Source organism: Heterodontus francisci, chromosome 26 (assembly GCF_036365525.1).
Source record: "Heterodontus francisci isolate sHetFra1 chromosome 26, sHetFra1.hap1, whole genome shotgun sequence".
Taxonomy (NCBI): Eukaryota; Metazoa; Chordata; class Chondrichthyes; order Heterodontiformes; family Heterodontidae; genus Heterodontus; species Heterodontus francisci.
This window is the reverse complement of record NC_090396.1, coordinates 18,761,590-18,904,252: the sequence shown is the minus strand read 5'-3', so window position 1 is coordinate 18,904,252 and position 142,663 is coordinate 18,761,590. Positions and strand designations below refer to the sequence as shown.

The following is a 142,663-nucleotide window of genomic DNA, read 5'->3' as shown; positions in this document are numbered from 1 at the left end:
CAATTTATCTGCTGCCCTTGTCCTTCTAGGTGCCAGAGGTTGGAGGAGGGGGGTAGGGGGAAACGCAGTTAGAAGGCTCTGTCAAAGGAGCCTTGGCGAGTTGCTGCAGTGCATATTGTAGATGGCACACACTGCTGCTACTGTGTGACAGTGATGGAGGGAGTGACTGTTGAAGGTGTTGGATGGGGTGCTAATCAAGTGGGCTGCTTTGCCTTGGATGGTATCGAGCTTCTTTAGTATTGTTGGAGCTGCACTCAGTTAGGCAAGTGGAGACTATCCCATCACACTCCTGACTTGTGCCTTGTAGATGATGGACACGCTATGGGGAGTCAGGAGCTAAGTTACTCAACGCAGAACTCTCAGTCTCTGACCTGCTCTTGCAGCCACACTATTTATATGACTGGTCCAGTTAAGTTTCTGGTCAATGGTAACCCCCAGGAGGTTGTGGTGGTGTTTCAGCAATGATAATGCCATTGAATGTCAAGGGGAGATGTTTAGATTCTCTATTCACAGAATCACAGAATTGTTACAGTGCAGAAGGAGGCCATTTGGCCCATCATGTCTGCACCAACTCTCCGAATGAACAATTCACCTAATGCCATTCCCCTCCTTCTCCCCGTAACCCTGAACATTCTTCCTTTTCAGATAAGTCTAACTCCGTCCTGAATGCCTCGATTGAACCTATCTCCACCACACTCTCAAGCAGCACATTCCAGACCTTCACCACTCGCTGCATGAAAAAGTATTTCCTCATGTTGCTATTGCTTCTTTTACCAATTTCTTTAAATCTGTGCCCTCTCGTTCTCAAACCTTTCACGAGTGGGAACAGTTTCTCTCTATCTACTCTGTCCAGACCCCTCATGACTTTGAATACCTCTATCAAATCACCTCTCAGCCTTCTCTTCTCCAAGGAAAATAGTCCTAACTTCTCATAACAGAAATTTCTCATCCCTGGAACCATTCGCGTGAATCTTTTCTGTACTCTCTCCAATGCCTTCACATCTTCTTAAAGTGCACCACCCAGAACTGGACACAATACTCCAGCTGAGGCCGAACTATTGTCTTATACAAGTTCAACATAACCTCCTTGTTTTTGTACTCTATGCCCCTATTAACAAAGTCTAGGATACCGTATGCTTTATTTATCCTGCTCACAACCTGTCCTGCCACCTTCAATGACTTATGCACATATACACCCAGGTCCCTCTGATCCAGCATCTCCTTTAGAATTGTACCCTTTATTTTATATTGTCTCTCCAGGTTCTTCCTATCAAAATAAATCACTTCACATTTCTCTGCATTGAGCTTCATCTGCCACCTGTCTGCCCATTCCACCAACTTGTCTATGTTCTTTTGAAGTTCTACACTATCCTCCTCACAGTTCACAATGCTTCCAAGTTTTGTATCATCTGCAAATTATGGAATTGTGCCCTATACCCCAAGGTCTAGGTCATTGATATATATCAGGAAAAGCAAGGGTCCCTACACTGATCCCTGGGGAACTCCACTACAAACCTTCCAACAGCCCGGAAAACATCCATTAACCACTACTCTCTGTTTCCTGTCACTCAGCCAATTTTGTGTCGATGTTTTTGGGAATGGTCATTGCCTGGCACTTGTGCGGCACAAATGTTATTGTGATGAAAACCGCACCTGCCAAGAATGAGGCATATTAAATTCATCATATGGAACATTCATTTTAAACTCTTACTGGACTGAAAGCATGACTGCACCTGCATTCTAAAAGGACAGTGGCTGGAAAAGACAATAGAACTGCTCCCTAATTTAATTAACCAAATGGATTTTGATCAAAGGACATTGGGTGTGTGAAAGTCAGCATTCCAGCTCCCTACTGAGGATGTCTACTAAGATTGAAAGAATCCACAAAACCTCGCTGGGCAGGTTGGTCCAAAAAAGGAGCTAATCACATGTCTGGCCTGCTGGCCCAGGTTTGGTTTGAATTGTGACACAGGAAAAGATCAGACGGCAACTGAACTTGAAGAGAGAGCATCTCTCCCTGTCTCTCCCTCTCTCTCTCACGAAAAGAAGAGACTGCCACTGGATTTCAAGAAGACATCACCTCCCTCTCTCTCTCTCCCTCTCATGCAAAGACAGGGACCCCCAGAAGAAACAGCCTCATGACAGAAAACCATCGAAACAAGTTTGAAAGTATGTGCTGGACCCCAACGAGAAGGCAAGATTTAACTGCAGTCAAAGAATTAACATTTAAATCAAAAGACATAAATGAACTCCATCTATTGTTTCAAACCTTTCCCCTTGATTCTTTCACCTTTTCTGTCTCTATCTGCGTGTGTGTTTATTGCGTATGCATGCTAACATGGTCGCATCGCATATTTTTTCGTAGTTTTAACCGAGTTAGAGTTTTAAGATTAATAAACTTATGCCTTTCTTGTTTAAATCTAAGAAAACCTGTCTGGTTGATTTCTTTGCCATTACAGTTGCAGAGCAGTGAACAAGGACTCTTGTTCTAGGGGAAGTTAAAAACACAGTGTTTTAAAAATTAAACCCTGTTACGGCAAAACCAGGATAAGGCTGAGAGAGAACCCCTAGACCCCTTTCTCATCTAGTCATAACAGTTACTTGCTACTTATCAGCCCAAGCCTGAATGTTGTCCAGATCTTGCTGCATGTGGGCATTTCTGAGGAGTTGTGAATGGAACTGAACACTGTGTAATCATCAGCAAACATCCCACTTTGGGCCTGATAATGGAGGGAAGGTCATTGATGAAGAGCTGAAGATTGTTGGGTCTAGGACACTGCCCTTTGCAACTCCTGCAGCAATGTCCTGGGGCTGAGATCATTGGCCTCCAAAAATCAGCCAGGTGGTAAGGGATGTGGGTGGTCCCCAGTGTTCACCTCCCAACTGACCACAGCAAATGTTTTTGTTACTAGGATTTTAATCCCTTGTGTCTTATTTGTCAAATAAACGGACAGTGGTAAGTTTTCTTGTCGGTTTAAAACAGCAGAATAACTATTTATTGAACAATATTCATTTTTGAAATGGTCACAATCACACCCATGTACACATTCACTCTATCACACACACACACAAGAATAGCTAGCTAGGAAAAGGGTAAGTGGTTTGAAGTGATGTAGATGTCCGGGGTTCATGGTAAACCTGTTGAATTTTCTCGGATTTTGTCTTTTAAAGTTGCAGGCCTAGGTTGTTTGTAGATTTTTCTGGTGGTTGAGACTTCAGTCTGGAGGTGGTGGCCACTTTCAGTTCTCTGCTGCGCCAAGTTGAAATGTAGAATTCACAGCAGGGCTCCATCTTTGGTTTTTGCTGGATCTCTCAGCTCTCGGCTGGACAGGCATTTTGTGATGTTGTTGTGGTCTCCTGCCTCTCTCTCCAGAGAGCTACCTTTTAAGGTAAAAATCTCTTACATTTGCCTCTGCTAGGAGACGCAGGGCCCCCTCCCTGTCATGACCAACAATGGACCAGGATGTGGCTACTTCACACCTTCTTTGTTTCTGAAGAACCCATTCAATTCAGGAATGTCTCTTGATGCGTTCAGGATGGGTGTAATCGACACCTCTTAACTTGGGATGTATACTTTTGTCCTTAACAGACAGTGAGACAATTTGAATATACAGGCCAGTCAGTCTGACCTTCGGCGGCCATTTGGCAGCACATTGTCCACTTTTTAAAAAAAGTAAAAGTCAATTTTTTATAACTTTTCAGTTTGGTTCTGTAATTCCATCGCTGCTCTTCTCATAAGCATGACATCTTCCCCAAAAGAGAAAAAAATGAAATTCTTTGGATTTCATTTTTATGTTGTTTGTTTTTTTGGTTTAGAAAGAAAGTAAGGAGGTATAGGGTCACACCACAGCACACATGACACCCACACCTCAAATCTTACAACTGCTACAGCTGGCATTGTCCATAATAGCCATTTCTTGTTCAAAGTTTGAGTTTTACATCATCCCTTTCTTTGGTTGAGGCACAATTATAATTGAATTTCTTTTTTGGGCATTGAAGTTTTGCCTCAGGAAAGCTTCTATTTCGAAGACTTGGTGCTTTTTATTGGTTTCCCACTTTTAAATCCCAGTTATGGGGTGCTAAATGGGGTTGGATTTCTCTAGTATCTGTTTGCAGTACTTTAGGAGACAGCTGGAGAAATATCTTTTCTGTTCCAAGGCTGGTAATTTGCAAATATCCATTACTGCACTGTTCTTGACTGTTGTCCATTTTCACTGCCTGTAAATGGCTTAACCCTTTAACTGCTGCTTCCATGATACATGGATTAAATAATTCACATTCTGACACATAGATAATTTTTATCTCTAGGGTGACAGTGGGTGATAAATTTTTTTTAGCCCCTCTGAGGAGTCTGGGTTCTCCTTCTGCACTTCATCCTTCGTGAGTTCTGACTCTGTTTTAATAAAAACAAAATACAGCAGATGCTGGAACTGAAACACAAACAGAGAGAGAGAAGCAAAGTTAACTTTTCAGGTCCCGTTGTTCTCACTTTCCACCCCACCAGCCTACACATCCAAAGGATCATCCTTCACCATTTCCGTCATGTCCAGCGTGATGTCACTACCAAACGCATCTTCCTCTCCCCTCCCCTGTCAGCATTCCGAAGGGATTGTTCCTTCTGCGACATCCTGGTCCACTCCTCCATTACCCCCACCACCTCATCCCCTTCCCACTATCCAAGGCCCAAAACACTCCTTTCAGGTGAACAGTGATTTACTTGTACTTCTTTCAATTTAGAATAATGTAAATTGTCTGCATACAACACTTACACATATAATTTCAGATTTGAGAAGCTCGCTGCTCACAATGTGGTCTCCTCTACATTGGTGAGACCAAATGCAGACTGGGTGACCGCATTGCGGAACACCTCCGCTCAGTCTGAAAGCAGGACCCCGAGCTTCCAGTTGCTTGCCATTTCAACACTCCCCCACTGCTCTCATGTTCACATCTCTGTCCTGGGATTGCTGCAGTGTTCCAGTGAACATCAACGCAAGCTCGAGGAACAGCATCTCATCTACCGATTAGGCACACTACAGCCTGCCGGACTGAACATTGAGTTCAACAATTTCAGAGTATGACGAGCCCCCCATTTCACTTTTTATTTTTATTTTTAGTTATTTTTTCTTTTTTATGTGTTTATTTTATCTTAGTTTGTTTAGTTTGTTTCTACTGTGCCTACTCACTTTATTCATGTTTGTGTTTGGGGCCTGGCTGTTCAGTTTTCTGTCCATTAACACCCTCTCTGTACTAATGCTTTGTCTTTCAACACACCATTAACATACCGTTTGCCTTTGCTCCATGTCCTTCTGGTCAGTTATTCTCTGTGACCTTGTCCTATCAACACCTCTTTTGTTATTGCTTGCCCCATCCCTGCTTTACTTGCTTAAAACCTTTTACATTTCTAATATCTGCCAGTTCTGTTGAAGGGTCACTGACCTGAAACGTTAATTCTTCTTCTCTCTCCACAGATGCTGCCAGACCTGCTGAGTACTTCCGACATTTCTTGTCTGTGTGTCTGAATCTGTTTTGCTGGGTTTGGTTAGCTTTGGATTGAGAACCTGATCCTTTGATTCTTCAGTGGGCACATCCACACTGACCTTACCTTTAGTTTTCTTGTGGCTTTCACAAGTGTTGTTTACCTTAGGGTATATTACAGTCCCCTTTTCCTTTACTTTGGGGATGGTTTTCCCCTAATCTGCCCATGCATTCTGGGACGCTACTGCTCCCTGGTAGCTGTCCAGTTTCCGCTGCACTCCCTTGTGGCACTTCAGCTAGGTGAGGCATTTCCCTCTCTTTTGGCTTGCCTGTTTGGGAACTTTCCTTCTTCCTATTTAAATCTGTAAAGAAGGTTTCTGCTAACCATACCTCTGGTGCTTTCCTTTCAACCTCTGCTGCTTTTATCTCAGTTCCTTTAAATTCCTCTGGCTCCATCTTGGCCTCTTTAAATTCTATTGGTTCCATATGAACATGCATACGAATGAGGAGCAGGCATAGGTCACTCGGCCCCTCGAGCCTGCTCTTCCATTCAACAAGATCATGACTGATCTGATTGTAACCTCAACTCCACATTCCCACCTACTCCCAATAACCTTTCAGCCCCTTTCCAAAAAGAATCTATCGACCTCTGCCTTAAAAATATTCGAAGACTCTGCTTCCACCACCTTTTCAGGAAGAGAGTTCCAAAGACTCACGACCCTCTGAGAGGAAAGTTTTCTCCGCATCTCTGTCTTAAATAGGTGACCCCCTATTTTTAAACAGTGAACCCTAGTTCTAGATTCTGCCACAAGAGAAAACATCCTTTCCACATCCACCCTGTCAAGAACCCTCAGGATTTTATATGTTTCAATCAAGTCGCCTCTTACTCTTCTAAACTCCAGCAGATACAAGTCTAGTCTGTTCAAACTTTCCTCATAAGACCACCTGCCCATTCCAGGTATTCGTCCAGTAAACCTTCTCTGAACTGCTTCCAATGCATTTACATTCATCCTTAAATAAGGAGACCAGTACTGTACACAGTACTCCAGATGTAGTCTCACCAATACCCTGTATAACTGAAGCATAACCTCCCTACTTTTGTATTCAATTCCCCTTGCAATAAACGATAACATTCTATTAGCTTTCCTAATTACTTGCTGTACCTGCATACTAACCTTTTGCGATTCATGCACTAGGACACCCAGATCCCTCTGTATCTCAGAGCTCTGGATACTCTTACCATTTAGATAATATGTTTCTTTTTTATTCTTCCTGCCAAAATGAACAATTTCACATTTTCCCACATTATACTCCGTTTGCCAGATCTTTGCCCACTCACTTAACCTATCTATATCCCTTTGTAGCCCCCTTATGACCTCTTCACAACTTACTTTCCTATCTATCTTTGTGTCATCAGCAAATTTAGCAACCATACCTTCGGTCCCTTCATCCAAGTCATTTATATAAATTGTAAAAAGTTGAGGGCCCAGCACTGATCCCTGTGGCACACCACTCGTTACATCTTGCCAACCAGAAAATGCTCCATTTATGCCAAGCTCTGTTTCCTGTTAGCTAGCCAATCTTCTATCCATGCCAATACGTTACCCCCTAACCCCTACACCATGAGCTTATATTTTCTACAATAACCTTTGATGTGGCAACTTATCAAATGCCTTCTGGAAATCTAAGTACAATACATCCACCAGTTCCCCTTTATCCACAGCACATGTTACTTCTTCAAAGAACTCCAAAAAATTGGTTAATTATGATTTTCCCTTTCACAAAACCATGTTGACTCTGTCTGATTACCTTGAATTTTTCTAAGTGCCTTGCTATAATGTCTTTAATAGTAGCTTCTAATATTTTATCTATGACAGATGTTAAGCTAACTGGCCTGTCGTTTCCTGCTTTTTGTCTCCCTTCCTTTTTGAAATATGGAGTTACATTCGCTATTTTCCAATCTAATGGAACCAACCTCGAATCTATGGAATTTTGGAAAATTAAAACTAACGCATCAACTACCTCACTAGCCACTTCTTATAACACCCTAGGATGAAGTCCATCAGGACCCAAGGACTTGTCAGCCCACAGCTCCAACAATTTTCTCAGTATCACTTCCCTGGTGATTGTAATTTTCTTGAGTTCCTCCCTCCCTTCCAATTCCTGATTTATAATTATTTCTGGGATGTTATTTGTATCCTCTATAATGAAGACCGATGCAAAATACCGGTCTTCCGAAGAAGGGTCACTGACCCGAAACGTTAACTCTGCTTCTCTTTCCACAGATGCTGCCAGACCTGCTGAGTGATTCCAGCATTTCTTGTTTTTGTTTCAGATTTCCAGCATCCGCAGTATTTTGCTTTTATTATATTGATGCAAAATACCTGTTGAGTTTATCTGCCAACTCCATATTTACCATTATTAATTCCCCAGACTCACTTACTATAAGACCAACACTCATTTTGTTAGCTCCTTTCTTTTTTAAATATCTATAGAAACTCTTACTATCTGTTTTGATATTTCTAGCTAGCTTACTCTCGTACTCTAATTTTCCTGCCTTATTAATCTGTTAGTCATTCTTTGCTGCTTCATCTTGGCCTCTTAAAATTCTGCTGGCTTTAGCCACTTTAAGGTTTACTAACCCTATTGTCCCCTGTGGGATTTTTTGGGACTTCCTCAGCCCTCTGCAGCTGCACAGAATTTTGTTTCTTCCCCTCAGTTTCTCCAGTCTCCGTGGACTGCTCTGTACCTCTGGAAACAATACCATGCTTCCTACCAAGTCATTGCCCAGCAATGCATTGTTAAGCTCGGAATGACCCCAACCATTACTACCCCAGTGACCAACTTACTCTGCAGGTAAACTTTAACTGAGGGAACCTTCAAGCAGTTGCTAGTACCCCTTTTACCAATACTGTGTTACTTGTTCTGTTTTCAGGTGGCATTTCTGTAAACTTTGCTGCAAGTAGTGTTTGAAAACACCAGTATCCCTGAGAATATCTCTTTGCCTGGTGCCTGCAATACAAAAGAAGATATCTTTCCTTTTTGCAAAAAAGTTTTTGTAGTTATTCTGTTCCTGGGTTATATTGGAGCACATGCTCCATACCTTCATGGCTATGGACACTGTCTTGATTGCAGCCTCCTATCCCCCCACATTGGTTTTTCGGAATACCAGCAATCTGCTTTGACATGCCCAGAAACACATTGGGCGTGCCCCTACTGGTATACCATCCTGGTTTCTTCTTTTAAAAGAATGCTGTATTCTATATCATTTAGGGGGAATGTGACCTGTTTATCAGTTTCCCACAGTAACAGATCTGCAAATGATTTCTGTCACATTTGCGATTCCCTCGCATAACAGAAACATTCTCGAACTGTATGCTGATCGCTTCAGTGGTACTGGCAAGCTAAAAGTTGTTACATGCAAGCTGCATGTAGACCTTAATGTGCCCCCAGTTGCACATCAACAGCGATGAATACCATTTCATGTCAGGAAACAGACAGAGAAGGAACTTCGAAATAAAAACAAGAAATGCTGGAAATACTCAGCAGGTCTGGTAGTATCTGTGGAGAGAGAAGCAGAGTTAATGTTTCAGGTCAGTGACCCTTCTTCAGAACTGGCAAATATTAGAAATGTGAAAGGTTATAAGCAAGTAAAGCGGGGGTGGGGCATGAGATAACAAAGGAGAAGGTGTAAATAGGACAAGGTCACAGAATAGCTGACCAAAAGGTCATTGAGCAAAGGCAAACAATATGTTAATAGCGTGTTGAAAGACAAAGCATTAGTACAGAAAGGGTGTTAATGGACTGAAAATTGAACAGCTGCAAGTACAAACATGAAAAAAACAGTGGGTAAGCAAACTGAACAAACTAAGATGAAATAAAATAAAATAAAAACAAAATAACAAACAAAAATAAATAAATAAACATATAAAAAAGAAAAAATAACTTAAAATAAAAGTAACATGGGGGGCCCGTCATGCTCTGAAATTATTGAACTCAATGTTCAGTCCGGCTGGCTGTAGTGTGCCTAATCGGTAGATGAGATGCTGTTTCTCGAGCTTGCGTTGATGTTCACTGGAACACTGCAGCAATCCCAAGACAGAGATGTGAGCATGAGAGCAGGGGAGAGTGTTGAAATGGCAAGCAACCGGAAGCTCAGGGTCATGCTTTCGGACTGAGCGGAGGTGTTCCGCAAAGCGGTCACCCAGACTGCGTTAAGCTTTGTTTAAACCAGGGCTGTAATGAGGTCAGGAGTTGAGTGGCCCTGGCGGAACCCAAACTGAGCATCAGTGAGCAGGTTGTTGCTGAGCAAGTGCCGCTTGATCGCACTGTCGACAACACCTTTCATCACTTTGCCGATGATCGAGAGTAGACTGATGGGGCGATAATTGGTCGGATTGGATTTGTCCTGCTTCTTGTGGACAGGACATACCTGGGCAATTTTTCACAATGTCAGGTAGATGCCAGGGTTGTAGCTGTACTGGAAAAGCTAGGATAGGGGCGCAGCCCATTCTGGAGCACAAGTCTTCAGTACTACTGCTGGATGTTGTCAGGGCCCATAACCTTTGCTCTATCCAGTGCCTTCAGCCATTTCTTGATATCTTGAAGACTGGCATCTGTGATGTTGGGGACCACAGGAGGAGGCCAAGATGGATCATCCACTTGGTACTTAGGCTGATGATGGCTGCAAATGCCTTGGCTTTGTCTGTGGCACTGATGTGTTGGGCTCTGCCATCATTGAGGACGGGAATGCTTTTGGAGCTTCCTCCTCTTACTAGTTGTTTAATTGTTCACCACCATTCCTGACTGAACGAGGCAGGATTATAGATCTTTAATCAGATCCATTGCTTGTGGGATTGCTTAGCTCTGTCTACAGCAGGGTTGTCCAACATACGTCCCCTGGGCCAGGATCCAGCCCGCTAATGGTTTCCATCCAGCCTGGGATGTAAACTATACCTCAGCTTCACCAGGGGTCTGTGATTGGAGATGAGGAATTTCCCTTTGTCTTCTTCTTCCAGACTGTCTTTTTTTATAAAATCATGTCAGTTTCACAGCTGACAGGTGCTGACACTGGGAACAGCCGTTTCCCAACTTAGGACAGATTCAGGCTTTTCCAGCCGGCTTTTAAAAAATAGTCACAATGCACCGCAAAACCCCGAATCTGTCCTAATTTGGGAAACGGCTGTTCCCAATGTCAGCACCTGTCACCATGATTTTTTTTTGTGAAAAACCACATAGCTGAGCTTTCCCGCTCTCTGCAACTGTCAGAGAGAGAGTGGGCACGGGGGAAACAGAGAGAGAGAGAGAGAGAGGACGTGGGGGGAACAGAGAGAGAGGGAGAAAGGGGGACAGAGGGAGTGAGAGGAAGGGAGACAGAGGGGGGAACAGAGAGAGAGAGCGGGAGGCAAAGAGAGAGAGAGAGATAGAGAGAAAGGGGGACAGAGAGAGTGAGAGGAAGGGAGACAGAGAGTGAGAAGGGGACAGAGAGAGAGGGACAGAGAGAGAAAGAGGGGTGACAGAGAGAAGGGAACAACACAGAGGGGGGAGCAACACAGAGAGGGGGGGAAACAACACAGAGGGGGGAACACAGATAGGGAGGACACAGATGGGGGGGGCACAGGGAGACAGAGAGAATGAGGGAGAGAGAGTGATCAAGATCACACCTGACAGATGGACATCTATCCGGAATATTCGCATCGCTACAACAAGTGTGCGGGCAAACATTGACTACTTGTGTAAGCAAAGCCAGTTATCGCACGAAACAGTGTCCAACATAGTGAAGAGAAAGTAAGTCGTTAAATTAGTCTTCTCATTTCAAGCTTCTTCACAAAAATGTGCATTTGTTGTTGTCTTAATAATAAGATACATTTTTAATGTCTTTATGTTTCTGAAATTGTCTCAACAGCCCCCTACGTAAGACAAAAATTGTAATGTGGCCCTTCAGGCAAAAAGGTTGGACAACCCTGGTCTATAATATGCTGCTTCTGCTGTTTAGCATGCATATAGACCTGTGTTGCAATTTGACTATATTGGCATCTCATTTTAGGTGTGGCTGGCACTGCTCCTGGCATACTCTCTTACACTCCTCATTGAACCATTTCCCTGGCTTGATAGCAATGGTAGAGTGAGGGATATGCTGGGCCATGAGGTTACAGATTGTGGTTGAATACAATTCTGCTGTTGCTGAATGGCCCAGAGTGCCTCATGGATGCCCAGTTTTTCACTGCTAGATTTGTTCTGAGTCTATCCCATTTAACATGGTGATATTGCCACACAACACAATGGAGAGTGTCCTCAGTGTGAATACGGAACTCTGTCTCCAGAAGGACTGTGTGGTGGTCACTCCTACCAATACTATCATAGATACATGCATCTGTGACAGGTAGATTGGTGAGCATGATGTCAAGTAGGTTTTTCCCTCTTGTTGGTTCCTTCACCACCTGCCGCAGACCCAGTCTAGCTGCTATTTCCTTCAGGACTCGGCCAGCTCGGTCAGTAGTGGTATTACTGAGCCAATCATGGTGATGGGCATTGAAGTTCCCCACCCAGAGTACATTCTGTGCCCTTGCTATCCCCACTGTCTCTTCCAAGTGTTCAACATGGAGGAGTACTGATTCCTCAGCTGAAGGAGGGCAGTAGGTGGTATTCAGCAGGAGGTTTCCTTGTTTGATCTGATAAGACTGCATGGCATCTGGAGGCAATATTGAAGACTCTCAGAGTCACTCCCTCTTGACTATATGCCAATCTGCTGGCTCTGTCCTGCAAGTGGGACAGAATATACTCAGAGATGGTGATGGTGGTGTCTGGGACCTTGGCTGTAAGGTATGATTCGGTGAGTATGACTATGTCAGGCTGTTGCATGACTAGTCTGTGGGACAGCTCTCCCAATTTTAGCACAAGCACCAGATGTTAGTGAGAAGGACTGTGCAGGGTTGACTGGGCAGGGTGTGCCATTGTCATTTCTGGTACCTAGGTCGATGCTGGTGGTCTGTTCGGTTTTATTCTTATTTGATTATTCTGTAGCAGTATAATTAAAATAGGCCATTTCAGAGGGCAGTTAAGAGTCAACCACATTGTGGGAGTCACATGCAAGCCAGACCAGATAAGAACAGCAGATTTCCTCCCATGAATTAGTGAACCAGATGGGTTTGAGTTATTAATTAATTGAATTTAAATTCTCCCAGCTGCTACTGTGGGATTTGAACTCATGTTTCCAGAGCATTAGTCTGGGCCTCTTGATTACTAGTTCAGTAACTTTACCACCATACTACCATGCTAATCACAGTGTCACCCTTAGAACTAAGCTGAAGCTTTTCTCTTTAAGCTAATCTTTGATCTGTAAGTAGATTTGTTATATTTTCTGGTGCTTATTTCTAGGCAGTTTACAGTTTCACCATCTCTGGGATTCGAGTTGTGCTTTCAGTTATCTTTTTCTTTGATGGGGTGGGGAGGGGGGTGGGGGAGGTACTGAGAAATGGAATAAAGGCTCCCAAGTTTCCTTATCTGCTTGGACATTCTGCTGATTCCTCCTTGGTTGCCGAGACCCTGCCCTGCTCCTCTGACATTGAGCTGCATACAAACAATAACAACAATTTGCTTTTTCACACCCCAGCCAGCTCGCTGGTAAAATACGTCAGTCACCTTACTAACACATGCCCATACTGCACCCTGGCTGATATTAGAGAGATCAGTTGCGTGAAATCAGCCAGTGCCATAAAAGTTGAGTGCAGTGCTCATCTTCATAGTCACAGAGAGAGAGAGGGATAGAAGATGAACCTGCCTGCAGGTCCATGTGCAGTAGGTGACAGTGCTGTTCTGCTGCCTCCTTGGTAAAATGCACCCCTCACTAAGGTCCTTCTATGACCTTTGCTGCCAGCATATCCAATGTAGGGTGGGGTCTAATATCTGGTTTGGGCCCATCCCTCTTAAATGATGCCTTTGAGAAAGAGAGGAGTGTAAAGAACATGAGGGGTTCAATGTGAGCATCATATGGCGCAGCGACATTTGATGGACTTCACTGTGGGATGCGGAGAACAAAGTCAGCACTTTAGGACAGCATGAGCGTGCAATCGCCGTATCTGAATGCTTATGAAGGGACCCGGTGAGACATTTGTCTGTGGTGCTGCACAGAGTGGTCATTTCTGCCTTCCTGTATAGATGACCACTGGTGAGCTAAGAGAGCCATGACTGCTCGCTGATAATTGCAGGGCGCTCACCTAGCCAGCCGACAAGAGGTCATGAAAGTGTTTCCTGCATTGTATCCAGATCTTGCTAACGCCACCAAGGTTGCTGACCGCCTCAGTGACCTCCAGGCCTTCTTGGTCATGCCACATCATCAGCCTCTGTGCCCTCACCACATGGCCTCCAGGGAGGGGGACGTTGAAGTGTCCTGCAGCCCTTCCACATCTGGCATTCATCCTCTGATGAATTTCCTGCTGAAAGAAATGTTCTCACTTCTCTCAGTGCAGCCACTGTGCAGACTGCCGACGGGCGTTTAAATGCTGCGCGCTGACTGGCACTATTGACTCCTAATCCTAATTGTACGGCGATCCTGGAAGTGGGCTGTTAATTGCACACCTCCCAGAAGATCAGACCTTAAGTCCTACCAAGCGTCTGTCTGGGTTACCAACCCAGAAATGCCCCCTGAAGAAAAAGTCGGCAAAATTCAGCGCAAAGTTTCAGGTCAATGACTTTCATCAGAACTGAAAAAATTTACAGATGTAACAGATTTTAAACAATTACAGAAGTAGGGAAGAACAAAAAGTTAGGTCTGTGCTAGGCTGGAAGGCAGGTGAGATTAAATGGTGAAAGGGATATTGGTGCAAGGTCAAAGGGTGATGGCAATGGGACAAGTAAAGCCACAAAAGGTAGCTCTGGAGAAGGTGTAAATGGGAAAGACAGAATCATCACCAACAGTCCAAAAACATGAGGGCAGAGGTTATGAACTGAAATTGTTGAACTCAATGTGGAGTTTGGAAGGCTGTAAAGTGCCTAATCAAAAGATGAGGTGCTGTCCTCGACCTTACATTGAACCTCATTGGAACAGTATATGAGGCCGAGGACAGCAAGGTCAGAGTGTGAGTATGGCAGAGAATTAAAATGACAGGAGACCAGAAATTCGGGGTCACACTCGTGGATGGAACTGAGATGTTCCACGAAGCGGTCACCCAATCAACGCTTAGCCTCCCCAATGTTCATGGTCATCCCCTGCCCCCCGGCATTGCCAGCTTCTGTGTCCTCTCTACTCCCCTGGTCTCTATCATTGATAAGGCTTCTCAAAGCATCTACTTTATTGTAACCCTCACCAACCATATGTTATGGCCCCCATCTTCTCTCCCTCAAGTCCAAAGAACACAGACTTGAGGATATTTGCTGCACAAGTGGATTAGCCTTCAAGCATGCCTTTGCTGCCTGCAGAGTCGACAATTCCAACACTCATCCGTTTGGCCTCCCATCCTCCAATTTCTATAATCGTCTGCTCATCCAAAACTTTGCTACCCTTATCCTATCTCACACCACGTACCGTTCACCCTTTCCCTGTTCTTGCTGGCCTACATTGACTCCCAGCCCCTCAATGCCTCAAAATAGTAACATTCGCATGCTTATCCTTAAATCTGTCCATGACCTTACCCCTTCTTGTCACTATAACTTTCTACAGCCCTACAACACTCTGAGACCTCTGCTCCTGCAATCCTGGCCTCTTTCCCATCCCCAGTTCCTTTGCCCCACCACTGGTGGCTGTGCCTTCAGCCATCTTGGATCTATGTTCTGGAATTCCCACCCGAAACCATTCCCGCTCTCCATGTCTCTCGCCCCCTTAAAACCTACCTCCACCCCATCTAATATCTCCTTCTTTGGGCTTGGTGTTAACTGTTGTCTGATCACACTCCTGTGAAACACTTTGGGATGTTTGTTGTCTTCATGAGCCACAAATTGTTTGTTCACATCCTCCAAGGGTTTTGAGGTCCCCTCAATCATCTGCATTCTCCTGAACTGTGGCAAAGGATGAACGGTGGCAAATGTTATGTCACTAGAAAGGGATAAGCCCAGAAATTATAAGGCACTCATTCTAACTTCAGTGATGGGTAAAATTGCAAACAATGCACTTGAAATTTTCCATTATGTATTGTTCGTGAGCGAGGCTTCCTGTTGACAATGCAGACTCTGAAAATTGGCTGCAGGAGTCCACAATAGGAGATGAAATTAGCGAGCTCTTAGACACATTGGAACAAGAGTAGTCAATTTCTGCCATGTATGAGATTATGGCTGATCTGTGACCTAACTCCATATACATTAATACATTTGATTAACACAATTCCATCCATCTCAGACTTAAAATTAACAGTTGACCGAGTATCGACTGCCATTTGCTGAAGAGAGTTTCAAACTTCTACCACTCTGTGTGTAGAAGTGTTTCCTAACTTCACTCTTTAAAGGCCTGGCTCTAATTATGACACATGTGTGGTAGTCGGCCACAGTCTGCATAGCTCACTCTGTTGAATTTTTCCACAGTTAAAGGAAATGAAAGATGTTGTATTTATGGATTTTCAGAAAGCATTTGATAAGGTGCCATATGAGAGACTAATAGAAATTGAGGTACATGGTATTAAAGAGAATCTGACCACATAGATATAGGGATAAAGGGGGATGGGGTGGGATTGGGGTGGTGTACTTACAGAAAACAAAAGTGATAAATGTGTTTTTGGTTGCTGGGTTACAGCCAGCAATGTGTCCTGGATTTGTGTCCTGATATTTTGCTCAATGTTTCATTTACATAACTGAATTAGGCTCTGTCACAAGAGGAATGACATCAAAGTTTGGTGATGAAACCAAATGAGGGGCCATAGCAAACCATGAGGAAGAATGCAGGAAACTGCAGCAGGACAATAACAGGATGCCAAGGTGGGCAGACAGGCGGTAGATGCAGTTCAACGCAGAGAAATGCAAAGTGGTGCATTTTGCATATTGCCCAAATGGTAAAGTTCTTAACAAAGTGGAATGCAGGTAGAAAGGGCCATAAAACGACAAATAGGATTCTGGGTTTATACACAGGAGGATTGAGTATAAAAAGGATTATAAGTGAGGTTTTCTTTTTGAGTCTCACTCTTAACTCTTGCCCCAACAAGACTATGACCAATATAGCAACAGGATACTTGGTGTAGTAATTCAGGAAACTTTATTAAGCTATCCTTAACAAAATTCAAGTAGTGACTTTACAGCTCTCACGGTTGCACTTTCCGATCGAGTTTTAGTCATAGGCGACGTGAAGACCCTATCAGTCCACCTGGTCTAATTGGTTCTTTTGTTCTCTCCATGCCACGTGCTGGAGTTCATCTACTTCTGTGGTTTCACTTCTAGGAATCTACTTGTTCTCTCCATGCTGAGGCATTGCAGACCCTAACTTTTAACCCTTTCTGAACATCAGGCCGCCTTGTGTTTGGCCCAGAGCTTGTGATATCAGTTGCTAGCCTATTTTAGTTGGGACTTCAGGTAAGAGGATACCTGCTAGCAGCTGTGAAAGGCTCTATTATCTTATTATCACTTTAGTTATCATCCATTTGTGTTGACAGAGACAATATGAAATTAGTACAAAAACGGATTCTTTGTTAGCTGAACTGCTGAAGGTTGTCAGAGTTTGCAGTTCTTTTGTGCTGACACAGGCAATACATTATCATTATACATTACACACCTACATTATTAAAACTACGTTCAAACTACATATCAAGGCATATTCAATTTAATACATTGTCATGGAAGTGGGTTTTTTTCAGTTTAAAAACTAACGGGGTCTGTGTGCCTTTCAGACTGAAAGAAGTTTTAATATTCTCTGGAACAGTGTGCGAGCTGCAAGCCTATTTCCTAGGCAACAGTGAGAGAGAGGTCACGTGCCATATTGTATCAGTTTGACTGTGTGTAAAGACTGGCTAGAACCGGTTTGATCTGGCAGACCACCAAAACGTGCTTTCCTTGAAGGAAGAATTTGTCTCTCTCTCAGCAGAAAATCTACATTGACCGACAGGCTGTGTTTCGCCTAAAGAGGAAAAGTCCCCAGGAAAGGAATCTTTGCATTGTTGGAGGTAGCAAATTCCTTTTTACTCCTGTCTCAAAGACTTCTCTACCTCAGGAGTGACTTTCTGGTGCCTTTTGCATGTTTTCTGGGAATTCTGAAAACTCAGTAAAGTTTCTACTGACAGACTGCTAATTCAAAATCTAAATTGACCTGTTGTTATACTCCTTGTTGAAAGCTCTGTGTGACGCCTACTGCAGCCAAAGTGCCGTGAACACCTATCCATTACAGACTGTTCATCAACTCCCCTGGGGACTTGGAGTGGCATTTGACTATTCAAATCTGGGATACCTCAATGAACCAGGATTGTAACCCACCAAGACTTACAACCCAGCTATTTATTTATTCCTAAGGAACAGCTCTAATTTTTAAAAACATCATTTAGAACTGGTTAACCGTTAGTTTTTGAATGTATGTGTGCGTGCATGAGGGTTAGGAGGAATAAGAAGTTATAAAGTCTTTTCAGACATAGATTTATCTCAGTATTATTTAAGATTTAGTTTATTAATAAATAGTTAATTTGTTGTTGTTTAAAGATACCTGTTTTGGTGCGTTTTATTCTGGGGGTTAATAAAGTGTTTAATTTGGCTAATTTCTGGTAGATGGGAAACTTTAATAATATGCTGCAACCTGTGGAGTAATGGGACTGAATTGACAGTGCATTACTCCCGCCTCGGTCGCAACAACATATGGAACTCATATAACTCAATCAAGGTTTTAGGATTAATTATGACTGATCGGTTATAAAACTGACTCCTTTAACTAATGTGTTAGTATCAGATTAAAGAATAAAGTAAAGCTAATTCTAACCACCCCAAAACTACCTACAGGATTTCAGGGCCTTTAATTCTAAAATTATTTTAAGACTGTACAAATACCTGATTCCTTCTTTTTGAGGTGATAAGTTTGAATAATTTAATGGCTCTCAACCTGATATTTGTATGCATTTACCCCTGTTTAATTGTCTAGTGCTTTAAAGTTTAAATGCCCTAAACTAAGGGCGCTGAAATTGGTGTTGTTAGCGCCTGTTTTTTTGGCACTACAAGTGCCTTTAGAGCTCCAAAACGGTGTCCGTGCCACTGTTGCACACACTTGTGGGGTGAATTGTTCCGGATGCCATATTGATGAGGGCATTAGCGTGCCTGCAGTGAATGACCAATGGCGCTATGCAGAGCAGGCAGATCACGACAACACTGATTTGACACCAGCGCTGCCATTTTGAAGCTCAACAATCAGCACCCTCTCTTAATTCACATAGCTGAACACGTGTTAAGCAGCAGGAAGGACCCTCCCTCCCCCACCCTCCATCAGCACTTTTTAAAGGGACCATCAACTACTTCTAGATATTGCTATGATTTTAAAAGTGTTTGGTGCTTTCCATAGTTGTTTTAAGTTGCAAAAGTCTACAAGAACTTGTACAGCAGGTGCAGAAGGAGTTTATGCTGACGTCAAGGCTTCTGCACGAACCAATTGTTCTCAGACATGCGTGCACTAATAGGCATTCCCCTTGGAATTTAACATGACTTGGAGAATGAGCAGAGGCGATACAGAGCAGGACAAGTTGCTGGAAAAGGGAGGAGGAGGAGAGGGAGAAGGGCCCCGAGCAGGTGGCCATATCTGCCGAGAGTGTTCAGGGAGCAATACTCCTACCTGACCTTCAGCAAGAAAGAACATGAGCTGTCAGTGCTACGATACGGATGTCGTCACTGAAATCTGCCACCTGCTGCAGCCACAACTGCAAGCTCAAAGTAGGGAAAGAACCGCATTGGCTGTGATGTTGACTGTGGCAATGACCCCTTATGTGCCTGGCTCCTTCCAGGCTGGAGCTGGAGAAATTTGTAACATCTCGCAGTTTACCATCTACTTTTGCGTAAGGGAGGTCACTGATGCTCTCTACTCAAAGAGCGGTAACTTCATTTAATTCTCTCTTGGGGAGTGACCTGCAGACAGAGAGAGCAGGTGGCTTTGATAGGATTACAGGCTTCCCCATGGTGCATGTTTCCATTGACTGCATGCACATTACCACATGTCTACCATGCCCTAACCCAGAACCAAAATGAATTCCATTCAATCAATGTTCAGCATCGGCAGCAAATCATACAGGCTAATGTCTGGTATCCTAGCAACAGTCATGCTGCCTTCATTTTGTGCCATCTGCTGTGCCAGCTGCATTTGAGCCATCATGACAAACCAAAGCGTGGTTACTGGGCTACAAGGGCTATCCGCTGATGATCTGGCTCATGATTCTGATGTGCAACTCATGCACACGAGCACAACATGCGTACAATGAACACCATGCTACCACACAAAATGTGATAGAGCAATTGGCAAGCTGACACAATGGTTCTGCTATCTTGACCTTTCTGGAGAAGTCCTGCAGACTGGGTGTCTGCGGGTCTCATGAGTAGACAGCCCTTGCCACCAGCTATATGGCAGAGGAGCAGGAGCATGAGAAGGAAGAGAAAAGGAATGGAGAAGGCAACCTGGACAGCCCCTCCCTGCCTGTGATATCCATGAAGAACTCATCCAAGTGCAATACCAATAACCACAACCCCAATTCCCCATTCACAAACAGTCCCATACCTTACCTTCCCTCTGTCACTGTCCAACACAGGGTGGTTGGTTGGCAGGCAACAGCAAGGCCGTTCATTGGCAGAGTGGCAGGGGTGGAATGATGAATGATGTCTTCTTGAGAAAGGAGAGAAGGTTTGTGCTCCATGGAGCCACTGTCACTCCCCTTGTAATCCTTGTAATCAATGATTTCAAAAGGAAATTGGATGGCCACTTGAGGGAAATAAACTCGCCAGGCTACGGGGATAGAGCAGGGGAATGGGACTGACTGAACTGTGCTACAGACAGCCAGTATGGACTCAATGTGCTGACTGGCCTCCTTCTGTGTAGTAATAACCCTATGACTCTATGAATTCTGTTGAGACCCCAGAAATAGGTCTCAAACCTTTAGCAGACAAGCAATTGCTATTGGAAGGATCGATTAACATCGTCTTGCTAGGAAATAGATTCTTTAGGAAATGAAGATGAGTTGAATTGTTAGTTGCCTTCAGCCTAGAAGAGCTTCCAAGGACCAAGGATGGATTTTCTGCTCCACCTTATTGGGGGCAGGGAGGGGGGAGTGGGGGGGTGCTTCCTGTGTCATACCCCATCCTTAGAAATGAACCCTATCTCCGCAATTTGAGACAGGATCCGAGGGTGGGGCAGAGTGTTCCATTCTGTCACACTTGGGCTGGCATGGTGGGAACCTACTTCCTACCCTCCGAAAATTTCAGGCCCGCTAGTTGGTTGTTTATTTCCTTATGATTGCAATGTCTTGCTTTGGGTTAAATGGCTGCCATATTTGCCTACACATCAGCAGTGACTGTGTTTCAAAGCTTTTAGATATTTCTGAAAGGTGTGAATGAAAATAAAGATTTTCTTTCAATGGCTTTATGAAAAATGTTTGCTGAACCTCGTTTCCAAAAAAACACAACAAAATGGCATCAATTGGGTTAAAACCATTGGGGCAATTGCTTGTGATGCCATGGGAATATAAATGACCTTTGGCTTTTAACCTGTGATAACATGGGGACATAATGAACTTTGGCCCTTTGCCTATGATGTCATAGGGACATTTAACGACCTTTGGCCCTTTACCTGCAATGTCATGGGAACGTAAGTGACTTTTGGCCTTCCTACCTCCCCAAAAACAAAAAATAATGCTCATTAAATTTATCAATGAATACAAGAAGACTCAGGTCACTTGATCACATGCCAATTTATTAAAGCAATTGTATCATGTTGAAATTAACTCTTTAGGACAAAGAGCAGACTAATGTTTTACATCCTGCACCTTACAGTTCTCCATTAGTAAAGAAATGTATTGCAGCATACAGACAATAACAAAGCATTAAAATCCCCTCCATAAACTATATATACCTTTAAATATAAAAATAAATGAAACTTAAGTAGGACAGCCTTAAACCCTGAGGGAAAGACACAAGTAGATCTGTAATATAACTCCAGTACCTTGAGCAACTAACAAGAGAAAGTTTGGCCTGGAAGTTGTTGCATAACACTCAATGGCATCTATAGGCAGTAGTTAGTATGCAAGAGAAAATGGTGAGTGTTGAGGTCTGGTGTCAAAACGGTTTGTTGATTGATAGCTGGAGAACTGACCAGGCTCCGAGTTGACAGGGAGAAGCAGCAGACCAGAGAGCTCTTCTCTCTGGCAGCGACTCATCAGCTCTTTGTAATGGACTCGCTCCTTAGTGATAGGGTCAGTGAGATCCTTTGTGTAGTTGGAGTCTTCCTGCAGGATCCTGGCAGTGTTGCTGTCGATCATCTTGGTCTTCAGGGCCTCTGTGATGGACAAACGGCCTGAGTGGTTGGGGTCCACCAGACCGCCGGTGAGGTACTGGGCTTCCATGTACTGGTGGGCACTGTCGGCGGACAGCCAGCCCTTCTGGACAGCCACCCCTACAGAGAGGCGTTCACTTGTGACGGGATCTTCCAGCCCTGTGAAAGCTTTTTGCGCATAAATCAGCCTTTTCTCATGGGTTGTGTCGACCAGATTCCTATCTACTGCCGTGTGGACTGAGTGCCTTTCCCTGGTCATGACATCAATGATCCCTCCTGTGGCTGCCTGCGCTTCCAGCAGCCTTTGAGCAGTGATGGGATCTATTAGCTTCTTGTTCAAGGCATTTGTGACAGACAACTTTGAATTAGTGGTATTGTCATAGACTCCAGCTATGGGTTGCTGATCCCTGTCTTTATGTGTTCTGTAGGTTGCAAAGCCCGGGCTAGAATAGTTTGACGACTGATAGCTGGGAGAAATTGGTGGCGCAGAATTTATTGTGCCTATATGTAATGCTGTTGGTTTGGCTTCACCTGCTACTAGCAGTGCAAACTCAGATATTGGGAGCTTTCCTTCCCTATAAAATTGTAGCTCTTCTTTAGTGATTCTTCTGTCCTTCAAGGCAGCCTCAATGGAATATTGTTTCCCACTTTTCTTGTCTCGAAGGACAGCTGTTTCTCCTGATAGACCATGGGTGGAAATCTCTTCCCAGTCACATTCCAGCTCCTGCAAATGGATGTACTGTTGCCTATCTATCATGTTCCTTTTGTAAGCCTCATAGGGTGACAAATCCTCCCCGGTAATTGGATCCACAATGGATATCTTAGTGGACAAGTTGGTTTCTCTCATCTGCATGTCTCGATGACGAGCTTCTTCCCTGCTGATTTGTGACTCAAGATCTCTGATCATGTACTCTTTCTCATGGACCCTGTCTCTCTCCTTCATGATCTCTCGCTCTATCCATGTCAGTTTAGCATCCAGCTCATGCTTCCTTTGCTTCTCTTTTACATGATGCTGACTCAGAAGTTTGGATTCCGCTTGATGGACATAGGTCTTTTGTTCTCTTTCACGCTCTAGATTTCTCAGGTCCTCCTCCAGAGAAGCCTTCTCGCGGAGAGTAGCATCTCTGGCTTGCTTCAGCTCAGATTCCACACGGGACCACGATGTCATTGAGTCTTCTAATTTCTCGGTCCTGTCTTTAATCCTTCTTATTTCTTCCTCTAAATCCAGCCTGGAGTTCTTCTCCTTATTGAACAAGTTTCGAACACGAGCTCGCTCATCCTCCAAGGACTTATCTTTTTCAATCCGGATAACTTCTCTGCAGATAAGCTTTTCCTGAGATTTTTCTTTGTGCAAAATTTCCAGTTGGAGTTGAACTTTTTTAATTTCTTTGTCCAAATTGGCAGCTTTATGTCTTTCTTGGTCTAGCTCCTGACGAAGAGTTCCAGATATTTTTTCAAGTAATGAATCTTTTTCCACTTTAAGGACTTCTTCAATGACAATGCTCTCTTCCATTGGAGGAGGATTTGACTCCAGCTCGCATATTCTGTATTTTATTTGTTTCTCTTCATTGTCAATCTCCTGTCGAATACTCTTTTCTTCCTCAAGGTTTAGTTCTGCCTCTTTTTCCTCCACAAGAGCTGTTAGGTGCTGAACGTCTCTCTCCAGGGTACGTCTCTGTTTGCGTTCTTCATCCAAGGTATTGCCCAGGTTATCATGCTCTATGGTGAGTTTAGGATCTTTTTCTAAACGGACAATTTCCTTAACGACAATCTTCTCTTCAGGTTTCTGTCTCTGCAGCTGGGAGAACATATTTTGCAAGTCAAACACCAGTGATTCAGTATACCGTCGTTTCTCTGATTCTTCACGAACTATTTTACGGAGGCGCACCGCCTCTTTCTCCAGAATTGGATCATCTTCATATTTTGTGATATCCTTGGTTACCACTTTGGTCTCAACCTTAGACCGTTCTTTTCGCCATTCATCTCTTTCTGTCTTCAACCTCTTAATATTTCCTTGCATATCATTGTAGTCATCGTCCATTTGAGGGAGCTGACGTTTGAGCTGATCAATTTCTTTCAGCATTTCTGGGCTTTTTTGAAGCTTCACAACCTCTTGTGTGATATCTTTGTACTGAATTTGAGGTTTCCTATCCTTGAGGACTTCCAGGTCTCCCTGTGCTATGGTGATTTCCATCTCCACATCACCCCTTCTCTTCGCAGTTTCTCGTATTTCTTTCTTTAATTTTATGATCTCTTTTTCAGTTTCTGGAAGGACACAGAAATTCTCACGGACAATTTCTTTCATTTCAATTTTGGGTTTCTGGTCAGCAATGATTCTGTATTCCCTCTGCAGCTCACTCAGTTCTTCCTTTAGGATATTATTCTTCTGGTTTTCATCCTGGCAAAGGTTTCTGAGCCTGGCTAAATCCTTTTCAAGTTGAGGGTCTTTTTCTACCTTCTTGATCTCCTTAATCATGACCTTTGGATCAGTCTTTCCTGTTTGCTTCTCCAGAGTCTCAATCTGAGTTCTTAAGAGCCGTATCTTTTCAGTCAGTGACTGCTTCTTCTGACTCTCATCATCAATCTCGTTTTGAAGACTTCTAGAAGCCTTTAGCATAACTGGGTCCTTTTCCACCTTGACTTTTTCTATCATGACAACTTTTTCTTTGATATTGATTGGCTTCTGCTCAAGGATGGTGACCTGTCTTGTTAGGCGGTCCCAATCGCTAATGGTGATTTGCTTTTCTCTTCTCAGAGTACTGATCTCACTGCGTAGATTTTCAGCTTCAACATCTAGTGCGGGGTTCCTCTCAACTTTCTTCACTTCTTTGATGACCTGGCCAGTTTTGGAGTTCTTTTGTTCATCTTCTAGCAAACTGATTTTCTGCTTCGTTGAATTGATGTCGTTCTGCATTCCCAGTCTTTGATTCCTTACATCATGGATTTTGTTACGCAAAGCAGAAAGGTTGGTTTCTACCTTGGGGTCCCTGTAGTACTCCACCACCTCTTTCTCTTCCATTTTATCCACAGGTCTTTGTGCCCTTAGAAGACTAAGTCTTTTGTTCTGCTCTTGTAGAGTTGTTACAGCTAATTTGGTCTTCTTCTCTTCGTCTTTAAACTGTTGTTGGAGATCAATGCCTTTTCTGGCAAACAGTGCATTTTCTGACTGCACATTCTTTTGAGTAATCACTTCGTTCACTGGACTTTCTTGTTGCTTGGGAGAGATAAGAATGAGAAGTTTCAAAACTTTGATTGGTAACTTACATAGAATTTATACCACAGAAATAGGTAATTTGGCCCAATGGACTGTGTTAGATTGTATGCTCCACATGAGCCTCCTCCCTCCCTAGATCATCCCACCCTATCAGCATCTCCTTCTATTGCTTTCTACCTCACATGTTTATTTAGCTGCCCCTTAAATGCATCTATACTATTTGCCAAAACTACTCCATGTGGTAGCGAGTTCCATATTCTAAATAGTGTCTGGGTAAGGAAGTTTCTCCTGAACTCCCGATCTTATATTTAAATAGTTCTGGTGCTCTGAAGTAGATGGAGTATAATGTGGGAAAATGTGAGGTTGGCTACTTTGGTGGGAAGAACATAACAGCAGATTATTTAAATGGAGAGAGACTGCAGAGTGCTGCAGTACAGAGGGTCCGGGGTGTCCTCATACATGAATCACAAAAAGTTAGTATGCAGGCACAGTAAGCAATTAGGAAGGCAAATGGAATGTTGTCCTTTATTGTAAAGGGGATGGAGTATAAAAGTAGGGAAGTCTCGCTACAACTGTACAGGGTGCTGTTGAGATCGGACCTCAAGTACTGCGTACAGATTTGGTCTCCTTATTTAAGGAGAGATATACTTGCATTGGAGGCAGTTCAGAGAAGGTTCACTAGGCTGATTCCTCGGATGAAGGGGTTCCCTTATAAGGAAAGATTGAGCAGGTTGGACCTATACTCATTGGAGTTTAGAAGAATGAGAGGTGACCTTATTGAAACATAAAAGATTCTGAGGGGGCTTGGCAGGGTAGATTCTGAGAGGATGTTTCCTCTCATGAAGGAATCTACGACTAGGGGGCACAGTTTCAAAAGTTGGGATCTCCCATTTAAGATGGAGATGAGGAGGAACATAGAAAAATAGGAGCAGGAGTAGGCCATTCGGCTCTATGAGCCTGCACCGCCATTCAATACGATCATGGCTGATCATCCAAACTCAGTACCCTGTTCCTGCTTCCTCCCCATATCCCTTGATCCCTTTAGCCCTAAGAACTATATCTAACTCTTTCTTGAATATATTTAATGATTTGGTCTCAATTGCTTTCTGTGGTAGAGAATTCCACAGGTTCAGTACTCTCTGGGTGAAGAAATCCCTCCTCATCTCAGTCCTAAATGTCTTACCCCTTATCCTTAGACTGTGACCCCTGGTCCTGGACTCCCCCGGCATCGGGAACATCCATCCTGCATCTAGTCTGTCCAGTCCTGTTAGAATTTTGTAGGGTTCTATGAGGTTGTTAACCTTTGGAATTCTCTTCCCCAGAGAGCAGTGGAGGCTGGGTTATTGAATATATTCAAGGCTGAGCTAGACAGGTTTTTGATCTACAAGGGAGTAGAGGGTTAAGAGGGGCAGACAGGAAAGTGGAGTTAAGGCCACAATCAGATCAACCATGATCTTGCTGAGCAGGCTGGAGGAGCCAAGTGGCCTACTCCTGCTTCTATCTCTTATGTTCTTAAGTAATCAAGAGTAATCATTTATCTGACTATTAGACTAATAACAATGCTCAGTTTGCTAAGCAATGATACCGTGGGGCATCCCCAATCATGGCAGTTGATTAGTAACAATTGGGACTTTCACACTATCCACTTGTACCCAGCCAGAACTGGATTAATTGCATTTTCTGACTTTTGATATTACTAATGGTAAAGAGCTTTGTCCCAACCTTCAGGGGAGGATTTGAATCCAGTCTCTCAAGGGAGAGGCCCAGCAATCCTGCTAAATGTGAAACCTAGGCCATATAATCATCTTCATTTAATTTGTTTTACTTTTGCACTACATTGTTACAGTCAGTGACACCATTAGGAACAAAGAACAGTACAGCACAGGAACAGGCCATTCGGCCCTCCAAGCCTGTGCCGAACTTGATGTCTGTCTAAACTAAAACCTCTGCACTTCCAAGGTCTATTCCCATCCTATTCATGTATTTGTCAAGGTGCCTCTTAAACTTCGCTATCGTATCTGCTTCCACCACCTCCCCTGGCAGCAAGTTCCAGGCACTCACCACCCTCTGTGTAAAGAACTTGCCTCGCACATCCCCTCTAAACTTTGCCCCTCGCACCTTAAACCCATGTCCCCTAGTAACTGACTCTTCCACCCTGGGAAAAAGCTGCTGAATATCCACTCTGTCCGTGCCACTCATAATTTTGTAAACCTCTATCATGTCGCCCCTTCACCTCCGTCGTTCCAGAGAAAACAATCCGAGTTTATCCAGCTTCTCCTCATAGTCAATGCCCTCCAGACCTGGCAACATCCTGGTAAACCTCTTCTGTACCCTCTCCAAAAACTCCACGTCCTTCTGGTAGTCCAGAATTGTCCGCAATATTCCAAGTGTGGCCTAAGGTTCAGTACAGCTGCAGCATGACTTGCCATTTTTTATATTCAATGCCCCGACCGATGAAGGCAAGCATGCCATATGCCTTCTTGACTACCTTATCCGCCTGCGTTGCCACTTTCAGTGATCTGTGGACCTTTATGCCCAGATCTCTCTGCCTGTCAATACTCCTAAGGGTTCTGCCATTTACTGTATACTTCCCACCTGTATTAGATCTTCCAAAATGCATTACCTCACATTTGTCCGGATTAAACTCCATCTGCCATTTCTCCGCCCAAGTCTCCAACCGATCTATATCCTGCTGTATCCTCTGACAATCCTCATCACTATCTGCAACTCCACCAACCTTTGTGTCATCCGCAAACTTACTAATCAGACCAGCTACATTTTCCTCCAAATCATTTATATATGCTACAAACAGCAAAGGTCCCAGCACTGATCCCTGCGGAACACCACTAGTCACATCCCTCCATTCAGAAAAGCACCCTTCCACTGATACCCTCTGTCTTCTATGACCGAGCCAGTTCTGTATCCATCTTGCCAGCTCACCTCTGATCCCGTGTGACTTCACCTTTTGTACCAGTCTGCCATGAAAGACCTTCCAGGTAAAGTACAGGATGGGATTGGATATAATGCCCACAGTACTTAAACGTGGTTTTTATACCATGAACCATAAAACCAAGAGGGGAGTCCCTTTCTAACATGACCATTCGCATGGAGCTTGTCTGGCTGATGTTTTCACATTCTCCCTTTAAGCAGCCAGTTGAGACGGCACTTACATTAAAATCACTAATAGCACTGCATAAGATATCAGTGACCAATGATGAGCAACACCAATGCTTTCATTCTTCTTCCCTGCAAGGCTCAACATTCAATTCTGCCAGTGGTTTGCAGAGATGAAGCTCATCTGAATCATGGCAGGTGGATAAGAGTGACGCTGACACTTGGCTTTGAAACCCAATACTCGGTGAAGAGACCACTTGGACAAGTGCAACAAGATCTGTCTCTTGCAAAAGCAAAATGCTGTGGATGCTGGAAATCTGAAATAAAAACAGAAAGTGCTGGAAACACTCAGCAGGTCAGGCAGCATCTGCGGAGGGAGAAACAGAGTTATCGTTTCAGGTCAATGACCTTTCATCAGAACTGTCTCCTGTCCGGTGTGGGTGAGGGGAACACCAATCAATGTTCTCCTTTCTGATTGCTGTCCAGTGACTCCTTGTGGAAGTATCCACATACTGAAAGTGTCAGGCTTTCCCACTGATCTTCTTGCGGTTGGTGCTACCTCTATGAAATGGAGATATCCCATACAAGATTCACAATGACTCACGTTCAGAGACTGTTTCATCTTTAGAACATGTGCTAAGGTGTGAAAATGATATCCTTCACCCAAGAGTATGAATTGGAGATCGTTTCTCTGCCACTCAGTCCAGGAAATCACATCAGCCTTGGTTCAGTGATGGCACTCTTGCCTCTAAATCAGAAGGTCAGGGGTCAAAGTTCCATTCCAGGAACTCGAGCACAAAATCTTATGCTGACATTGCTGTGCAGTATTGAAGGAGTGCTGCACTGTCAGAGGTGCTGTTTTTCAGGTGAGATGTTCATAGAATCATTGTATGGTTACAGCATAGAAGGAGGCCATTTGGCCTGTCGAGCCTATGCTGCCTTTCTGCAAGAGTAATTTAGCTAGTCCCACACCCCCTCCCTTTCTCCGTACCCCTGCATTATTTTTCCCTTCAGCTGCTTATCCAATTCCCTTTTGAAAGCTATGAATGAATCTTTCTCCACCAACCTTTCAGGTGGCACAATCCAGATCCTAATCTCTCGCTGCTTAAAAAAGGTTTTTCCTCATGTTAGCTTGATTCTTTTGTCAATCACTAAATCTGTGTCCTCTGGTTCTCGACCCTTCAGCCAATGGGAACATTTTCTCCCTCTCTATCTACTCTGTCTAGACTCCTCAAGATTTTGATGTTAAACGGAGGCACCGTCTGCTCTCTCAGGTCGATGGAAAATATCCCATACCCGATGAGAGAGCAGGGGAATTCTCCCTGGTGTGCTGCGCAATATTTATCCCTCAACCAACATCACTAAATAAAATAGTCACTATTGCATTGTTATTTGTGGGAGCTTACTGTGCGCAATTCCCACTTTACAACAGTGACTACACTTCAAAAGTACTTCATTGGTTGTAAAGTGCTTTGGGGCATCCTGAGGCGATGAAAGGTGCTACCTAAATGCAAATCCTTTCATTGCATGCAGCTGGGATATCCACAGGGAGTCACTGGCCTCCACATAGCCTCCAATGGAATGACCATTCATCACTGGCCAGAAGGAAGGGTTGACCATGGGCAGCAGAGCATGATAGCTGCTGTGAGTGATCCCAGTACTGAGTGAGGTCCGTTCAGAGTGAGGAAAATACATGGAAATATCAATGCTCGGGTGATAAAACCCTTCAGCTGGTAACATTCACATTACCTTTTGCTTAATCTTTGTCACAAAGTCCAGCTGGTTAAGCAGTTGGTCATTTGATGAAGAGACTTCAGCAAAGCGTTTAACCGTGTCCTTCTCCTGCAAAAAAAAGAAAATTATTCTGGAGCTGTAGGAATTCACTGGAGTGTGTGTCTGGGAAGGGGTGAAGGGGAAAGCACATTAGAATCAGTCAGAAGGAAACCATTCGGCCCATCGTGCCAGTGCCAGCTCTATGAAAGAGCTTTACAATTAGGCCCACTCTCCTGTTCTTTCCTCGTAGCCCTACAAATTTTTCCTTTTCAAGTATTTATCCAATTCCTTTTTGAAAGTTACTATTGAATCTGTTTCCACTGCCCTTTCAGGCAGCACATTCCAGATCACAGCAATTCGCTGCACAATAAAATAAAATTCTCCTCTGGTTCTTCTATCAATGATCTTAAATCAGTGTCCACTGGTTATCAATCCACCTGCCAGTGGAAACAGTTTCTCCTTATTTACTCCATCAAAATCCCTTATCATTTCAAATACTCTATTAAATCTCCATTTAACACACTGATGTAGGAGAACAATCCCAGCTTCTCTGGTCTCTCAACATAGTTCCTTATCCCTGGTACTGTTCTGGTAAATCTCCTCTGCACAATGAGGCACACAGTCCATCACAGAGACTACCTCAGTCCCCATATATCCACCAATATAGGATCTTGATGGAAAAAGTGACTGGACTGAATTCATGGTTTAAGTGCCAATCACTGGTTATTTGTCTTATAATGTGGCTGAGATTTCCTGATATCTCAGCAAGTTTATCTAGGGATTTGTTGATCTGTAATTGACCAGGGAAGCTCCCAGCAGTGATCCGTGTTCTGTGCTGAGCCAGCTCGTCTTGGCAAGGGGCAGTAGTCATTCTGCTATAAGTAGTCTAAGAGCTTCCTAGCGATCCAGGTCGGAGAGTGTAACTATGTGGACATGTGGCAAGGACAGAATCAGGCTCAGCTGTGATGTACCCCAGAGTTGAATATTTGGCTGAAACTCAACTTTGTAACTGGTGATATTGTATTGCTATCCTTAACCCGTTAGAAATGAATGGCATTAACACTTGGCACTGAAACAACAGCGGATGGAATAAATGGGCTTCACAAATGAATGGTGATCACATGGGGGCACCCGGGGTCAATGGGACTGTACATAGAGAAACAGGCCATTTGGCCCAACTTGTCTATGCTGGTGTTGATGCACCACATAAGCCTCCTCCCACTCTTACTTTATCTAATGCTAGTAACATGACTTTCAGCCATAGCTCAGTGGTTGCACTCTCACCTCTGAATCAGAAGGTTGTGGATTCAAGTCCCACTCCAAGACTTGAGCACAAAAATCAAGGCTGACACTCCAGTACAGTACTGAGGGAGTGCTGCACTGTTAAAGGTGCCACCTGTCTTCTCAGGTGGATGCAAAAGATCCCATACCACAATTTCAAAGAAGAGCAGAGGAGCTAGTTCCCAGTGTTCTGGACAATATTTATCCCAAATTCAACATCACAGATTATCTGATCTTCAGAGTAGGAGCAGAGAAAACTCACAGAATTATTACAGCACAGAAGGAGGCCATTTGGCCCATCATGTCTGCACTGGCTCTCTGAGTGAGCAATTCACTTAGTGCCATTCCCCCACCTTCTTTCTATAACCCTGCACACTCTTGTAACTACTGAGGAAGAAGAAAGACATGGCAGCTGGCTGGTGACATTCTCACTTTGAGCCAATCGCACCATACTATTGCCCTTACCTGATCATTAATGCTTTCTTTCAGGTTCTGAGTCCTCAGTTTCTTCACGTTAGATGGGCCAGTGATAGGGTCCAGAGATGCACGATATTTCTCATTGTTAGTTTCGTAATTCTTTAAAAAGAAGGAGCAGAACATTACTCATTTCAGAAGTGCTGCTCAGAGGGAGCCTATTTTGTCCTGAGGCTGACACCTACCTTCCAGTCCGCCATGTGGGGGGTGGGGGGGTGGGGCCAACTATGATCCCCTTACAAGACCAAGGGGTGGGACCCCGAGAGTGAGGACTCCCTACGCCAGGTGACCAGTATACTGTGAGTCGAGGCCGCCACTAGAGTATAGATGGGTCGCACAGGCAGGTTACAGTACAAGCAAGGGGCTTAAACAATAGTCACCCACCCCTCCCTCTACAATGGCTCCTTGCTGAAGAGAACATTGCTGGGATCAGCAATTGTGGGCAACCTCCCACAATTTAGGAACAGGAGGAGGTCATTCAACCCCTCTGAGCCTGTCTATTAGATCATGGCTGATATGCACCTCCACCCTATTCACCTGCCTTTACTCCATATTCCTGGATACCAATACCCAACAAAAATGTATCAATCTCAGTCTTGAAAGCTCCAATTGAACCCCAGTATCCATTGCCTTTTTGGGGGAAGAGAGTTCCAGATTACCACTATCCTTTGTGTGAACATGGAACCACATATGTGACCACAGTGTGCTTGCAACCTCTGCCCACAGACTCCAGTGGGAGTCAATGCTGGAGGGCACAATCCTGGTGTAACCAAATTTATTGAGACTCAATGCAAATTCCGGGTCATTACCCTTTAAAAAGAATGAATACAAAAAGGAGGGAGGGAGGGGTGTAAACTGGGGTCACAGTTTCTCCAATTTAAAGATTCTATAAAAGTGGTGTTGTGGTACTTCAGTCTATGGTTAGCGTCAGATCTTGGGGAATCCTTTGCTCTCTGGCTTTTTAAATGAAATGGAATTTCAGACAAATGCAATAATATATCTAGTGTTATCACTCTGCAAATGCTCTCTTGAAATTGTAATCTTTATTATTTTTCACTTAGTCAGGTCTTGTTTTATGGAGATGTTTAGTCATTAATGAGGTTTTTAATGAAAACAGCAAAGAAAGTTTGCCACAATCCCAACTCTCTGCCCCACTGCAACAAAATTGCGCTTCTCCATCCCAAAATAATAAAATGATCTTCCAAATATGATTTCTTGGCATAAAGAAAAAGACTTGCATTTATACAGTGCTCGTCATGACCTCAGGATGTCTCAAAGTGATTTACAGCCAATGAAGTACTTTTGAAGTGTAGTCACTGTTGTAATGTAAGAAATGCAGCAGCCAATTTGCACACAGCAAGCTCCCACAAACAGCAATGTGATGATGTCCAGGTAATCTGTTTTTGTGACGTTGATTGAGGTATAAATACTGGCCAGGACACCAGGGAGAACTCCCCTGCTCTTGTTCAAAATAGCGCCATGGGATCTTTTAAATCCACCTTGGAGAACATCTTGGTTTAACATCTCATCTGTAAGACAGCAGCACACTCAGAATTGCACTGGAGTGTCAGCCGAGATTTCTGTGCTCATGTCTTGTGAGTGGAGCTTCGACCTTCTGACTCAGAGGCAAGAGTATTATCAACTGAGCCATGTCTTGGCGGACATCCGCACTCTTTGAAAGCAGGGTCCGTCTCTTTTGACTAAGTATCTTGTCACACCACCGAATATCTCCTTCTTGACTCAACAGCCATTTTTGTCTGATTATGCTGTTGTGAAGCACTTTGGAACGTCCTGAGATTGTGAAAGGCAATGTATAAATGCAAGTTCTTTCTTTTTTAAATGTGTTATTGTAATTTGATCTTTGGGTTCGGGCCCTGTGTGAAAAGGATGGGTACAATTGGTCCTAAGAACAGCCCTGTAATTAGCAACTGGATGAAATTTTCCAAAGCAACACATACATTCAGTGTGGACTGCAGATCATAGGAGAGAGCGATGAGTGCATCCTTTTCGGGTTCCTTCTTCTTGATATCGTTCACTACTTTCTGCAAGGAAATAGATGGAGACAACTCAATGAGGCCGGACTTTTTGTTGGCTGGCTCAGTGTATGACATGCACACCACATTTAAAAACCCTGAAACCAAACACGGGGATCCACACAAGAGCATTTTCCATTTATGTGGCGTGGAGTGCTAACTTCAATACATTTTGAGGCGCTGCACTCATTTTGTGCCCAGACTCTCCGTGCATTATGCTCTGGCTGGCCACAGCACAGTGTGCATTGCCCATTGGATGTGGAGGCTTATGGCCTATAACACCTTGGGTGCCTGTTGCCTCGTTTATGGCCCCCGTATTTTAACACCGGTTGTTTCTCTTCCCTTCTCATCTCTCTTGTGGATCTTCAGCTTCGCTTTATTTGTGTCTTTTTCTTACTCTTCTATTTTCATCACTCTCTTGTTCATCTCTGCAGCACTCCCCTCCCCTCCCCCTTTCCTGTGGTGCTTGTGCTACCACACAGGAACACCACAGGGGTATTGAGGGAATTAAGTGGGAAATAGCCGTGGTTTAAGAGTCAAGCCCCACCTGAACAGGCATGTAACCCATCAGGAGATACACCCCAATGTTTGAACCCAACTAACCTTGATGATTGCAGCTATTGTAAAATGTGGACTGGATTCCCACAAAACATGAACTAGATCAGCACAAACACATGGACAGGACATGCAGTGTGGAGCAGTTTTGAACTCCTGGATTCACGGGCCTAGAAAACACCCACCTTCTGAGCCTGGAGTTTGGCGTTGACTTCATTCAGGCTGGCTGTAGGTTGCACTTGATTGCTTGGAAGATTGTTCATCCAGGTGTTGAGATCCTGCTGGGATGTCTTATAGCGCTGGTGGGCTATGTCAGCATTCTGAAGCATTTCATCTCTGTGAAGCATCACAAAAAACAATGTGAAGTTTCTGCTGAGTGGAGAATCTGTTGGGGCATTTCACAATGGGATACAGAAGGAGAAGGAAGAATAGCAATGAAGGAATGCAGCACAGTCTGAAATTTCAATTTCTACGTGAACTGGAACGATATGGTACTTGACCAACTTTTGGGCAACCATCTGGTTCCTCACCAAAGAAGAATTCCTCATATCTAAGCCATGGCTCAGCGGTATAATTCTTATCCCTGAACCAGAAGGTTGTGGGTTCAGGTCCCACCCCAAAGACTTGAGAATAAAATGTAGGCTGATACTCCAATGGAGTGCTGCAGTGTCAGAAGTGCCATCTCTCAGATGAGACATTAAACCAATTCCTCACAATTCAGTTTCCAGCTGAGGTCAGCACCATGTATCCTGGCTGACTTCTCCCTAGCCTGGGGCACAGAGGCCAATAATGGCACATTGGGTGACCTCAGATAATTCAGCACAGACTAGGAAGAGTTGAACCTTCCTGGTCAATATGGCTCAGTTCTACTCTGGGCCAAGAGTGTAATAACAGAATCAAAAGAGTGCCCAGCTCAAGCAATCTTTACAGGTCGAAAGTTTGCGTTGCCCTCAATACCCATCCACAAAATCAGGTTAGTCTAGTAGACACAGAATGGAGGTTGGATACCAACCGTGCCTGTCCAAAACCCGCATTACTGAGGCGACAACACCTCTTTATCCCACCCAGTCGCTCTGCTCCATCAGCAAACAAGAAGCCACAACATGAGACAGTGGGAGAAAGGGAGAGGCAACGGACCCTTTATTTGGGATTTCACATGGAAACAGGCCAGCAATTGGATGATGAAGCACTTCAGCAACTCGCCAAGACTTCTTCAATAGCACTTGCCAAACCCGCATCCTCTACCACCTCGAAGGACAAGGGCAGCAGACGTATGAGAACACCACCATCTGCAAGTTCCCCTCCAAGTCACATACCATCCTGACTTGCAATTATATTACCGTTCCTTCACTGTTGCTGGGTCAAAATCCTGGAATTCCCTTCCCAGCAGCACTGTGAGTGCACCTACACCCCAAGGACTGCAACAGTTCAAAAAGGTGGCTGATCACCACTTTCTCAAGGGCAATTAGGGATGAGCAATAAATGCTGGCATTCCCTGCAATGCCCACGTCCCACTAATGAATTTTTTAAAAGGCAGAAAGCCCACCTAAGGTCCAGTTGATCACTTGCATTCTGAAAGCGGTTGTTCAGCTTCTGGACTTCAACCTGTTGTTTCTTGATATCGGGGCAGTATTCCTGGAAGTTGAGCTCCAGAGATTTGCAGCTGTACTCAGTCCTTTTCAGATCCTGGTTCACCTTCTGCAGCTTGTCTTGGTCATTGTTTAGTTCCTGTCTCAATCTCTGAAAGAAGAGCAAGAGATAATAATAGAGGGAAGGTTTATAAATAGGGATGTTGCAAAGGGTCTCACAGACCTTTATGGACGTTCCTTCTATTCTGTATTATCTTTACTCTAAAAGGATACTTTTGCTGTTGAAATGTCTGTCTCAAAGGTGTCAGCTCTCCACAAAAGCCATTCCATTTTGGAGAGAGGGACGCACAATCCCCTTATTCCATGCAAAGCCTCCTGTTAACGGAGGGTGGGTTGCGTGGTCCTCCTGTTACTATGCATTTCTCTCCTGCTGGAGGATGGCAATACAGCTACCTTCAGCAAGAAGAGAAAGACACGAAACCACCAGAGAGTGGAATTTTCTCCAACTTTCAGTGCTAACTGCGCTCAACACCAACAGAACCTGGACTACCTGTCACATCTTTTGATGACGTCCGACTTAAGGACAGATAGAATGCTTAGTTGTGTGATAGAGCTCTAGTCTCATCATTTTCATAGACGAAGCCCACCAATCCAACCACATTCCCCTGTACAGGCCCACTCCTTGACAGAGCCTTGCAGTGGGTTTATATGGTGTTGTGGCAGGAGTGCAGGGGTGTAGGGAGGGTGGAAGAGCAAAGACACACAGAGAGTGAAGACCAATTGAAAGAGGGGGCAGGTGTTTAGAGGCTAGGAATAATTAGACAATTGTGCACAGATGTAATTCAGTCTCTATTTTAAAGTTGTGCATTCTGTCATTATTTTTCTAAAATACTTTGACAAAACGTACAGCACATTCAGAAAGTAGAGTTGCTTGGAGCAGTGGCATGACACCATTGGTGGAAGGGTGTAATTACAACATGACACATTGAGATATACATTTCCAATTATAAATGTTGTCATAGGAATTTATAATGGGAAAATTTGACACAGGAAGTATGTGCAGATGTAAGATTTTAAATATATTGTATAAGTATCGTATTTAAGAGATGAGAAGAAACCGTGAGACTCCACACTTAGTAAAGAGACTCGTTCTAGTGGGTGCGGAGGTCAGTGCACTCGATTTGTGGTGCTTTCACTTTCCAGCCATTGACATCAGGGACAAACCAGGCACATTGAGCTCTGCATTTGATTCTCCGATCTGAGAATGATATCCCACAATTTTGGGGCTGATATTTTTCCAGAGGAAGACTGGATTGAGGGAGATGGTGAGGAAGTGGGCTTTTTAGTTGTTTGTATAACATGCTACTTTCCCGGACTCTCCAGGGCCATTACCTGCAGCTCGGTCCTCCTCTGCTGCATGGCATTTGACGCAACAGGAATCACCGACTCCTCCGCCAGATTGGACTCAATTTTCCTGAGGGCAACATCAGCTTTGTCAATGCTGTCTTCCAAGTCTAGTTGACTCTTTGCTCTGGCCAAGAAAAAAGCAATCAGGTCATAGATCGGTATCAGTCACTTGACCATCATTATTGGGGAAAAAACATTACCTACAGTGACCCAGAAGGACTCCCAGCAAGCAGTCAGGGTGTAACTTCAAACCAGCCTGGCAGTTGCTGCAGAGCTGCTCCTTGATGGGATCACAAAGTCGGGATGTCACCCCGATCAAGTTATCCCATGCACATTCTACTCCACATTTCCATTACTGGTTGGTTTACACAAAGAATTAATCCAAGGTAATGACAAAGATAATTTGTTGTCAAAATAACACTGAGGCTAATGGCACTTGCTGTTATTGATGTGCAAATGGTAATGTACATGCAAGATACTGTGCAAATGGTACATATACACACTAGATACTGTGCAAATGGTACATGTACATGCAAGATACTGTGCAAATGGTACATATACACATTAGATACTAACTAAACTCATCACAGAAAGTTAAAAGTTTCATCATTACAAGCAATGATGTGACAAGTGTTAGTTACTGCCAGTCAATCGCATGGGCACTGAAAATTAACTATTACAAGTATAGGTTTTCATCCCTTCAGGTAGTGAATTGTTGGTGGAGATTTTAAAAATGTAAGATTTATAATTTAGAAAATTTTAACTTGTCCTTTCTGCCTCTTTTTTTCTCTCTCTTAATCCAATCATTCCTTCCCTCTCTTTATTTCTCTTTCTGTACCTGATTTCATATTGAACTCACCCACTCTAATTTACACTTTCTTCACCCTTGTGCTGTTAATTTCACAATACTTCAATCTGATTGGTTAAGTTGCTTCCCCTGTTCACTCTGGTTCTAGACACCCTGTTTCCCGCACTGCGACATTATCAGCTCACATTTTCAGCAAAGTGCCACACCAAAAATTTTAAAACCTAAACATGCACGGGCAAGTCTAACTAACGGCAGATGCCATTAGATGCCCGGTCATAGCAAAATCTGGCTTTATATTTATGTCTCTCTTTTTCTGACTCTCTGCTGTTTATGCTTCAGATGCTTCCTACTCCTGCTACCACTTTACTCCATGCTTGGCTCCAATACCATTTTTTGCAGGAGATATTTATATGAATCCCATTTTGCATCTAAAAGCTCTTGTTTCTTTGTCTCTCTGGCCAAGACATCTTGACGTTGGGAGGGTGGATCCATTCCCCTATTCCTGACACCTTGACAATGTGAGTGTTGGTATCCTCTTGTCCCCAGACAGCTGCTGCCACTGCCCATATCGAAGGTGTCATCAACAGGGCTATCAAGCAGCACCTACTTAGCAATAACCTGCTCAGTGACGCTCAGTTGGGGTTCTGCCAGGGCTACTCTGCTCCTGACCTCATTACAGCCTTGGTTGAAACATGCACAAAAGAGCTGAACTCAAGAGGTGAGGTGAGAGTGACTGCCCTTGACATCAAGGCAGCATTTGACAGAGTATGGCATCAAGGAGCCCTAGCAAAACTGGGGTCAATGGGAATCAGAGGGAAAACCCTCCGCTGGCTGGAGTCATACCTAGTGCAAAGGAAGATGGTTGAGGTTGTTGGAGGTCAATCATCTGAGCTCCAGGACATCACTGCAGGAGTTCCTCAGGGTAGTTTCCTAGGCCCAACCATCTTCAGCTGTTTCATCAATGAACTTCCTTCAATCATAAGGTCAGAAGTGGGGATGTTCGCTGATGATTGCACAATGTTCAGCACCATTCGCGACTCCTCAAATACTGAAGCAGTCCGTGTAGAAATGCAGCAGGACCTGGACAATATCCAGGCTTGGGCTGATAAGTGGCAAGTAACATTCGTCCCACACAAGTGCCAGGCAATGACTATCTCAAACAAGAGAGAATCTAACCATCTCCCCTTGACATTCAATGGCATTATGATCACTGAATCCCCAAAATCAACATCCTAGGGGTTACCATTGACCAGAAACTGAACTGGAGTAGCCAACTAAATACTGTGGCTCCAAGAGCAGGCCAGAGGCTAGGAATCCTGTGGCGAGTAACTCACCTCCTGACTCCCCAAAGCCTGTCCACCATCTACAAGGCACAAGTCAGGAGTGTGATGGAATACTCTCCACTTGCCTGGATGGGTGCAGCTCCAACAACACTCAAGAAGCTCAACACCATCCAGATAAAAGCAGCCCACTTGATTGGCACCCCATCTACAAACATTCACTCCCTCTACTACCGATGCACAGTGGCAGCAGTGTGCACCATCTACAAGAGGCACTGCAGCAATGCACCAAGGCTCCTTAGAAAGCACCTTCCAAACCCATGACCTCTACCACCTAGAAGGACAAAGGGCAGCAGTTGCATGGGAACACCACCACGTCTTTTAATTCATTTAATTTTAACGCCACTGTACCATGCACCCATTAACCGTGTGGTTGTGGATTTATTGTTTAGCACAAGCACGATTCACAGGTCATCATTTTACTCTCCTTTTCCCATCACATTGACCAGGAAAACAGTGCAGAAATCCATACACTGACTATGGAAAGCACCAGTTTCCCTCAAAGCCACACACCATCCTGAGTTGGAACTATATCGCCGTTCCTTCACTGTTGCTGGGTCAAAATCCTAGAACTCCCTTCCTAACAGCACTGTGGGTATACCTATCCCACATGGACGGCAGGGGTTCAAGAAGGCAGTTCACCATCACCTTCTCAAGGGCAATTAGGAATGGGCAATAAATGCTGGCCTAGCCAGCGACGCCCACATCCCATGAATGAATTTAAAAAAAAACAGCTACTGGAAGGAGCCAGGGCTTACCCAATATGATTTGCTCCTCCCTGTAACCTCAACTCAACTCAACTCAGAAACTGAGTGGAGCTTGGTTGAAGCCTGCATCCTTTCTGCTCTGTGCCACTGTACCATGCACCTATTAACCGTGTGGTTGTGGATTTATTGTTTAGCACAAGCACGATTCACAGGTCATCATTTTACTCTCCTTTTCCCATCACATTGACCAGGAAAACAGTGCAGAAATCCATACACTGACTATGGAAAAGTAACAATCATATAATGTCTTATGATTCCAAAGCACTTCACATCCAATGAGGGTGCAGCCACTGTTGTTACATAGGGAAACGCTCGTCAATTTGCACACAGAAATTCCCCGTAAACAACATTGAGATGAATGACCAGTTAGTCTGTTTTTGGGGCTGAATGTTGGATGTTAACCATGAGGAGATCTCGCTGCTTTGCTGCAAATTGTGCCATCGGATCACTTACACCCAACTAAACTGGTTGATAAAGCCTCAGCTTAATATCTCATCAGAAAGACAGCAAGTCCAACAATGCAGCACTCCCTTGGTACTGTACCTGTCAGGCAAGATTATGTGCTCAACGGGGGTTTGAACCCGCGATCTTAAAAATAGAGTTAACTTAGTTAGGACTGGAAATCAGAAGACACTTTTACACACAAAGCATAGTGGAAACCTGGAGCTGTGGGAGTCAAATGGAGCATTTAAGACTAAGATTAATAGTTAGGTAAGAGCATCAAGGGATATGGAGTAAAGGTGGGTAAATGGAGTTGGGTACAAATCAGCCATGATCTAATTGAATGGCAGAACAGATTCGAGGGGTTGAATGGCCAACTGAGCCAAGCTGTAAAGTCTAGACAGTGAGCTGCCCCAACAGGACTGACCACTTACAATCTGTGAACTCCAGATATCCCACCACAGCAGGTGGTGAAATTTCAATTCAATTAATAAATCTGGAATTAAAAGCTAGTCTAATAGTGACCATGAAACTATGTCGATTGTTATAATAACCCATATGGTTCACTAATGTCCTTTAGGTAAGGAAATCTGCTGTCCTTACCTGGTCTGGCCTACATGTGACTCCAGATCCACAGCAATGTGGTTGACTCTTAAAATGCCCTCTGAAATGGCCTAGTGAGCCATTCAGATCAAGGGCAATTAAGGATGGGCAATAAATGCTGTCCAGCGACACCCACATCCCACAATCGAGTTAAAAAAATATTAATCTATTGACTTTAATGGCAGCAAAAAACAACAGGTAGGTGCTGGCATGGACATGCATGTGGTGCAGTACCAAGCCAATCAGAACATTAAGGTTCCAGGTTCAATTCTGGGTTATCATAGAATGTTACAGCACTGAAGGAGGCCATTCAGCCCATCATGCCAGTGTTGGCTCTTTGAAAGAGCTATTCAATTAGTCCCTGCTCCTTCCCCATAGCCTTGCAAGAACATGGGAATACAGGAACAGAGAGTACCCATTTAGCCCCTCGAACCTACTCTGCCATTCAATGAGATCATGGCTGATTTGCAACCCAACTCCATATACCTACCCATATTCCTTGACACCGTTGGTTCACAAAAATCTATCAATCTCAGATTTAAAATCAACAATTGATCGAGCATCAATTGTTGTTTGTGAAAGAGAATTCCAAACATCTACCGCTCTTCCTATGTAAAAGTGTTTCCTAATTTCACTCTTTCCTTTTCAAATATTTGTCTAATTCCCTTTTGAAAGGTACTACTGAATCTGCTTCCACTGTCCTTTCAGGCAGCACGTTCCAGATCACAACAACTCACTGCATTAAAAAAATTCTCCTCATCTCCCCTCTGGTTCATTTGCCATTTACTGCAAATCTCTGTCCTCTAGTTACCAACCCTCTTGCCACTGGAAACAGTTTCTCCTTATTTTCTCTTTCAAAACCCTTCATAATTTTGAACATCCCTATTAAATCTCTCCTTAACCTTCTCTGCTCTAAGGAGAACAATCCCAGCTTCTCTAGGGTTGCTGGCACTCACTGTCTAGGCTTAGACATGAAAAACAGTCATTGGGCGTGCACTGCAGGCAGCACCAGTACAATCACATCTTCGCAAAAGTCTGCGTCTACAAGAAAGAATGGAAGGAAAACTGGCGGGAGAGATGGAGAAATGAGGGAGGCGGGTGCTGAGCACTCACTTGTTCTGGTATTGGTTAGCCAGCGAGGTAATGTCATTGTATTTATTCTTCACATTGTTCAGTTTAGTTGGAAGCTGCGATACGGAGGGACCTGCAGGTTTCTTCGAAAGGAAGGATTCGCATTCTCGCTGTACGGAGTCCTTCTCAGCTCCAATCTTCTGCAGGCGCTTGTTTACACTCTGTGATTAGAGTCAGAGGGTGAATTTACATTGTGAAATGTTTTGACGCAATTCCCTCATTGTTATTGCAGATTGAGTCAGTCTTCACATATAACCCTTAACGGGAACTGATCTGACCTCACAGATGCGCTCACTCTCCATACCTCCTAGGGCCTTCTGTTGCTATGTTCGCACACCATAACAAAGAAAGGCTTGGATACTGCAGGAATATACATGCTACTCAACATATAATCTAATTTGACATTCCTAAACTGAAACCCTGCCCTGTCCTGGAGCTAGTGCTATACCTCTGAAATCAGACTGTTCTGCATGGCAGCCTGGCATTGTAGCACTAGAATGGCTGTCACTGAACTTAAGGACATAAGAAATAGGAGCAGGAGTAGGCTATTTAGCTCTTCAGCCTGCTCCACCATTCAATAAGATCATGGCTGATCTACTTCAACTCCACTTTCCCACACTATCGCCATATCCCTTACTCCCCTTCAGACCCAAAAATCTATTGATCTCTGTCTTGAATACGCACAATGACTGAGCATCCACAGCTCTCTGGGGTAGAGACTGTGACCCCGTGTTCTAGATTCCCCAGCGTGGAACACTTCGCCTACAGTCACCAGAAGATTTTTTAACGCTTGCAAACCATTTCCACTTCCTGGCCTTCCAGGGATGTATCACCCTTGTGGAAACAAAAGTTACACAAGCTAGGCCTACCTCCTGCTCCTTGAGACGGTTGGTAATGTCCTTAGTGGGAGCACTTTGGTTGATTGGCAAACGCATCTGGGTTATCATCTGTTTCTCAGTCTCTCCCAGGTCACCGTTGATCTTGTCGAGTTTTGACAGGAGGTCTTTGCTCTGGGGGTCATCCTTTCCTGAGCCAAAGCTGGTAACTACAAATAAACAAGCGATAATCAGGCACTGCAGGAGAGGGGCAGGTAGCAAAATAGGTCAGCAGGATTGCATGAGGAACAAGTCTGGGGGAAAGTAAACCCAAAGAGGGTTGCCTGCATCTTTTTCACATCAGCACAAGGGCAGTAAGCACCTCAACACTGGGCCTTTGGTTGAATCTGTCACTTTAGAGACACTCTGTTGAATGGGTAATGGATGCCAAAGGGATTTAATGCTCCATTGGTGTTTTTGTCTCACCTGGTGCTGCAAACAGGCTGGTCTGGTTGAATTGATTGGGTTGTTTAAGTTGGCTCAACTCGTTGTAACGGTTTTTCAACTTGTTCTCAGTGTCTGAGCGTTTCCTCTTCAAATCATCTATATCCTTCGCCAACCTACAAACAGATATCACATACTGACAGAACCAGAGGCTGGAATGGTAAAACTCTGTTGGAACTTTAGTGGGTTCAATGTGACGCTTTTGCTGCCTGATGGAACAATGTAGGGGAAGTTTTACCCTGTATCTAAACCGTGCTATATCTGCCCCCCCCACCCCACCACCCCCCCCAACCGGGAGTGTTTGATGGGACAGTATAGAGGGAGCTTTACTCTGTATCTAATTGGTGCTGTACCTGCCCTGGGAGTGTTTGATGGAACAGTGTAGAGGGAGCTTGACTCGGGTTATTATGTTATAGCTGATGTAAAACTGCTTGCTGCATTGCAGAAGGGGCTTTACTGTTCACCTAACCCAGGTTACACAGATGGGGACATTGCCTGTAGTTGCACATATTGTTTCACTCACAGCATTAAGAGTTGGGAATTTCCTTGGGGAATCCTCTGATCGACCACCAAAACTTTGGCAGAAACCCCCGAACACAGCATGGAAACAAGGTCTTCACTGACCTTCCACTGATCGGCAATCTATGGGGAAATTGCCACTGAGTATCAGCCTGGAATTGGGCCTCAATTTGACACAAATTGGCAATCTTACTGAGTGAGGCCACGGAGTGGTTGGTGGGTTTGCAGTGTAAGTGCCGGACCAGCAAAGTTGCCAGAGATTATGAAGCGATGTTTAGGCAGTGGTGCTAAATCGATCCATTGATAACAGAATGGTCCTGAGTTTCCACATTCAGGATATACAGAGTTAGTCGATCTCATCCAGAATGGCATGAGCAGCACTGCAATTAGCTTCAATAGCTTGGGGTAGGGAGGAGGGTTCCAGGCTTCCTCACACCTGATTACTATCCCTTTCTGGAGAGTACGTATGCGTGTGTGGACATTGGGACCAAAGAGAATCAGGTAATCAGGTGAGAGCACAATTCACCTCCCCGCCCAGTCGAATAGCCTACAAGCTATCACTGTTGGGGCTTGCACACGGAGGATGACCACTTGGACGAGAACGGTAGGGAAATTAAAATGAGCTGACCTGTTGGCTCGAGTGATGGCTTCTGGGTCAGTAGGAGGGATGTTGAAGCAGACCCCAGGAGCACACTGGGTCTTATTCATGCTATTCGCCACCACCCAGTTCTCGGGGTCAGCATTGTTCTGAAGCATCAGCTTTTCACCGCGGCTTATTTCATTCTGGAAAGGACAAAGAAACATTCTTCTCAGCTCAGCTCTTGGTAACACAGCACAACTAACCAGCCTGGTCTGCATTGTCTACTTGACAAGGTACCTCAGCCGCTCAGAGTCCGCAGAGTCAAATATGATTCTTCACCTTGAGGCGAATAGATGAGCTGACAACATCTAGCTGTAATTTTCCTGTGTTACAACAATTTTCATTTATATAGCACCTTTAGTGTAGTACAAGGTCTCAAAAACTTCACAGCAGCAGAATCAGACAAAAATTGACATTGAGCCACGTAAGGACGTATCTGGACAGATGACCAAAAGTTTGGTCAAAGAGGTAGGTTTTAAGGAGGGTCTTAAAGAAGGAGAGAGAGGTGGAGAGGTTTAGGAAGGGAATTCCAGAGCTTAGGGCCAAGGCACCTGAAGGCACGGCTGCTAGTGGTGGGGTGAAGGAAAGCACGGATGCACAAGATGCCAGAATTGGAGGAATGCTGAGTTCTCAGAGGGTTGTAGGGCTGGAGGAGGTTAGAGAAGGGGATGAGGTGCAATGCCATGAAGGAATTTGAACACAAGAATGGGAATTTTCAAATTGGGGTGATGGGTGAATGGGACTTGATGTGGGTTAGGACATGGGCAGAAAGTGAGTTAAGATAATGGAGGGTGGAGCTGGACAACTGGCCAGGAGAATATTGAGACTGCGGGTAACAAAAGAACAGATGAGAGTTTTAGCAGAAGATGGGTTGAGGTAGGGGCAGAGATGGGTGATACTATGGAGGTCAAAATAGACGGTGATGGATAGGATATGGGGTGAGAAGCTCAGCTCAGGGTCAAATAGGATGCCGAGGTTGTGAATAGTCTGGTTCAGCCTGAGTCAGCAGCCAGGGAGAGGGATGGAATTGGTGACTAGGGAATGGGGTTTGTGGCACAGGCCCATGGACAATAGCTTTGGTCTTCCTAATGTTTAATTGCAACAGTGACTACACTTCAGTAAATACTTCAATGGTTATAAAGCGCTTTTACATTTTACCGCCATACGAAGTTAAGAAGGATTATGCATGGGCATGTGATCGACCCATTGAGAAAAAATACAGCAAAAAACTGCAATTCCTGGGCTTGCTACAAATTATCTGGATATTGGACAAGTAAAGGTGCACTCCAGTTCATAGAGATCAAGGGCCCGCCGACTGGAGTGGTCTAAGGCCATGTCCAAGAGAACGACCTGGAATAAAATAAATGTAACCAAGGCAAATAAATTCATATATTTATCTTAAATCAATAGCTTACAGTGGTTGTTTGGTAAAAGGTAGGATTTATAATCTGGTGACTGTATTTAGATTGCAGTTTATCAGTTTTCAATTCTATGGGGTTGAAATCCTGTGGGGTTTCTCCCAAGAAACCCGGGCGAAATGGTATAAATAGCTATTTACACCATTTCCCTGAGGTTTGTGCCAATCCTCCTCCCAAGTTATGGTGGAAGATCAGAAGAACTCCTGCAGAATACCCATCCCTATCCATCTATATCTGTATCTATATAAATATGAAGGCCATTATCCACAGGATTTATTGTTCTACCTCACATCAGGTACAGGCACTGCAGGTGTGATAGTGTAGTGGTTACGTCACTGGATTAGTAATCCGTGGAATGTGATTTCTAAATCCCTCCATAGCTGTTTGAGAATTTGAATTCCATTTAAAAAATCTGGAACTAAGAATAAACTTCAGTAAAACTGGCCATGAAGCTGTTGGTTTTACTACAAAAACCTTTCAGGGAAGGAAAGCTCATAAGAGCATAAGAAATAGGAGCAGGAGTAGGTCATTCAGTCCCTTGAGCCTGCTCCACCATTCAATAAGACGATGGCTGATCTGATTCTGGCCTTAACTCCACTTTACTGCCAGCCCCCCGTAACCCTTGACTCCCTTGAAGATCAAAAAACTGTCCAGCTCATCATTGAATATATTTAATGACCCAACATCCACTGCTGTCTGAGGAAGAGAATTCCAAAGATTAATGACCTGCAGGGAGAAGAAATTCTTCCTCATCTCCATGTTAAACAGGAGACACCTTATTTTGAAACTGTGCCCCCTAGTTCTAGATTCCCCATGAGGGGAAACATCCTCTCAGCATCTACCCTGTCAAGCCCCCTCAGAATCTTATATGTTTCAGTATCACCTCTCATTCTTCTAAATTTCAATGAGTATAGGCTCAACCTGCTCAACCTTTCCTCATAAGACAGCTCCTTCATCCCAGGAATCTGCCTCGTGAACCTTCTCTAAACTGCTTCCTCCTTAAATAAGGAGACCAAAACTGTATGCAGTACTCTAGGTGAGGGCTCGCCAATGCCCTGTACAGCTGTAGCAAGACTTCCCTACTTTTATACTCCATCCCCCTTGCAATAAAGCCAACATTCCATTTGCCTTCCTAATTACTTGCTGTACCAACTTTTTGTGATACATGTACAAGGACACCCTCTGTAGTGCAGCATTCTGCCGTCTCTCTCCATTTAAATAATATTCTGCTTTTCTACTCTTCCCATCAAAGTGGACAACCTCACATTTTCCCACATTATACACCATCTGCCAAATTTTTTCCCACTAACTTATCTATATCTCTTTGCAGACACTTTGTGACCTCCTCACAGCTTGTTTTCCTAGCTATCTTTGTATTGTCTGCAAATTTGGATACAATACACTGAGTCCCTTAATCCAAGTCATTAAACAGATCGCAAATAGTTGAGGCCCCAGCACTGATCCCTGGCCTATTTGTTCCAAACCAACGTAGTTGATTCTTAACTGCTGTCTGAAGTGACCTCGCAAGCCAGTCAGGAAGAAGGCCAACCACCACCTTGTTAGGACAACCAGGGATGGACAATGAATGCCAGCCTTGCCAGCGAAGCCAACACCCCGAGAATGAATAAAAAGTAAATAGACGTCACCAGCCAGCAATGGAATTGAGCACTGATTGTCATCCTGGGTGCAATCACCTTCTCGATCTACTTTCACTATTTCCTGACTTAACTCATCCTCCTTCCTACTCTTTCCTACCATGTACCACGGGCCTTAGACATTCAGCTTGATTTCTCAATAAAACATATCGGGTGACAACACAGATGTGACAGTACAGGAGCAGGTGGTCACTGTTGGGCACTACCCTTCCCCCAGCTCCATCATGTGGGCACTGTGACCATACAAGTAGAGCAATCAAAGTGGCATCAGATGTTAGGACAGGTTGCATAGACTAGCCTTGTATTCCATTCAGTACAGAACACTAAGGAATGATCTAATTGAGGTATTTAAGATTATTAAAGGATTTGATATTGTAGTTAGAGACAAACTGTTTCCTTTGGTGGAGAGTCCAGAACAAGGCGGGTGGGGTGGTGGGAGGAAACCTTAAAATTAGAGCTAGATCATTCGAGATGATGACAAGAAGCACATTTTCACACAAAGGGTCGTGGAAATCTGGAACTCCCTCCCTGAAGTGCTGTCAAGCCTGGAGATCAATCAAAAATTTCAAAACTGAGATTGATAAATTTTTGTTAGTTAAGGGTGTTGAGAATTACAGAACCAAGGTGGGTAAAGATACAGATCAGCCATGACCTAACTGAATGGCAGAACAGGTTTGAGGGGCTGAATGGCCTCCTCCAGTTCCTACGTCCTTACCCTGAGAGATTTCTGAGGATAGCTTTAACTGTTTTGATTACAGATCTGGAAGATCATCAACTTTAAAGGAAATTCTTTGATTGTTTGTTGTCTTTCTCTTCCTTACCTGTTCATCCTCCCAGTCACACAGTGCCTCCACTGGGATGGGTTTAGAGACGAGGCTACGCCTGGCTTTCAGCGGTGCAATCTGCTGGCTTCGCCTCTTCAAATCATTGATGTCTTTGTCCATTTGGATGATATTCTTCTCGTCACTCTGTGAGATGGAGAAAATTGGGACTAAGTGAATCCAGATCAAAAAGGTGAGTGGGATCTGGGAATTCAGTGAAACAGTGGAGTGGGGATACAGGGAATCTAGTCAAAGGATTGGAGGTGAAAAGTTCTCCAATTGAGTTGGTTCAACTTATAGTTGGATTGCGAATTTGAAACATGTTTCTGAATATTTTATTCACAGTGCTGGTCAGATAACTGTTATACCACTCACTCTTTGTCCAATCGAGGGGATTATCTGCGGGTGATTATTTTCACCCTGATATGTTTCAATTGATATCACAAGAATCGGTCACTGGGGGTCAGAAGAGTCACAATAACTAAACTTGAAGTTTTTGTTTTCCCCAGTTGAATGCTGGCTTGTTGGACAACTTTCAATCAGCAGGGGTTAATCACAAATAAAGACAAGAAATGCTGGAAATACTCAACAAGTCTGGCAGCATCTGTGGAGAGAGAAGCAGAGATAACGTTTCGGGTCAGTGACCCTTCTTCGGAACTGGCAAATATTAGAAATGTCAAAGGTTGTAAGCAAGTAAAGCGGGGCGTGGGGCAAGAGATAACAAAGGAGAAGGTGTAGATTGGACAAGGCCACAGAATAGCTGACCAGAAGATCATTGAGCAAAGGCAAACAATATGTTAATGGTGTGTTGAAAGACAAAGCATTACTACAGATAGGGTGTTAATGGACTGAAGATTGAACAGCAGCAAGTACAAACATGAAAAAAAAAACAGTGGGTAAGCAAACTGAACAAACTAAGATGAAATAAACAAACAAAAAAATGTAAAAAATGTAAAAAAAGAAAAAATAACTAAAAATAAAATAAAATGGGGGGCCCTTCATGCTCTGAAATTATTGAACTCAATGTTCAGCCCGGCAGGCTGTAGTGTGCCTAATCGGTAAATGAGATGCTGTTCCTCGGGCTTGCGTTAATGTTCACTGGAACACTGCAGCAATCCCAGGACAGATATGTGAGCATGAGAGCGGGGGTGGGGTGTTGAAATGGCAAGCAACCGGAAGCTCAGGGTCCTGCTTGCGGACTGAGCGGAGGTGTTCTGCAAAGCAGTCACCCAGTCTGCGTTTGGTCTCCCCAATGTAGAGGAGACCACATTGTGAGCAGCGAATACAGCATACTACATTGAAAGAAGTACAAGTAAATCGCTGCTTCACCTGAAAGGAGTGTTTGGGGCCTGGGAAAGTGAGGAGAGAGGAGGTAAATGGGCAGGTATTACACCTCCTGCGATTGCAGGGGAAAGTGCCATGGGAAGGGGACGAGGTGGTGGGGGTAATGGAGGAGTGGACCAGGGTGTTGCGGAGCGAACGATCCCTTCAGAATACTGACAGGGGAGAGGAGGGGAAGATGCGTTTAGTAGTGGCATCACGCTGGAGGTGGCAGAAATGGAGGAGGATGAGCCTTTGGAATTGGAGGCTGATGGGGTGGAAAGTGAGGACAGGGGGAACCCTGTCACGGTTCTGGGAGGGAGGGAAAGGGGTGAGGGTAGAGGTGCGGGAAATGGGCCGGACACGGTTGAGGGCCCTGTCAACAACAGTGGGGGGGGAATCCTCGGTTAAGGAATAAGGAAGACATATCAGAAGCACCGTCATGGAAGGTAGCATCATCAGAGCAGATGCGTCGGAGACAGAGAAACTGGGAGAATGGAATGGAGTCCTCACAGGAGGCAGGGTGTGAAGAAGTGTAGTCGACCTCCTGGTGGGGGATGGAGGTGTAGAGAGGTCAATCACAAATCCTTTCCAAATGCATTTTAAGATGTTGTTTGACATAGTCTTCTTTGGGATATTACTAATTTCCATTAGATCTTTGCAGCGACTTGCAATCGATGATTATTTATTAGGGTTACCACCTCTGGTTGGACATATTACTGGAGGTTTCATCATATGTTCGTTCATTTCCAACAGCCCCACCCAAACAAACAGCCTTATTTCCCCCATCTCCAACATTGTTTATAATTAATAAACAAAAGTGTTCAAAGAAAATGACAAGGATGGTTCCAGGGATGAGGGACTTCAGTTATGAGGACAGATTGGAGAAGCTGGGGTTTTCTCCTTAGAGAAGGTTGAAAGGAGATGTAGAGGTGTCCAAAATAATGAGGGCTCTAGACAAAGTAGATAGAAACTTCCCATTGGGGGGAGGGTCGAGAATTAGAGGACACCAATTTAAGGTGATTGGCAAAAGAAGCAAAAGTGACATGAAGGAAAAGTTTCTTGATGCAGCAAGTGGTTAGGATCTGGAATGCACTGCCTGAGAGTTTGATAGAGGCAGATTCAGCTGTGGTCTTCAAAAAGGAATTGGATAAACACCTGAAGAGAAAAAATTTGCAAGGCTATGGGGAAAATGGCGGGAGAGTGGGACTAACTGATTTGCTCTTGCAAAGAGCTGGCACGGACATGATGGACCGAGTGACCTCCTTCTGTGCTATAACCATTCTATGAAAATGAAGAAAGCACACAATTTTAATGCTGTGATTTTTCTCATGGATTGCTCGCAGCAGTGTCCAATAGATTAATTGCTAATTCCTGGAGCCTCTGGGACAATCCTGGAAAATTGGCAACTATTATTTATTCTTGATGTGATTTGGTCCAGTGGGAATTTAGATGGTGGCCAGTGATATTAATTTCAGTAGAGTGGGTTTGAATGGGAAATGGTTTGATCCATTGGAATTCTTCATATTAATACTCACCTCAAGTTGGTGAAGCAGATCAGATACGACTCGAGGGTTGTCCTTGTTGTATCTCGAGAACTTGTTGTCCAGTTCTGCATTGTGCTTTTTAATGGACTGAGCGAGGCTGTCTGCATCATACTGGAACTGCGGAGGGAAAGTAAAAACCAAGGGGTAGAGGGAGAGAGGGGTGAGAGAAAGAGAAATAAATTCAGAGATCGACAGGTTTATACAACAACAACTTGAATTGATATAGTGCCTTTAATGTAGTAAAATACCCGAAGGTGCTTCAGAGGAGAGTTAGCGAAAACAGTTCAACACAAAGCCATATATGGAGATATTAGGACAGATGACCAAAAGCTTGGTCAAAGTGGGAGGTTTTAAGGGACATCTTAAATGAGGAGAGATAGATAGAGAGACAGAGAGGAGGGAAATCCAGAGCTTAGGGCCTTGGTAGCTGAAGGCAGGACACCAAGGGTGGAGATACACAAGAGATACACAAGAGGCCAGAATTGGAGAGCGCAGATTTCTTGGAGGTTTGTAGGGTTGGAGGAAGTTACAGAGATAGGGAGGGGATGAGGCCATAGAGTGATTTGAAAACAGGGATGAGAATTTTTAAATTGAGGCAGGAGACAATGTAGGTCAGTGAGCAGAGGTGTGAACTGGTGATTATAAAACAAGTAAGTAAACTAGCATGCAACTCACCAAACCAGTGTGCTGTGATAGAATGAAACAGCACTTCCTAAAGAGGGGGTAACAACAAAACATTGTTTTCCGACCCTCTCTTAAGGTAATTTGGATGTTATTTTACTGCCTGTTGTGGAAGGGTCTCTGTGGTTGGGCATGGTGTGTCACTTTCTTAGGCAGAGTGCTCATCTACAATTGTGTTTAGTATTTAGTGACATCATAAGAGCACAATACAAGGAAGTAATGTGACAGGTGGAGAAAAATGGCAGCATTTTGAATCTAGTGATTCATGACAGAACATGAGACAAATAAATCGGATCATCAGGGTGCAGGACTCTCCTTTCGTAATTCCTTTCCATGAAGGCTGAATGCTGTTCTCATTTTGTTCATACGTTCTCACCTGTCTGAATCTACAATCTATAGGGTGTGTGGATTGGGGGTGGTGGGGGTGGAAAAAGGTGTTAGGGAGACAGTTACTTCTCCTGTTTAGATACTGCAGAAATATTTTGGCACACAGAAAAGCTAATTGCTTGTAAAATCTCCTCCCTCATGCAGCTGGGAGACTGCAGTGTGAGACAGCACTGGCACTGAGCAAATAAATCAAAACAGGTGACTGGAAGACGGCAGTGTCAGGTTAAGTTAGCAAGAGTGCTGTATAATGTAATAGTCGCATTCCCACACAACTTTCCCCTGGATCTGTTTGTGTTGTAGTGGAAGTGCTTAGATTTTTCTGCCAGGATTACACCAGGTATCTTTGTTTCCTTTCCATCGACAAACACTATCAGAATCCAATGAACAGCAGAAGTGTTTCTAAAAGCGATCATGTACCTTTTACAAAATTAAAAGAATAATAATTTCAACAAACCTCTTATGGAGGCACTAATTATGAATTAATTTATTTAGGAACATAAGGATAGGAGGAGGCCATTCAGCTGCTCAGGCCCACTCCACCAGTCAATGAAATCATGGTTGATCAAGACTTCAACTCAATTAATCTGCCTTTGCTCCATATTCCTTGATACCCTTACCTAACAAATCCTGTTCTCACTTAATGCCCATGAACGCACACATTTCAACAAAGGCTGCTGACTTTTCTTTTCCGTGGTCCAGGGTACTGAAGACAATTGTAGCCCAGGCATCTGCTCCTTTATAAGATTAGCTTATTCAGCACAAGCCAGGGGTAAAGACCGACACTTTCTTGGTGCCATCCATTACTTTGTTACCTTTCTGTAATCCTCCACGTTCTTCAGGTGTGCCTCCTGGCAGATGCAGAGATTCAGAAACTGCTGCCATTCATTCTTCACCGCATCCTTGTGGGCCTGAAAGAGAGTTCCAGCATGTGTTAATATCTCTGTGCAATTACATTGTGGAGTAGGAGCTTAGACTGCCAATATAAGAAAAGGAGGAGGGTGCAAATCTGAAGGTGACCTTGCAACGGTATAAATTCCAATCATTACTTAACAAAAAAAGCTCAAAACATTATGTTTCTTCTTCTTGAACTTTGATAGGAAAGAACATCAGGCAAGAACAGACAAAAAAGCACAGGAAAAGACCAAATGGTCAATCCAGGTTGTCCCATCTAGCCATGGTGCAAAAGCATCGGGGACCGACCCTCCACTCCCACTTCCCCAGTCATACATTCCGAGAGGGGAAAAAACACTTGGGCAAATTTAGAGGGGGAAGAACTCTCTGGGAAAATATCCTGACCATAATAAAAATCCAGAACCGGATAGTTCAATCATTAGACAGGACACTGACTGACAGCAACCAGCTCTAAGGTGAATGTTCAGAGTCTTCTTCATTGTCCCATAGCTGGACTTGGTCTTCACTTTTAAATCTGGTGTTAGCAACTTCAGGATCACTTGGTCACTGCAGTACTGCCATACTTCAAGAGCTAGTAACCAGGCTGATCTAGATTTTGAAAATGTTGCAATTATTTAAGCTGAACAATGACTGTCCATATTATAAAATCTGTACAGTACTTTTCATCAAACTGCTTGATTTGGGGTTTGTTTAGCTTTGGCACAGTTGATTCAGCTTGAATGATTTGATTTGACTTTGGTCGGATTGATTTGATGTAGTTCACTTAGTTTTGCTTTAGTTTAGTTGGAAAGGGTTCACTTTAATTTTGGGTTGGTAAGTTTCATTTTGATTGGCACTAATAGTTTGATTTCAGAAGGTTCAGTTTGGTTGGTTTGGAATGTTTCAGTTTGGTTAGTTTGGAAGGTTTCATTTCCAATAGTTTGGAATGTTTCAGTTCTGTTGGTTTGGAATGTTTCAGTTTGGTTGGTTTGGAATATTTCAGTTCTGTTGGTTTGGAATGTTTCCGTTCCATTGGTTTAGAATGTTTCAGTTCCATTGGTTTAGAATGTTTCAATTTTTTTGGTTTGGAATGTTTCAGTTCTGTTGGTTTGGAATGTTTCAAATTTGTTGGTTTGGAATGTTTCAATTTTGTTGGTTTGGAATGCTTCAGTTCTGTTGGTTTGGAATGTTTCAGTTCTGTTGGTTTGAAATGTTTCAATTTTGTTGGTTTGGAATGTTTCAGTTCTGTTGGTTTGGAATGTTTCAGTTCTGTTGGTTTGGAATGTTTCAGTTCTTTTGGTTTGGAATGTTTCAGTTCTGTTGGTTTGAAATGTTTCAATTTTGTTGGTTTGGAATGTTTCAGTTCTTTTGCTTTGGAATGTTTCAGTTCTGTTGGTTTGAAATGTTTCAATTTTGTTGGTTTGGAATGTTTCAGTTCAGTTGGTTTGGAATGTTACAGTTCTGTTGGTTTGGAATGTTTCAATTTTGTTTGTTTGGAATGTTTCAGTTCTTTTGCTTTGGAATGTTTCAGTTCTGTTGGTTTGAAATGTTTCAATTTTGTTGGTTTGGAATGTTACAGTTCTGTTGGTTTGGAATGTTTCAATTTTGTTGGTTTGGAATGTTTCAGTTCTTTTGGTTTGGAATGTTTCAATTTTGTTGGTTTGGAATGTTTCAATTTTGTTGGTTTGGAATGTTACAGTTCTGTTGGTTTGGAATGTTTCAATTTTGTTGGTTTGGAATGTTTCAGTTCTTTTGGTTTGGAATGTTTCAGTTCTGTTGGTTTGGAATGTTTCAGTTCTGTTGGTTTGAAATGTTTCAATTTTGTTGGTTTGGAATGTTTCAGTTCTGTTGGTTTGGAATGTTACAGTTCTGTTGGTTTGGAATGTTTCAATTTTGTTGGTTTGGAATGTTTCAGTTCTGTTGGTTTGGAATGTTACAGTTCTGTTGGTTTGGAATGTTTCAATTTTGTTGGTTTGGAATGTTTCAGTTCTTTTGGTTTGGAATGTTTCAGTTCTGTTGGTTTGAAATGTTTAAATTTTGTTGGTTTGGAATGTTTCAGTTCTTTTGGTTTGAAATGTTTCAATTTTGTTGGTTTGGAATGTTTCAGTTCTGTTGGTTTGGAATGTTAACAGTTCTGTTGGTTTGGAATGTTTCAATTTTGTTGGTTTGGAATGTTTCAATTTTGTTGGTTTGGAATGTTTCAGTTCCATTGGTTTAGAATGTTTCAGTTCCATTGGCTTGGAATCTTTCAATTTTGTTGGTTTGGAATGTTTCAGTTCCATTGGTTTGGAATGTTTCAATTTTGTTGGTTTGGAATGTTTCAGTTCTTTTGGTTTGGAATGTTTCAATTTTGTTGGTTTGGAAAGTTTCAGTTCTTTTGGTTTGGAATGTTTCAGTTCTGTTGGTTTGAAATGTTTCAATTTTGTTGGTTTGGAATGTTTCAGTTCTGTTGGTTTGGAATGTTACAGTTCTGTTGGTTTGGAATGTTTCAATTTTGTTGGTTTGGAATGTTTCAGTTCTTTTGGTTTGGAATGTTTCAATTTTGTTGGTTTGGAATGTTTCAATTTTGTTGGTTTGGAATGTTACAGTTCTGTTGGTTTGGAATGTTTCAATTTTGTTGGTTTGGAATGTTTCAGTTCTTTGGTTTGGAATGTTTCAGTTCTGTTGGTTTGGAATGTTTCAGTTCTGTTGGTTTGGAATGTTTCAATTTTGTTGGTTTGGAATGTTTCAGTTCTGTTGGTTTGGAATGTTACAGTTCTGTTGGTTTGGAATGTTTCAATTTTGTTGGTTTGGAATGTTTCAGTTCTGTTGGTTTGGAATGTTACAGTTCTGTTGGTTTGGAATGTTTCAATTTTGTTGGTTTGGAATGTTTCAGTTCTTTTGGTTTGGAATGTTTCAGTTCTGTTGGTTTGAAATGTTTAAATTTTGTTGGTTTGGAATGTTTCAGTTCTTTTGGTTTGAAATGTTTCAATTTTGTTGGTTTGGAATGTTTCAGTTCTGTTGGTTTGGAATGTTAACAGTTCTGTTGGTTTGGAATGTTTCAATTTTGTTGGTTTGGAATGTTTCAATTTTGTTGGTTTGGAATGTTTCAGTTCCATTGGTTTAGAATGTTTCAGTTCCATTGGCTTGGAATCTTTCAATTTTGTTGGTTTGGAATGTTTCAGTTCCATTGGTTTGGAATGTTTCAATTTTGTTGGTTTGGAATGTTTCAGTTCTTTTGGTTTGGAATGTTTCAATTTTGTTGGTTTGGAAAGTTTCAGTTCTTTTGGTTTGGAATGTTTCAGTTCTGTTGGTTTGAAATGTTTCAATTTTGTTGGTTTGGAATGTTTCAGTTCTTTTGGTTTGGAATGTTTCAATTTTGTTGGTTTGGAAAGTTTCAGTTCTTTTGGTTTGGAATGTTTCAGTTCTGTTGGTTTGAAATGTTTCAATTTTGTTGGTTTGGAAAGTTTCAGTTCTTTTGGTTTGGAATGTTTCAGTTCTGTTGGTTTGAAATGTTTCAATTTTGTTGGTTTGGAATGTTTCAATTTTGTTGGTTTGGAATGTTTCAATTTTGTTGGTTTGGAATGTTTCAGTTCTGTTGGTTTGGAATCTTTCAATTTTGTTGGTTTGGAATCTTTCAATTTTGTTGGTTTGGAATGTTCCAGTTCCATTGGTTTGGAATGTTTCAATTTTGTTGGTTTGGAATGTTTCAGTTCCATTGGTTTGGAATCTTTCAATTTTGTTGGTTTGGAATGTTTCAGTTCCATTGGCTTGGAATCTTTCAATTTTGTTGGTTTGGAATGTTTCAGTTCCGTTGGTTTGGAATGTTTCAATTTTGTTGGTTTGGAATGTTTCAGTTCCATTGGTTAAGAATGTTTCAATTTTGTTGGTTTGGAATGTTTCAGTTCTGTTGGTTTGGAATGTTTCAATTTTGTTGATTTGGAATGTTTCAGTTCTGTTGGTTTGGAATATTTTAATTTTGTTGGTTTGGAATGATTCAATTTTGTTGGTTTGGAATGTTTCAGTTCCATTGGTTTGGAATGTTTCAATTTTGTTGGTTTGGAATGTTTCAGTTCTGTTGGTTTGAAATGTTTCAGTTCTGTTGGCTTGGAATGTTTCAATTTTGTTAGTTTGGAATGCTTCAGTTCCCTTTGTTTGGAATGTTTCAGTTCTGTTGATTTGGAATGTTTCAATTTTGTTGGTTTGGAATGTTTGAGTTCCGTTGGTTTGGAATGTTTCAGTTCCCTTTGTTTGGAATGTTTCAGTTCTGTTGATTTGGAATGTTTCAATTTTGTAGGTTTGGAATGTTTCAGTTCTGTTGGTTTGGAATGTTTCAATTTTGTTGGTTTGGAATGTTTCAGTTCCATTGGTTTGGAATCTTTCAATTTTGTTGGTTTGCAATGTTTCAGTTCCATTGGTTTGGAATCTTTCAATTTTGTTGGTTTGGAATGTTACAGTTCCATTGGTTTGGAATGTTTCAATTTTGTTGGTTTGGAATGTTTCAGTTCTGTTGGTTTGGAATGTTTCAATTTGGTTGGTTTGGAATGTTTCAGTTCCGTTGGTGTGGAATGTTTCAATTTTGTTGGTTTGGAATGTTTCAGTTCCATTGGTTTTGAATGTTTCAATTTGGTTCATTCGGAATGTTTCAGTTCCATTGGTTTGGAACATTTCAGTTACATTGGTTTGGAACGTTTCAGTTCGGTTCTTTTGGAATGGGTCAGTTCCATTGGTTGGGATTGTTTCAGTTCCATTGCTTTGGAACGTTTCAGTTCCAATGGTTTGGAATGTTACAGTTTGGTTCATTCGGAATATTTCAGTTCCATTGGTTTGGAACATTTCAGTTCCATTGGTTTGGAATGTTACAGTTTGGCTCATTCGCAATGGTTCAGTTCCATTGGTTTGGAATGTTTCAGTTCCATTGGTTTGGAACATTTCAGTTCCTTTGGTTTGGAATGTTTTAGTTCCATTGGTTTGGAACATTTCAGTTCCATTGGTTTGGAATGTTACAGTTTGGTTCATTCGGAATGTTTCAGTTCCATTGGTTTGGAAGATTTCAGTTCCATTGGTTTAGAATATTTTAGTTCCACTGGTTTGGAACATTTCAGTTCCATTGGTTTGGAATGTTACAGTTTGCTTCATTCGGAATGGTTCAATTCCATTGGTTTGGAACACTTCAGTTCCTTTGGTTTGGAATGTTACAGTTTGGTACAGTCGGAATGGTTCAGTTCCATTGATTTGGAACATTTCAGTTCCTTTGGTTTGGAATGTTTCAGTTCCATTGGTTTGGAACATTTCAGTTCCATTGGTTTGGAATGTTACAGTTTGGTTCATTCGGAATGGTTCAGTTCCATTGGTTTGGAATGTTTTAGTTCCATTGGTTTGGAACATTTCAGTTCCATTGGTTTGGAATGTTACAGTTTGGTTCATTCGGAATGCTTCAGTTCCATTGGTTTGGAACATTTCAGTTCCTTTGGTTTGGAATGGTTTAGTTCCATTGGTTTGGAACATTTCAGTTCCATTGTTTTGGAATGTTACAGTTTGGTTCATTCGGAATGGTTCAGTTCCATTGGTTTGGAACATTTCAGTTCCTTTGGTTTGAATGGTTTAGTTCCATTGGTTTGGAACATTTCAGTTCCATTGGTTTGGAATGTTCCAGTTTGGTTCATTCGGAATGGTTCAGTTCCATTGGTTTGGAACATTTCAGTTCCATTGGTTTGGAACATTTCAGTTCCTTTGGTTTGGATTGTTTTAGTTCCATTGGTTTGGAACATTTCAGTTCCATTGGTTTGGAACATTTCAGTTCCATTGGTTTGGAATGTTACAGTTTGGTTCATTCGGAATGGTTTAGTTCCATTGGTTTGGAACATTTCAGTTCCTTTGGTTTCGAATGTTTTAGTTCCATTGGTTTGGAACATTTCAGTTCCATTGGGTTGGAATGTTACAGTTTGGTTCATTCGGAATGGTTCAGTTCCATTGGTTTGGAACATTTCAGTTCCTTTGGTTTGGAATGTTACTGTTTGGTTCATTCGGAATGGTTCAGTTCCATTGGTTTGGAATGTTACAGTTTGGTTCATTTGGAATGGTTCAGTTCCATTGGTTTGGAACATTTCAGTTCCATTGGTTTGGAATGTTACAGTTTGGTTCATTCGGAATGATTCAGTTCCATTGGTTTGGAATGTATTAGTTCCATTGGTTTGGAACATTTCAGTTCCTTTGGTTTGGAATGTTTTAGTTGCTTTGGTTTGGAACATTTCAGTTCCATTGGTTTGGAATGTTACAGTTTGGTTCATTCGGAATGGTTCAGTTCCATTGGTTTGGAACATTTCAGTTCCTTTGATTTGGAATGTTTTAGTTCCATTGGTTTGGAACATTTCAGTTCCATTGGTTTGGAATGTTACAGTTTGGTTCATTCGGAATGGTTCAGTTCCATTGGTTTGGAACATTTCAGTTCCATTGGTTTGGAACATTTCAGTTCCTTTGGTTTGGAATGTTTTAGTTGCTTTGGTTTGGAATGTTTCAGTTCCATTGGTTTGGAATGTTACAGTTTGGTTCATTCGGAATGGTTCAGTTCCATTGGTTTGGAACATTTCAGTTCCTTTGGTTTGGAATGTTTTAGTTCCATTGGTTTGGAACATTTCAGCTCCATTGGTTTGGAATGTTACAGTTTGGTTCATTCGGAATGGTTCAGTTCCATTGGTTTGGAACATTTCAGTTCCATTGGTTTGGAACATTTCAGTTCCTTTGGTTTGGATTGTTTTAGTTCCATTGGTTTGGAACATTTCAGTTCCACTGGTTTGGAATGTTACAGTTTGGTTCATTCGGAATGGTTCAGTTCCATTGGTTTGGAACATTTCAGTTCCTTTGGTTTGGAATGTTTTAGTTCCATTGGTTTGGAACATTTCAGTTCCATTGGTTTGGAATGTTACAGTTTGGTTCATTTGGAATGGTTCAGTTCCATTGGTTTGGAACATTTCTGTTCCATTGGTTTGGAATGTTACAGTTTGGTTCATTCGGAATGATTCAGTTCCATTGGTTTGGAATGTATTAGTTCCATTGGTTTGGAACATTTCAGTTCCATTGTTTTGGAATGTTACAGTTTGGTTCATTCGGAATGGTTCAGTTCCATTGGTTTGGAACATTTCAGTTCCTTTGGCTTGGAATGTTTTAGTTGCTTTGGTTTGGAACATTTCAGTTCCATTGGTTTGGAATGTTCCAGTTTGGTTCATTCGGAATGGTTCAGTTCCATTGGTTTGGAACATTTCAGTTCCTTTGGTTTGGAATGTTTTAGTTCCATTGGTTTGGAACATTTCAGTTCCATTGGTTTGGAATGTTACAGTTTGGTTCATTCGGAATGGTTCAGTTCCATTGGTTTGGAACATTTCAGTTCCATTGGTTTGGAACATTTCAGTTCCTTTGGTTTGGAATGTTTTAGTTCCATTGGTTTGGAACATCTCAGTTCCATTGGTTTGGAATGTTGCAGTTTGGTTCATTCGGAATGGTTCAGTTCCATTGGTTTGGAATGTTTTAGTTCCATTGGTTTTGAACATTTAAGTTCCATTGGTTTGGAATGTTACAGTTTGGTTCATTCGGAATGGTTCAGTTCCATTGGTTTGGAACATTTCAGTTCCTTTGGTTTGGAATGTTTTAGTTCCACTGGTTTGGAACATTTCAGTTCCATTGGTTTGGAATGTTACAGTTTGCTTCATTCGGAATGGTTCAATTCCATTCGTTTGGAACATTTCAGTTCCTTTGGTTTGGAATGTTACAGTTTGGTACAGTCGGAATGGTTCAGTTCCATTGGTTTGGAACATTTCAGTTCCTTTGGTTTGGAATGTTTCAGTTCCATTGGTTTGGAACATTTCAGTTCCATTGGTTTGGAATGTTACAGTTTGGTTCATTCGGAATGGTTCAGTTCCATTGGTTTGGAATGTTTTAGTTCCATTGGTTTGGAACATTTCAGTCCCATTGGTTTGGAATGTTACAGTTTGGTTCATTCGGAATGCTTCAGTTCCATTGGTTTGGAACATTTCAGTTCCTTTGGTTTGGAATGGTTTAGTTCCATTGGTTTGGAACATTTCAGTTCCATTGGTTTGGAATGTTCCAGTTTGGTTTATTCGGAATGGTTCAGTTCCATTGGTTTGGATAATTTCAGTTCCATTGGTTTGAAACATTTCAGTTCCTTTGGTTTGGATTGTTTTAGTTCCATTGGTTTGGAACATTTCAGTTCCATTGGTTTGGAATGTTACAGTTTGGTTCATTCGGAATGGTTTAGTTCCATTGGTTTGGCACATTTCAGTTCCTTTGGTTTGGAATGTTTTAGTTCCATTGGTTTGGAACATTTCAGTTCCATTGGTTTGGAATGTTCCAGTTTGGTTCATTCGGAATGGTTCAGTTCCATTGGTTTGGAACATTTCAGTTCCATTGGTTTGGAACATTTCAGTTCCTTTGGTTTGGATTGTTTTAGTTCCATTGGTTTGGAACATTTCAGTTCCATTGGTTTGGAATGTTACAGTTTGGTTCATTCGGAATGGTTTAGTTCCATTGGTTTGGAACATTTCAGTTCCTTTGGTTTCGAATGTTTTAGTTCCATTGGTTTGGAACATTTCAGTTCCATTGGGTTGGAATGTTACAGTTTGGTTCATTCGGAATGGTTCAGTTCCATTGGTTTGGAACATTTCAGTTCCTTTGGTTTGGAATGTTACTGTTTGGTTCATTCGGAATGGTTCAGTTCCATTGGTTTGGAATGTTACAGTTTGGTTCATTTGGAATGGTTCAGTTCCATTGGTTTGGAACATTTCAGTTCCATTGGTTTGGAATGTTACAGTTTGGTTCATTCGGAATGATTCAGTTCCATTGGTTTGGAATGTATTAGTTCCATTGGTTTGGAACATTTCAGTTCCTTTGGTTTGGAATGTTTTAGTTGCTTTGGTTTGGAACATTTCAGTTCCATTGGTTTGGAATGTTACAGTTTGGTTCATTCGGAATGGTTCAGTTCCATTGGTTTGGAACATTTCAGTTCCTTTGATTTGGAATGTTTTAGTTCCATTGGTTTGGAACATTTCAGTTCCATTGGTTTGGAATGTTACAGTTTGGTTCATTCGGAATGGTTCAGTTCCATTGGTTTGGAACATTTCAGTTCCTTTGATTTGGAATGTTTTAGTTCCATTGGTTTGGAACATTTCAGTTCCATTGGTTTGGAATGTTACAGTTTGGTTCATTCGGAATGGTTCAGTTCCATTGGTTTGGAACATTTCAGTTCCATTGGTTTGGAACATTTCAGTTCCTTTGGTTTGGAATGTTTTAGTTGCTTTGGTTTGGAATGTTTCAGTTCCATTGGTTTGGAATGTTACAGTTTGGTTCATTCGGAATGGTTCAGTTCCATTGGTTTGGAACATTTCAGTTCCTTTGGTTTGGAATGTTTTAGTTCCATTGGTTTGGAACATTTCAGCTCCATTGGTTTGGAATGTTACAGTTTGGTTCATTCGGAATGGTTCAGTTCCATTGGTTTGGAACATTTCAGTTCCATTGGTTTGGAACATTTCAGTTCCTTTGGTTTGGATTGTTTTAGTTCCATTGGTTTGGAACATTTCAGTTCCACTGGTTTGGAATGTTACAGTTTGGTTCATTCGGAATGGTTCAGTTCCATTGGTTTGGAACATTTCAGTTCCTTTGGTTTGGAATGTTTTAGTTCCATTGGTTTGGAACATTTCAGTTCCATTGGTTTGGAATGTTACAGTTTGGTTCATTTGGAATGGTTCAGTTCCATTGGTTTGGAACATTTCTGTTCCATTGGTTTGGAATGTTACAGTTTGGTTCATTCGGAATGATTCAGTTCCATTGGTTTGGAATGTATTAGTTCCATTGGTTTGGAACATTTCAGTTCCATTGTTTTGGAATGTTACAGTTTGGTTCATTCGGAATGGTTCAGTTCCATTGGTTTGGAACATTTCAGTTCCTTTGGCTTGGAATGTTTTAGTTGCTTTGGTTTGGAACATTTCAGTTCCATTGGTTTGGAATGTTCCAGTTTGGTTCATTCGGAATGGTTCAGTTCCATTGGTTTGGAACATTTCAGTTCCTTTGGTTTGGAATGTTTTAGTTCCATTGGTTTGGAACATTTCAGTTCCATTGGTTTGGAATGTTACAGTTTGGTTCATTCGGAATGGTTCAGTTCCATTGGTTTGGAACATTTCAGTTCCATTGGTTTGGAACATTTCAGTTCCTTTGGTTTGGAATGTTTTAGTTCCATTGGTTTGGAACATCTCAGTTCCATTGGTTTGGAATGTTGCAGTTTGGTTCATTCGGAATGGTTCAGTTCCATTGGTTTGGAATGTTTTAGTTCCATTGGTTTTGAACATTTAAGTTCCATTGGTTTGGAATGTTACAGTTTGGTTCATTCGGAATGGTTCAGTTCCATTGGTTTGGAACATTTCAGTTCCTTTGGTTTGGAATGTTTTAGTTCCCTTGGTTTGGAAAATTTCAGTTCCATTGGTTTGGAATGTTACAGTTTGGTTCATTAGGAATGGTTCAGTTCCATTGGTTTGGAACATTTCAGTTCCTTTGGTTTGGAATGTTTTAGTTCCACTGGTTTGGAACATTTCAGTTCCATTGGTTTGGAATGTTACAGTTTGCTTCATTTGGAATGGTTCAATTCCATTCGTTTGGAACATTTCAGTTCCTTTGGTTTGGAATGTTACAGTTTGGTACAGTCGGAATGGTTCAGTTCCATTGGTTTGGAACATTTCAGTTCCTTTGGTTTGGAATGTTTCAGTTCCATTGGTTTGGAACATTTCAGTTCCATTGGTTTGGAATGTTACAGTTTGGTTCATTCGGAATGGTTCAGTTCCATTGGTTTGGAATGTTTTAGTTCCATTGGTTTGGAACATTTCAGTCCCATTGGTTTGGAATGTTACAGTTTGGTTCATTCGGAATGCTTCAGTTCCATTGGTTTGGAACATTTCAGTTCCTTTGGTTTGGAATGGTTTAGTTCCATTGGTTTGGAACATTTCAGTTCCATTGGTTTGGAATGTTCCAGTTTGGTTTATTCGGAATGGTTCAGTTCCATTGGTTTGGATAATTTCAGTTCCATTGGTTTGAAACATTTCAGTTCCTTTGGTTTGGATTGTTTTAGTTCCATTGGTTTGGAACATTTCAGTTCCATTGGTTTGGAATGTTACAGTTTGGTTCATTCGGAATGGTTTAGTTCCATTGGTTTGGCACATTTCAGTTCCTTTGGTTTGGAATGTTTTAGTTCCATTGGTTTGGAACATTTCAGTTCCATTGGTTTGGAATGTTACAGTTTGGTTCATTCGGAATGGTTCAGTTCCATTGGTTTGGAACATTTCAGTTCCATTGGTTTGGAACATTTCAGTTCCTTTGGTTTGGAATGTTTTAGTTCCATTGGTTTGGAACATTTCAGTTCCATTGGTTTGGAATGTTACAGTTTGGTTCATTCGGAATGGTTTAGTTCCATTGGTTTGGAACATTTCAGTTCCTTTGGTTTGGAATGTTTTAGTTCCATTGGTTTAGAACATTTCAGTTCCATTGGTTTGGAATTTTACAGTTTGGTTCATTCGGAATGGTTCAGTTCCATTGGTTTGGAACATTTCAGTTCCTTTGGTTTGGAATGTTTTAGTTCCATTGGTTTGGAACATTTCAGTTCCATTGGTTTGGAATGTTACAGTTTGGTTCATTCGGAATGGTTCAGTTCCATTGGTTTGGAACATTTCAGTTCTATTGGTTTGGAATGTTAAAGTTTGGTTCATTCGGAATGGTTTAGTTCCATTGCTTTGGAACATTTCAGTTCCTTTGGTTTGGAATGTTTTAGTTCCATTGGTTTGGAACATTTCAGTTCCATTGGTTTGGAATGTTACAGTTTGGTTCATTCGGAATGGTTCAGTTCCATTGGTTTGGAACATTTCAGTTCCATTGGTTTGGAACATTTCAGTTCCTTTGGTTTGGAATGTTTTAGTTCCATTGGTTTGGAACATTTCAGTTCCATTGGTTTGGAATGTTACAGTTTGGTTCATTCGGAATGGTTTAGTTCCATTGGTTTGGAACATTTCAGTTCCTTTGGTTTGGAATGTTTTAGTTCCATTGGTTTGGAACATTTCAGTTCCATTGGTTTGGAATGTTACAGTTTGGTTCATTCGGAATGGTTCAGTTCCATTGGTTTGGAACATTTCAGTTCCTTTTGTTTGGAATGTTTTAGTTCCATTGGTTTGGAACATTTCAGTTCCATTGGTTTGGAATGTTACAGTTTGGTTCATTCGGAATGGTTCAGTTCCATTGGTTTGGAACATTTCAGTTTTATTGGTTTGGAATGTTTTAGTTCCATTGGTTTGGAACATTTCAGTTCCATTGGTTTGGAATGTTACAGTTTGGTTCATTCGGAATGGTTCAGTTCCATTGGTTTGGAATGTTGCAGTTTGGTTCATTCAGAATGTTTCAGTTCCATTGGTTTGGAACATTTCAGTTCCATTGGTTCGGAACGTTTCAGTTCCATTGGTTTGGAATGTTACAGTTTGGTTCATTCGGAATGGTTCAGTTCCATTGGTTTGGATCATTTCAGTTCCATTGGTTTGGAATGTTACAGTTTGGTTCATTCGGAATGGTTCAGTTCCATTGGTTTGGAACATTTCAGTTCCTTTGGTTTGGAATGTTACAGTTTGGTTCATTCGGAATGGTTCAGTTCCATTGGTTTGGAATGTTATATTTTGGTTCATTCGGAATGGTTGAGTTCCATTGGTTTGGAACATTTCAGTTCCTTTGGTTTGGAATGTTACAGTTTGGTTCATTCGGAATGGTTCAGTTCCATTGGTTTGGAACATTTCAGTTCCTTTGGTTTGGAATGTTACTGTTTGGTTCATTCGGAATGATTCAGTTCCATTGGTTTGGAATGTTACAATTTGGTTCATTCGGAATGGTTCAGTTCCATTGGTTTGGAACATTTCAGTTCCTTTGGTTTGGAATGTTACAGTTTGGTCCATTCGGAATGGTTCAGTTCCATTGGTTTGGAATGTTCCAGTTTGATTCATTCGGAATGGTTCAGTTCCATTGGTTTGGAACATTTCAGTTCCATTGGTTTGAAACATTTCAGTTCCTTTGGTTTGGATTGTTTTAGTTCCATTCGTTTGGAACATTTCAGTTCCATTGGTTTGGAATGTTACAGTTTGGTTCATTCGGAATGGTTTAGTTCCATTGGTTTGGAACATTTCAGTTCCTTTGGTTTGGAATGTTTTAGTTCCATTGGTTTGGATCATTTCAGTTCCATTGGTTTGGAATGTTACAGTTTGGTTCATTCGGAATGGTTCAGTTCCATTGGTTTGGAACATTTCAGTTCCTTTGGTTTGGAATGTTACAGTTTGGTTCATTCGGAATGGTTGAGTTCCATTGGTTTGGAACATTTCAGTTCCTTTGGTTTGGAATGTTACAGTTTGGTTCATTCGGAATGGTTCAGTTCCATTGGTTTGGAACATTTCAGTTCCTTTGGTTTGGAATGTTACTGTTTGGTTCATTCGGAATGATTCAGTTCCATTGGTTTGGAATGTTACAGTTTGGTTCATTCGGAATGGTTCAGTTCCATTGGTTTGGAACATTTCAGTTCCTTTGGTTTGGAATGTTACAGTTTGGTCCATTCGGAATGGTTCAGTTCCATTGGTTTGGAATGTTCCAGTTTGGTTCATTCGGAATGGTTCAGTTCCATTGGTTTGGAACATTTCAGTTCCATTGGTTTGAAACATTTCAGTTCCTTTGGTTTGGATTGTTTTAGTTCCATTGGTTTGGAACATTTCAGTTCCATTGGTTTGGAATGTTACAGTTTGGTTCATTCGGAATGGTTCAGTTCCATTGGTTTGGAACATTTCAGTTCCTTTGATTTGGAATGTTTTAGTTCCATTGGTTTGGAACATTTCAGTTCCATTGGTTTGGAATGTTACAGTTTGGTTCATTCGGAATGGTTCAGTTCCATTGGTTTGGAACATTTCAGTTCCATTGGTTTGGAACATTTCAGTTCCTTTGGTTTGGAATGTTTTAGTTGCTTTGGTTTGGATCATTTCAGTTCCATTGGTTTGGAATGTTACAGTTTGGTTCATTCGGAATGGTTCAGTTCCATTGGTTTGGAACATTTCAGTTCCTTTGATTTGGAATGTTTTAGTTCCATTGGTTTGGAACATTTCAGTTCCATTGGTTTGGAATGTTACAGTTTGGTTCATTCGGAATGGTTCAGTTCCATTGGTTTGGAACATTTCAGTTCCTTTGATTTGGAATGTTTTAGTTCCATTGGTTTGGAACATTTCAGTTCCATTGGTTTGGAATGTTACAGTTTGGTTCATTCGGAATGGTTCAGTTCCATTGGTTTGGAACATTTCAGTTCCATTGGTTTGGAACATTTCAGTTCCTTTGGTTTGGAATGTTTTAGTTGCTTTGGTTTGGAATGTTTCAGTTCCATTGGTTTGGAATGTTACAGTTTGGTTCATTCGGAATGGTTCAGTTCCATTGGTTTGGAACATTTCAGTTCCTTTGGTTTGGAATGTTTTAGTTCCATTGGTTTGGAACATTTCAGCTCCATTGGTTTGGAATGTTACAGTTTGGTTCATTCGGAATGGTTCAGTTCCATTGGTTTGGAACATTTCAGTTCCATTGGTTTGGAACATTTCAGTTCCTTTGGTTTGGATTGTTTTAGTTCCATTGGTTTGGAACATTTCAGTTCCACTGGTTTGGAATGTTACAGTTTGGTTCATTCGGAATGGTTCAGTTCCATTGGTTTGGAACATTTCAGTTCCTTTGGTTTGGAATGTTTTAGTTCCATTGGTTTGGAACATTTCAGTTCCATTGGTTTGGAATGTTACAGTTTGGTTCATTTGGAATGGTTCAGTTCCATTGGTTTGGAACATTTCTGTTCCATTGGTTTGGAATGTTACAGTTTGGTTCATTCGGAATGATTCAGTTCCATTGGTTTGGAATGTATTAGTTCCATTGGTTTGGAACATTTCAGTTCCATTGTTTTGGAATGTTACAGTTTGGTTCATTCGGAATGGTTCAGTTCCATTGGTTTGGAACATTTCAGTTCCTTTGGCTTGGAATGTTTTAGTTGCTTTGGTTTGGAACATTTCAGTTCCATTGGTTTGGAATGTTCCAGTTTGGTTCATTCGGAATGGTTCAGTTCCATTGGTTTGGAACATTTCAGTTCCTTTGGTTTGGAATGTTTTAGTTCCATTGGTTTGGAACATTTCAGTTCCATTGGTTTGGAATGTTACAGTTTGGTTCATTCGGAATGGTTCAGTTCCATTGGTTTGGAACATTTCAGTTCCATTGGTTTGGAACATTTCAGTTCCTTTGGTTTGGAATGTTTTAGTTCCATTGGTTTGGAACATCTCAGTTCCATTGGTTTGGAATGTTGCAGTTTGGTTCATTCGGAATGGTTCAGTTCCATTGGTTTGGAATGTTTTAGTTCCATTGGTTTTGAACATTTAAGTTCCATTGGTTTGGAATGTTACAGTTTGGTTCATTCGGAATGGTTCAGTTCCATTGGTTTGGAACATTTCAGTTCCTTTGGTTTGGAATGTTTTAGTTCCCTTGGTTTGGAAAATTTCAGTTCCATTGGTTTGGAATGTTACAGTTTGGTTCATTAGGAATGGTTCAGTTCCATTGGTTTGGAACATTTCAGTTCCTTTGGTTTGGAATGTTTTAGTTCCACTGGTTTGGAACATTTCAGTTCCATTGGTTTGGAATGTTACAGTTTGCTTCATTCGGAATGGTTCAATTCCATTCGTTTGGAACATTTCAGTTCCTTTGGTTTGGAATGTTACAGTTTGGTACAGTCGGAATGGTTCAGTTCCATTGGTTTGGAACATTTCAGTTCCTTTGGTTTGGAATGTTTCAGTTCCATTGGTTTGGAACATTTCAGTTCCATTGGTTTGGAATGTTACAGTTTGGTTCATTCGGAATGGTTCAGTTCCATTGGTTTGGAATGTTTTAGTTCCATTGGTTTGGAACATTTCAGTCCCATTGGTTTGGAATGTTACAGTTTGGTTCATTCGGAATGCTTCAGTTCCATTGGTTTGGAACATTTCAGTTCCTTTGGTTTGGAATGGTTTAGTTCCATTGGTTTGGAACATTTCAGTTCCATTGGTTTGGAATGTTCCAGTTTGGTTTATTCGGAATGGTTCAGTTCCATTGGTTTGGATAATTTCAGTTCCATTGGTTTGAAACATTTCAGTTCCTTTGGTTTGGATTGTTTTAGTTCCATTGGTTTGGAACATTTCAGTTCCATTGGTTTGGAATGTTACAGTTTGGTTCATTCGGAATGGTTTAGTTCCATTGGTTTGGCACATTTCAGTTCCTTTGGTTTGGAATGTTTTAGTTCCATTGGTTTGGAACATTTCAGTTCCATTGGTTTGGAATGTTACAGTTTGGTTCATTCGGAATGGTTCAGTTCCATTGGTTTGGAACATTTCAGTTCCATTGGTTTGGAACATTTCAGTTCCTTTGGTTTGGAATGTTTTAGTTCCATTGGTTTGGAACATTTCAGTTCCATTGGTTTGGAATGTTACAGTTTGGTTCATTCGGAATGGTTTAGTTCCATTGGTTTGGAACATTTCAGTTCCTTTGGTTTGGAATGTTTTAGTTCCATTGGTTTAGAACATTTCAGTTCCATTGGTTTGGAATTTTACAGTTTGGTTCATTCGGAATGGTTCAGTTCCATTGGTTTGGAACATTTCAGTTCCTTTGGTTTGGAATGTTTTAGTTCCATTGGTTTGGAACATTTCAGTTCCATTGGTTTGGAATGTTACAGTTTGGTTCATTCGGAATGGTTCAGTTCCATTGGTTTGGAACATTTCAGTTCTATTGGTTTGGAATGTTAAAGTTTGGTTCATTCGGAATGGTTTAGTTCCATTGCTTTGGAACATTTCAGTTCCTTTGGTTTGGAATGTTTTAGTTCCATTGGTTTGGAACATTTCAGTTCCATTGGTTTGGAATGTTACAGTTTGGTTCATTCGGAATGGTTCAGTTCCATTGGTTTGGAACATTTCAGTTCCATTGGTTTGGAACATTTCAGTTCCTTTGGTTTGGAATGTTTTAGTTCCATTGGTTTGGAACATTTCAGTTCCATTGGTTTGGAATGTTACAGTTTGGTTCATTCGGAATGGTTTAGTTCCATTGGTTTGGAACATTTCAGTTCCTTTGGTTTGGAATGTTTTAGTTCCATTGGTTTGGAACATTTCAGTTCCATTGGTTTGGAATGTTACAGTTTGGTTCATTCGGAATGGTTCAGTTCCATTGGTTTGGAACATTTCAGTTCCTTTTGTTTGGAATGTTTTAGTTCCATTGGTTTGGAACATTTCAGTTCCATTGGTTTGGAATGTTACAGTTTGGTTCATTCGGAATGGTTCAGTTCCATTGGTTTGGAACATTTCAGTTTTATTGGTTTGGAATGTTTTAGTTCCATTGGTTTGGAACATTTCAGTTCCATTGGTTTGGAATGTTACAGTTTGGTTCATTCGGAATGGTTCAGTTCCATTGGTTTGGAATGTTGCAGTTTGGTTCATTCAGAATGTTTCAGTTCCATTGGTTTGGAACATTTCAGTTCCATTGGTTCGGAACGTTTCAGTTCCATTGGTTTGGAATGTTACAGTTTGGTTCATTCGGAATGGTTCAGTTCCATTGGTTTGGATCATTTCAGTTCCATTGGTTTGGAATGTTACAGTTTGGTTCATTCGGAATGGTTCAGTTCCATTGGTTTGGAACATTTCAGTTCCTTTGGTTTGGAATGTTACAGTTTGGTTCATTCGGAATGGTTCAGTTCCATTGGTTTGGAATGTTACATTTTGGTTCATTCGGAATGGTTGAGTTCCATTGGTTTGGAACATTTCAGTTCCTTTGGTTTGGAATGTTACAGTTTGGTTCATTCGGAATGGTTCAGTTCCATTGGTTTGGAACATTTCAGTTCCTTTGGTTTGGAATGTTACTGTTTGGTTCATTCGGAATGATTCAGTTCCATTGGTTTGGAATGTTACAATTTGGTTCATTCGGAATGGTTCAGTTCCATTGGTTTGGAACATTTCAGTTCCTTTGGTTTGGAATGTTACAGTTTGGTCCATTCGGAATGGTTCAGTTCCATTGGTTTGGAATGTTCCAGTTTGATTCATTCGGAATGGTTCAGTTCCATTGGTTTGGAACATTTCAGTTCCATTGGTTTGAAACATTTCAGTTCCTTTGGTTTGGATTGTTTTAGTTCCATTCGTTTGGAACATTTCAGTTCCATTGGTTTGGAATGTTACAGTTTGGTTCATTCGGAATGGTTTAGTTCCATTGGTTTGGAACATTTCAGTTCCTTTGGTTTGGAATGTTTTAGTTCCATTGGTTTGGATCATTTCAGTTCCATTGGTTTGGAATGTTACAGTTTGGTTCATTCGGAATGGTTCAGTTCCATTGGTTTGGAACATTTCAGTTCCTTTGGTTTGGAATGTTACAGTTTGGTTCATTCGGAATGGTTGAGTTCCATTGGTTTGGAACATTTCAGTTCCTTTGGTTTGGAATGTTACAGTTTGGTTCATTCGGAATGGTTCAGTTCCATTGGTTTGGAACATTTCAGTTCCTTTGGTTTGGAATGTTACTGTTTGGTTCATTCGGAATGATTCAGTTCCATTGGTTTGGAATGTTACAGTTTGGTTCATTCGGAATGGTTCAGTTCCATTGGTTTGGAACATTTCAGTTCCTTTGGTTTGGAATGTTACAGTTTGGTCCATTCGGAATGGTTCAGTTCCATTGGTTTGGAATGTTCCAGTTTGGTTCATTCGGAATGGTTCAGTTCCATTGGTTTGGAACATTTCAGTTCCATTGGTTTGAAACATTTCAGTTCCTTTGGTTTGGATTGTTTTAGTTCCATTGGTTTGGAACATTTCAGTTCCATTGGTTTGGAATGTTACAGTTTGGTTCATTCGGAATGGTTTAGTTCCATTGGTTTGGAACATTTCAGTTCCTTTGGTTTGGAATGTTTTAGTTCCATTGGTTTGGAACATTTCAGTTCCATTGGTTTGGAATGTTACAGTTTGGTTCATTCGGAATGGTTCAGTTCCATTGGTTTGGAACATTTCAGTTCCATTGGTTTGGAACATTTCAGTTCCTTTGGTTTGGAATGTTTTAGTTCCATTAGTTTGGAACATTTCAGTTCCATTGGTTTGGAATGTTACAGTTTGGTTCATTCGGAATGGTTTAGTTCCATTGGTTTGGAACATTTCAGTTCCTTTGGTTTGGAATGTTTTAGTTCCATTGGTTTGGAACATTTCAGTTCCATTGGTTTGGAATGTTACAGTTTGGTTCATTCGGAATGGTTTAGTTCCATTGGTTTGGAACATTTCAGTTCCTTTGGTTTGGAATGTTTTAGTTCCATTGGTTTGGAACATTTCAGTTCCATTGGTTTGGAATGTTACAGTTTGGTTCATTCGGAATGGTTCAGTTCCATTGGTTTGGAACATTTCAGTTCCTTTGGTTTGGAATGTTTTAGTTCCATTGGTTTGGAACATTTCAGTTCCATTGGTTTGGAATGTTACAGTTTGGTTCATTCGGAATGGTTCAGTTCCATTGGTTTGGAACATTTCAGTTTTATTGGTTTGGAATGTTTTAGTTCCATTGGTTTGGAACATTTCAGTTCCATTGGTTTGGAATGTTACAGTTTGGTTCATTCGGAATGGTTCAGTTCCATTGGTTTGGAATGTTGCAGTTTGGTTCATTCAGAATGTTTCAGTTCCATTGGTTTGGAACATTTCAGTTCCATTGGTTCGGAACGTTTCAGTTCCATTGGTTTGGAATGTTACAGTTTGGTTCATTCGGAATGGTTCAGTTCCATTGGTTTGGATCATTTCAGTTCCATTGGTTTGGAATGTTACAGTTTGGTTCATTCGGAATGGTTCAGTTCCATTGGTTTGGAACATTTCAGTTCCTTTGGTTTGGAATGTTACAGTTTGGTTCATTCGGAATGGTTCAGTTCCATTGGTTTGGAATGTTACAGTTTGGTTCATTCGGAATGGTTGAGTTCCATTGGTTTGGAACATTTCAGTTCCTTTGGTTTGGAATGTTACAGTTTGGTTCATTCGGAATGGTTCAGTTCCACTGGTTTGGAACATTTCAGTTCCTTTGGTTTGGAATGTTACTGTTTGGTTCATTCGGAATGATTCAGTTCCATTGGTTTGGAATGTTACAGTTTGGTTCATTCGGAATGGTTCAGTTCCATTGGTTTGGAACATTTCAGTTCCTTTGGTTTGAAACATTTCAGTTCCTTTGGTTTGGATTGTTTTAGTTCCATTGGTTTGGAACATTTCAGTTCCATTGGTTTGGAATGTTACAGTTTGGTTCATTCGGAATGGTTTAGTTCCATTGGTTTGGAACATTTCAGTTCCTTTGGTTTGGAATGTTTTAGTTCCATTGGTTTGGAACATTTCAGTTCCTTTGGTTTGGATTGTTTTAGTTCCATTGGTTTGGAACATTTCAGTTCCATTGGTTTGGAATGTTACAGTTTGGTTCATTCGGAATGGTTCAGTTCCATTGGTTAGGAACATTTCAGTTCCTTTGGTTTGGAATGTTTTAGTTCCATTGGTTTGGAACATTTCAGTTCCATTGGTTTGGAATGTTACAGTTTGGTTCATTCGGAATGGTTCAGTTCCATTGGTTTGGAACATTTCAGTTCCTTTGGTTTGGAATGTTACAGCTTGGCCCATTCGGAATGGTTCAGTTCCATTGGTTTGGAATGTTCCAGTTTGGTTCATTCGGAATGGTTCAGTTCCATTGGTTTGGAACATTTCAGTTCCATTGGTTTGAAACATTTCAGTTCCTTTGGTTTGGATTGTTTTAGTTCCATTGGTTTGGAACATTTCAGTTCCATTGGTTTGGAATGTTACAGTTTGGTTCATTCGGAATGGTTTAGTTCCATTGGTTTGGAACATTTCAGTTCCTTTGGTTTGGAATGTTTTAGTTCCATTGGTTTGGAACATTTCAGTTCCATTGGTTTGGAATGTTACAGTTTGGTTCATTCGGAATGGTTCAGTTCCATTGGTTTGGAACATTTCAGTTCCATTGGTTTGGAACATTTCAGTTCCTTTGGTTTGGAATGTTTTAGTTCCATTGGTTTGGAACATTTCAGTTCCATTGGTTTGGAATGTTACAGTTTGGTTCATTCGGAATGGTTTAGTTCCATTGGTTTGGAACATTTCAGTTCCTTTGGTTTGGAATGTTTTAGTTCCATTGGTTTGGAACATTTCAGTTCCATTGGTTTGGAATGTTACAGTTTGGTTCATTCGGAATGGTTCAGTTCCATTGGTTTGGAACATTTCAGTTCCTTTGGTTTGGAATGTTTTAGTTCCATTGGTTTGGAACATTTCAGTTCCATTGGTTTGGAATGTTACAGTTTGATTCATTCGGAATGGTTCAGTTCCATTGGTTTGGAACATTTCAGTTTTATTGGTTTGGAATGTTTTAGTTACATTGGTTTGGAACATTTCAGTTCCATTGGTTTGGAATGTTACAGTTTGGTTCATTCGGAATGGTTCAGTTCCATTGATTTGGAATGTTTTAGTTCCATTGGTTTGGAACATTTCAGTTCCATTGGTTTGGAATGTTACAGTTTGGTTCATTCGGAATGCTTCAGTTCCATTGGTTTGGAACATTTCAGTTCCTTTGGTTTGGAATGGTTTAGTTCCATTGGTTTGGAACATTTCAGTTCCATTGGTTTGGAATGTTCCAGTTTGGTTCATTTGGAATGGTTCAGTTCCATTGGTTTGGAACATTTCAGTTCCATTGGTTTGGAACATTTCAGTTCCTTTTGTTTGGATTGTTTTAGTTCCATTGGTTTGGAACATTTCAGTTCCATTGGTTTGGAATGTTACAGTTTGGTTCATTCGGAATGGTTTAGTTCCATTGGTTTGGAACATTTCAGTTCCATTGGTTTGGAACATTTCAGTTCCTTTGGTTTGGAATGTTTTAGTTCCATTGGTTTGGAACATTTCAGTTCCATTGGTTTGGAATGTTACAGTTTGGTTCATTCGGAATGGTTTAGTTCCATTGGTTTGGAACATTTCAGTTCCTTTGGTTTGGAATGTTTTAGTTCCATTGGTTTGGAACATTTCAGTTCCATTGGTTTGGAATGTTACAGTTTGGTTCATTCGGAATGGTTCAGTTCCATTGGTTTGGAACATTTCAGTTCCTTTGGTTTGGAACGTTTTAGTTCCATTGGTTTGGAACATTTCAGTTCCATTGGTTTGGAATGTTACAGTTTGATTCATTCGGAATGGTTCAGTTCCATTGGTTTGGAACATTTCAGTTTTATTGGTTTGGAATGTTTTAGTTCCATTGGTTTGGAACATTTCAGTTCCATTGGTTTGGAATGTTACAGTTTGGTTCATTCGGAATGGTTCAGTTCCATTGATTTGGAATGTTTTAGTTCCATTGGTTTGGAACATTTCAGTTCCATTGGTTTGGAATGTTACAGTTTGGTTCATTCGGAATGCTTCAGTTCCAGTGGTTTGGAACATTTCAGTTCCTTTGGTTTGGAATGGTTTAGTTCCATTGGTTTGGAACATTTCAGTTCCATTGGTTTGGAATGTTCCAGTTTGGTTCATTTGGAATGGTTCAGTTCCATTGGTTTGGAACATTTCAGTTCCATTGGTTTGGAACATTTCAGTTCCTTTTGTTTGGATTGTTTTAGTTCCATTGGTTTGGAACATTTCAGTTCCATTGGTTTGGAATGTTACAGTTTGGTTCATTCGGAATGGTTTAGTTCCATTGGTTTGGAACATTTCAGTTCCTTTGGTTTGGAATGTTTTAGTTCCATTGGTTTGGAACATTTCAGTTCCATTGGTTTGGAATGTTACAGTTTGGTTCATTCGGAATGGTTCAGTTCCATTGGTTTGGAACATTTCAGTTCCATTGGTTTGGAACATTTCAGTTCCATTGGTTTGGAATGTTTTAGTTCCATTGGTTTGGAATGTTTTAGTTCCATTGGTTTGGAACATTTCAGTTCCATTGGTTTGGAATGTTACAGTTTGGTTCATTCGGAATGGTTTAGTTCCATTGGTTTGGAACATTTCAGTTCCTTTGGTTTGGAATGTTTTAGTTCCATTGGTTTGGAACATTTCAGTTCCATTGGTTTGGAATGTTACAGTTTGGTTCATTCGGAATGGTTCAGTTCCATTGGTTTGGAACATTTCAGTTCCTTTGGTTTGGAATGTTTTAGTTCCATTGGTTTGGAACATTTCAGTTCCATTGGTTTGGAATGTTACAGTTTGGTTCATTCGGAATGGTTCAGTTCCATTGGTTTGGAACATTTCAGTTTTATTGGTTTGGAATGTTTTAGTTCCATTGGTTTGGAACATTTCAGTTCCATTGGTTTGGAATGTTACAGTTTGGTTCATTCGGAATGGTTCAGTTCCATTGGTTTGGAATGTTGCAGTTTGGTTCATTCAGAATGTTTCAGTTCCATTGGTTTGGAACATTTCAGTTCCATTGGTTCGGAACGTTTCAGTTCCATTGGTTTGGAATGTTACAGTTTGGTTCATTCGGAATGGTTCAGTTCCATTGGTTTGGAACATTTCAGTTCCTTTGGTTTGGAATGTTACAGTTTGGTTCATTCGGAATGGTTCAGTTCCATTGGTTTGGAATGTTACAGTTTGGTTCATTCGGAATGGTTGAGTTCCATTGGTTTGGAACATTTCAGTTCCTTTGGTTTGGAATGTTACAGTTTGGTTCATTCGGAATGGTTCAGTTCCATTGGTTTGGAACATTTCAGTTCCTTTGGTTTGAAATGTTACTGTTTGGTTCATTCGGAATGGTTCAGTTCCATTGGTTTGGAATGTTACAGTTTGGTTCATTCGGAATGGTTCAGTTCCATTGGTTTGGAACATTTCAGTTCCTTTGGTTTGGAATGTTACAGTTTGGTTCATTCGGAATGGTTCAGTTCCATTGATTTGGAACATTTCAGTTCCTTTGGTTTGGAATGTTACTGTTTGGTTCATTCGGAATGGTTCAGTTCCATTGGTTTGGAATGTTACAGTTTGGTTCATTCGGAATGGTTCAGTTCCATTGGTTTGGAACATTTCAGTTCCTTTGGTTTGGAATGTTACAGTTTGGTCCATTCGGAATGGTTCAGTTCCATTGGTTTGGAATGTTACAGTTTGGTTCATTCGGAATGGTTCAGTTCCATTGGTTTGGAACATTTCAGTTCCATTGGTTTGGAACGTTGTAGTTCCATTGGTTTGGAACCTTTCAGTTCCGTTGGTTTGGAATGTTTCAGTTTGATTCATTCGGAATGGTTCAGTTCCATTGGTTTGGAACATTTCAGTTCCATTGGTTTGGAACGTTGTAGTTCCAGTGGTTTGGAACCTTTCAGTTCCGTTGGTTTGGAATGTTTCAGTTTGGTTCATTCGGAATGTTTCAGTTCCATTGGTTTGGAACATTTCAGTTCCATTGGTTTGGAACATTTCAGTTCCGTTGGTTTGGAATGTTTCAGTTTGGTTCATTCAGAATGTTTCAGTTCCATTGGTTTGGAACGTTTCAGCTCCATTGGTTTGGAACATTTCAGTTCCATTGGTTTGGACTGTTACAGTTCCATTGGTTTGGAATGTTACAGTTTGGTTCCTTCGGAATGTTTCAGTTCCATTGCTTTGGAATGTTTCAGTTCCATTGCTTTGGAATGTTTCAGTTTTGTTGGTTTGGAATGTTTCAGTTCCAGTTGGTAATCTGTACACCCTGGTATATGATTGGTTAGTGATCTGTACCACCCTGGCATATGATTGGTTGGTAATCTGTACCTCCCGGGCATATGATTAGTTAGTAATCTGTACACCCTGGTATGTGATTGGTTATTGATCTGTACAGACTGGTATGTGATTGGTTATTGATCTGTACCTCAATCGCAGGGTTGCCGGGGTGCTTCAGCTTCATCAGTCGCTCGCCGTCATCCTGAATTCTATTAACAGCTGCTTCCTCATCTAGCAGCCCATTTTCTTTAAAGCTCTGGAGATAAATGGAACAGAGGATTCGTACATAAAAAAGATGGGAATATTCAATGTGTCAGGCAGCATCTGTGGAGGGAGTAACAGCGTTAAGACCCAGGAATTTACTGGCCTCCAGGAAGCAGGCTGGGTGGTGGGGGAAGCAGGTACAATCGCAAGGAGCCATGTTGGTTGACTCTCATCACAGTCCCGCCACTAGGGCATTTTCGCCAAAGACGGGCTGCGGATCGGGGAGGCAGCCCCCGTGGCCCCAATAATCTACCCAGAAGGGTTTCCACTCCAACACTCGGCCCTGTGATTTAAAAAAAAAAATCAGGTGCTTGCCCATTGTCCTTAATTGGACGGTGAGCCCACAGGCAGCAAATCAGGCAGCCGCCTGCAGTAAACTTGCTGAGCAGGTGCCGCTGCTGGCAGGTACTAAGTCAGGACCTGCTTTTTACCAAGACGTGGGGTCCCGATGCCCACAGTAAAATACAGGCCAACATTCAGGCTGAGTTAGCAATTGCATGAATGAGCGTTTCAGCAGAAGATGGGCTGAAGCAAGAGTAGAGACAGGTGAAATTACAGAGATGGATGTAAGCAGCCTTGGTGATGGAGAGGATATGGGTTTGGAAACTCAATTCAGGGTCAAATCAGAAACTGAGGTTGTGAAGAGTCTGGTTCAGCCTGAGACAGTGGTCCGGGATGGGATGAAATAACAATAAATAATAGTATAATTAAATACTTAGAGTCATAGAGTGATAGAGTTATACAGCACAGAAACAGGCCCTTAGGCCCATCGTGTCTGTGCCGGCCATCAAGCCCCTAACTATTCTAATCCCATTTTCCAACACTTGGCCCGTAGTCTTGCATGCTATGGCATTTCAAGTGTTCATCTAAATACATCTTAAATGTTGTGAGGGTTCCTGCCTCTACCACCTCTTCAGGCACTGCATTCCAGGTTCCAACCAACCTCAGTGAAAACATTTTTCCTCAAATCCCCTCTAAAACATCCTGCCCCTTACCTTAAATCTTTGCCCCCTGGTTATTGACCCCTCCGCTAAGGGAAAAGGTTTCTTCCTATCTAACCTATCAATGCCACTCATAATTTTGTATACCTCAGTCGTCTCCCCCCTCAGCCTTCTCTGCTCTAAGGAAAACAACCCTAGCCTATTCAGTCTCTCTTCATAGCTGAAATGCTCCAGCCCAGGCAACATCCTGGTGAATCTCCTCTGCACCCTCTCCAGTGCAATCACATCCTTCCTATCGTGTGGTGACCAGAATTGTGCACAGTACTTCCTGGTATATGTCCCAAATTAACCCTTTGCAACCCTGGGCGTGTACCATTTTGTCTTACTGCTGATCTTCCTGCCTATGGGTTAGTAAGGCTGTAAGGACAGTGGGAAAGTGTCCCTTTGATCTTTGGTTTTAATGAAATTGTGAATGAGTTCTTTCAGCAGTACAAGGAAGGAAAAATAAAATAACATTTAAATCAAATGTATTAAAAATGCTGATAGATGGTTGTATATCAAGGGTTAAAAAATGACAGTAAGCTATATTAGTGTACAAGTTAATATAACATTCCTATCTCCATTATTTTAACACCGACACAAAGTCATTTAAAACTCTTCACTGAAATAGGAGCGCTGAGCAAACGCTTTATGTTAATGTTGTCAATGGTAATTTGTAGGCCTGAATTTCCTAGAATCCCCACTCACCTCGTACTGCTTGCGGACCTCCTCTGGTTCCAACATCCTGTCACTCCAGTCCTGGTTCAGGACCTTTTCTTGTTGGTCACTCATGAATACCAGCTGTTTGGTACAGTTCTGCATGTAGTCATAGAGACTGTCCAATTGGTGGCCTCGCAGCTTGGAGGATTCCTGAAGAAAAACAAACACAACTCTTCTAGAAAGCTACAGGACACAAACAGTACCTTCTAAACCCACCAGCTCTACCACCTAGAAGGACAAAGGTAGCAGTTGGGAACAGCACCATCTGCAAGTTCCCCTCCAAGCCACACATTATTCTGACTTGGAACTATATTGCCATTTCTTCACTGTCGCTCAGTTAAAATCCTGGAACTCCCTTCCTAACAGGGTGTACCTACACCACATGGATTGCAGGAGTTCATGAAGATGACTCACCACCACCTTCTCAAAGGTAATTAGAGATGGGCAATAAATGCTGGCCTAGCCAGTGACACCATTATCCCATGAATGAATAAAAAAAAAAGGAACAGAGAGGCCTCAACATCAGACCACAATAGAGGACTAACTGATGACAGGAACTGGTCTTCAACAGTCAAACTTAGAAAATGTATTGCTGGGGTTGATGGGGGGCAGGCCATTTGATTAGTAGGTGTGTTGAGAGCAGCTGAAGAACAAAGCAGGGAGCAGACAAAACTGGATGGGAGAACATAATAGGGGACAATTGTGTGTGCAAGCAGAGGGAGACAGAGGTACATGAGCGGCAAAGACATTGAGTCCTGAGTTTGCCGACGACACAGAGAAATTTGTAGCGGAAAGGACTTATTGATGCCTCTGTTTCTTTTTTTTGCATTCGTTTGTGGCATGTGGGCGTTACTGGCTAGGCCAGCATTTACTGCCCATCCCTAATTGCCCTTGAGAAGGTGGTGGTGAGCTGCCTTCTTGAACCGCTGCAGTCCATGTGGTGTAGGTACATGCCGGTAGGGTTAGGTCCAAGATTTTAACTCAGTGACAGTGAAGAAATAGCAGAGAGTCTGGCATCTGAAACAGTGTCAGACAGGCACATAGACAGCCAGATGGATAGACATGCAGTGAAACCCAGGAAGTCAGCTGAAGTGCTCTTTAGCCCCAGCAAACTGCAAAAAGGAGGGACAGGGAAAAACAGAAAGAGAAAAGTAAGAGCAGCAAAACTAAAGTTAGTTGAGAGATGAAGATGAAGGAGGAGAGAAACATAAATGGAAGAGATAGAAACAATTTAAGAAGGAGAGATTATTCAGAAGATTACCACCACCAGCGTCTTTAGCTAGAGGGGTATATGAGGTTGAGTGTTCTGATGGGATGGATATAGAATCACTGAATCAGACATGTTTGTGCACATTTATTTTCAAGAGTGACAACTGTGAATTTGGCCTCTGTGTGCACAGGTCTCCAATATACCCTAATCGTTTGTAGGTGATTTAAACAGCAGGCTTGTGGACCCCGACATCATGGCTTAAGGGGGGCGAGGAGCCCACACTGTGTGATATCCCTGAACTGGCCAATTGAAGGCCAGAGGGAGGACAAGCCATCCAATTAAGGATGGCTGGTGGGCCCTCATACCTGGAGGCCATCCAGCACTGAAGCAGCAGCAGGCTGTTTTTTCAGGTAGGAGAGAGTGAGGGGGTAGCCACAGGCAACTTTTTCGCTTTAAAATAAAAGAATGCTGTTAGAGCCAGGCCACCATTGTGGGAGGGGGGGCCCCTCTAAGGGCGACCTGCAGCTGCAGGTGAAGCCAGGCAGGTGGGGAGAGCCTCTAAGACTGCCTGGAGTGCTGGCCCCTTCTCCCCAGTCTGCACTGAGAGCCTGCCTCCAGGCAGCTACACTGTTCACCAACTGGACTTTTCCAGTTGGCCTCTGACAATAGGCCTTAATCGGTCTTCAACAAGCTCAATTGGCTATCCACTGCTTGTGAACGGGGAGCCCTGTTGTTCCTGCACATCCCGCCTCTGGGATAATGGCCTGGGGTGGGATGGTGCCAAGAAACTGGCACACTGGCCGACAGCACAAATTTTCACACCTGCCCACCACTGTACTCACCCCCATCGGGGGCAAAAATCCTCCTTCAAATTACAATACAGCTGGAGGTTAGGTCAAAGAATAAGAGCCTGTGCAGCCTTGGAAATTGGCCCACTGCAGCAACCTGTGCAGGCTGGTGGGAGCTGCAACTAGCGAGGAGAGTGGAAAGAGCTGAGAGCTGCAACTTACAACTATGGAACTGATTCCCAAAAAAAGGGCATTGCTCAAGCTCATGAGCGCTCCTTCCGTCTCCACCAACAAGTGCACTGAACGGACTGACCCTGCGCAGATTGACCCTGAGCAGACTGACCCTGAATGGATTGACACTGAATGGACTGACCCCGAGCAGATTGACCCCGAGCGGACTGACCCCGAGCGGACTGACCCTGAACCTGACGCTGAACAGATGGATGCTGATGTACTGACCATGAGTGGATTGACACTGAATGGACTGAAGTGAATGGACTGGCACTGAATGAACTGATGTACTTCCATGGGCTTGCATATGCCCTACAAAGCTCACATGCAACCAAGCAATGGTGACTCACCAACAGGTTTTTGTACTGCTTCTGGGCATTCTTGAGTTCCTCCTGCAAGTCAAAGAAAAGATATCAGTAATGGCCTCTATAAAGGAACATCTTCCAATTTGCAGAAGGTCCACCATCTAAAACAGAAGCCTAGAGGAGATGCCTCATAGCGGTCGTGGGTTCAAATCCCACCGTGGCCAAGTATTGAAATTGAATTTGTTATGACCGAGGTTGGAGGAATCTTTTCTAGTTCCACTTCTCCACAGGGCACAACATATATCTAAATGTTTACCCGGTTACCTGTGCAGCCAATCATACAGTCTATTTTTTTTAAATCCTGAAATAAAATACACCAACCAGGTACCTTTAATAAACAACAAAATTATCAGTTTACTATAAAACAAGACTTAACCAGTAATGAAGCAAAGCATTAACACACAGATTGAAATATGAATGTTCCCTTTTTAAATTCCCCAATTACACTCACACACTAGAAAAGTACAGAAATTCTCTGCAGAGGTACAAAAAAAGACAAAAAAAAAATTACTTTGGCCAAATACGTGCTAATTCTTGACAAATAAAGAAGATATGGAAGGAAGTCAGTTGTCCCTTTATTGGCCTGGTGTCCAGGTATACACAGACGGGTCACTGGGATCGTTTCAGAAGCAGTCCATTCAGGAGATGTCAAGAATTTTTGAGTGGGCTTTCCAGGAGAAATGTGGCTTCAGGGTTCTTCCACCAGGACACACTTGAACTGCAGGATTTTTCTCAGCTTCTCAGGAGCTTTGCAGCACCAGGGATTTTAACTTTCCCACACTGGATTTTTGCAGGATTTCTTCAAGGAGGTAGAGAAGGAGGTGAGCTGGATGGTTTCTTTTCACTTCGCAGGAAAACACCAACTGTCTTCAAACAGTGAACACCCAACAAAAACTGAAAACAATTTCCAAACCCCAAACAGAGAGTCAACCTCCTGACCTCCATAAACCTTGACGTGTGGTTTCTCTATAAACATTTTTCCCCAAGTCTCCAAAGGTTCTGTTGTTTACTGAACCCAAAGCACAGGTGGTTTTCAAACAACATCTCAAGTGTCCTTTCGGTGAACTTGGTAAAAAAAAACACATCCATGGAATCTTTTTACTTTTAACACAAGTCCTCAAAAAAAGAGCTTTTTAAAAATGGAAGCACTTTCGTAACAAATTCAACAGATCTGGAAATTTTGGGGCTAGTATCAGAAAAATAACCATGAAAACTGCCGGATTGTTGTAAGAATCTGGCTGGTTCACAGCTATCCATCAGGGAAGAAAACATGCCGACCCTAACTGGTGGGGTCTGTGTGTGACTACAAATCCACAATTGTTGGTTGGCTGTTAATGGCCTTGAGGGTTGGACCTCAGTTTAGCATTGTATCAGAAAGACAGGACCTTAATAACATAACATTCCCTCAGTCACTCATATTTCTGGAGTGGGACTTGAAGCCCCAGCTTTCTGGATTAGAGCCAAGAGTGCTAGCACAAAGCCATAGCCGACAGCCATGGGCATATAATCCAATCAAATAAGCCATTAGAGAACAGCTGGCAAGTAGTGGGAATTTAAAGGGCGGCACTGCTCGTTCTGTCTGCAATTAAAACATTCTCTCTCAGAGTGTTGATTTGCTGAAACTGTTCATTTTAATTGTCAAGGGGGGAGGGTGGGATTTCCGCAATGAAAACATCTTGCCTGCCTACCAATATCGAGCACCAACTCATGAGTTGGAGTACGAGCTTCTCTCCTTTGGGCTGTAGGACCCAGAAACATTTCTGAAATAGCGACAATCTCGAAATAAAATATGCCATAGTAAATATTGGGCTGGAAAGTTGGCTGTAACCTCCATAGCTCGCAGATGTTGGCTGTCCCCACATCACCCACTTTTCCTTACCGGGTTGGTGATGGTCTGGTTGCTGATTTCTGGTCCATAAGCTTCAATTTCTTTACTCAATATGTGGTGACTTGCAATCTGTCTTTCCAATTCTGGTAACTGTGGTCCATAAGCACCATTATTGATCTCTGCCTGTGAACATAGAAATGGAGATGTTAAACCTACATGGAATACGAGGTGGTAAAGTCTTTGTGTAAAAATGAGATAGGGGTGGAGTCTGTCTATAATACTGAGGTGGGGATGGAGTCTGTGTATAACACAGATGGAGATGGAGTCTGTCCATAACACGGAGATGGAGATGGTGTCAGTGTATAATGCTGAGATAGAGGATAAAGGGTACGAGGGTCAGGAAACTTAAGGGTGCAAGTTTAACGTTGTAGCACTGCAGAGAGCTGAAGAGGCAAGATGCGACTTGGGGGTGTACAGCTTTGCAACCAGAGAGCAGTAACTCTGGAGGATACGTGGGGGCCATTCATATACAGAGCACTACACACTAATCCTCATTTGCTGGTGAAATCTTTAAGTTTAGAAGGAATGAAATGAGTGAGCTGGACAGTCAGGGTTTTTCCTAACTTTTATAGAATATACAGCACCGATGAAGGCCATTTGGCCCATCAAGTCTGTGCGGGCTCTTTGAAAGTTCTACCTAATTAGTCCCACTCCCTTGCTCTTTCCCCATCGCCCTGCAACTTTTTCTCCTTTGCAGGTATTTATCCAATTCCCTTTTGAAAGATATAATCGAATCTGTTTCCAACATCATTTCAGGCAGTGCATTCCAGTTCATAACAACTCGCTGTGTAGAGAAAGTTCTGCTCATCTGCCTCTCTGGTTCTTTCCCAGTTACTTTAAATTGTCTCCTCTGGTTACCAACCCAGCCGCCAATGAAAACAGTTTCACCTTATCTACTCTATCAAAATCCTTCAACTTTAATCTGAAAGCCACTTAGCCCAGTAGCTCCTGCTCAAACATTTTAATTTTGTCCTTCAAATGAGCTCATGCTATCAGGGTAAAAATGAATCGTTGCTAGTTTGGAACCGTTATCCCAATCTTAGGGGTCAAAGGTTGCCTGGTTGCTCTGCATTACAGTAAACACATGACCCCTAGAAATCAGAGCAATTTCTACCCTTTGGTGTCAGTGTAAGGCAAAAAGAACGTTCCATAAATGTGAAGATAAACAGTATATATAAAATATCCTGTAAACCAAGGGCCCCATAGTCTACAAAAGCAAAATATTGCAGATGCTGGAAATTTAAAATCAAAGCAGAAAATGCCAAAAATACTCAGCCGGTCAGGCAGCATCTGTGGAGAGAGAAAGAGTTAACGTTACAGGTCGAAGACCCTTCAATAGAACGGTGATCTACACTGAACTTTGGTTTTTGAATCAGGGCTGCTGGTTGGTTACTCAACAACAACAACTTGCATTTATATAGCACATTTAACACAGTAAAATGCGCCCCAGGCATTTCAAAGGAGCATAGACAGCCAAAATTTGACTCCAAGCCACATAACGATATATGAGGACAGGTGACCAAAAGCTTGGTCAAAATGGCAGATTTTAAGGACAGGCTTAACAGGTGGAAGGAGAGATAGAAAGGAGGAGTGGTTCAGGGAAAGATTCCAGAACTTAGGGCCCCGGCAGCTGGAGGCACGGATGTTACATGGTTAGGGAGAGGTGAGGCCAGGATGGGATTTGAAAATGAGGATGAGAATTTTAAACTTGAGACGTTGATGGACTGGGAGCCAAGGCAGGTCAGCGAGCACAGGGATGATGGGTGAACGGGACTTGGTGCAAGTTAGGATAGGGGTAGCATAGGTTTGGATGACCTCAGGTTTACAGAAATGGACTCAAGCTGCCTCCTGCTGCATATCCTGGTCCAGAGCCTCCTGGTCAGGGTTATAGTGGAAGGTGGGTACTGTACCTGCTTCTGTGCCAGGATGTCAGGCCAATCCACAGAATTATCTGTTCTGGGTAATCTGATCTTCTCATAGAGGTCTCGATATTTTGAGCACTGTTGTACCCAACGTTCGTGCATTCTCTTGACACTAAACAGAAACAAACATTAAATATGTCTTTAAAATAATGACAAGTTCTTGCCGGTTAACCTCGCAGTGATTCTACTGATTAGATTGGCCAGCTAGTTTTTTCGGCCGGCGCAGACACGATTGGCTGAATGGCCTCCTTCTGTGCTGTAATTTTTCTTTAGTTTCTATGGTTTCTACTGTGATTGTTGACACTTCACAAGATGCCATCTTGATTCCAGCCTATTGTCAGTTGTCAGCCGTGGCTGACAGTTGCTGTTGAGTCCGGGGGTTGAAATTCCACTCTAGAGACTCCAGCACATATACACACCCATATATAAACCACCCAAGCCCCTCACTTAGATCCCATCCTGTATCTCACTCCTATCTGTTACTCAATATATAAAACAAACGAGGTCCTCCATTAGATCCCAGTCTATAATTCACTCCAAGGTATCCGTTATTCCTTAGCGATGAATTTCCAAGTCCCTGATGTCACCTGGGAGCCTTGCTCATTGCAAGTATCAAAACGTTTGTCTGTAAGTGCCCATTGGGAAAACTATGGACAGCCCTCCTCTGAATTTCCAGTGTTTTCGGCCAATGTGTAAGACTCCCCATCGGGAGGCCTGGACTCAGAAAGTTGCCCCTGATATACTAACTGATTCCAACCTATAACAAGCACAGAATCATAAAATTTCATAGCACAAGAGGCAATTCATCCAGTCATGCCTATGCTACTCTTTGAAAAATCTATCCTTTTAATCTCAGTTCCCCAGTATTTGCCCAGACCCGATTAAATATTTCTTTTTTCAAATATATATCCATCTCCCTTTAAAAAGTGATTCTGGATTCTGCATTGTCCAGTGTTTCTGTTCAGGCATGCCATGTCCTAAGGACACTCTGATGTGGAGAAGTTTCTCCTCACCTCACCCTTTATTCTTTAGGTAGCAATTCCAACACCCAAAGGTCACCCCATTATAGGAAACCCACAGAGGGGGACAGTGAATATTCTACACAATGAGACCAGAAGAAGAAGTTATAGTTGTGAAGAAAGGGTCAGTATTTGGGGCTTTTTCCACTGAATTTTCTGGTTAAGAAATTTAAGCAAGGGATGTAGTTGACACTTTCCAAATTATGAAGTGTCTTGAGAGGCTAAATAGTGAACGATTTTGTTTCCACTGGTCACAGTTGAATTGGTCACAAGGTGCACAAGCTGAGATTTATTGCTGCAGAGAAATGAAGGGGAAAGTTCATTTAATTTCACGCAGAAGGTTATTGGAATGTGGAATGCATGACTACAAGTCATTATTGGGTTTAAGATTATAGTATCATTAAAAAGGAATTAAATAAGTATTTCAAAAGGAAGAATATACAAGGATATGAAGAAAGTGAAGGGAAATGGGATTAGATTAGATGTCACCAGATGGCCTCAGTGCTTTAATTTATATGATTCTATATGTAAAACATCCAAGCTCCTTGATTCGAGCACCACCTGCAACAAAAATGTGCATTTGCATAGGGCCTTTAACATCGTGTAACCCGCTTAACAAGAGCTTTAAAACAAAATGTGACAACTCACGCCCACATGTCCATTATCTTGTATGTGATCCATCTAAACTCCGAATTAGATTCCAGCTTGTCATCCATTTCCACATGCCCATGGTTCTCCATATCTTTGAGAAGGTCTGGAATCTGAACCAAAAGTACATGGACACAAAACCTGATGGGTTCAAGCCATGCTGGGCCGGAATCGCTTCCCCCCATGGTCCCAGACTCTTTCCTCCTTTCAAACTGGCCTATGACAGTTTCAAACTGACTCTGTTTATGCCCCCATCACTGTTGGTGTGAGCACAGTGCAAGAACAGTAATATGCCTATGGTGACTGACAGTTTGGAATAAAATATGAACTTAAATGGAATAATTACTTTTTCTGTTTATTCTCAGGATGTGGGTGGGGCTGGCAAGACCACATTTATTGCCCATCACTAGTTGCTCTGAGAAAGTGGTGGTGGATCTTCTCCTCCTACAGGCCACTTCAGAGGGAAGTTAACAGTCAGCCACATTGGTGTTGGACTGGAGTCACATATGGACCAGACTGGATAAGGACAGCAGGTATCCATCCCCTAAAGGACATTAGTGAACCAGTTGGGGATTTATGACAATCTGACAGTTTTGTGTTCACTTTTACTGATACGAGCTTTTTGGTTCCAGATTTTCCAGAATTTAACTTCCCAAGCAGTCCTGGTGGGATTTGAACTCACATTCCCCAGATTATTAATCCAGGCCTCCAGTACACTACAGTACAGTACCCCTTAACTTTCAACTCACTCTTTTTCAATCTCATTTGCCTGTGGGTGTTTCAGCTTCTTTGCCTTGTCTACATCCAGGTAAAGGTCCTTAAGGAGTCCTTCTGAGCGGGCCAAACTCTCATTGTTCATAGTCTCATATCTGAATGGACGCTTGTTCTGGTAGTTTAGTGTATCCTGAAATAATCAATCAAGATTAAAAAAAAGGTCAAATCTATCTATAATGTAAAAAAAAGTATCAAATCTGCATGCACTTTGTGTCAAGAAACCCCAGTTCCTATTGTCAGGTTTTTGTCGCATTTTGTATCAATTTGACCCCATTATAAACTTCCGTCTATCTGTCAATCTAATCATAGCCAGAGAATCTCCTGTAATGGCTTCTCTTCCCACTCCTTCACCGTTACCTCTGGTGTCCCCCAAGGACTTATCCTTGAACCGCTCCTATTTCTCATCCACATGCTCCCCCTCAGCGATATCATCTGAAAACACAGCAACGTTTTCACACGTATGCTGGCGACATCCAGCTCTACCTTACCACCACCTCTCTTGACCCCTCCATTGTTTCTAAATTGTCAGACTGCTTGTCCAACATCCAGTACTGGATGATCAGAAATTTCTTCCACTTAAAGACTGGGAAGACTGAAGCCATTGTCTTCAGTCCCCACTACAAACTCCATTCCCTAACTACCGACTCGTTCCCTCTTCCTGGCACTGTCTGAGGCTGAATCAGTCTGTTTGCTACCTTGGCGTCAGATCGGACCCCAAAATGAGCTTCCAGCCACTTTCCTGTACCATCACTAAGACCGCCTATTTCCACCTCCATAACATCGCCTAACTTCACACCTGCCTCAGCTCATCTGCTGCTGAAACCCTCATTCAATGCCTTTGTTACCTCTAGACTTGTCTATTCCAATGCACTTCTGGCTGGTCTCCACGTTTTACCTTCCATAAATGTGAGCGCATCCAAACTCTGCTACCCGAGTTCTACCTTGCACCAAATCCCATTCATCCATCGCCATTGTCTGCCCTCTCAGGTGGATGTAAAAGATCTCATGCCATTAGTTCAAAGAAGAGCAGGGGAGTTAATTAGTTGCTGTGTTCTCCGACAACAGTGACTACACTTCAAAAGTATTTAATTGGCCTTGGAGCTCAATGGGACACGGAGAGGACGTGAAAGGCAATATATAAATAAAAATTCTTTCTTTTATCTAATCACTCTTTCTTGTTTAACCTCATGTTCCCACCTACTCTTTTCAACCTTGGTGCTGTCCTGTGTTATGAGCCCTTGCCTGGGTTTCTCAACTGAAGATATCATACTCACAGCTCGCAGTTTATCCTCAGTGCTTAGAATGTCCTTTTCCACCTGGTCACCATTCTTCTGCATCCGAGAGATCAGCACAGGCAGATCACTGAAACAAACAAGAGTTGGTCAGAAGGGAACATGTGAAATGTTTCTGCTCTGTGGAATCATAGAATGAATGATACAGTACAGGAGGTAGCCAATTGGCCCATCGTGCCTGTGCCAGCTCTTTGAAAGAGTTATATTAGTGTCATGCAGGCCCCCACCTGCCAGGAATGATGCATATTAATTTCGCCACATGGACATTAAATTTCAAATTGTTGCTGGGAAGATGAGAAGGCCTATTAGAAGGGGTTGTCAGGCACCTGGCTGGAAAAATATTTTTGCATATTAACAGTGTTGGAACAAAGGAGCTATCCCCTGCTCCAATATAATCCACAAACAGATTTGGTCAGATCACGTGATTAACCTGCTTAGCAGTCTGTTTTTTTTTCTGAATTGTACAGTTTTGAACTGAGAGCCTGCAGGGAAAGCTGTTTTCTCCTGGATTGAAAAGACCTCTCCTGGCTGACTCACCACAGCCTCTCCTGTCTGCTCCCATCTCTTTATCACAGAACTTCAAATCCACTGGAGACACAGGAACCCCAAGAGAGAAAAGTCTCTTACAGCAAACAAGGTTTAAGAAAAACACTGGGCCCCAACAAAACGCAAGACCTACCTACAATCAAGGATTCTACAGTGAGCTCGAAGAACCGCAACAACAACTCTTCAGATATTGCCTCAAACTTTTCCACTTTATTTCTTCGGCACTTTTCTGACTCTATTTGCCTGTGTGTATCGCGTATGCATGCTAGCATAGGCACGTTGTGCATCCGTAGGCATCAACCAAATTAGAGTTTAAGTTTAATAAAATTACACTTTTCTTCTTGAAGCCTAAGAAAGCCTGTTTGTGCTGGTTTCTTTGCCTTATAATTGGAAAGCGCTGATCAAGGATTCACCAAGGGGGAGCTAAAAACACTGTGTTTAAAATTAAACCCTGTTACAGTAAGACCAGGTGAAGGCTGAAAGGGAACCCTAGACCACTTTCTAAAACACTAGTCTCAACTTTTCCCATTGTCCTGTAAATTATTCCCCTTCAAAAGTATTTATCCAATTCCCTTCTGAAAGTGACTGTTCATTCTCCTTCCATCACCCTTGCAGGCAGAACATTCCAGATAATAACAAACTTGCTACGTAAATAAATTCTTGTTTCCTCTCTGTGTCCGCTAGTTACCAACAACCTAACCAGTGGACCATCCGAATCAAACCTCAAACTCTAACCCACTGACCGAGCCTCAAACTCTAACCCGCTGACCGAGCCTCAAACTCTAACCCACTGACCGAGACTCAAACTCTAACCCACTGACCGAGACTCAAACTCTAACCCACTGACCGAGCCTCAAACTCTAACACACTAACCAATATTCAAACACTAGCACACTGACCTGGCTCTCAAGATGCTGTCTGTCAGCCTGAAATGTGTGAGGTCACTAGGTTTGACCCAGCTTTGAATTCACACCTAGTGCTAATGTAACCTCGGTATAGTGTATAGTGAAGTAGTCACCCATTAACTAATCTTATATCAACATTAATTAATCTTCTCAAGAGACAAGAAAGGTTGTGATGTAAGATTGCAGGAATTTGCTCTTTGCAAATTGATTGTCATATTTCCTACTTTACAACACTTCACAAGGTACTGAATTGGTTATAAAGCACTTCGGGATTTCCTGAGGTCATGAAAAGAGCTATATAAATGACTGTCTTTCTTTATTCTAAATATCCAAGACCTGGACTACTTTACGGGGCATATTAAAGTGCCAGAGAAGTCCCATGCACACAGGCTGTGATCCAGCATGAACATCAGATGACAGGATCATGGTAGTCAGGCATGGAGGCCTCACCACAATTGAGGCCTCAATGATCAAGGGTCAATTGTGATGGATGGGCCATGTTGCACAAACAAGCAATCAGCACTTGCCACAAAGAAGATACTTGGAGATACTTTTCCTTGGAGAAAAGAAGACATAGAGAAGATTTGTTAGAGGTATTCAAATGATGAGGGGTTTGGACAGAGTAGATAAGGAAAAACTGTTCCACGCATGAAAGGTTTGAGAACGAGAGGGCACAGATTTAAAGTAATTGGTAAAAGAAGCAAAAGTGACACGAGGAAAAACTTTTTCACACGGCGAGTGGTTAAGGTCTGAATGCGCTGCCTGAGAGTGTGGTGGAGGCAGGTTCAGTTGAAGCATTCGAAAGGGAATTAGACAGTTATCGGACAAGGAGGAATGTGCAGGGTTATGGGGAGCGGCACTAAGTGAATTGCTCTTTCAGACAGCTGGTGCAGACACGATGGGCAGAATGGCCTCCTTCTGCACTTTAACAGTTCTGTGATTCTATCTCCAGTTGAGGAGAAGGAACAATCTCCTGGTGAACAATGTAAGTACTTCAAGGGCAGCTTAAAGCAGAACCTCAAGGAGCCGTAACATTGGAAGTGATAAGTGAGATGCTGTACGGTAATGCAGCTGTGGCTCATTTGGTAGCACTTTTCCCATTGAAGCATAAGGTTTTTGGGTTCAAATCCCGTTCCACTTTTTAATCATTAAAAATCAAGGTGGACACTCCACTGCACTGTTGAAAGTGCTGTATTTCAGATATGATGTTAAACGTAGGCCCTGTCTATCTGACCAGACAGATATAAAAGATCCCATCAGCACTATTTCGAAGAAGAGCAGCGGAATTCTCCCTGGTGTCTTGGCTAATATTTATTCCTCAATCAACATCACAAAAACAAGTTAGCTGGTCATTATCACATTGCGGTTTGTGGGAGCTTGCTGTGTGCAAATGGCTGCTGTGTTTCCTACATTACATTTGTAACTACACTTCAAAAAATGTACTTGGCTGTAAAGCACTTTGAGACGTCAGGTGGTCATGAAAGGCTCCATATAAATGCAAGTCTTTTTTTCTTTTAAAAAGGGCTGGATTTTAAAAACCCACCGCCGATCTCGGTGCCGAGCTCAAAAAATGGCTGCCCACCCGTGTAGGCTGCACGCCAAATAGCCGCCAAGATCTTAAGCACGGCAGCTCATTTTAATAGCCAGGGCGGCTCGCCCTCCCCTAATCACGTGGGGGGGTGGCGGCTATCCGTCCCCGGCAATGGTGTCAGCTGTCTGTGTCCCAACCCCCCAATAACAATTACATTAACTATTTGCCCTTCCCCCAAAACACTGACCTTTATCATCTGACCTTTACCCTCCCAAATTTACAGTTCAACCCTTCCCACCATCACGTTTATTTGACCCCATCCCCCACTCTCCCTCACTGAAAATCTTACCTCCTCCCCCCTCCCCACCAGCATGGCGCTCTTTCACCGGACCGGGATTTGAAAGTGCAGGAATGCCGGCCGCTGCGCCGAAGCTCGCGGCAGGTCCTCAAGATCGCAGGTAAGTGTATGTTAATTCATTCGTTTTATTGATTTGAATATTTTAATTGTGGTCCTGTCGCCCAGCAGTAGGGGGGCTGCCAAGGCGCCTCGCTGCCACCGAACCTTGCCGTCACCAGGAGGATCGGGCCAGGCCCTCACGGTGTCAAGATCCGTGGTGGGCCTCATCCGGAGCCATCTTCAGGCCGCCTCTCCCCCACCCCCGCCACGGAACCCAACGCCTGGGGGAGAACAAAATGCCGCCCAAAGTGTGTCGCACTCCTTCAAGGATCACAGTGATTTGATGAATATGAGGGGAAATGGGGCACCTGAGAGGACGGTTTCCTTTGTGATTTATGATGTCAATCTACAATCGTCTAGCACTGAGTCTGTTTCATATTTTGAAGACTGTGGGTGGGTCTGGCAGTCATCAGCATACCGCCAGGAGATTGAAACAGAATCAATTGAATCAACATTCTTCTTGGATATTATCATCAGGCACAACAGAGCATCAACAGCCTGTGCGAGCAGGTCAGAGACAGGGAGCTGAATTTTCACTCTGGAGGCAGGAAACTGGAGATGTGGAAACCCTTAATTGGTATGGAGACGGGTTTCCTGCTCACCTAGAGCCAGTGGGGATGGGAATGGAGGCAGGTCAGATCAAGTATGGGACTTATTTAGACACTCCACGACAGCCATCACTGAGGCTGCTGGTTGTTCTGAGGGAGAGATCTGCGATTTGTGCAACAGCCTTCCACATCACCAGAGGGAAGCGAGATGTCACAGGGGAGCTGGAGGCCTGGCACTAGGGGCAGGGCATACTCTTGCTTCATCGATACCCACCTGGATCTAATGCTGGAGGCTGTGAGGTCTTCATCCTGGAGGGTGGCAGAAGGAGGCCAGCTTGTTGTGCAGCAGGGGCACCTCTCTGTTCAGCATCATCTCCCTCTGCCTCCTCCTCCTCTCTCACTTCCTGCTCCTGCCCCAATGTCTCCTTCCAAGGCCTCAACGTCCTCAAGATTCACACCTCTCCACAATGGAGAATGCATCAGACCACCACAATGATAGACGTCCTTGCAGAATGGTATTAGAGGGCACTACCCCACTGGTTCAGGCACCAGAATTACATCTTCAGAAGCCCAACGGCCTGCTCAATGGTTATCCTACTGAGCAGGTGGTATTGGTTGTAGCACCTCTGTCTGTGGCTCCCGCAGAAGGCTCAGTAGCCATCTTTTCAAGGGATATCCCTTGTCCCCTGGGATCCATCCATGCACTTTGGGGTTTAGAGTGAAGATCAGAGACAGCTGAACTGCTGAAGGACGGAGGAGTCATGTCAGCTATCAGGAAAGCGAGCGCACACATGAAAGAAGCTGTTGTTGTGGCTGTGGGCCAATTGGACATTGAGGGAGTGGAAGCCCTTCCTGTTGATGTCTCGCACTGGCCAGTCACTGGGTGCCTTGATGACCACAATCAAGATGCCCTGCACCTGGGGGAATCCAGTGATGGATGCAAAGCCCAATGCCCTCTGTCTCTGTGAGGCCATATCTGTCATTAAATGAATGTGCTGTCCAGCTCTAGCAAAGAGGACCTCAGTGATCTGTGAGATGCAGTGGTGCACAACCAGTTTTGAGATGCCACTAAGCTCCGCAAATGATCCTTGGAAGGAGCCAGAAGCGAAGAAGTTCAAGGCCATGGTGACTTTGATGGCCACTGATAGGGCATAGCGAGCAGTGCTGCGAGGTCCAAGGTCTTCGGCGATGAGGGCACAGATGTGATCATCTGCCTGGAGAGTCGCAAGTCTCTTGCGGCACTGGTTCTTGGGTCATCTCCAAATAGCTCCGTCTTCAATGGTAGATCCTGTGCTGAGGGCTTGGCCTCCATTGCCCTCCTGCCCCTCTCTCCTCTCCTGTGCCCTCCTGATGCTCAGGGTTCTACCCTTCCTGTGGAAGGTGTTGTGCCTCATCGCCACTGGGCCCAAAATCTGACAGTCATGCCCCCTATTGCCAGCCAGCCCTTCCTTCTGGGCAAGTGGCCGCCCAATTGCCCTTGGCAGCCTTGACCCCGACTCTTCTGCACCCACGATGCCAGGGTTACGGGGATGGGGGGATTGCCGACCTCATTCAAACCATGGACACTGTGTACCAACTCTCCCTGCCACCTGTACAGTGCCAAGGCCACCCCCTTACCAAGTGCCCTGTCCCCCTTGGCCCCCCTGACCCGCTTATGGGGCCAGGGTGATGCCCTGGGGCAGCCACGGTTGGCTCCCCACTCATTATCCTTTAGCTGGTCCCTTTCTGAAGGTGCGGGTTACCCGTTCATCCCTTTAAAAATTTAAAGTGCCTGCCTTGACAAGCTCTTAATGAGCTTTACAACAGTTTTAAAAGGCCTCAATTGGGAGGAGAGCTAATTCCTGTCCCGCCCTGCCCCCCTCACCCCTGGTGATTATTGTCGGCACTGGGATCGGCATCTTGAAATTGACATGCTGCCTGCCTTCAGCATTTCCCTGTCCCCCCCACCCCCACCCCACCTCCATTCCCGCCTTGTGGGGTGGGGGGGGGGGGGGCTCCAAATATTCAGCCCAGGATCTCTGCCTCTAATTACTATTCAACAGAACTCACTGAAAAGTGAGCAGGTATAAATAGAGTCATAGAGTCGTACAGCGTAGAAACAGGCCCTTCGGCCCACTGCGTCCATGCCGACCATAATGCCTATCTATACTAATCCCACCTGCCTGCATTAATTCCATATCCCTCTATGCCTTGCTCATTCAAGTACCTGTCCAAATGCCTCTTAAATGTCGCTGCTGTTCCTGCCTCCACCACCTCCTCTGGAGGCTCATCCCAGATACCCACTATTCTTTGTGTGAAAATTTTACCCCTTTGATCCCCTTTAAACATCTTCCCTCTCACCTTAAATCTATGCCCTCTAGTTTTAGTCACCCCTACCATGGGAAACAGACTCTGGCTATCTACCTTATCTATGCCTCTCATAATTTTATATACCTCTATCATGTCCCCTCTGAGCCTCCTTTGCTCCATGGGAAAACAGACCCAGCCTATCCAATCTCTCTTTATAACTCAAGCCCTCCAAACCAGGCAACATCCTTGTGAATCTTTTCTGCACCCTCTCTAGCTTAATCACAGCTTTCCTGTCGTGCGGCGACCAGAACTGCACACAGTACTCCAAATGCGGCCTAACCAACGTTATGCACAACTGTAACATGACGTCCCAACTCTTGTACTCAATGCCTCGCCGATGAAGGCAAGCATGCCATATGCCTTCTTCACCACCCTGTCTACCTGTGTTGCCACTTTCAGGGAGCTATGTACTTGCACCCCAAGGTCTCTTTGCTCAACAACACTCCCCAGGGCCCTGCCATTCACTGTATATGTCCTGCCCTGGTTTAACTTCCCAAAATGCATCACTTCACACTTGTCTGCATTAAATTCCATTTGCCAATCTCTTGCCCACTTTCCCAGTTGATCTATATCCTGTTGTAACCTTAGACAACCTTCCACACTGTCCAATATCCAATTTTGGTGTCATCTGCAAACTTACTAATCATGCCCCCTTACATTCAATCCAAGTCATTAATATATATGACAAACAACAGAGGGCTCAGCACCGATCCCTGTGGCACACCACTGGTCACCGGCCTCCAATCTAAAAAACAACCCTCCATTAGCACCCTCTGTCTCCTATCACCAAGCCAATTTTGTATCCAATTTGCCAGCTCACACTGGATCCCATGTGTTCGAACCTTCTGGACCAGCCTACCATGCGGGACCTTGTCAAAGGCCTCGCTAAAGTCAATGTAGACAACATCCACCGCCCTGCCCTCGTCAATCCTCTTGGTCACCTCCTCGAAAAACTCAATCAAATTCATGAGACATGATTTCCCCACACACAAAGCCATGCTGACTATCCCTAATCAGACCTTATTAACCTCAAATAGTTATTTGAAAAGGCTGATGGATAGTTGGCCTTTATCTCAAAAGTGATGGAATACAAAGAGGTGAAAGGTATGTTAGAGCTGTACAGGGAGGGCTCTGGACAGACCTCAATCTGGAGGACTGCACTCCCTTCTGGGCCCCGCACCTCAGGAAAGATACATTGGCCTTGGAGGGTGTTGCAGATTCACCAGAATGATACTGGGGCAAAAGGGGTAATATTGTGAGAACAGATTGCATCGACTTGGCTTTTATTCTCGTGAGTACAGAAGACTAAGAAGTGATACAAATGATATGTTTAAGATGATTAAAATAGTTGATCGGGTAGATAGAGAGAAACTATTTCCTTTGATGGGGGCATCCAGAACAAAGAGGCATAACCTTATAATTAGAGCCAAGAAAGTCAGGAGCGATGTCAGGAAGCACAAAGGGTAGTGGAAATCTGGAACTCACTCCCCCAAAAAGCTACTGAGGCTGGGGGTCAATTAAAAGTTTTCAAACTGCGATTGAAAGATTTTTGTTAGGCGAGTGTATTAAGGGGTATGGAAACAAGGTGGGTAAATGGAGTTAAGATACTGGTCAGTCATGATCTGATTGAATGGCAGAAAAGGCTCAAGGAGCTGAATGGCCTCCTCCTGTTCCAATGTTATGGGGCCCAACTGCATAATATGCCCAATAGTTTTGCACGAGACCTTTCAACCTCATCGTCTCACTTACAGGCAGAAGTACTTAATAAAACATTACAGACCCCGTGCCCGTCAGCTCTGCCACTGACAGTGTCAGTCAGTCTTACTGAAGGTAACAACATCCCAGCAGGAAAATAGCAGCACCGATAATCTCACCATCATCGATCCCATGGAACTCAAAGAGTTAAACTGAGGACGTTTCGAATATTTCATTTGCAACCTAGAAATGTCTGGCAATAGACAGCAGCTGATTTTGGAGGCTCCACTGCAATGGGAGGATGATAGGACACCCTAGGACAGACACTAATCTGTTTAGTTTCCTTACCTCGCCCTCTACCATCACCCAGTTTCATTCCTGTTACTGAAGGCACTGCCTCTTGTTCCACAGAGGCTGACAGCCCTTTGCTCTCTCAGTGGAGTTGCCATTTTTCACCTGATCTCAGGTAACGTGGTAAGTGGCCTATTTGAGCACGGGAGAGTCACAGTTCAATGTTTACATGTTGCACTTTCTAGCAGCAGTCCCTTGGGTCCTGGAACCCATGTTGATTAATACCCATCCTTAGCCCAGAGGTACTGAGAAAAACACTAATGCCCCACATGTTCAACAATGCAGAACAAATTGGGGTTAAATCCAATTCTGGCCTCTTGTCCACCCCTGACTTCCTTTACTACACCAGCGACAGCGTGCTGGGCCCTAAACTCTGGAATCCCTCCCCATCCCCCACAAACCTCTCCCTTTCTCCCTCTCCTCCTTTAAGACTTTCTTTAAAACCCAACACTTTGACCAAGCTTTTTGTCATCTGTCCTAAATATCTCACTCTTTCTTTGACCATTCTTGACAGGCACCTTGGAGCATTACATTATAAAAATGATACAGAGGCACTGGGGAAGAGGCAAGAAAGATCTATTAGGATGATACCAGAACTACGAGGTTATACCTATCAGGAAAAATTGACCAGGCTGGGGCTCTTTTCTTTTGACAAGACAAGACTTAGGGGTGACCTGACAGAGGCCTTTCAGTTTGTGAAAGGGTTTGATTGGGTAGATGTAGAAACAAAGTTTTCACTTGCGGGAGAGACCAGAACAAGGGGGTCATAAATATAAGATAGTCACTCCTAAATCCAATAGGGAATTCAGGAGAAACGTCTTTACCCAGAGTGTGGTGAGAATGTGGAATTTGCTACCACAAGGAGTGGTTGAGGCGAATAGCATTGATGCATTTAAGAGGAAGCTTGATAAACGCATGAGAAGAATGTAATAGACTAATATGCTGATGAGGTTAGATCAGTAAGGGTGGGAGGAGGCTTACAGGTTGAACTTTGGGTCAAATGACCTGTTTCTTTGGTGTAAATACCATGTAAGTGGTTGCTGTTGAATCTGGAGCCTCACGATCTGCCTTAGCCGTACCTTTACCACCAGGTCAGTGCGGGGCTGGCAGTGAGGGCATAGGGTGGGTGGCACTCTACTTGACAGTTTCACTATTGCAGGTCCGGGTAGATGCAGCAGCAGGTGATGTGGGTTTTCAGTTGAGTTGCTTTGTGCAGTAGTCATTCGGAGGGTGCTCGTTGTGCTCAGGCACTGTCCCAGTAACAGCTGCTCCTGACTGGTCCGACCAGATTGTTGGGAGAGTATTTGGAATGTGCAATTATCAGGCAGAGCCCACAGGATGTGAAATTGTAGGCAAACTGCACCAGGCGGCTGGATGATCTATAGTTAAGCCACCCACTCAGACTCCTTCAGTGACACCCAGTGAGAATGTGATTGTGAAAGAGAATTCCTGCTCTCAGTATCGAGGTGTGTTGCAGAAGGTTTACAGGGGCTGATGGCTTTGTAAGGGCAGGTATTGTGAAAAAGAACGAACTTGCATTTATATAGCGCCTTTCACAACCTCAAGATGTCGCATACACTCTACAGCCAATGAAGTACTTTTGAAGTGTTGAAGTGTAGTCACTGTTGTAATGTAGGACACACAGCAGCCAATTTGTGCACAGCAAGCTCTCACAAACAGTGATGTGATAATGACCAGATAATTCTTTTTTAATGGTATTGGTTAAGGGGCAAATACTGGCCGTGGAGAACTGACCTGCTTTTCTTCGAAATACTACCATGGGATCTTTTACACCCACCTGAGAGGGCAGATGGGTCTTATCCAAAAGACGGCACTAGAGGAAATAGTTTCTCTGTATCTACCCGAATAAATTGCTTCATCATTTTAATCACCTCGATCAGGTCACACCTCAACCTTAAAACGCAATGGAACACAAAACAACTTTTTGCAACCCGTCCTCACAGTTTAACTCAGGTTTCATTCTGGCTCATTGATTATTTTTGACTTTAAATCCCTTTCATCGTAGTTTCTGTGCCCTGAATAACCTGCATTTATTTAAAGTAACCTCAGAAAATCCTGTTTCACAAAGTACGACAAGAAACCTGGATCTAAGCCCCAGTGATGCTACTTGTGCGTTGCTCTAATGCTGTGCTAATGCAGTCAGCAACTACACCAAAGTAAATGTGCTGCATTCATTAAAGTTGACAGACCGGTTCCTTTTTACTAGCTGCTTTTATTTATTTTTTTATTCATTCATGGGGTGTGTGCGTCACTGGCTAGGCCAGCATTTATTGCCCATCCCTAATTGCCCTTGAGAAGGTGGTGCTAAGCTGCCTTCTTGAACTGCTGCAGTCCATGTGGGGTAGGTACACCCACAGTGCTGTTAGGAAGGGAGTTCCAGGATTTTGACTCAGCGACAGTGAAGGAACGGCGATATAGTTCCAAGTCAGGATGGTGTGTGACGTGGAGGGGAACTTGCAGGTGGTGGTGTTCCCATGCATTTGCTGCCCTTGTCCTTCTAGTTGGTAGAGGTCACAGGTTTGGAAGGTGCTGTCTAAGGAACCTTGGTGTATTGCTGCAGTGCATCTTGTAGATGGTACATACTGCTGCCGCTGTGCGGTGGTGGTGGAGGGAGTGAATGTTTGTAGATGGGGTGCCAATCAAGCGGGCTGCTTTGTCCTGGATTGTTTCAAGCTTCTTGAGTGTTGTTGGAGCTGCACCCATCCAGGCAAGTGGAGAGTATTCCATCACACTCCTGACTTGTGCCTTGTAGATGGTGGACAGGCTTTGGGGAGACAGGAGGTGAGTTACTCACCGCTGTTTGCATTCGGAATGTGGAAGACCAGCTTTCAGGAAAAGAAAGACTTGCACAGCAAGCTCCCACAAACAGAAATCTAATCATTCGTTTGTTAGATATTGGTCAGGGCCTTCGTTTAACATCTCATCTGAAAGATGGCACTGCAGTGCAGCACTCCCTCAATACAGTACTTGGAGGTCAACCTAGATTTTGTGTTCAATACTCTGGAGTGGGACTTGAACTCTTCTGACACAGAGGTTAGAGCCTAGCACATAATACTAGTGACCTCTGACTTCCTTATTCTAGAAACAGAATCTGTCAGTTACAATCTCCCAGATTCTATATTAAAACCTGCCAATCAACAATTCTAAGCACCCCATGTCAGCACTATAAGTATCGCACTGACTGGGTCTTACTGTCTGATACTCTGTGGGGCAAAATGTCATTAATGTTGGATTGCATTCGGTTGCTGTGTGCTAGTGACATGATGATACATGTTGCAAATTATAAACATGATCTTTCTGAAAGGTCAGAGGGTTCCATCCCATGATGCTGACACATAGCCATCAGAGGCAAGTGTTCTCCTGGGTCTCTCTGAGGGAATAACTACACTGTGGATTCCATTAGGTTGCACGCACTAGGTTTGTGTTCCCTTGTGTATAGAAGACTAAGGGATGGTATAATGGAGCTGTTTAAAATGATTAAAGTAGTTGATAGTGTTGAAAGAGAGAAACTATTTGCTCTGCTGTGGGAATCCAGAATTAGAGCTAGGCCGTCCAGGTTTAATGTCAGGAAGTACTTTATCACACAAAGGGTAGCAGTAACCTGGAACTCTCTTCCCTAAAAGCTGTTGTGACTGTGGGGGGATTGCAGGGTGGTGGGGTTGAATGGAAGATTTCAAATTTGAGATTGATAGATTTTCATTAGGTATGGGTTATGGAACCAACATGGGTAAAAAGATGAGGTGCAGATCAGCCATGATGTAACTGAATGACAGAATAGGCTCAAGGGCTCTGAATGGCTGTTATTCTGTTCAATCATTTTGTCCACTGGGTCTCAGTGTACTGCAGTTTGAAATCTAATGGAATGGCCAATGTCGAGCTCTGGGCAATGTTTCAGGAGAATGGTGTCAGTGTTTAGGTTTTTTACCCTACTGTCATCCTGGCTGGATCAGCATTAACAGCAATAGAGTCATAGAGTCATAGAGTCATACAGCACAGAAACATGCCCTTCAGCCCATCGTGTCTGTGCCCGCCATCCAGCATCCACACTATTCTAATCCCATATTCCTGCACTTGGCCTGTAGCCCTGTATGCTATGGCGTTTCAAGTGCTCATCTAGATACTTCTTAAATGTTGTGAGGGTTACTGCCTCCGCCTACTCTTCAGGCAGTGCGTTCCAGATTCCAACCACCCGCTGGGTGAAAAATATTTTCCTCAAATCCCCTCTCAACCTCCTACCCCTTACCCTAAATCTATGTCCCCTTGTTCTTGACCCCTCCGCTAAGGGAAAAAGTTTCTTCCTATCTAACCTATCAATGCCCCTCATAATCTTGTACACCTCAATCAGTTCTCCCCTCAGTCTTCTCTGCTCCAAGGAAAACAACCCTAGCCTTTTCAGTCTCTCTTCATAACTGAAATGCTCCAGCCCAGGCAACATCCTGGTGAATCTCCTCTGCACCCTCTCCAGTGCAATCACATCCTTCCTATAGTGTGGTGACCAGAACTGTACACAAAACTCCAGCTGTGGCCTAACTTGCGTTTTATATAGTTCCATCATAACCTCCCTGCTCTTATATTCTATGCCTCGGCTAATAAAGGCAAGTATCCCATATGCCTTCCTAACCATCTTATCTACCTGTGCTGCTGCCTTCAGTGATCTATGGACAAGTACATCAAGGTCCCTCTGACCTTCTGTACTTCCTAGGGTCCTACCATCCATTGTATATTCCCTTGCCTTGTTAGTCCTCCCAAAATGCATTACCTCACACTTCTCAGGATTAAATTCCATTTGCCACTGCTCCGCCCATTTTACCAGCCCATCTATATCTCCCTGTAATCCAAGGAGTTCCTCCTCACTATTTACGCCACCACCAATTTTCGTGTCATCTGCGAACTTACTGATCATACCTCCTATATTCACATCTAAATCATTAATGTACACTACAAACAGCAAGGGTCCCAGCACTGAACCCTGCGGTACACCACTGGTCACAGGCTTCCAATCGTAAAAACAGCCCTCGGCCATCACCCTCTGCCTCCTGCCAACTAAGCCAATTTTGGATCCAATTTGCCAAATTGCCTGGATCCCATGGACTGTTACCTTCTTAACCAATCTCCCATGTGGGACCTTATCAAAAGCCTTACTGAAATCCATGTATACTACATCTACTGCTTTACCCTCATCGACACATCTGGTCACCTTCTCGAAAAATTCAATCAAGTTAGTTAGATACGATCTCCCCCTGACAAAGCCATGCTGACTATCCCTGATTAATCCCTGCCTCTCCAAGTGGAGATTAATCCTGTCCCTCAGAACTTTTTCCAATATTTTCCCAACCACTGATGTTAGACTCACCGGCCTGTAACCTGGGTTATCCCTACTACCCTCCTATAGCAGAAGCATAGGAATGATTTAACAACAGGGCAGTCAATGTTCACCTCCTTTGGCTGGAAGGGCAGGGCTTTTGGGACTGTTGGTTTCTCTTAAGGTCTAAGGTAATATAATTTAGTGAGTGTTCACCGTGACCTGGTGGATAAAGATATTGTCAGTGTGGTACTAAATGGCACAGACCAGGAGGTTCAATTCCTGGTTGGTTCGGAATTAGCCAATCTCACCTCTGATTCAGAAGGTCATAGATTCAAGCTCCACTCCGGGTACTTGAGTACAGAATCTAGGCTGACACTTCCAGCATCCCACTAAAGGAGTGCTACACAGTCAGAGGTGCCAGCTTTTGGATGAGATGTTAAAACCGAGACCATATCTGTCCTCTCAGGTGGATGCAAAACATCCCGTGGCACTATTTGAAGGAGAACTGGGAGTTCTTCCCAGTGCCTTGGCCAATATTTATACCTCAATAAATATCACAAAAACAGAGTATCCAGTCACTATCACGTTGCTGTTCGTGGGAGCTTGCTGTGCGCAAATTGGCTCCTACGTTTCCTACAATTGTGATTGCACTTCAGAAGTATTTAATTGGCTGTAAAGTACTTGGAGATGTCCTGAGGTTGTGAGAGGTGCTATATAAATGCAAGTTCTTTCTCCTTTCTTTAGCTGATCTCAGTTGAGGAAGCAGTTGAGTGCAACAATTAGTCTCATTGCCCCAAGCTAGGGAGAGGAAAGAAGAAAATGAACCAAGGTTCTTGCTCTTGATTGGTGTCTGGTGTGTGTGTGTGTGTGTGTGTGTGTGTGAGCGGGACAGAACTAGGCCAGCTGCATCAGCATAAATGGCCTAGTGACACTCACGTCTGAAGAATGGCCACAGGGGTGAGCTACCCAGAGAGTTGCTGGTGCCCACAGAACTGTACCCCAGCTTGAATCAGTATTTTCAGGAGAGGAAAATGGAACAACACACTAAACTGAATAACTGCTCTGTGATCACTTAAAAGAGGATGAATTTCCTTAGGGGAAGGAACACACAGAAGTGGAAAAGACCATAGCAGCTCCTCGTCCACTCCTTGTGGGAAAGCACACCACCACCACAGGTATCCCAATTGTTCAGCATTCGGAGATCTGGACAACTTCCACCGGTCAGGGGGTTAAATTAGATGATACTCAAGAGGGGAGGCAAACTCAAATCATTCATTGAGCAGAATCTTGGATTTCAACAGAAGGGAATGTTTAATAAGGTCACTGATTGACCAGTGGGCAACTATGTCACGTGAAATAAGGTTTGTGGTTCAATCTCTGCCTCTGCTCTGTGCTGAGGTGGTGGGGTGACGGGGGGTGGACGGTTGGGGAGGGGCGGTGTCAGGATTGACCCTGGTATCGGTTAAGGTTCCCATTGCTGTCCAATGGCACAGCCGAATAGTCAGGTGTTTCTGGATGTTGCGTGAGGACAGACTTGGGCTTTGCTGTGATGCCCACCACAGTTGACCAACTATAATGTGTCGACTGAAACATAAAGAGGACTGGTTGGGCGAGTTATAGAAAGCTGCCATTGCCTGTACCCTAAGTATGGTCTTCATGAAAGGGCAGGGGTAAGGAGGTAAAGTATTTAATACAAATATAGCCTGTTTTTTTTTCTCTGTTTAGCTCTCCCCATGCGGCCCAACATTGTTGAGGTGTCTCCAATGCAAAGCCACCTTCCCTAAAGGGTTTCTACTTCCTCCCTGAGGACAAGTTCCCGGTTTCCATTCAGTCTTCCCTGCAGATGCCATGACCCAGTTCAGGAATGTACTGTGGTGAGATTGGAGGATTAAACTCACAGGACAAGCACAGCCATTACCTAACCATGAGAGTGAAAATTATTTCTTTCTTTTCCTTCAAATATGTTGAAAGTTACGATGCGGTAAAGGCCCATTCAGGGAAGGTTCTAGGTTCAAATTGCAGTATGTGTTGAGTGAGGTGACCTCAGCTCTTTAATTGGCCTCATGCCCCTTGGCTCATGAAAGGGGAGGAGAAAACTGAGATTCCTGACTATTATCCAATACTCAAAGGGGCACATTGTGAACAGCAGTCAACTACAGACTCTGGCTCGGCTGTGATGCCAATCCATAGTTGAATAGCCAGCCTACACTTACTCTCTGGACTCACATGTGAATAATGGCTATTAAGGCAAAGGATTAAAGGGTGATTTGGGCCTGTGGAACTGTATCCAAGACAAAGATCGTGCCTTCAGAGGAGGGGAGGAAACACAAGGGGAGGGGGGATGGAATTTACAATAGATAAAATGACTTTGGACGCTCAGGGTTGGGTGTGTACAGCTGCAGACTGGTGACGCAGAGAATGAGTGGCACAGGGTGGTTATTAAATATCATTTTTTACTGTTTATTTGTGTTTGCTTTTTGGCAGTGTTTAGCACCTTGAGAATGAAGAGATTAATACTCCTCTCACCTCTCTTCAAAAGGTAGCATTTCCTATATGAGTCGGTGTGTCTACCAAGACCTAGATACAGCCTCTCCATCAGCAAACAGAAACCCTGAACTGACTGAGTATTGGCGACAGGCTAGAAATGGGAGGGGTCTGTGACCACAGCTCACGATAACTCTGTCCCGAGATAGTGCCCAATTGGAGTTCCACTGTTGACTTACTAGTTAACAACTCTGATAATTCTATTACATCTGAGGAATGGGGTGTAGTCCTTACATTACATACTTTCTCCCCACCCTGAATTCCTCGCATTCTTGCATACACTTTCAAAGTTAAATGACCACAATCATAATGGAAACACACCTGCAAGTATTAACTAAATAAAACTGCGATCAAACTGGAACTTTGGAATAACAATTGCTGAGAATACACAGCAAACCTGTCAAAAAGAGACAGGTTCCTATTTCAGGAGGAAACCTGTCGACCAGGCCTGCCCCCAAAACACATCTTCACTCTTCAGGTTTCAGCAATAAGCATTGTCCAGTCGTTCCCCAAGCACTCAGAGCACTGATCTCAGCATGTTCCAAAGCATGTCACAGACAATGAAACACTTTTATCAAGTGCAGTCGCTGTTTTAATGCTGTGGAAAGGGAGCAGCTGCTTTAAGCACAGCAACATCTCAGAGACAGCAAATAAGCAGTGGAAGGATGAATGTTGCCAAGGAGAACTGCCCTGCTTTTCTTCAAATAGTGTCACAGGACCTTTTACACCTACCTGAACAGGCAGACATGGCAACCTTGGTTTAACATCCAAAAGAAAGCAGCTCCTTATGGAGTGTCAGCATGAGCTGCAAATCCTGCTGTGGGGATTGAACCCACAACTGACTGGCCTAGAAGTGGGAGTACTACCAACTGAGCCAAATGCATGTAAAATGGTCTTGCAATTATACAGCACCTTTCACAACCCCAGGACATCCTAAAGTTCTTTGCAGCCACTGAAGTATTCACTGTTGTAATGTAGGAAACACAGCAGCCAATTTGTTTGCAGAAGGTCCCACAAACAGCAATGAAATATATGAGCAGACCATCTGTGAGGGGAAAATGTTGGGCAGGACATCAGGGAGAACTCCCCTGCTCTTCTTAAAATAGTGCCATGGGATTCTTAACGTCCACCAGACAGGGCAGACGGGGCCTCAGTTTAACACCTCATCCAAAAGATGGCACCTCCGACAGTGCAGCACTCCATCAGTACTGCACTGGAATGTCAGCCTGAATTTTATCCTCAAGTCTCCAGAGTGGGAGCTTGAACCCATGATCTTCTGACTGGGCCAAGGTGGACGTCTATGCATGAAAAGCCTAATGGTACTTTGCTCAGATATCAATTATAATTGAACAATATTTTTGGTTTCCATAATTTGCCTCCTTTTTAGAAATCATGACTCAGTGTTAGAAGTATGTAGAATATCCAGGCCTGTACAACAGAAATTAGTTTAATCAATTGAATACATTCAAGACTGATAGCTGCATCTCGAATTTACCAAAAAGTGACAATCGCTGATTTTCCTCTTCCAGATCCACCTTAGTATCAAGAACAAAGAGGCAGCATTGTTCTCGTTTGAGTATTTATTCAGTGTCTGTGGTAACCCTTTTGCGCCTAGCGTGAATTCACCGACACCAGGATCTTTGAATTTATGGAAATGACAGACAGACAATGAGCATCTTCCAAATCCACGGTTCACAAACACAGCCCTCAAATGTAGACAAAGATACCGAAGCACCTGTCAAACGCACAGCTCCTAAAAGTACAATTCTCCAAAAGCACAGCTCTCAAACAAAGCTCTCAAATGCAAACCACACAAATGCACAGCCCTCAAATAAACAGCTGTCAAATGCACAGCACCCAAAATACACAACTTCCAATGACATCTCCAAAACAACCAACCTTTAAATGAATTTACCATGCAAACCCTCAACTCCCAGATTCACCTTCTTTCCTGAAGTAACTCCCAAATTTGCTCAGTTCTCAACCTTATGACATCAGCAGTCCCAAATGTTTTCACCGACTCTCAAATTAATCCAGCTGGCCTCAGACTGAATGTCCTCATGTCCTAAACTCGAACTCACTCAGCTCCTGAGCTCTGTAGTGTCCAACTGAGATTGCAATCAGTCGTCCCTTTCCTCCTCTCCTTAAAGTGAAGAGTCTCACACCTAGCTGGTTTACTCCGATTAAAATAAGGTATGGCATTGTATTCACCCACATCAATCCAGTTAACAGTCCTGATCTGGACATTGTCAGCATTTAAATTCAACCAGGTTCGTAAAACCATGCTAGGATTGCTACTCACCTGGATGTCTTGCTGCTCGGGGAGATCTTAAGTGTGTTCTTTTTTGAGAACATGTTGCCAGAGTGTTGACCCTGATCTCCAGTGAATTTCTGTTTCTCTTCGCCTTTCTGTGTAGCTTTTCCTTTTCCAATGTGGGGCTCTATCCCTTATGTACCTATCTGCAGATACACATACACTGTGTGGAGTCTGTGCACCACAAGCTCCGTCTCTCAATTAAAGCTGAATTTTGAGGGAGGCTCCTTTTCAATGACAGGTGATCCAAAGAAGACCAAACACTAGGTTTCAGGTTAATGTTAAACTTGCAGAACTGGTTCTGAAGGGAATGTAACTGTAAGAAACAGAAGCCAATTACTCCACCCATCCCAGCCCAATGAATCACAATCAAAGGTACACAAAGTCCAATTGCCAGAGAACAGAATTTGGGGCAGTCAATCAACCTTTGTTAATTTAAAGGGATTAGAATAACATTGAGGAACTGTACTCTATTCATTTCTCTTTACAGATGGAGGGGTTTAACACTGAGTGGGAAGTGAAGGAGTTTTGTGGGGGTGGTGGTGAAGAGTTTTCGTGAGGGATAAATATTGGACAGGACAAGGGAGAGCTGCTCTACTATTCTTCAAAATAGCTTCATGGGATCTTTTACATGCACCTGAGAGGGCAGATGGGGCCTCAGTTTATTGTCTTATCTGAAAGATGGCATCTCTGACAGTGCAACGCTCCCTCAGTACTGCACTGGGAATGTCAGCCTGGATAATATGCTCAAGTCTCTGGTTGGGGTTTTGCTGTTTCCCCTGGCTGGATGGTCTGGAATGAGATATTATTGTCTCCAGATAAGGGTTCAGCCAAATAGGACTGAGATGAAGAGAAAGTTCTTCATTCAGAGGGTTGTGAACCTTTGGAATTCTCTACCCCAGAGGGCTGTGGATACTCAGTCGTTGAGTATATTCAGTATTAAAATTGATGGATGTTCAGACACTAAGGGAATAAAGGGGTATGTGGAGCAGGCATGAAAGTGGAGTTGAGGTAGAAGATCAGCCATGATCTTATTAAATGTCAAGTAGGCTCAAAGGGCAGAATGGCCTACTCCTGCTCCTACTTCTTTTGGTCATGTGTTCTTTGATTCAGAGACAAGAGTGCTACTGGTAGACATTACAAACTAACACAGAGCTTCGTACATCAGGGCCCTGTAAGGGGCTTTGTGATATAGAGGTGAGTGGGTGCCATGGACCGGACTCTGAGAGTTAATCTGTGAAACAAACCCAAGTATTTCTACAGTCATTAAATTACTGTTAGTGCAGGTTCTGGGCTTAGTATCCTAAAGAACAATACTTGAATACACAGAATGTGACTTTAGCTCACACACATTCCTTACATACTTCCTGTCAGCGCCCACTGCTCCTTCTAGATTTTCTGATCCTACAATTCTGTCCAGTTGTTTTTCCTTGAAGCATCATTGGGTATCATTTCGCTCTGCCTCTCCATTTTAGAAAAAAGTGGGTCACAAGGCAGTCAAATTCAGAACTAGAGAGAGAACAAAATTTCAGCCTTAATTAGTTCAATTCAGACAAGAATTGACATAAAGGGTGAAACAACTTGACTGACTATAAAACTTTGATATTAGGCAACACCAGCACCGTGTCTGAGATTGGTGAGTAAGCTGAGGACCTTCAGTGATGCTGTTGTTTTAGCTATAGTCCCAAAGGGCTGTATGCATCTATTAGAGAGAGACAGTTAGCAATATATATCATGAGGGTCAACACTCCTCAAGCATGGGGCAAGGCAAGGAGGCAGGCCTCCATGAACTACCACAGCTGGTACAGGGATCGAACCCACACTGTTGGTGCCTTGTCTGCATTACACTCTAGGTAACTGACCCCTGGGCCCTTCAGTAACAGTACTGAATCCCAGACCTGCCTATGGCAGCTGGTTGTGTGACAATAAGCTCATGTCCCACTGCACTTTCACTGTAGCTACTTATTTTCAGGCAAGGCCACTGGATTTCAGGAATAAATGGATCAAATTGCAGAATATTATTCCCAAGGCAACAATCCTGCACACCCATATTTAAAACGATTAAAGGATTCAATAGGATAAGTACAGAGAAATTATCTCCTATGATGGGTGTTATGACCAAGGCAGGAGCAATGCACTGTCAATTCAGTCCCATCACTCCATAGGTTACAGTTTTCCCACCTACCGGAAATTAGCAAATTAAACACTTTATTAATCCTCAGAATAAAACAATTAACAATTAACTAATTATTAATAAACTAAATCTTAAACACTATTAAGATAAACCTATGTCTAAAAGACTTTATAACTTCTTATTTCTCTTAATCCTCATGCACACACACATACATTCAAAAACCAACCGTTAACCAGTTTTTTTTTAATTGGGTGTTTTTTTTTAAAAAGAGCTGTTTCTTAGGAATAAATAAATAGCTGGGTTGTAAGTCTTGGAGAGTTACGTTCCCGATTGGTGAGGTGTCCCAGGGTTGAATGACACGAAAATTGGCGTGTTATAAATAGTGAGGAGGAAAGCCTTAGATTACAGGATGATATAGATGGGCTGGTAAGATGGGCAGAGCAGTGGCAAATGGAATTTAATCCTGAGAAGTGTGAGGTGATGCATTTTGGGAGGACTAACAAGGCAAGGAAATATACAATGGACTGTAGGACCCTAGGAAGGTCAGAGGGACCTTGGTGTACTTGTCCATAGATCACTGAAGGCAGCAGCACAGGTAGAGAAGGTGGTTAGGAAGGCATATGGGATATTTGCCTTCATTAGCCGACGCATAGAATATAATTTAGAACATTACAGCGCAGTACAGGCCCTTCGGCCCTCGATTTTGCGCCGACCTGTGAAACCATCTGACCTACACTATTCCATTTTCATCCATGTGTCTATCCAATGTCCACTTAAATGCCCTTAAAGTTGGCGAATCTACTACTGCTGCAGGCAGGGCGTTCCACGCCCTTACTACTCTCTGAGTAAAGAAACTACCTCTCACATCTGTCCGATATCTATCACCCCTCAACTTGAAGCTATGTCCTCTCGTGTTTGCCATCACCATCCGAGGAAAAAGACGCTCACTATCCACCCTATCTAACCCTCTGATTATCTTATATGTCTCTATTAAGTCACCTCTCCTCCTCCTTCTCTCCAACGAAAACAACCTCAAGTCCCTCAGCCTTTCCTCGTAAGACCTTCCCTCCATACCAGGCAACATCCTAGTAAATCTCCTCTGCACCCTTTCCATAGCTTCCACATCCTTCCTATAATGCGGTGACCAGAACTGCACGCAGTACTCCAGGTGCGGTCTCACCAGAGTTTTGTACAGCTGCAGCATGACCTCGTGGCTCCGAAACTCGACCCCCCTACTAATAAAAGCTAACACACCAGATGCCTTCTTAACAGCCCTATTAACCTGGTTAGCAACCTTCAGGGATTTATGCACCTGGATACCAAGATCTCTCTGTTCATCTACAGTTCCAAGAATCCTCCCATTAGCCCAGTACTCTGCATTCCTGTTACTCCTTCCAAAGTGAATCACCTCGCACTTTTCCGCATTAAACTCCATTTGCCATCTCTCAGCCCAGCTCTGCAGCCTATCTATGTCTCTCTGTACCCGACAACATCCTTCGGCACTATCCACAACTCCACCGACCTTAGTGTCATCTGCAAATTTACTAACCCACCCTTCTACACCCTCTTCCAGGTCATTTATAAAAATGACAAACAGCAGTGGCCCCAAAACAGATCCTTGCGGTACACCACTAGTAACTAAACTCCAGGATGAACATTTGCCATCAACCACCACCCTCTGTCTTCTTTCAGCTAGCCAATTTCTGATCCAAAGCTCTAAATCACCTTCAACCCCATACTTGCGTATTTTCTGCAATAGCCTACCGTGGGGAACCTTATCAAACGCCTTACTGAAATCCATATACACCACATCCACTGCTTTACCCTCATCCACCTGTTTGGTCACCTTCTCGAAAAACTCAATAAGGTTTGTGAGGCACGACCTACCCGTCACAAAACCGTGCTGACTATCTCTAATGTACTTATTCTTTTCAAGATGATTATAAATCTTGTCTCTTATAACCTTTTCCAACATTTTACCCACAACCGAAGTAAGGCTCACAGGTCTATAATTACCAGGGCTGTCTCTACTCCCCTTCTTGAACAAGGGGACAACATTTGCAATCCTCCAGTCTTCCGGCACTATTCCTGTCGACAATGACGACATAATAGCAGGGAGGTTATGATGGAGCTGTATAAAATGCTAGTTAGGCCACAGCTGGAGTACTGTGTACAGTTTTGGTCGCCACACTATAGGAAGGATGTGATTGCACTGGAGAGGGTGCAGAGGAGATTCACCAGGATGTTGCCTGGGCTGGAGCATTTCAGCTATGAAGAGAGACTGGATAGGCTAGGGCTATTTTCCTTAGAGCAGAGAAAGCTGAGGGGAGACCTGATTGAGGTGTACAAAATTATGAGGGGCATAGATAGGGTAGATAGGAAGAAACTTTTTCCCTTAGCAGAGGTGTCAATAACTAGGGGGCATAGATACAAGGTAAGGGGCAGGAGGTTTAGAGGGGATTTGAGGAAAAATGTTTTCACCCAGAGGGTGGTTGGAATCTGCAACATGCTGATTGAAGGGGTAGTAGAGGCAGCAACCCTCACAACATTTGAGAAGTATCTAGATGAGCACTAGAAATGCAATTTGATGAACAATTTTTAATAGATAGGCATTCAAAGTACTTCAGCTGCAACAGGCGTCACAAAGTTCTTTCGACAAGGAGTATAGCAACAGGTGTATTTGGATTCTAAAATTGGTAGTTTTTCAGTAGATTCTTTACTGAGAATTCCAGCAAACACAAACAGAAGACAGAGAGTCACTCTTGCAGCAGTGACTTCTTAGAGTTTGGAACTAAAAAGGAATTTACTACTTTCAACATTGCAAATGTTCCTTTTCCAGGGTTTTTGTCTCCTTAGACAATACACAGGCTGAAGATAAATGTAAACCTTTCTGCTAAGACAGAGGGATCCTTCCTGTTCAGTAAGCACACATGGATGGTCTCCAGATCAGACTGGTTTTAGCCAGTTTTTACACACAGTCAAAAGTTACAATACAACACTTTCTCTCTCTCCTGCTGTTGCCTGGGAAACAGGTGCAGCTGTTGGCACACTGTGTCCCTTAGTTTTTAAAGGCACACTGTTTTTAAACAGAGTCTTAAAGGCACACTGTTTTTAAGCAGGGGGAAAAACAGTTCTGTGACATGGGGGAATCGAAGGGGTACAAACTTAAAATTAGAGCTAGGCCATTCAGGAGTGAAATTAGAAGGCACTTCTTCTCACAAAGTGTAGTGGAAATCTGGAACTCTCTTCCCAGGAAGCTGTCGATGCTGGGAGGTCAATTTAAATTTTCGAGATTGATAGATTTTTGCTCAATAAGGGTATCAAGGAATATGGAGCAAAGTCGGTAAATGGAGGTGAGGTGCAAACCTAACTGATTGAGCGACTAGGCTCGAGGAGTCAAACGGCCTACACCTGTACCTATGTTATGAAACAGAACTTAATGCCACAGCCACATTCAGTGCCGGTGTTATGTTGTCAGTTGTATTTTGCTTAGTCAGCTTTGATTGTCTCTTCAACAACTTTTGCGAGTTTACCAGGTTATCGCAAAGGAAAATACTTTTCCACAGCAGTGATCCCTGGTGCAGAACCATTACTTCTGTCAAGTAAGTTTCATTTTCATGAATCAAACAGTCCCATGTCTGAGCAAAAGCAAAATACTGCAGCTGCTGGAAATCCGAAATAAAAACAGAAAATACTGGAAATACTCAGAAGGTCTGGCAGCATCTGTGGAGAGAAAAACAGTTAACATTTCAGGTCAATAACCTTTCACCAGAACTGGGAATGTAACAGGTTTTAAGCAAGTGAAAAGGGGGAGAATGGGTAAAGGAACAAAAGGGAAGGTCTGTGTTATGGTGGAAGACAGGAGAGATTAAATGACAAAAGGGTTGATGGTGTAAAACCAAGGGGAGTGATAATGGGACAAATAAAGAAACAAAAGAGTTTCAGCAACTCAGTGGTACCAACACCCCTCCAGATTATTCTTCCCCTTCACTTCCCTTTGACCCCATCCCTTCTTCCAATCTCACTTTGTGCTGTGTATTCACAATAGCCTTTCCCTCTCTGACCCTGAACAATCTGTCCTTAGCAAAGGCCTCAGCTTCATCCCCTTACACCCCCACCTTAATAAATTTCGAGCTTGGCATGACGCTGAGCTCTTCTTCCGTTACCTTCACCTTTGCTCCCACTTTTTTTAAAAATTCATTCATGGGATGTGGGCATTGCTGGCTATGCCAGCATTTATTGCCCATCCCTAACTGCCCTTAAGAAAGTGGTGGTGAGCTGCCTTCTTGAACCGCTGCAGACCATGTGGGGTAGGTACATCCACAGTGCTGTTAGGAAGGGAGTTCCAGGATTTTGACCCAGCGACAGTGAAGGAACGGTGATATAGCTCGAAGTCAGTATTGTGTGTGGCTTAGAGGGGAACTTGCAGGTGATGGTGTTCCCATGCATCTGCTGCCCTTGTCCTTCTAGGTGGTAGAGGTCACGGGTTTGGAAGGTGCTGTCAAAGGAGCCTTGGTGCTTTGCTGCATTGCATCTTGTAGATGGCACACACTGCTGCCACTGTGTGTCGGTGGTGAAGGGAGTGATGTTTAAGGTGGTGGATGGGGTGCCAATCAAGCGGGCTGCTTTGTCCTGGATGGTGTAAAGTGTCTTGAGCCAAGAGTCTTCCCCCCACACAGCAAACCCTTTTATCCACCTCCAGTATTCTCCCTCCACCTCCACCCTTCCCTCTGGTCTCTTACCCACTCTAGATCACTTTATAGAGAACTGCTGGTGTGACACCAGCCATCTTATTTTCTCTGCTCTCTTCACTCTCTCTAACTTATCTCCATCTCAACTTGCAGCACTCCATTCTCTTAGGTCCAATGCTAACATTGGATAAGGGTGGTTCTGTTGTTGTCTGACCTACCAATCTCTACCTAGCAGAGACTGAACCCCAGTCCTTTGACACTTCCTTCACCCAACACCCCCACCCTTCCCAGATCATGACCCCACCACCAAACATCAAGCCATTGTTTCCAGTCACTGACCTCAGCTGCTCTGCAGATCTTCCCTTCTCAGCCTCCAACCTCACTGTCGGTCAACCCCGGACAGCCGGCTTCTACCTCCTTTCCAAGATCCACAAAGAAGACTGCCCTTGTAGACCCATTGTTCCAGCCTGTTCCTGCCCCACTTACTGATTTCTTCTTATCTCCCCTTGACCAACTTTTTCACACCTACATCCGTGACTCTTCCAATGCTCTCTGTCTCTGGCCCTAACAGTTTCTTCACCATGGACGTCCAGTCCCTCTACACCTCAATCCCCCACCAGGATGGTCTGAGGGCTGTCCACTTCTTCCGTGAATGGAGGCCCATCCAGTCCCCATCCACCACCAGTCTCCTGTGCATGGCTGAACCTGTTCTCATATATTCTCCTTTAACTCTACTCCCTTCCTCCAAATAAAAGGTATTGCTATAAGTATCCGCATGGGTCCTAGCTATGCCTGCCTTTTTGTGGGATATGTGGAACATTCCTTGTTCCAATCCTACTCAGGACCCCTCCCTCAGCTCTTCTTCCAGGACATTGATGACTGTATCAGTGCCACTTCCTGCTCTCACCCTGAACTGGCAGATTTCCTCAACTTTGTTTCCAACTTTCACCCTTCTCTCATTGTCACATGGTCCATCTCAGACTCCTCCCTTCCCTTCCTTGACATCTCTGTCTCCATTTCTGGGGCTAGGCTATCGACCACCCAAGAGAGTGAGGAGGCATTGTGTTCATGTGCCCACCTCCACCCGTCTAGAGAACCACATCACGTACAGTTGACACGGGCAGATCCATGCAGCAGAAACCCTAAATGTTTGTGTTTTCTGATGGAGGTTGTGGCACCTCGGTGGGAAGATCATTTGCTGGTGCTGCTGGAATCTCATCATCCTCTGAGGACGAGGAGGAAAATTCCTCAGAGGGTGCACCCTCCACCAGCGCAGAAAATCTCACCTCGGTACATGCTCAGGCTTAGATGCAGGGTCACAAGCAGGTGAAAGCACCACACACGCATCTGAGCAGCCAACAAAGACCATGACTGGCGAGGCCATTGACAGTCGGAGGACTGTGGGAGGCCTGGCCCATGGTGAACCCAAGGCTGATGTTGAGCCTCTGGTGTCAGCTGGAGTTGCAGAGAGATATAAGGCAACATGTGGCGGAGCTGCCAGAGGCAATGCACAGTCATATGTGGACGATGGAGGAGTCCATCCATGCCACGAGTGCTGCCATGTCTCAGGCGTGTAGGTGCATGGCTTCCTTCGGCGAGAGGTTAGTGACCCTCCTGCAGAGCCAGATCCCCTCGCTTTGGCCATATGTTCAACGCAGCAGTGGCAAGACAAGAAGGGGACGAGGCGTCCGGTGTTTTCTCCGGGTCCTTGCCCATGTATGGTCAGCAGCGAGGTTAAAATGAGCCATAAAAGGGAGGAGGAGAGGCTGACCTCCACATCTGGGGCCTCCCCTCAGAGTGCTCTGAGTGCGGACAGTGGCTCCTCAGCCCGTTCACCAGTGACCCTTTTGTTCCTTCCTATCTATTCTCAACACATTGTATCTTTGAATATCAAGTGCCCAGTCCTCACCATTTTAAACCATGTTTCCATTATTGCCATTACATCATAGAACCATAGAACAATTACGGCACAGAAGGAGGCCATTCAGCCCATCGAGTCCTTGCCAGCTGAAAAAACTAGCCGCCCAACCTAATGCCACTTTCCAGGACCTGGTCCGTAGCCTTGCAGGTTACAGCACTTCAGGAACATGTCCAAGTACCTTTTAAAAGAATTGCCCCACCCCCACCTCACCTACTTATAACCTGTGCCTTTTCTAATATTTGTCAGTTCCGATGAAGGGTCACTGACCCGAAACGTTAACTCTGCTTCTCTTTTCACAGATGCTGCCAGACCTGCTGAGTGGTTCCAGCATTTCTTGTTTTTATTTCAGATTTCCAGCATCCGCAGTATTTTGCTTTTATCTGAGGGTTTCTGCTTCCTGTCCGCGAATTCCACACACCCATCACCCTATGGGTGAAAAAGTTTTTCATGTCCCCTCTAATCCTTCTACCAATCACCTAAATCTGTGTCCCCGGTAAGTGACCTCTCCGCTAAGGGAAACAGGTCCTTCCTGTCTACTCTATGTAGGCCCCTCATAAAGCCTCAATTAAGTCACCCCTCAGCCTCCTCTGTTGGAAGCAAAACGATGCTAGCCAACCAAATCTTTCCTCATGGCTGCAATTTTCAAACACTGGCAATATTCTTGTAAATCTCCTCTGTACTCTCTCCAGAGCAATTATGCCCTTCCTGTAATGTGGTGACCAGAACTGTACACAATACTCCAGCTGTGGCCTAACCAGCGTTTTATACAGTTCCAGCATTACATCCCTGCTTTTGTATTCTATACCTCAGCCAATAAAGGAAAGAATTCCATATGCCTTCGCCACCACTCTATCTACGTGTTCTGCCACCTTCAGGGACCTGTGGACATGCACTCCAAGGTCTCTCACTTCTTCTACCCCTCTCAATATCCTTCTGTTTATTGTGTATTCCCTCGCTTTATTTGCCCTCCCCAAATGCATTACCTCACACTTCTCTGGATTGAATTCCATTTGCCACTTTTCCTCTCACTCAATCAAACCAATGATATCATTTTGGAGTCTATGACTATCCTCTTCACTATCAACTACACGGCCAATTTTTGTGTCATTAGCACATTTCCCAATCATGCCTCCCACATTTAAGCCCAAATCATTGATATATACCACAAACAGCATGTAGACCACATCCACTGCACTACCCTTATCAATCCTCCCTGTTACTTCCTCAAAAAACTCAATTCAGTTAGTAAGATATGACCTTCCTTAACAAATCCATGCTGACTATCCCTGATTAATTTGTGCCTTTCTAAGTCGCAGTTTATCATTCCCTCAGAATTGATTCTAATAATTTACCCACCACTGAGTTCAGACTGACCAGCCTATAATTATTTGGCTTATCCCTCACACCCTTTTTAAACAATGGTACAACGTTCACAGACCTCCAGTCATCCACCTCGCCTGTATCTAGTGAGGATTTGAAGATAATCCTCAGAGCATCTGCTATTTCCTCCCTGGCTTCCTTTAACAACCTGGGATACAATCCATCCGGTCCTGGTGATTTATCCACTTTCAAGGATGTCAGACCCTCTGGTACTTCCTCTCTCATTATGCTTATTGTATCTAATATTTCACACTTCCCCTCTTTAACTACAATGTCTCCTATCATATTCCCACACGGCTACTTGTGCTTATAGTTCACCAATCTTATTCACCATAATTAGAGCATTTACATACATGGATTATAAACCTGTCTTTGTATTCCTTGTAGTCCTTCTTAAGCTGCTACAATCTAATATGGTACTACTTCCTTCTCTAGTACTGTCTAACACTCTCATTCCTTTATGCACCTTATTCCTCTTTCCTACATCTATATGCTGGTGTCTTCCTTTTTCCTCAACAGAGAATTCCCCACCCCTCACCATGCTTGACAGGGTCCTTGACCTTGTACATTCCATTTCCCACACTTCTGCTCTCACCCCTTCCCCTCCTTCCATGAACCATGAAAGGGTTCCTTTTGTCCTCTCCTTCCACCCCAACAGCCTTCACATTCAATAGATCATCATCTTCTATTTCTGCCACCTCCAGCGTGATGCCACCACCAAACACATCTTCCACCCCTTTCAACATTCCAAAGGCACCTGTTCCCTCCACGACACCCTGGACCACTCCTCAATCACCCCAACATCTTTCCCCTTTCCTACGGCACCTCTCCATGCAAGTGCAGGAGATGCAACACCTTACTTTTTTCCTCCTCCCGTCTCACCATCCAAGGCACCATACACTCCTTTCAGCTGAAACAGCTACTAGCTTGTACGTTTCAATTTAATATACTGTATTCTCTGTTCACAATGTAGTCTCCTCTTCAATGGGGAGATCAAATACAATTTGGGTGACTGCTTTGTGGAACACCTCCATTCAATCCACAAGTGTGACCCTGAGCCTCCAGTCACCTGTCATTTTAATTCTCCACCTTGCCCCTCCTCTGATGTCTCTATCCTTGGCCTCCTGTAGAGTTCCAATGACGCTCACACGACCTCAATGAACAGCACCTCATCTTCCAATTGGACACTATACAGCCTTTTGGACTCATCATTGAGTTCAACAATTTCAGATCACAACCTTTGCCTCCATTTTGTTTCCTTTTTCCTTGCTGGTTTTGTTGGTTCTCTCTTGTTTATCTCTCTTTTTCCTTTTTTTGCTTTTGGGTGGCAGCTTTTCATCATTCTGACATTCATGCCTCCTCCAGACACATCATTTGTTTCTTTACTTGTCCCATTACCACTCCCTTTGGCCTTGCAACGCTTTTGTCATTTCATCTCTCACGTCTTCCACCCTATCACAGACCTTCCTTTTTGTTGTTTTTCCCACCCTTCTCTCTTTCACTTGCTTGAAGTCTATTACATCTCTAACTTTTCCCTGTTCTGCTGAAAGGTCATTGACCTGGAATGTTAATTCTGTTTCTCTCTCCACAGTTGCTGCCAGGTCTGCTGAGTATTTCCAGTATTTTCTGGCTCTGAGTGAGCTTGTCTGGAAATTATGAAAATGTTAAATGGAAATCAGAGAGTCACTCGACCTCTTGTGCACCCAGGAAATGCTCGGTTCCTAGGCACAAAGGAGAGAAAGTGGGGGGGGGGGGTGGGGTGGTGGGCAGAGACCCATGGGGCAGAGCAGCCAAAGGCCCCCGAAGCCTGCAGCAGCAGTCGCATTTCCACATCCTTTCCAGGTGCAAGGTGGTGTCAAGGGCCTGGGGTGAGTTTAATCTTTGAGACAAGGACCCTGATGGGTTGGGGGTTGGGGTGGGTGGGGGATGGTGGTGGATGTGGGGGTGGGGGTGGGGGTGGGGACGGGTTCAGATTGAGAAAGGTGCACTTTTGGTGTGTTGCACTTGATTTTTTTATTTGCTCATGGGATGTGGGTGTCGCTGGCTAGGTCAACATTTATTGCCTATACCTAATTGCCCTTGGGAAGGTGGTGGTGAACTGCCTTCTGGAACCACTGCAGCCCACCCACAGCGCTGTTAGGGAAGGGAGTTCCAGGATTTTAACCCAGTGACCATGAAGAAACAGCAATATAATTCCAAGTCAGGATGATGTGTGGCTTGGAGGGGAACTTGTGGTGTTCCCATGCATTTGCAGTCATTGTTCTTCTAGGTGGTAGAGGCTATGGATTTGGAAAGTGCTGTTCAAGGAACCTTGGTGAGTTGCTGCAGTGCATCTTGTAGATGGTACACACTGCTGCCGCTGGTGGAGGCAGTGAATATTTAAGGTGGTGGTGGATGGGGTGCCAATCAAGCGGACTGTTTTGTTCTGGATGGTGTTGAGCTTCTTGAGTGTTGTTGGAGCTGCACTCATCCAGGAAAGTGGAGAGAATTCCATCACACGTGCCTTGTAGATGGTGAACAGGTTTTGGGGACTCAAGAGGTGAGTTATTCACTGCAGATTTCCCAGCCTCTAACCTGCTCTTGGAGCCACAGTTTTTATATGGCTGGTCCAGTTAAGATTTGAGTCAATGGTAATCCTTAGGATGTTGATGGTGGGGTATTAGGCAATGGTAATGCCCATTGAACATCAAGGGGAGATGGTTAGATTCTCTCTTGTTGGAGATGGTCAATGCCTGACACAATTGTTATTTGCCACTTATGCTGCTCCCAGGGAGGAATATCCAACCTCAAGAGTCCATCTTTTCTACTTACTCTTGTGCCTCATGATTTGGACATGATTAGCTATTAACACTTTCCCCAAACAGCACTTACTCCACAGAACCAACATTCCTGGCCTGTTCCTGTCTTAAAGAACAACTTGCATTTATATAGCACTTTTCACAACCTCAAGCCAATGAATAATTTTTTAAGTGTAGTCATTGTTTCAAAGCGGCAGTCAATTTGCACACAAGATCCAACACACGGTAATGTTGGTTCTGGGATAATTACTGGTTGGCACCCAGGGTGAACCTCCCTCCCCGCCCCGCCCGCTCTGCTTCAAACCTTGTGCCATGGGACATTTTACATCCACCTAATTGTGTAGACAGGGCCTCAGTTTAATGTATTATGTGAAAGACGCCACCTCTGAAAGTGTAGCCCTCTCTCTGTACTCCATTGAAGTGGCGGCCCAGATTATGTGTTCAAGTCTTGGGAGTGGGACTTGAACCCACAGCCTTCTGGGTCAGAGACAAGAGTGCTAACCACTGAGCCACAATTGAGACCAATATGGGAAGGGCCATCACTAAATGGAATGTAGCATTTCAAGGAAATGGCCCACCATCACCTTCTCAGTGCAATCAGAGACGGTAACAAATGAAGCCTTTCCAGCATCGCTCACAAACAAATTTTACAAAAACATCTATTAATAGTGAAAATCTTCAACCTGACATACTTTGCTTTCCTGTACACAATGCCTGTAATAAATTTATAGGCACTTTCTTCAGCACTCAAAAAGTATCGATCATCAACATGCATAGCTAACTGACCTAGCTCCTCAATAAGTTTCTCCAGGCTGTAGCTGAAGTCTGCAGGTAAAGCGGGTCTCAGATTTGATCTCCAGTGTGCGATGAATTAGCTGGCTTACTGGTTGAGGTGCTACCGCTGGACTGAGTGACATTGGCTAAGGGAGGCGGACACATGTCTCTTCTGCATACTTCTAGAAAAAAGGCACACGTGGATCCAGTGTGAGATGTGTAGTCAGGCTGTGTCGGCACTGAGTTGAACAGCCTCTCGCCACTTACTTGTAGATTCATCCAATGGCCATGTGAGTGAGGTACCCAAGGGCAGCAGTGGAACTGTACCTCAAGGAGGATGATATCTTTCAGAGAGGGGGAGAAAACTAGCAAGAAATGTAAACACAAACAAAACCAACCCGAGCAGTGGATTATGTTCTGAAACCTCTGGAGTGGAACTTAAACCCATAATTTTCTGACTCAGAAGCAGGACTGCTACCCACAGAGCTACAATTGACAGTAGCATGGGAAGGACCATCACCAAAAGGTGGCAGAGGTTCGTGGTGAAAGCAGAATTCAGTGACACAGAAAACAGGAAAAGTGTATCCATTGTATTTTATCTGTTTATGATGACCATAGTTATGGGGTAACTTTGGGAACTAACGAGCATTAAATCAGAAATCACTAGGTGGAAACCACCTTTCTCTATTCTGGTATAAAATGCACACCAGTGCCAATGCCTCGAAGAGATGCAATCTTCAATCTGTTGGGTAACCAGCATTCAGGAGCTTTGCCTTAAAGCTGATCAGGCCTGGATGAGATGTTAATGGTAACTCATCACATTATTCGGTACAGCAAATGCACAATTGTGTCTTTGAACTGGCAGCCATTTGGCCCATTGTGCGTCTGCCAATGCTAGCCCTTCAACTGGAACTGTCTTCCCTAATCCCATTTCCACCCCAAATATTTGTATAATCTTCCTTTTCAAATGCATGACCAATTCCCTTGTAAATAATGCAATAGTCTCTATATCAATAGCCACTAACAATAAAGCATTCCATAGTCTAATAACACTCTTTATGAAGGCATTGCTTCTCTATTCCCCCTTCCTCCCTGTCCTGATAATCCGGAATCTATGTTCCCTAGTTACCAACTTGCCAACCAGCAGAAACAATTTGTCGTTACAGTCCCCACTTCATAGTACAATTTTTTAAATTCTAAATTCCCAATTTGCCCTGTTGTTTATTGCTGTTTAATTCAAAATTATTGGATGAATCTACTTTTTTTAAGCACAAAAATGTTTCAGAATTTTAAAATCTTAATTAGATCCCAATAAACGTTTACTACTCCTGTGAATAAAGCCTTGGTTTTTCAAGTCTTTCTTTGTGACTATAGGTTGTCATTCCTGGAATAATTTTACTCAATCTTCATTTTATTATTTCCACTTTAATATACTGCCTGTAATATTCCAACATGCTTTGTACGAATTCAACATCTCAATCTTGCTTTCATATTCAATGCCCCATGTATAAAACCAAGAATCACATCTGCCTTTTTCAGTAAACAACAGACTTGCATTTATATAGCGCCTTTCATGACCTCAGAACATCCCAGAGCACTTGGCAGCCAATGAAGTTCTTTTGAAGTGTAGTCGCTGTTGTAAAGTAGGAAATGCAGAAGCCAATTTCTGCACAGCAAGCTCCCACAAGCAGCAATGTGATAATGACCAGACCATCTGTTTTTTAGTACTATTGATTGACAGATAAATATTGGCCAGAACAATGGTCTTCTTCAAAATAGCGCGGTATCCTCTTGAGAGGACAGATGGGACTTTGGTTTCACCTGAAAGGTGGCACCTCCGACTGTGCAGTGCTTCCTCACTTCTACATTGGCGTGTCAGCCAAGATTATTTTGCTCAAATCTCTGGTGTGGGTCTGTGAACTCACCATCTTCTGTCTCTGAGGTGCGAGCGCTCCCAACTGAACGACAGCTGACACTGCCAATGACAGCTCGACTCTAGGTGGGTGGTCAGCAATATTGTCTCTCCCACACAACAGCATCAAATCAGGAAGTCTTTAAACATTGTCCTCCAAAAAGACTCTCAGATTATCAGACTACATACGTTCTCAAGAATATACTTAACCTCGAGAAATGATTCAATCGATTGTTTTAGGAGGATTGATACAATTTAGGGGTGATTTATGGCAGCGTGTACAGGTGCGAAAGATCCTCTGACTTCAAGATGGAGTCTTCAGCTGAAATGGCGGTTTGGCCAGTGTTTAGCACAAGACGCTATCTTGGTAAAGGAGTTGAAATGTGTGCTAGAAACAGCCATCCGGAGGCTTGTTAAGGGACTGATTGCCACGTTTGATGCCTGCTAACAGTCATGAAAGGGGCTGCATGGCATTTTGGTATCTAGCACTTGTCCTAACAACCTCTCCTAGTAGCAACTAGTTGTATGGAAGTAAATAAGGCTTTGATTTGGATTTCAAGCACTACTTAAAGATATACTCATTTTTACTGTTCACTTGCTGTTGGAGCTGTGAAGAAGGCCTCTACACCACATCAGGAGACTTTCTGGGACACTTTGTCAAGGGCGGCACAGTGGCGCAGTGGTTAGCACCGCAGCCTCACAGCTCCAGCGACCCGGGTTCAATTCTGGGTACTGCCTGTGTGGAGTTTGCAAGTTCTCCCCGTGACCATGTGGGTTTTCTCCGGGTGTTCTGGTTTCCTCCCACAGCCAAAGACCTGCAGTTGGTAGGTAAATTGGCCATTATAAATTGCCCCTAGTATAGGTAGGGGAATATAGGGACAGGTGAGGATGTGGTAGAAATATGGGATTAGTGTAGGATTAGTATAAATGGGTGGTTAATGGTCGGCACAGACTCGGTGGGCCGAAGGGCCTGTTTCAGTGCTATATCTCTAAATAAATAAAATCTAAAACTGAGTACTCCATCTTCTGATGAAGGATCACTGACCTGAAACATTAACTCTGCTTTTCTCTCCACAGATGCTGCCAGACCTGCTGAGTATCTCCAGCATTTCCTGTTGTTATTTCAGATTTCCAGCATCTGCAGTATTTTGCTTTTATATTAGAGTATTCCATCTTAGTGGACACTTTATAGGAGTCACCAAGAGAAAGGGAGCGTTTGGTCATGGTCATCTTACCAGGGGTCCCCCTTGGTCTAGATGAAGGATGGGAGGTGGTCTTGAGGCCAGGCAGAGCAGCACCAGCTGCTGCAGGAGAGAGAGGCGCAGGAGGGCAAGGTGGTGGACTTCCCCCAATGAGTACAGGCCATCCCTCCTCCTCTGGACCTTCTCAGTCATGTCCAAGAACCTGTGCGCCCTCTCCCTAGGTCCCTGAGCCATCCTCCAATGTGCTCGTTTGCCAGCCAGTGCACTCCACACTTTCAGTGTAAGTTGGTACAAGGAGCCCACATATATGGCTCTACCAAAATTTTGCCTGATCAGCACTTCAGTACCAAACCAGGAGATGCCCATGTTTAGCTCCTTCAGAAAAGTTCAAATTATAGTAATCAGCAATTAGGACCAAATTTGTGTGCTAAGTCCAGACTTTCAAACAGACATGTCTTATCAGAATAACACCCACTTAGCACCTGCTTTCACCCTTTGGCCAAAATAGCCCCCTTAGTTTCTTACCATACGTTTGCTATATCTGTGTAATTACAATACTTGTAAATAAGCTTCACTCCTAGTTTTGGCCTGAATGCAATGGCATTGGAGTCTTTCAGTGTGGACAGAGGAGTCTTTCAGAGTGGACAGAGGAGTATGGTGGGCAATCCATGCAATCGTCAATGTGATCTAGCAATGCAGAAGGGTCACACGAGAGGGCATATTTCAGTTCACAGGAAACTATGGAAGTTGGTCTTTTGCCGTGATCCTCACTTAAGAAGGCCTAAATAGTAAAGCCTGTATACTCTGACTGATTTGAAAGGTGTTAGGAAACAATTTATTGGAATAAAGTATGATTTTATAAAATAAAATTCAAATTCAAAATTGAAACTTAAACTTCAATGTAGTCCTGTAAAAGGAAACAAATGGAGGATAATTTTACTGTGCTTCACACATGATGCTTGTGATACCATCATTCCAATAACATCCTGGTGTAGGCAAAATTGTGGCTTTTCCTGGGTCTATATCCAAATGGTGGGGTGTTGGCAGGGTTGAGGGGGAGGAGCTGTCCTCTATATGTATATGCTTTGTATAATGGAGCTTAAATCATTCCTTTTTAAACAGGTCTCTTAACACAAAGCAGATGGAGGAAGCTGTCCCTGAATTTGCAGTTTACAATGGAAAGTTTTTGTACAATCAAAATATTGCTCTCTTAGCTGTGTTAGCAAGGTGGGATTGCAGGGAAGGGTGCAGACTATCTGTCCTGTCACAGCGCACCTCGCACAGTCAGCCTCATGGAAGACATATCAACAAATAATAAAATGTCCCAAGCTTCTTCACAGGAGTGTTATAAAGCAAAATCTGACACCAAGCCACATACAGCGATATTAGGGCAGATGACCAAAAGTTTGGTCAAAGGGGCATGTTTTAAGGAGTATCGTAAAGGAGGAAAGTGAGTTTGAGAGGCGAGCGATTTAGGGAGGAAACTCCAGAGCTTAGGGCCTAGGTAACTGAAGGCACGGCCACCAATGGTGCAGCGATTAAAATCAGGGATGCTCAAGAGACCAGAATTGGAGGAGCACAGGTATCTTGGAGGACTGTGAGACTGGAGGAGATTAAAGAGGTAAGGCAGGGTGAGGCCAAGGAGGGATTGAAGAGAAGGACGAGAATTTTAAATTTGAGGCATTGCCCAATCTTGAGCACCGAGGTGATGGTGGACAGGTACGAATTAGGACATAAGCAGCAGAGACTTTGCCGAAGCTCCAGACATCAGAGGCTGGATTTAGCTGATGACGAGTAGGGTTATTATGTATTATTGGACTTGAGTGTTTATAACATCAAGGTGAACTGTAAAGGCCCTTCTACCATGTTCTGATTGGATATCTGTCAAATAGCTGATTTTGGGTGAAAACTGCTGGAAGGTGTTATCTGGACACACGGTATTAGAACACGAGCCCATGTATCCAGGGCTTGCCGTCTGCTATGAATGGAATGGAGAGAGGAAAGCAGCTGCTAGCACTGATTTTCAATCTCCTGATGGGACCATCATTCAGTCGGGTTCATTGTGTTTCCACACTGCACTTGCATTTCTGTAGTGCCTTTCATGAACTCTGCATGTCAGAAAATGTTTCACAGCCAATGAAGTACTTTTTGAAGTGTGATGTAGTCACTATTTTAATGTAGGACAATTAAATTGTGCACAGCAAGGTCCCACAACAACAATGTGATAATGAGCAGATAATTGGGTTTAGTGATATTAGTTGAGGGATCGATATTGTCCAGGACACTGGAAGAACTCCCCTGCTCTTCTTTGAAATAGTGCCAGAGGATCTTTTACATCCAACTGAAGTCTCTGGAGCAGGACTATAAATCTACAACTTCCTGACTCAGAGGCGAGAGTGCTGACAAGGTTGATATCTGATGTTGTCCTGCTATCTGAGCTCTGCTTTGTTGTGTGCTTGGAACGTTTATTCTGCTTTTAGCATTATATTCTGAAACCGCAATTAATTCTTAGTTCACAGGCTGAGCAGGGTACGGAATGCAGCTTGTTTTTGGAGTTCCGATGCCATTTACAAACTGATGGTATTATACCTTGTAGGGTATGTGGTTTCATTGGTTCTGGACACTCTCTTATACCTTGCTCATTCCTCATTGGCAAAGCTCACTCAGTGAGTGACACCAAGCTAACTGACCATGGAGAGCATCCTCCCGTCTTCTCTTCGAGCTACAGATTCTCGCTTGGTCCAGAAAAGCAACAATACTCTGGCACCTCACCCAAGGAGCTCATTCTTCAATGTGTGAGACTGCACAGTGAAGCTATTCAACTGCTGGGGGAATCACAGCTAAGGTTGAGGCAGAAACTCTGTCATCATTCAACATTGGATTGGATAGGTGGATGTTGGAAAGGGGGGTTGAAGGGATATGGGAACAGGCTGGGTAAATGTGATTGGAAGTATTTGCTTGCGTGGAGGGTGAATGGCAACACTGTCTGGTTGGGCCGAATGGCCTGATCGTGTGTTGCAACCTCTGCGTATAAGCTGTCATTTTTTGATATCCACGTACAGAGGAGTATTTTATGAGAGAGATCACTGGAAGTTGATCAGAAGTGCAAACTCTCAGTGAATTGTTCTTCTCCCCAGCTATGATCAGGGCCCAAACTGAGAGCAGCTCACTCAGCACAGAGTTCCTGGTCTGTTTGTCATCAAGTATATTAGGGCGGGGATGGTATAATCAACTGAACAGGGTTGGGTGTTGTCTCTTTCGTGCCACTAATAAATGCCCATTGAATGCTGAACAAAAGTACAACAATGAGTACTGTGTCAGACAGAATCAGCTGAGCAATATTAACAACTCAGAGATAACACGTTTGTAAAAGGTTTGTAAAAGGCAGGTCATGTCTCAAACATGAGTGCATTCCAATGCTTCAAACATTTAGTTTAGTTTAGAGATACAGCACTGAAACAGGCCCTTCAGCCCACCGATTCTGTGCCGACCATCAAACACCCATTTATACTAATCCTATACTAATTCCATATTCCTAACACATCCCCACCTGTCCCTATATTCCCCTACCACCTACCTATACTAGGGGCAATTTATAATGACCAATTAACCTATCAACCTGCAAGTCTTTTGGCTTGTGGGAGGAAACCGGAGCACCCGGAGGAAACCCACGCAGACACAGGGAGAACTTGCAAACTCCACACAGGCAGTACCCAGAATTGAACCCGGGTCGCTGGAGCTGTGAGGCTGCGGTGCTAACCACTGCGAATAGCCAGAAGTAAGCAGCAGATATTTCTGAAGTCATTAGAGTGGCAATTTGAAGTCATTGGTTTTACCAGCAGAATTTTGTGAGCTCCGTCGCCACGTCACATGTTCTGTCGGCTGTCTGTGATCCACCGAACATAATACAGGCATGGGGCCCGTCCTATTGCATGACAGGAGCAGACTAGTAAGCACAGATTGCAGTGTCAGATGACTCCAATGCAGTTACTGGTACCACATTTAAAGCACTGCCAGCCCTGCTTGTATTACTGCCTTTCAGTGAGGCAGTGAACCTGGAGCGCTGCTGGACCCCACTGAACCTCTGCTGTAGCTGCTTGCTGTGACTGCAACTGCTGGACCCCACCACCCCCTCCAGGATCGCCAAACATTGGAACCAGGCTTTATAGAACTGGCACGATGTCCCAGGCAAGAAACTGGGTGGCCCCACAGTTTAGCGATGTCTCCCTGAAGGTTATCCTCCAGGCTGCAAGGGAAAGGTGTGAGGTCTTCTTTTCAAAGCAAGACAAGAAGAGATCCTCCCACCTGACCGAGCAAGCCAGGATGGAGATTGCAGAGGAGGTCAGCAGCTGTGGGGTCACCGCCCGGAAATGGATCCAGGGTCGCAAGAGGGTCAATGACCTCCTTCGCTCTGCCAAGGTGAGTCCTCCACATTGCTCCCTTCTTTGGAGTCTTGCATGTGGCTACACAGGAGGGAGCAGTACAAGGGGAGGGAGTGAGCACAAAGGCGGTGGCAAGGGGGTGAGGCATCGCCACATCCTGACAGATGCATGGCTGCATATCGACAACAGGCTGCCTTCTTTCAGAGCTCACCCCCATGACATCCCCAACAGCGGACATGGGAGGAGCTATGTATGAAACCCCATCAGGAGACAAGGGGCTGCCACTAGCATAGCTCCTCTGTTGCTCTTCCTGCGAAGTCTTACTATGTCCCTCTTTCCACTTGCAGGACAAATGGGCTTATATCACAAGAGAGACCTTGAGGACCGGCAGAGGGATCCCTGATCTTCATCCTCTAATATTGGCTGAGGAGGAGGCTCTGGAGATAGCAGGGACCCAGGGCGGTTATTCAATCATGAACAGCGAGACTGGAGTGTCTGCACAGGAGAGTGAGGAGACATTGTGTTCATGTTTCCTCCACCACACTTCTGGAAATCCACATCATACATGGTTGTTATGAGGAGATCTGAACAAGCTAACCCACAAATGTTTGTGTTCTCTCATGCAGGTCATTGAATGCCGTAGGCAAGTGCAGCCACTGCAACTGGGGGCCTACTGTCAATATCTGAGGAGGAGGAGCAGTCAGAAAATGCACTGTCACATCATTCTCCTGCACCTTCCACCAACACAGATACTTTCACCTCAGTGGGTTTGCGCTCGAGCTTAGATTCAGGGTCACAAGCTGGTGAGAGCACCGCACACAGGTCCGTGCAGCTGGCAGAGGCTGAGACAGCCGAGCCCACTGAGTTCCAGGCTGATGAACCTCTGGTGTCTACAGCACAGGGCATGCTGGAGTTGCAGAGAGAGGTAAGGCAACATCTGGCGGAGCTGCCAGATACCATGCACAGCCATGAGGAATGATGGAGGAGTCCAGCCATGCTATGAGTGCTGCCATATCTCAGGCATATGAATGTATGGCTTCCTCCATCGAGAGGTTGGTGGCCCTCGTGGGGAGCCAGATCCCACAGATGTGCAGAGACCTGCACACCATCGTCTTGGCCATGAGCTCAACTCAACAATGGCAAAGCGAGAGAGGGAGGAGACGTCTGGAGTCTTTTCCAGGTCCTCGTCCTTCTCTGGTCAACAGGGAGGTTCAAGTGAGCCTTGAAAGTGAGGAGGAGAGACTGAGCTCCACATCTGTAGACAGTGGCTCCTCGCTGCCTGAAAGGATGATAGAGGCAGAAACCCTCATAACATTTAAAAAGTACTTGGATATGCACTTGAAGTGCTGTAACTTACAAGGCTACGAACCAAGAGCTGGAAAGTGGGATTAGGCCGGATGGCTACTTGTCAGCTGGAGTGGACACAATGGGCCGAATGGCCTCCCTCCATACTGTAAATTTCTATGAATCTATGCTAACTAATGGGAATGTGACACATTGACATTTCTCTCAAGACAGCTGATACAGTAATAGCCGATCAAATCTGATACGTTCTGTGATTGTCTATGAGAGCAGAGCAGACATTGCATCTGAAAGAAAACATGGGCAATGTCAGCACAGCACTTGCATTTTCAGGTTATGGGTTGATGCCCCGTTACAGACTTGAGCACAGAATCCAGGCCGACATTCCCAGTGCAGTATTGAAGGAGTAATACACACTCAAAGGTGTCGTCTTTTGGATGAGATGCACAGTGGCGCAGTGGTTAGCACCGCAGCCTCACAGCTCCAGGGACCTGGGTTCGATTCTGGGTACTGCCTGTGCGGAGTTTGCAAGTTCTCCGTGTCTGCGTGGCTTTCCTCCGGGTGCTCCGTTTTCCTCCCACATGCCAAAGACTTGCAGGTTGATAGGTTAATTGGCCATTATAAATTGCCCCTAGTATAGGTAGGTGGTAGGGAAATATATAGGGACAGGTGGGGATGTGATAGGAATATGGGATTAGTGTAGGATTAGTATAAATGGGTGGTTGATGGTCGGCACAGACTCGGTGGGCCGAAGGGCCTGTTTCAGTGCTGTGTCTCTAAACTAAACTAAACCGAGGCCCCACCCACTCTTTCAGGTGGATGGAAAAAGTCCCATGGCAATATTCAAATAGAGCAAGGGAGGTCTCCCAGTGTCCTGACCAATATTTATGGGATAAAGTGGAATGCAAGTTGCAAACAGCAGCTGTGGACCAGTTCTGAAGAAGGGTCACTGACCTGAAACGTTAACTCTGCTTCTCTCTCCACAGATGCTGCCAGACCTGCTGAGCATTTCTTGTTTTTATTGCAGCTGTGGACTAGTTGAGCCACATAGGTATCTGTCATCCCAGTTCACACAAGGTGCCTTGGCTAACACTGGCCAGCAATCCCAAATCTACACTTAATCAGGCAGCATTACAGCACTCCTCAAAATCAGGCACATTACTTGCAACTGAAATTCTCTTTTTTAAGACCTTGACAAAGAGAACACAATACACATGGCAGAGACAGCGACACAACGCTGCCAGATGGTGAGTACCAGGCATCATGGAACAAGAGGAGGCCATTCAGCCCCTCCAGCCTATTCCGCCATTCAGTTAGATCATGGTTGATCTGTACCCCAACTCCATTTACCCACCTTGTTTCGAGACCCAACAAAAATCTATCAATCTCAATCCTGAAAATCTTCCATTGACCCCTTCAGCATCCACAACCTTTTGGGAGAGAGCGTTCCCAATGTCCACCACCCTTTGTGTGAAGAAGAGTTTCCTGACAAAACCCCTGAATGGACTAGCTCAAACTTTAAGGTTATGCTTCCTTGCTCTGGAATTCTGGAACTGGTTTCTCTATACCTACCCTACTAAATTCTTTAATCATCTTAAACACTGCAGTTACACTACCCTTTAATTGTCTGCACTCAAGGGAATATAAACCTCGTCTATACACTGCTTTACACCGTTGTATCATTATGGTCAATCTGCACCAATCCAAGGCCATTCTATCTTTCCTAAGGTGCAGTGCCCAGAACTGAATGCAGTGCCCAGATGGGGTATAACCAGTGCTTACAAAGACTGTAGCATAACTTCCACCCCTTTGTATTCTAACCCCCTCGAGATAAAGGCTACCATTCCATGAAACTTTTAAATTATCTTTTGTACCTGTTCACTAGCTTCTTGCGACTTTTTGTACTTGGATCCCTAAATCTCTCTGCTCCTTCACAGTTCCTAGCTTCTCACCATTTAGAAAATTTAGATCTACCTACCTCAAGTCCAAAGTGGATGACCTCACACTGAACTCCATCTGCCAGAGTTCTGTCCACTCACTTAATCTATCTATGTCCCTTTGCAACTTTCTGCTTCCACCTGCACTACTTACCGTCCCACTTGATGTCATCAGTAAACATGGATATACAGTTCTCTACTTCTTCATCCAATATTGCGAAAAGCTGAGGCCCTAGTGCAAATCCCTGGGTGACACCACATCCTGCCAATTTGAGTGTGTATCCATTATCTCTACTCTCTGTCTTCTACCGCCTAACCAATTCCTTACCCATGTTAATAGGTTGCCTCCAATTCCATGCAGTCTTATTTTTCCTAACAGTGTCTTGTATGGAACCTTGTCAAATGCCTTCTGGAAGTCTATTAAATAACATCCATCGACAATCCCTTAACTATCATGTTAGTTACCTCCCCAGAAATCTCAAGTAGATTGGTTACCCTTTACAAATCCTTACTGGCTCTCTCTAATAAACTTGTATTTGTCCATGTTCACTCACTCTGTCCCTAATAACAGATTCTAGCCACTTCTCCGCAACAGACGTTAAACTAATAGGCCTATAGTTTCCTGGTTTCTCGCTCCCTTTCTTAAATAAATTGAGGGAGTTTCGGAAAATCATGACTAATGCCTCATTAATTTCCTCACCACCTCCTTTCAATACCTTGGGGTGGAAACCATCAAGTCGTGAGGATTATTTCTCCCATTACCAGTTTTTATTTATATTAAATCTATTTCGTTCCTCCACTTGGTTTATTTGTTAGTGTTCCTTGTATCGCTGGTATTTTATTCTCAACCTCTCCTGTGAAGACTAATACAAAGTAACCATTTCTGATGAAAGGTCATTGAATGCCAATTCATATTTGATGATGGGCAGTTTTGACCTATGGATTTGCAAAAAAAAAGGTTAAATTATGTGGACAGGTGGCATAAACTTGGCCTGATTTCTCTTGATAATAGAAGATTGAGGGGTGATCGAACAGAAGTGTTTAAAATGATAAAGGGATTCAACGGGGTAGATAGAGAGAAACTGCTTCCTCTGGTGGAGTAATCTAGAACAAGGGGGAATAACCTTAAAATTAGAGCTAGGCCGTTTAGGAGTGAAATCAGGAAGTACTTTTTCATACAAGGGTAATGGAAATCTGGAAGCCTCTCCCCAAAAGCTGTGGATTCTGGGACAATGGGAGCTTTTAAAACCAAGATAGTTAGATTTTTGTTAGGCCCGAGTATCAAGCGATATGGAGCAAAGACATTGAGGTACAGATCAGCTGTGATCTAATTTAGGGGAGAATAGCCGCAAGGTGCAGCATAGCCTCCTCCTGTTCCTATGTTTTGAACTGAGAACTGGGTTGAGACTATCTCTCATGATCTTTATAAAGAGCCTCTGCCTTAGCTTCATTTTGAATGAAAGACTTCAGGTTTTATCCTTGCTAGATCTGTTGGATCTTTCACTGTTGGATTCCTAACGAAACTTAGAGTCCATGAGGCATCTCTTCCAACAACCTTAAGATGTGTTCTCTGAGCTTACCCGAGGTATGCGTTCTCTTCAGTCTCTCTTGCTCTTGGAAGTTGGCTTGTGTTCATCCTATCCCTAACCGAAATGATCTTTTTTATTGTTCTAACACTCCACTGTTAAACATAGAACATAGAACAGTACAGCACAGTACAGGCCCTTTGGCCCACGATGTTGTGCCGAACATTTAACCTACTCAAGATCTAAGTAGCTACCTACCCTTCATTCTACTATCATCCATGTACCTATCCAAGAGTTGCTTAAATGCCCCTAATGTATCTGCTTCTACTACCACCGCTGGCAGTGCATTCCACGCACCCACCACTCTGTGTAAAGAACCTACCTCTGACATCTCCCCGAAACCTTCCTCCAATCACCTTAAAATTGTTCCCCCTGGTGATAGCCCTTTCCACCCTGGGAAAAAGTCTCTGGCTATCCACTCTATCTATGCCTCTCATCATCTTGTACCCCTCTATCAAGTCACCTCTCATCCTTCTTCGCTCCAATAAGAAAAGCCCTAGCTCCCTCAATCTTTCTTCGTAGGACATGCCCTCCAGTCCAGGCAGCATCCTGGTAAATCTCCTCTGCACCCTCTCTAAAGCTTCCACATCTTTCCTATAATGAGGCGACCAGAACTGAACACAATATTCCAAGTGTGGTCGAACCAGGGCCTTATAGAGCTGCAGCATAACCTCGCGGCTCTTAAACTCAATCCCCCTGTTAATGAAAGCCAACACCCCATACGCCTTAACAACCCTATCAATTTGGGTGGCAACTTTGAGCGATCTATGGACATGGACCCCAGAATCCCTCTGTTCCTTCACACTGCCAAGAATCCTGTCTTTAAGCCTGTATTCCACATTCAAATTCGACCTTCCAAAATGAATCAGTTCACACTTTTCCAGGTTGAACTCCATCTGCCACTTCTCAGCCCAGCTCTGCATCCTGTCAATGTCCCGTTGCAACCTACAACAGCCTTCCACACTATCCACAACTCCAGCAACCTTCGTGTCATCGGCAAACTTGCTAACCCAGCCTTCCACATCCTCATCCAAGTCATTTACAAAAATCACAAAGAGCTGAGGTCCCAGAACAGATCCTTGTGGAACACCACTGGTCACCGAGCTCCATGCTGAATACTTTCCATCTACTACCACCCTCTGACTTCTATGGGCCAGCCAGTTTTGTATCCAGACAGCCAGCTTTCCCTGAATCCCATGCCTCCTTACTTTCTGAATGAGCCTACCATGGGGAACCTTATCAAACGCCTTGCTAAAATCAATATACACCACATCCACTGCTCTTCCTTCATCAATGTGTTTTGTCACATCTTCAAAGAATTCAATAAGACTTGTGAGGCATGACCTGCTCCGCACAAAGCCATGCTGACTGTCTCTAATCAAACCATGCCTTTCCAAATAATCATAAATCCTGTCTCTCAGAATCCTCTCCAATAATTTGCCCATCACTGACGTAAGACTGACTGGTCTATAATTCCCAGGGTTATCCCTATTCCCTTTCTTGAACAAGGGAACAACATTTGCCATCCTCCAATCATCCGGTACTACTCCAGTGGACAGTGAAGACGCAAAGATCATCGCCAAAGGCGCAGCAATCTCTTCCCTCGCTTTCCGTAATATCCTTGGGTATATCCCGTCTGGCCCCGGGGACTTATCTGTCCTCATATTATTAAAAATTTCCAGCACATCCTCCCTCTTAACCTCAACCTGTTCGAGCATATCAGCCTGTTCCACGCTGTCCTCACACACGACCAGGTCCCTCTCACTAGTGAATACTGAAGCAAAGTATTCATTTAGGACCTCCCCTACCTCCTCCGACTCCAGGCACAAGTTCCCTCCACTATCCCTGATCGGCCCTACCCTCACTCTGGCCATCCTCTTGTTCCTCATATATGTGTAGAACGCCTTAGGATTTTCCTTAATCCTACCCGCCAAGACTTTTTCATGTCCCCTTCTAGCTCTCCCAAGTCCATTCTTCAGTTCCTTCCTGGCTACCTTGTAACCCTCTAGAGCCCTGTCTGATCCTTGCTTCCTCAACCTTAAGTAAGCTTCCTTCTTCCTCTTGACTAGCTGTACCACATCTCTTGTCATCCAAGGTTCCTTCACCCTACCATCCCTTCCTTGCCTCATCAGGACAAACCTATCCAGCAGTCGCAGCAAGTGCTCCCTAAACAACCTCCACATTTCTGTCATGCATTTCCCCGAGAACATCTGTTCCCAATTTATGCTCCCCAGTTCCTGCCTAATAGCATTGTAATTCCCCCTCCCCCAATTAAATATTTTCCCATCCCGTCTGCTCTTGTGCCGCTCCATGACTATAGTAAAGGTCAGGGAGTTGTGATCACTATCACCGAAATGCTCTCCCACCGAGGGATCTGCCACCTGGCCTGGTTCGTTGCCAAGCACCAAGTCCAACATAGTCTCTCCTCTCGTCGGCCTATCTACATATTGAGTCAGGAAACCTTCCTGGACACACCTGACAAAAACTGCTCCATCCAAACTATTTGCACTAAGGAGGTTCCAATCAATAGTAGGGAAGTTGAAGTCACCCATGACAACAACACTGTTAGATTAGATTAGATTAGATTAGATTAGAGATACAGCACTGAAACAGGCCCTTCGGCCCACCGAGTCTGTGCCGAACATCAACCACCCATTTATACTAATCCTACACTAATCCCATATTCCTACCAAACATCCCCACCTGTCCCTATATTTCCCTACTACCTACCTATACTAGTGACAATTTATAATGGCCAATTTACCTATCAACCTGCAAGTCTTTTGGCTTGTGGGAGGAAACCGGAGCACCCGGAGAAAACCCACGCAGACACAGGGAGAACTTGCAAACTCCACACAGGCAGTACCCGGAATCGAACCCGGGTCCCTGGAGCTGTGAGGCTGCGGTGCTAACCACTGCGCCACTGTGCCGCCCCTTCTGTACCTTTCCAAAATCTGCCTCCCAATCTGTTCCTCCATGTCTCTGTTGCTATTGGGGGGCCTATAGAAAACTCCCAACAAAGTGACTGCCCCTTTGCTGTTTCTGACTTCCACCCATAATGACTCAGTGGACAAACCCTCCTCGACGACCTCCCTTTCTGCAGCTATGATACTATCCCTGATTAACAGTGTCACTCCCCCACCTCTTTTACCTCCCTCCGTATTCCTTTTGAAACATCTAAACCCCGGAACATCCAATCCTGCCCCTGAGATATCCACGTCTCCGTAATGGTCATCAGCCAATTAGCCTTCAGCCAATCTGATTCACTCCACAGGATATCAGAAAATGGCTGAAGGCACTGGATACTGCAAAGGCTATGGGCGCTGACAACATTCCGGCAATAGTACTGAAGACTTGTGCTCCAGAACTTGCCGTGCCTCGAGCCAAGCTGTTCCTGTACAGCGACAACACCGGCATCCAGAGGCAATGTGGAAAATTGCCCAGGTATGTCCTGTCCACAAAAAGCAGGACAAATTCAACCCAGCCAATTACCGCCCTACTCTCAATCATCAGCAAAATAATGGAAGGGGTCCTTGATAGGACTATCAAGCAGACTTGCTCAGCAATAACCTTCTCACTGACATTCAGTTTGGGTTCCACCAGGGCCACTCAGCTCCTGACCTTACAGCCTTTGTCCAAACATGGACAAAAGAGCTGAACTCAAGAAGTGTGGTGAGAGTGACTGCCCTTGACAGAGTATGACATCAAGGAGCCCTAGAAAAACTGGAGTTAATGGAAATCGGGGGAAAACTCCCCACTGGTTGGAGTCATACCTAGCGCAAAGGAAGATAGCTGTGGTTGTTGGAGGTCAATTATCTCAGCTCCAGGACATCACTGCAGGAGTTCCTCAGGGTAGTATCCTAGGCCCAACCATCTTCAGCCGCTTCATCAGTGACCTTCCCTCCATCATAAGGTCAGAAGTGGGTATTTTCGCTGATGATTGCACAGTGTTCAGCACCATTTGCGATTCCTCAGATACTGAAGCAGCCCCTGTCCAGTTGTAGCAAGACCTGGACAACATCCAGGCTTGGCCTGATAAGTGGCAAGTAACATTCGCGTCACACAATGACCATCTCCATCAAGAGAGAATCTAACCATCTCCCCTTAATGTTCAGTGGCATTATCATCAACATCCTGGGGATTACCATTGACCAAAAAATGAAGTAGACCAGCCACATAAATACAATGGCTACAAGAGCAGGTGAGAGGCTGGGAATTCTGCGGCGAGTAACTCACCTCCTGACTCCCCAATACCTGTCCTCCATCTACAAGGCACAAGTCAGGAGTGTGATGGAATACTCTCCACTTGTCTGGATGAGTGCAGCTCCAACAACACTCAAGAACCTCAGGACAAAGCAGCCTGCTTGATTGGCACCCCCTCCATCACCTTCAACATTCACTCTCTTCACCACCGGCACACAGTGGCAGCAATGTGTACCATCTACAAGATGCACTGCAGCAACTCACCAAGGCTCCTTAGACAGCACCTGCCAAACCTGCGACCTCTATCAACTAGAAGGACAAGGGCAGCAGATTTATTTTATTTTTATTTAGAGATACAGCACTGAAACAGGCCCTTCAGCCCACCGAGTCTGTGCTGACCAACAACCACCCATTTATACTAACCTTACAGTAATCCCATATTCCCTATCACCTACCTACACTAGGGGCAATTTACAATGGCCAATTTACCTGTCACCTGCAAGTCTTTGGATGTGGGAGGAAACCGGAGCACCCGGCGAAAACCCACGCAGACACAGGGAGAACTTGCAAACTCCGCACAGGCAGTACCCAGAATTGAACCCGGGTCCCTGGAGCTGTGAGGCTGCGGTGCTAACCACTGCGCCGCCATAGTAACACCACCTGCAAGTTCCCTTCCAAACCACACACCATACTGACTTGGAACTATATCGCCGTTCCTTCACTGTCGCTGGGTCAAAATCCTGGAACTCCCTTCCTAACAGCACTATGGGTGTACCTACACCCCAAGGACTGCAGCGATTCAAGAAGGCAGCTCACCACCATCTTCTCAAGGGCAGTTAGGGATGGGCAATAAATGCTGGCCTAGCCAGCGACATGTCACATCCCATGAATGAACTAAAATATTGTGGCCCATAGATGGAAAAGTCCTGGCATTTTCCCTAATTACAGGATTATTACTTCATGCAGCTGACTTAACATGCAAGATTGGCACTGACTGGACTTCTACAGCTGTTGGACACTCCAATATACTGCTCGTCTCAAGTGAAAATTAAATTGCAACAACTTGCATTTATATGGCGCCTTTAACATAGGAAAACATTCCAAAACGTCTCATTGAAGTGTAACAGTCAAAAAATGACACCAAACTTCGTCAAAGTAGGAGGTTTTAAGCATGGCCTTAAAGGAGGACTGAGAGCTGGAGAGGTTAGGGAGCAAATTCCACAGCTTAGGGCCTAGATAGCCAAAGGCATGGCAGCTAGTGGTGGAGCAAAGGGAGTGAGGGGATGTATAAGTGGCAATTATTGGAGGGACGCAGAGATCTTGATAGAGGTGTAGGATGAGAGGAGGTTACATACATAGTATTACACAGTATCTACAGCATAGAAATAAGGCATTTGGCCTGGTGTTTTGCTCCATACTTCCTCCTCCCACCTTACTTCATCTAACTCTATCAACATATTCTTCTATTCCTTTCTCCCTCGTGTACCTATCTAGTTTCCTCTTAAGTGCATCTATGCTATTCACCTCAATCACTCCTTGTGATAGAAATTTCCACTTTCTAGGTTATGGAGGTAAGGAGGGTCATGGTCATGGAGAGCTTTTAATTATAATACACAAATAATCGTTGATTGGGTCGCTTGCTTTGTTTTAGTGGTGCCCCCTTCCTTGAGGAGAGGGGCACTTGTAAGGATATTTGCCCCACTGGCATTGGACTAGCCCCATGCATTCTCTTGGTCCAAGCAAAACAACGGGCACTGGGGTTCAGGAACAACATTACAAATCTACAGAAAGTATTCCTCATCAACATCATGGACACCATAAAGATGTTTAGATCAAAAGAAAAACTGTGAATTTTAGAAATTGGAAATAAAACAGAAAAAAGTGTCAGCTGTGGTTCAGGGAGTAACACCCTCACCTGAGCCAGAAGACTGTGGGTTCAAGTACCACCCATAGACTTGATCATAAAATCAAGTTTGATGCACTCAGTGAGGTACTGAGGGAGTGCTGCACTGTCGGAGGTGCAATTTTTGGATATGGCGTTAAACCGAAGACTTGTCTGCTCTCAGGAGGATGTAAAAGATCCCACAGTACTATTTTGAAGAATAGGTGAGTTCTCCCCTGTGACCTGGCCAATATTTATTTCTCAACCAACACCTAAAATAGATTACCTGGTCATTTATTTCATTGTTTGCATGACCACAATTACAACACTTCAAAAGTTGTTCACTGATGAAGCACTTTGGGTCACCCCAAGACAGCGAAAGCTGCAATTTGAATGTAAATTTATCCTTTCTTTTCAAAAATACTGGATGTTATGCAGCACATGCTCAAGTATCTGAAATGAGCAAAGTCGGATTAGAGCTTTGAGTGGACACCCTGCACTGGGACCCAGAAAGAGGTTTTATATTTAAATTCTTCTTCTTTGGCCTCCTCGTCTCGAGAGACAATGGGTAAGCGCCTAGATGTGGTCAGTGGTTTGTAAAGCAGCGCCTGGAGTGGCTATAAAGGCCAATTCTAGAGTGACAGACCCTTCCACAGGCGCTGCAGATAAAATCGGTTGTCGGGGCTGTTGCACAGTTGGCTCTCCCCTTGCACCTCTGTCTTTTTTCCTGCCAACTACTAAGTCTCTTCAACTCACCACTCTTTAGCCCCGCCTTTATGGCTGTCCGCCAGCTCTGGCGATCACTAGCAACTGACTCCCACGACTTGTGGTCAATGTCACAGGACTTCATGTCGCGTTTGCAGACGTCTTTAAGGCGGAAAAACATGGAAATAAATAAATAGAACACACATTTTTCATGTGCTTGTCAGTAAGAACTTTGCCTCCATTAACAATGTCCCATGTTCAAAGTAGCAGGGTCAGGAAGAGTTGGAAAATGCCGTGGAAACACCACTGAGCAAGTCCATGACTGAAAGATGACAACAGACTAATGGTTCATGATCCCATCTTCAACATCAACACATTCTTTCTCTTTTCAGATGCTGTGTTTTTCTAGCAATTTCAGTCCATGGTTTCAGATTTCCAGCATTTATCAGGAAAGCAGCTACAGTGAAGCAGTAAAGCAGGTGTAGGTGGGAGTGTCTGTGCTGTGACTATGAACTCTGTCTTGTTGGAGCATTGTCAAAATCCTTGTTATTCAAACTGCATCTGTAGCTTCTATTAATATTTCACCCAGGTATGTGAGGTACCTGTTGCAAAACTTCATTTCATGGACAGCTAGGCAGTTTCAGTTGGATACACCCATGCTTAATCAGTCCTTGAAGGTTAGATACCATAGCTGTCCATCAGCCAAGGGTGAACACATTGGAAGATAGAAACGTGTATTTATATAGTACCTTTCACAACCTCAGGATATCCTCAAGCACTTTGCAGCTAAATTATGTACTTTTTGAAGTGTAGTCACTGTTCTAACATAGGAAACACGAAAG

General features: G+C 43.5%; 1 protein-coding gene across 4 annotated transcripts; it reads right to left on the bottom strand.

The window, feature by feature from the left end:
• Positions 1 to 21,314: 21,314 nt before the first annotated feature.
• evpla (envoplakin a) lies at positions 21,315 to 142,286 on the bottom strand. 4 transcript variants are annotated; one of them, XM_068057865.1, is made up of 24 exons: positions 141,873 to 142,286; positions 110,377 to 110,521; positions 109,001 to 109,328; positions 90,429 to 90,516; positions 89,130 to 89,284; positions 86,702 to 86,825; positions 84,783 to 84,914; positions 82,889 to 82,930; positions 80,298 to 80,459; positions 78,494 to 78,601; positions 53,542 to 53,637; positions 51,653 to 51,778; positions 48,795 to 48,941; positions 44,889 to 45,043; positions 43,724 to 43,857; positions 43,292 to 43,467; positions 42,405 to 42,583; positions 37,318 to 37,456; positions 35,883 to 36,076; positions 34,522 to 34,672; positions 33,707 to 33,790; positions 31,740 to 31,850; positions 29,970 to 30,062; positions 21,315 to 25,106 (listed from the first exon to the last, which is right to left on the bottom strand). In XM_068057865.1, the coding sequence occupies exons 3-24, from the start codon at positions 109,051 to 109,053 to the stop codon at positions 21,636 to 21,638; spliced, it is 6,120 nt and encodes a 2,039-aa protein (XP_067913966.1). In that variant the 5' UTR covers positions 109,054 to 109,328; positions 110,377 to 110,521; positions 141,873 to 142,286; the 3' UTR covers positions 21,315 to 21,635. The 4 variants fall into 4 exon arrangements, with proteins under 4 accessions (XP_067913966.1, XP_067913967.1, XP_067913968.1 ...); XM_068057866.1 differs by lacking the exon at positions 109,001 to 109,328; XM_068057867.1 differs by lacking the exons at positions 109,001 to 109,328; positions 110,377 to 110,521; positions 141,873 to 142,286 and adding an exon at positions 91,126 to 91,167.
• Between the last annotated feature and the right edge of the window lie 377 nt (positions 142,287 to 142,663).

Excerpts from the sequence above, each read along its gene's own strand:
- evpla (XM_068057865.1), bottom strand. The coding sequence starts at position 109,053 with ATGTTCTCAAAAAAGAACACACTTAAGATCTCCCCGAGCAGCAAGACA. Across the intron at positions 80,460-82,888 it reads AGCAGTACAAAAACCTGTTG|GAATCCTCCAAGCTGCGAGG; the intron begins GTGAGTCACCAT and ends GTTTTTCTTCAG. Across the intron at positions 25,107-29,969 it reads TGACAAAGATTAAGCAAAAG|CAACAAGAAAGTCCAGTGAA; the intron begins GTAATGTGAATG and ends ATCTCTCCCAAG.